Source organism: Anomaloglossus baeobatrachus, chromosome 4, assembly GCF_048569485.1.
Source record: "Anomaloglossus baeobatrachus isolate aAnoBae1 chromosome 4, aAnoBae1.hap1, whole genome shotgun sequence".
Taxonomy (NCBI): Eukaryota; Metazoa; Chordata; class Amphibia; order Anura; family Aromobatidae; genus Anomaloglossus; species Anomaloglossus baeobatrachus.
Genome location: NC_134356.1, coordinates 678,802,404 through 678,908,446, shown reverse-complemented (window position 1 = coordinate 678,908,446; position 106,043 = coordinate 678,802,404). Strand labels below are relative to the sequence as shown.

At 40.3% G+C, this 106,043-nt stretch overlaps 1 long non-coding RNA gene and 30 other non-coding genes across 31 annotated transcripts; 8 read left to right on the top strand and 23 right to left on the bottom strand.

The window, feature by feature from the left end:
- Positions 1–5,917: 5,917 nt before the first annotated feature.
- On the bottom strand, positions 5,918–5,999 carry TRNAS-CGA (transfer RNA serine (anticodon CGA)). Its single transcript has one exon. It is a non-coding gene; the product is annotated as a tRNA-Ser (tRNA).
- A 1,852-nt stretch (positions 6,000–7,851) lies between these two features.
- TRNAS-UGA (transfer RNA serine (anticodon UGA)) lies at positions 7,852–7,934 on the top strand. Its single transcript has one exon. It is a non-coding gene; the product is annotated as a tRNA-Ser (tRNA).
- A 474-nt stretch (positions 7,935–8,408) lies between these two features.
- Positions 8,409–8,490, bottom strand: TRNAS-UGA (transfer RNA serine (anticodon UGA)). Its single transcript has one exon. It is a non-coding gene; the product is annotated as a tRNA-Ser (tRNA).
- A 1,852-nt stretch (positions 8,491–10,342) lies between these two features.
- TRNAS-UGA (transfer RNA serine (anticodon UGA)) lies at positions 10,343–10,425 on the top strand. Its single transcript has one exon. It is a non-coding gene; the product is annotated as a tRNA-Ser (tRNA).
- Positions 10,426–10,894: 469 nt separating this feature from the next.
- Positions 10,895–10,976, bottom strand: TRNAS-UGA (transfer RNA serine (anticodon UGA)). Its single transcript has one exon. It is a non-coding gene; the product is annotated as a tRNA-Ser (tRNA).
- Positions 10,977–20,662: 9,686 nt separating this feature from the next.
- Positions 20,663–20,746, bottom strand: TRNAS-CGA (transfer RNA serine (anticodon CGA)). Its single transcript has one exon. It is a non-coding gene; the product is annotated as a tRNA-Ser (tRNA).
- A 2,407-nt stretch (positions 20,747–23,153) lies between these two features.
- On the bottom strand, positions 23,154–23,235 carry TRNAS-CGA (transfer RNA serine (anticodon CGA)). Its single transcript has one exon. It is a non-coding gene; the product is annotated as a tRNA-Ser (tRNA).
- A 1,852-nt stretch (positions 23,236–25,087) lies between these two features.
- TRNAS-UGA (transfer RNA serine (anticodon UGA)) lies at positions 25,088–25,170 on the top strand. The gene has a single exon. It is a non-coding gene; the product is annotated as a tRNA-Ser (tRNA).
- Positions 25,171–25,640: 470 nt separating this feature from the next.
- On the bottom strand, positions 25,641–25,722 carry TRNAS-CGA (transfer RNA serine (anticodon CGA)). Its single transcript has one exon. It is a non-coding gene; the product is annotated as a tRNA-Ser (tRNA).
- Positions 25,723–28,128: 2,406 nt separating this feature from the next.
- TRNAS-CGA (transfer RNA serine (anticodon CGA)) lies at positions 28,129–28,210 on the bottom strand. The gene has a single exon. It is a non-coding gene; the product is annotated as a tRNA-Ser (tRNA).
- Positions 28,211–31,612: 3,402 nt separating this feature from the next.
- On the bottom strand, positions 31,613–31,694 carry TRNAS-UGA (transfer RNA serine (anticodon UGA)). The gene has a single exon. It is a non-coding gene; the product is annotated as a tRNA-Ser (tRNA).
- A 1,853-nt stretch (positions 31,695–33,547) lies between these two features.
- TRNAL-UAA (transfer RNA leucine (anticodon UAA)) lies at positions 33,548–33,630 on the top strand. The gene has a single exon. It is a non-coding gene; the product is annotated as a tRNA-Leu (tRNA).
- A 471-nt stretch (positions 33,631–34,101) lies between these two features.
- TRNAS-CGA (transfer RNA serine (anticodon CGA)) lies at positions 34,102–34,183 on the bottom strand. Its single transcript has one exon. It is a non-coding gene; the product is annotated as a tRNA-Ser (tRNA).
- Positions 34,184–36,589: 2,406 nt separating this feature from the next.
- Positions 36,590–36,671, bottom strand: TRNAS-CGA (transfer RNA serine (anticodon CGA)). Its single transcript has one exon. It is a non-coding gene; the product is annotated as a tRNA-Ser (tRNA).
- Positions 36,672–39,076: 2,405 nt separating this feature from the next.
- TRNAS-CGA (transfer RNA serine (anticodon CGA)) lies at positions 39,077–39,158 on the bottom strand. Its single transcript has one exon. It is a non-coding gene; the product is annotated as a tRNA-Ser (tRNA).
- A 3,402-nt stretch (positions 39,159–42,560) lies between these two features.
- Positions 42,561–42,642, bottom strand: TRNAS-UGA (transfer RNA serine (anticodon UGA)). Its single transcript has one exon. It is a non-coding gene; the product is annotated as a tRNA-Ser (tRNA).
- Positions 42,643–44,495: 1,853 nt separating this feature from the next.
- TRNAL-UAA (transfer RNA leucine (anticodon UAA)) lies at positions 44,496–44,578 on the top strand. Its single transcript has one exon. It is a non-coding gene; the product is annotated as a tRNA-Leu (tRNA).
- A 471-nt stretch (positions 44,579–45,049) lies between these two features.
- TRNAS-CGA (transfer RNA serine (anticodon CGA)) lies at positions 45,050–45,131 on the bottom strand. Its single transcript has one exon. It is a non-coding gene; the product is annotated as a tRNA-Ser (tRNA).
- A 6,798-nt stretch (positions 45,132–51,929) lies between these two features.
- TRNAS-CGA (transfer RNA serine (anticodon CGA)) lies at positions 51,930–52,011 on the bottom strand. Its single transcript has one exon. It is a non-coding gene; the product is annotated as a tRNA-Ser (tRNA).
- A 1,852-nt stretch (positions 52,012–53,863) lies between these two features.
- On the top strand, positions 53,864–53,946 carry TRNAS-UGA (transfer RNA serine (anticodon UGA)). The gene has a single exon. It is a non-coding gene; the product is annotated as a tRNA-Ser (tRNA).
- Positions 53,947–54,421: 475 nt separating this feature from the next.
- Positions 54,422–54,503, bottom strand: TRNAS-UGA (transfer RNA serine (anticodon UGA)). Its single transcript has one exon. It is a non-coding gene; the product is annotated as a tRNA-Ser (tRNA).
- A 1,851-nt stretch (positions 54,504–56,354) lies between these two features.
- TRNAS-UGA (transfer RNA serine (anticodon UGA)) lies at positions 56,355–56,437 on the top strand. The gene has a single exon. It is a non-coding gene; the product is annotated as a tRNA-Ser (tRNA).
- Positions 56,438–56,906: 469 nt separating this feature from the next.
- On the bottom strand, positions 56,907–56,988 carry TRNAS-UGA (transfer RNA serine (anticodon UGA)). The gene has a single exon. It is a non-coding gene; the product is annotated as a tRNA-Ser (tRNA).
- A 2,404-nt stretch (positions 56,989–59,392) lies between these two features.
- TRNAS-CGA (transfer RNA serine (anticodon CGA)) lies at positions 59,393–59,474 on the bottom strand. The gene has a single exon. It is a non-coding gene; the product is annotated as a tRNA-Ser (tRNA).
- Positions 59,475–61,878: 2,404 nt separating this feature from the next.
- TRNAS-CGA (transfer RNA serine (anticodon CGA)) lies at positions 61,879–61,960 on the bottom strand. The gene has a single exon. It is a non-coding gene; the product is annotated as a tRNA-Ser (tRNA).
- A 2,403-nt stretch (positions 61,961–64,363) lies between these two features.
- On the bottom strand, positions 64,364–64,445 carry TRNAL-CAA (transfer RNA leucine (anticodon CAA)). The gene has a single exon. It is a non-coding gene; the product is annotated as a tRNA-Leu (tRNA).
- Positions 64,446–75,769: 11,324 nt separating this feature from the next.
- Positions 75,770–77,309, top strand: LOC142302119 (uncharacterized). The gene is made up of 3 exons (XR_012752935.1): positions 75,770–75,952; positions 76,870–76,944; positions 77,029–77,309. It is a non-coding gene; the product is annotated as an uncharacterized LOC142302119 (long non-coding RNA).
- A 10,085-nt stretch (positions 77,310–87,394) lies between these two features.
- TRNAS-CGA (transfer RNA serine (anticodon CGA)) lies at positions 87,395–87,476 on the bottom strand. The gene has a single exon. It is a non-coding gene; the product is annotated as a tRNA-Ser (tRNA).
- Positions 87,477–90,732: 3,256 nt separating this feature from the next.
- TRNAS-CGA (transfer RNA serine (anticodon CGA)) lies at positions 90,733–90,814 on the bottom strand. Its single transcript has one exon. It is a non-coding gene; the product is annotated as a tRNA-Ser (tRNA).
- A 2,404-nt stretch (positions 90,815–93,218) lies between these two features.
- TRNAL-CAA (transfer RNA leucine (anticodon CAA)) lies at positions 93,219–93,300 on the bottom strand. The gene has a single exon. It is a non-coding gene; the product is annotated as a tRNA-Leu (tRNA).
- Positions 93,301–98,242: 4,942 nt separating this feature from the next.
- Positions 98,243–98,324, bottom strand: TRNAS-CGA (transfer RNA serine (anticodon CGA)). Its single transcript has one exon. It is a non-coding gene; the product is annotated as a tRNA-Ser (tRNA).
- Between the last annotated feature and the right edge of the window lie 7,719 nt (positions 98,325–106,043).

Sequence of the window (106,043 nt, the reverse complement as noted above, 5' to 3'; positions counted from 1 at the left end):
GTTGGCAAGGAAGCTTCCCCACAGCTTACTAAGCAGATTGAAGACCCCTCTTACTTCCAAGACTCTGCCTATAAATTGCAGTTCCCAGAAAAAGTCTATGAAATAAGCAGTCTACTGTGATCAGAGGTGGCCCACTGGTTAAAACATTGGACTTGCAGCCATCAAACTTTCAACGCACATGTTAAAATCTTGTCTCTTGAGGTTCACTTTGACTAACTTCTGAAAAAAAGTAAACCTTTATTTTTACACATAAAATGGATCAACCGATTTAAAAATGGGTGAACCCTTCATTTTCTAATCTTTGGAACTAAATTTGTTTCACAATTAAAACTAAAATGTAAATTACTTGACGTTTCCAGGACATTGGCGATTTCCTTTATTCTTCTCAGGAAGCTCTGATCAGACCTGTCTATGTTTCTGAATATGCTCTGCCCAAAACGTCTATCTGCAAATCAAAAGTCCATTACCACATTCAACCACAAGCAGAAAAACTTATTTCCAAAAGACATTGGAGAACCATCAGAAAAGGCTACAAGGCTTGATGGCTACATGAACGTTAAACTTGAAATCCGCATTATGGTTCAAATTATGTTCAGAGTGCAGGGTTTTACCTTTGAAAAAATGGGACTTGGCTCATGAATGTTTAGTGAAATCAAAATCTAGAAAAAGTTGATGAAAAAGAAAAAAAATATACACAGATTAATTCCCTGGTTGCATTCTGTTGCAAACCACAAATTGAACAGTAAAAAATATCTAGTAGACCACATCTCATTATGCCCAAGGATATAACGCTTTTATCATTTTCTTCATGCTGATATGAGATCACACCTTTCTCTATCAGTAAGTCAAGCAAGATTTCTTTCCTATGACCATATTGTCAATATAATCAAAGTAAACTTAACCCAACACCTTCTTTTAGACCTGACTCTTAAGTGAATTTTGCAAAAACATCTGATAACTTGCTGTACAGATTGGCTGTGGTGGCCGAGTGGTTAAGGCGTTGGACTTCATATCCAATGGAGTTTTCCCTGCACAGGTTATAATCCTGTTCACAGCGATGTATTTTATAAATATTAAACAGAGATGTTTAACCCTTTAGTGACGGAGCTAATTTTCACCTTAACCAAACCAAATTTTGCAATTCTGACCAGTGTCACTTCATGTGGTTATAACTCTGGAACGCTTCAACGGATCCCGGTGATTCTGAGATTGTTTTTTCATCACATATTGGACTTCATGTTAGTACCAAATTTAGGACAATATTTTTTGCGTTTATTTATGAAAAAAATTGAATATTGGCAAAAATTTTGAAAATGTAGCAATTTTCAACTTTTGAATTTTTATACCGTTAAACCAGAGATTTCTGTGACACAAAATAGTTAATAAATAACATTTCCCACATGTCTACTTTACATCAGCACAATTTTGGAAACAAAATTTTTTTTTTGTTAGGAAGTTAGAGGGGTTCAAAGTTTATCAGCAATTTCTCATTTTTACATCAAAATTTACAAAACCAGTTTTTTAGGGACCACATCACATTTGAAGTGACTTCAATAAGCCTAGATGACAGAAAATACCCAAAAGTGACACCATTCTAAAAACTGCACCCCCCAAAGTACTCAAAACCACATTCAAGAAGTTTATTAACCCTTCAGGTGCTTCACATGAACAAAAGCAATGTGGAATGAAAAAAAGCAAAAATTAAATTTTACCTAAAAATGTTGCTCTAACCCAAATTTATTCCCTTTTAGAAGAAATAACACAACAAAATGGACCCCAAAACTTGTTCCCCACTTTCTTATGAGTGCGCCGATACCCCACATGTGGTCAGAAACCTCTGTTTGGACAAATGGGAGAGCTCGGAACAGAAGGAGCAATATTTGAATTTTGGAAAGCAAATTTGGCTGAAATAGATTGCGGGCACCATGTTGCATTTACAGGTCCGCTAAGGTACTAAACAGAAGAAATCCCTCACAAGTGACACCATTTTGGAAACTAGACCCCTAAAGGCTTCTATCTAGGGGTATAGTGAGCATTTTAGATCCACAGGTACTTCACAGATTTTGTTAACGTTACGTTGTCATATTGAAAATTTTAATAATTTTCTCAAAAATGTTGCTTTAGCATCAATTTTCTCACTTTTTCAAGAGGTAATTCCAAAAATTTGACCTCAAGGTTTGTTAACCACTTTTTTATGAGCGCGGTGATACCTTACATGTGGTCTGAAACCTTTGTTTGGACAAATGGGAGGGCTTGGAACGAAAGGAGCAATATTTGAATTTTGGGAAGGAAATTTGGCTGAAAAAGATTGCAGGCACCATGTCACATTTGGAGGTCCCCTAAGGTACCTAAACAGCATAAACCCCACACAAGTGACCCCATTTTGGAAACTAGGCCCCTCAAGGAATTTATCTAGATGTTTGGTGAGTACCCTGAACCCCCAGGTGCTTCACAGAAGTTTATAACGTTGAGCCATGAAAAAAAAAAAAAAACATTTTACCACAAAATTGTTATTTAAACTAGGTAGAGTAAAAGGAAAAAATTCAGCATAACATTTATTGTGCAATTTCTCCTGAGTTTGTCGATACCTTATATGTGGTGGAAATCAACTGTTTGGGCGCATGGCAGGGCTCGGAAGGGAAGGAGCGCCATTTGACTGCAAAATTGGCTGGAATCAATAGCGGACGCCAGGTTGCATTTGGAGAGCCCCTGAGGTGCCTAAACAGTGGCGGTCCCCCACAAGTGACTCCATTCTGGAAACAAGACCCCTCAAGGCTTTTATCTAGGTGTATATTGAGCAGTTTGAATCCACGAGTACTTCACAGAATTTGATAAGCTTAGGTTGCCATATTGAAAATTTTCATTTTTTTCACAAAAATGTTGCTTTAGCATCAAATTTCTCACTTTTTCAAGAGACAACAACAAACCGTGGACCCCACAGGTTGTTATCCAATGTCTTATGAGCACAGGGATACCCCACATGTGGCCAAAAACCTCTGTTTGGATAAATGGGAGGGCTTGGAATGGAGGGAGCACCATTTGAATTCTGGAAAAGTTAAAATAAATTGCGGGCACCATGTCACATTTGCAGGGTCCCTTGGGTACCTATACAGCAGAAACCCCCCACAAGTGACTCCATTTTGGAAACTGGATTTTATTCAGGAGTATAGTAAGCATTTTGAATCCACAGGTACTTCACAAAAATGTTGCTGTAGCAACAAATGTCTCACTGTTAGGCTATGTGGCCATGATCCAGCGACACGGCGTCCAGTACACAGTGTCAGCCTTCCTGCAGAGATGTGAGTGTTGTCCACGGGAGAACGCAGCTGCCCATGCCCACGATTTGGGTTCAGGCCGCTGTGGAGCTCTATGCTACCTGCAGAGAACACTCTTGTCTCCGCAGCATAAATTGACATGCTGAGGCTCGGGAAGCTGCACCACAGGTCGGTTTATGCTGCGGAGAAGAGAAGCACAGTGGGCACGGGATTTCTAAAAATCCTTCCACTGTGCTTCTACTGCACAATGCAGCGTTATGGATGCAGGGAAAATACTCTGCCCCCAAAACGCTGCAAACCCTGATTGTGGGCACACAGCCTAAAATGCTACAATGGATGAATGGATAGATGTCAAACATATATAACATCCCACCCCCTGCATATTCTAAGCTGGCGCCCTTTAGTGCCTTTCATGTGGCACTAAAGGGTGCCTAGCCTTGTATTTAGCCCCCCAAAAAATTAATAATTAAAATAAATGACGTGGGGTCCCCCCTATTTTTGATAGCCAGCTAGGGTAAAGCAGACAGCTGCAGCCTGCAAACCACAGCTGACAGCTTCACCTTGTCTGGTGATCAATTGGAGGCCTCCCCAGGCGTTTTTTTAAAAAAAAAAAAAACGTGGGGTCCCCCCCCAAATTAGATCACCAGCCAAGGTGAAGCGGACAGCTGGGGTCTGGTATTCTCAGGGTGGGAAGAGCCATGGTTATTGGACTCTTCCCAGCCTAAAAATAGCAGGCCGCAGCCGCCCCAGAAGTGGCACATCCATTAGATGCGCCAATCCTGGCGCTTCGCCCCAGCTCATCCCGCGCCCTGGTGCGGTGGCAGACGGGGTAATATATGGGGTTGATACCAGCTGTAATGTCACCTAGCATCAAGCCCTGGGGTTAGTGATGTCACGGCATCTGAACAGATACCCGACATTACTAACCCAGTCAAGTAATAGAAAAAAATAAAGACAAAAAAAAAATGTATTTGAAAAAAAAACTCCCCGAAACATTCCTCTTTTACCACTTTATTGAAAATAAAGAAATTCCGGTCGCTGTAATCCATTTTGGAGGTCCCACGCCGACTCTGGATCTTCTAGAATATGGGGGGCACGTTCAGGGAACGTATCCCCCATTTTCTGGAAGAGCAAGCTCTCCATGAGCAGTGTGGGTGCAGTAATCTGAGAATACTGCACTCACACTGCTCCGGTCCAACCTAGGGCAGAGTGACCTGCAGTAACCTCATTCCAGAATATGAGGGGCATGCTCACAGAACGTACCCCCCATTTTCTGGAACAGCAGTCTCTCCATGTGAGGAGTGTGACTGCAGATTACCGCACTCACCCTCCCCCGGTCCACAGTGGAGCCTGTGCAGCAGCGACGTCAGGGTCCCTGCTTGCAGGGATCCAGCTGACAGCCGCTGTCTGCGCATGCACCGCCAGCATTGAAGAAGGAGGCGGCGTGATCGCGTGACGGATCACCAGCAGACAGGTAACGTATGACCGGGGGCTGGGGGGAGGGGTGACGGGGAGTGACCTAGCGGGACCTGGGGACACCTTTCTGTCGCATGTGACGTGTCACATGCGGCAGAAAGAGCAGAATGAATGCGGCCGCGCGCTGTGCGCCGCCATCTTCCACGCTCCGGAGGGGGGAGGGGGGTGGTGGCTCTGGAGAACCGGAGGGGGCTCCGGTGACGAGAGGGCTCCGGTGGACCGGAGGAGGGGTCAGGGGGAGGACATTTCCCTCCGATCTGAAATGTTTGATCATTTCAGATCGGAGGGAAATGAATGCAGAGACGGCGCCGACGGCAGTTTTCTGTGCGCTTCGGCGCCATTTTGAGTGCTCCGGAGGGGGGGTAGGGGTGGTGGGGGACTCTCCGGTACCGAGGGCTTTGGGGGCACTAGGGGTTTAGATTTCTTTCTCATCTGACATGTTTGATCATGTCAGATGAAAAAGAAATCAGTTTTACCGGCCATTTCTTTTTTTTTCATGTGTTCGTCGGTATACAGTGTATACCGCCGATCACATGATCGGGGTCCAAAAAAACCACCCCGATTCATAATCTGGGGGGTCTCAGCTACCCCCGGTAGCTGAAACCCCCGAGATTTTCGGTCGCTGGGGGGCGCTACAGGGTTTTTTCGGGCCGCCGCTTTAAAGCGGCGGAACAGAATAAGTGCCCTGTTTTTCCGCCGCTTTAAGTCGTACGGCCGTCGTTATGCGGTTAACTTCCTTCAGAAGGAAATCCCTATAAATCTATGGTTGAGAAAAGTCTAAAATCACTGTGAAAATGAATAACTGCCATCTACAATATAAATGTCTTTCTTCTTAGACTCAAAAATAGTAAGATATATGAAATAAGTGAAGGTCTATATTTCTCATGACGCCGACTACTTCTTTCCATGTTCCAAGAAACCTCAGATCAGACCTGTCTCTGTCTCTTTTTTAACTATTTGCCAATAAAAGCATACTTTACAGCTTTTTAGGTAAATTGAAGACCCAAATAAAGTTTTATTAAAATAAAAAAAGTGTAAAAAATGAACTAAACAGTTAAATTCCCAAGTTCTTGCTTCTTTTTGCTCAAATCTCAACCAAGTATTATAGAGATTTATCTCTAAAGGAAATTAATTTTCTCCTTCATATGTGTGGGTGTAAAAGACAGCGCTGTGAACAGGATTTGAACCTGTGTGGGGATACCCCATTGGATTTCGAGTCCAACGCCTTAACCACTCGGCCATCACAGCCAACCTGAACAACAATAAATCAGATGTTTTACAAAGATCATTCTAGAGCAGGATATCAAACAAGGTTTTGGGTTAAGTTCTCTTGAATCTCTATCTCATGGTCACAGGGCAGAAAAACTGCTTGACTTACTGAAAGTATAAGGTGTAATCTCAGGTCAAAATAAAGAAGCCGATAAAAGCTTCATATCCTGGGACACACAGAGATTTGGTCTACTAGATGTATTTTACTGTTGAAGTTTTTTTTCACAAAGAATGTAACCAGGGAATTAATTTGAGTATTTTATTTTCATTTTCTATACTATAATTTCAGTAAAATTTAATCAAATATGTTCCATCATTTCAAAGGTAAAACCCTACATTCTGAACATGTTTTTAATCAATGTGAGGATTTCAAGTCTAACCTCCATGTGGCCATGGAAATACTTGCCTTCGCCGATGGTTCGCTAATATCTTTTCAGACCCACAGTTTATATGCTTGCTTTCAAATGTGGGAATGGACTTTTAATGGCTGATAGACATTTGAGGTACAGCATATTCTGCAATCGAGACAGGTTTCATCAGAGCTTTTTAGGGGAACATGGATATTGTCAATCTCCTTGGAAACATCCAGTTCTGTTTATTTCAGTTTTGATATTGTTTTGACACAGTTATACCAAAGGAAACTTTTTGGAATGGGTTTGACTTCAAGATCAAGAACTATGTAATCTTAGGTCAATGAAAAGAAAGACATAAAGGGCATATCCCGTAGGGCAGACAGAGGTGTGTGAGCTCCAATGACCTTTCTGCCCAACTGCTGTTTGGCCATGTTCCAGAAATCAGTAATCCCGTTGAGGGTTAAACAGAGTTTCAGGAACCGGTGACTTTCTGTAAGGCAGTTTGTTGGCAAGGAAGCTTCCCCACAGCTTACTAAGAAGATTGAAGACCCCTCTTACTTCCAAGACTCTGCCTATAAATTGCAGTTCCCAGAAAACGTCTATGAAATAAGCAGTCTACTGTGATCAGAGGTGGCCCACTGGTTAAAACATTTGACCTGCAGCTATCAAACTTTCAACGCACATGTTAAAATCTTGTCTCTTGAGGTTCACTTTGACTAACTTCTGAAAAAAAGTAAACCTTTATTTTTACACATAAAATGGATCAACCGATTTAAAAATGGGTGAACCCTTCATTTTCTAATCTTTGGAACTAAATTTGTTTCACAATTAAAACTAAAATGTAAATTACTTGACGTTTCCAGGACATTGGCGATTTCCTTTATTCTTCTCAGGAAGCTCTGATCAGACCTGTCTATGTTTCTGAATATGCTCTGCCCAAAACGTCTATCTGCAAATCAAAAGTCCATTACCACATTCAACCACAAGCAGAAAAACTTATTTCCAAAAGACATTGGAGAACCATCAGAAAAGGCTACAAGGCTCGATGGCTACATGAACGTTAAACTTGAAATCCGCATTATGGTTAAAATTATGTTCAGAGTGCAGGGTTTTACCTTTGAAAAAATGGGACTTAGCTCATGAATGTTTAGTGAAATCAAAATATAGAAAAAGTTGATGAAAAAGAAAAAAAATATATACAGATTAATTCCCTGGTTGCATTCTGTTGCAAACCACAAATTGAACAGTAAAAAATATCTAGTAGACCACATCTCATTATGCCCAAGGATATAACGCTTTTATCATTTTCTTCATGCTGATATGAGATCACACCTTTCTCTATCAGTAAGTCAAGCAAGATTTCTTTCCTATGACCATATTGTCAATATTATCAAAGTAAACTTAACCCAACACCTTCTTTTAGACCTGACTCTTAAGTGAATTTTGCAAAAACATCTGATAACTTGCTGTACAGATTGGCTGTGGTGGCCGAGTGGTTAAGGCGTTGGACTTGATATCCAATGGGGTTTTCCCTGCACAGGTTATAATCCTGTTCACAGCAATGTATTTTATAAATATTAAACAGAGATGTTTAACTTCCTTCAGAAGGAAATCCCTATAAATCTATGGTTGAGAAAAGTCTAAAATCATTGTGAAAAAGAATGAATAACTGCCATCTACAATACAAATGTCTTTCTTGTTAGACTCAAAAATAGTAAGATATATGAAATAAGTGAAGGTCTGTATTTCTCATGACGCCGACTACTTCTTGCCATGTTCAAAGAAACCTCAGATCAGACCTGTCTCTGTCTCTTTTTTAACTATTTGCCAATAAAAGCATACTTTACAGCTTTTTAAGTAAATTGAAGACCCAAATATAGTTTTATTAAAATAAAAAAAGTGTAAAAAATGAACTAAACAGTTAAATTCCCAAGTTTCTTACTTCTTTTTGCTCAAATCTCAACCATAGTATTATAGAGATTTATCTCTAAAGGAAATTAATTTTCTCCTTCATATGTGTGTGTGTAAAAGACAGCGCTGTGAACAGGATTTGAACCTGTGTGGGGAGACCCCATTGGATTTCAAGTCCAACGCCTTAACCACTCGGCCATCACAGCCAACCTAAACAGCACTTAATCAGATGTTTTACAAAGATCATTCTAGAGCAGGACATAAAACAAGGTTTTGGGTTAAGTTTTCTTGAATCTCTATCTCATGGTCACAGGGCAGAAAAACTGCTTGACTTACTGAAAGTATAAGGTGTAATCTCAGGTCAATATAAAGAAGCCGATAAAAGCTTCATATCCTGGGACACACAGAGATTTGGTCTACTAGATGTATTTTACTGTTGAAGTTTTTTTTCACAAAGAATGTAACCAGGGAATTAATTTGAGTATTTTATTTTCTTTTTCTATACTATAATTTCAGTAAAATTTAATCAAATATGTTCCATTATTTCAAAGGTAAAACCCTACATTCTGAACATGTTTTGAATCAATGTGAGGATTTCAAGTCTAACATCCATGTGGCCATGAAAATACTTGCCTTCGCCGATGGTTCTCTAATATCTTTTCAGACTCACAGTTTATATGTTTGCTTTCAAATGTGGGAATGGACTTTTAATGGCTGATAGACATTTGAGGTACAGCATATTCAGCAATCGAGACAGGTTTCATCAGAGCTTTTTAGGGGAACATGGATATTGTCAATCTCCTTGGAAACATCCAGTTCTGTTTATTTCAGTTTTGATATTGTTTTGACACAGTTATACCAAAGGAAACTTTTTGGAATGGGTTTGACTTCAAGATCAAGAACTATGTAATCTTAGGTCAATGGAAAGAAAGACATAAAGGGCATATCCCGTAGGGCAGACAGAGGTGTGTGAACTCCAATGACCTTTCTGCCCAACTGCTGTTTGGCCATGTTCCAGAAATCAGTAATCCCGTTGAGGGTTAAACAGAGTTTCAGGAACCAGTGACTTTCTGTAAGGCAGTTTGTTGGCAAGGAAGCTTCCCCACAGCTTACTAAGAAGATTGAAGACCCCTCTTACTTCCAAGACTCTGCCTATAAATTGCAGTTCCCAGAAAAAGTCTATGAAGTAAGCAGTCTACTGTGATCAGAGGTGGCCCACTGGTTAAAACATTGGACTTGCAGCCATCAAACTTTCAACGCACATGTTAAAATCTTGTCTCTTGAGGTTCACTTTGACTAACTTCTGAAAAAAAGTAAACCTTTATTTTTACACATAAAATGGATCAACCGATTTAAAAATGGGTGAACCCCTCATTTTCTAATCTTTGGAACTAAATTTGTTTCAAAATTAAAACTAAAATGTAAATTACTTGACGTTTCCAGGACATTGGCGATTTCCTTTATTCTTCTCAGGAAGCTTTGATCAGACCTGTCTATGTTTCTGAATATGCTCTGCCCAAAACGTCTATCTGCAAATCAAAAGTCCATTACCACATTCAACCACAAGCAGAAAAACTTATTTCCAAAAGACATTGGAGAACCATCAGAAAAGGCTACAAAGCTCGATGGCTACATGAATGTTAAACTTGAAATCCGCATTATGGTTCAAATTATGTTCAGAGTGCAGGGTTTTACCTTTGAAAAAATGGGACTTAGCTCATGAATGTTTAGTGAAATCAAAATATAGAAAAAGTTGATGAAAAAGAAAAAAAAAATATACAGATTAATTCCCTGGTTGCATTCTGTTGCAAACCACAAATTGAACAGTAAAAAATATCTAGTAGACCACATCTCATTATGCCCAAGGATATCACGCTTTTATCATTTTCTTCATGCTGATATGAGATCACACCTTTCTCTATCAGTAAGTCAAGCAAGATTTCTTTCCTATGACCATATTGTCAATATAATCAAAGTAAACTTAACCCAACACCTTCTTATAGACCTGACTCTTAAGTGAATTTTGCAAAAACATCTGATAACTTGCTGTACAGATTGGCTGTGGTGGCCGAGTGGTTAAGGCGTTAGACTTGATATCCAATGGGGTTTTCCCTGCACAGGTTATAATCCTGTTCACAGCGATGTATTTTATAAATATTAAACAGAGATGTTTAACTTCCTTCAGAAGGAAATTTCTTTAAATCTATGGTTGAGAAAAGTCTAAAATCATTGTGAAAATGAATAACTGCCATCTACAATACAAATGTCTTTCTTGTTAGACTCAAAAATAGTAAGATATATAAAATAAGTGAAGGTCTATATTTCTCATGACGCCGACTACTTCTTTCCATGTTCCAAGAAACCTCAGATCAGACCTGTCTCTGTCTCTTTTTTAACTATTTGCCAATAAAAGCATACTTTACAGCTTTTTAAGTAAATTGAAGACCCAAATAAAGTTTTATTAAAATAAAAAAAAGTGTAAAAAATGAACTAAACAGTTACAATCCCAAGTTCTTGCTTCTTTTTGCTCAAATCTCAACCAAGTATTATAGAGATTTATCTCTAAAGGAAATTAATTTTCTCCTTCATATGTGTGGGTGTAAAACACAGCGCTGTGAACAGGATTTGAACCTGTGTGGGGAGACCCCATTGTATTTCAAGTCCAATGCCTTAACCACTCGGCCATCACAGCCAACCTGAACAGCAATAAATCAGATGTTTTACAAAGATCATTCTAGAGCAGGCCATAAAAAAAGGTTTTGGGTTAAGTTCTCTTGAATCTCTATCTCATGGTCACAGGGCAGAAAAACTGCTTGACTTACTGAAAGTATAAGGTGTAATCTCAGGTCAATATAAAGAAGCCGATAAAAGCTTCATATCCTGGGAAACACAGAGATTTGGTCTACTAGATGTATTTTACTGTTGAAGTTTTTTTTCACAAAGAATGTAACCAGGGAATTAATTTGAGTATTTTATTTTCTTTTTCTATACTATAATGTCATTAAATTTAATCAAATATGTTCCATCATTTCAAAGGTAAAACCCTACATTCTGAACATGTTTTGAATCAATGTGAGGATTTCAAGTCTAACATCCATGTGGCCATGGAAATACTTGCCTTCGCCGATGGTTCTCTAATATCTTTTCAGACCCACAGTTTATATGCTTGCTTTCAAATATGGGCATGGACTTTTAATGGCTGATAGACGTTTGAGGTACAGCATATTCAGCAATCGAGACAGGTTTCATCAGAGCTTTTTAGGGGAACATGGATATTGTCAATCTCCTTGGAAACATCCAGTTCTGTTTATTTCAGTTTTGATATTGTTTTGACACAGTTATACCAAAGGAAACTTTTTGGAATGGGTTTGACTTCAAGATCAAGAACTATGTAATCTTAGGTCAATGAAAAGAAAGACATAAAGGGCATATCCCGTGGGGCAGACAGAGGTGTGTGAGCTCCAATGACCTTTCTGCCCAACTGCTGTTTGGCCATGTTCCAGAAATCAGTAATCCTGTTGAGGGTTAAACAGAGTTTCAGGAACTGGTGACTTTCTGTAAGGCAGTTTGTTGGCAAGGAAGCTTCCCCACAGCTTACTAAGCAGATTGAAGACCCCTCTTACTTCCAAGACTCTGCCTATAAATTGCAGTTCCCAGAAAAATTCTATGAAATAAGCAGTCTACTGTGATCAGAGGTTGCCCACTGGTAAAAACATTGGACTTGCAGCCATCAAACTTTCAACGCACATGTTAAAATCTTGTCTCTTGAGGTTCACTTTGACTAACTTCTGAAAAAAAGTAAACCTTTATTTTTACACATAAAATGGATCAACCGATTTAAAAATGGGTGAACCCTTCATTTTCTAATCTTTGGGTCTAAATTTGTTTCACAATTAAAACTAAAATGTAAATTACTTGACGTTTCCAGGACATTGGCGATTTCCTTTATTCTTCTCAGGAAGCTCTGATCAGACCTGTCTATGTTTCTGAATATGCTCTGCCCAAAACGTCTATCTGCAAATCAAAAGTCCATTCCCACATTCAACCACAAGCAGAAAAACTTATTTCCAAAAGACATTGGAGAACCATCAGAAAAGGCTACAAGGCTCGATGGCTACATGAATGTTAAACTTGAAATCCGCATTATGGTTAAAATTATGTTCAGAGTGCAGGGTTTTACCTTTGAAAAAATGGGACTTAGCTCATGAATGTTTAGTGAAATCAAAATATAGAAAAAGTTGATGAAAAAGAAAAAAAATATATACAGATTAATTCCCTGGTTGCATTCTGTTGCAAACCACAAATTGAACAGTAAAAAATATCTAGTAGACCACATCTCATTATGCCCAAGGATATAACGCTTTTATCATTTTCTTCATGCTGATATGAGATCACACCTTTCTCTATCAGTAAGTCAAGCAAGATTTCTTTCCTATGACCTTATTTTCAATATAATCAAAGTAAACTTAACCCAACACCTTCTTTTAGACCTGACTCTTAAGTGAATTTTGCAAAAACATCTGATAACTTGCTGTACAGATTGGGTGTGGTGGCCTAGAGGTTAAGGCGTTGGACTTGATATCCAATGGGGTTTTCCCTGCACAGGTTATAATCCTGTTCACAGCAATGTATTTGATAAATATTAAACACTGCTGTAGATAGGGGAGAAAAAGGCGCAATAGGGTTTTACCCGGTTTATAAAGGGAAAAAGGGTAAAGACAGTGCACTCACCTGGCCGGGTTGTGCCAGTCACAACCCCTTTGTTAGCGTGGATTAGCGCTTGGGTGGTTCAGCAGCGGCCCCGTTGTGGATGAATATTTTTGATATAAAGGGCTGGAAGAACCGGGTTTGATGCCGCGCTAAAAACCACGAGCAAGTGTTAATTAAAATTATCCTCTTTTATTTAGATCATTCCTACGCGTTTCAGAGGCTCCTCTGCCTCCTTCCTCAGGGAAAAGAATCTTACAGACAGAGAGGGTTTATCCTTATGAAGTAGCGAAACAGAAAAAAACCAATCATGACATCATCATTACATATGTTCCTGTGCGATGACTCATTGCCTCGTGGAGTAAAGCTATGTTATGATACATACAACAATGATTTTAAAATATTACGCATAAGAGACAATGAACATTATTAAAGAGTAAAATGAATGAAAAATAAAAATAAAAATAAAAATTAAAAATTCTTATTTGAATAAATGTTTGTCTGAGTTTCATTTAAAAAAATGGTCTTTATATGTATATGAACAAATGGAGAAGTTATTTTATATTTTATTTATTTATTTTATTTATTTATTTTATTTTCTTTTGTATATATAAGGAAAGGAAAAAGTTCTTATTTATGTATGAGAATGTATATGTGAAAAGAATGAACTGAGGGAAAGAGGATTATTTCCCGTATCCGAGGCAGATTCAAACCCATAGATTTGTGTCTGTGTTCTCATGCGCTATTAAACTACCAATGCTCCATATGACTTGGTGTTGAGAACAAACACCGTTAAACTCCTGGATGATTAGGAGATTAGAAAAAGGTGTATATTTAAGAAATTTTTTTTACAACATGGTTTATCTAAACATTGTACAATTTTTCACAATAAGAGTTTAGATTTCAAAATAACACCAATAGAACAGATTCCCATAAGTGTGAAGGATAGAGCAGAGGTCCTTAGCAGAAAGGAAACGTTTTGGATACACAGGTTAAATACACTGAAGCCCTTTGGCTTAAACGAAGTGACTGATCTGTTCTATTAACTACCGCCTCTTGCTCGTGGTTTTTAGCGCGGCATCAAACCCGGTTCTTCCAGCCCTTTATATCAAAAATATTCATCCACAACGGGGCCGCTGCTGAACCACCCAAGCGCTAATCCACGCTAACAAAGGGGTTGTGACTGGCACAACCCGGCCAGGTGAGTGCACTGTCTTTACCCTTTTTCCCTTTATAAACCGGGTAAAACCCTATTGCGCCTTTTTCTCCCCTATCTACAGCACTTTCCTATCCGGGTTCTGGCTTCTGGACCAAGACCCCTTTATTGTGGAGATTCGGCTGCAGAGGGTTTTTGCGTTCCCAGCAATATGGATTACTACAGCAATCGGCTATCGTCCAGAGAGAGATTGATCCTCCAGACGGTTGGTACACCGATTGACAGCACCACAGAAGCCAATATGGATTTGGGTACTTCCTTCTCAGAGGAAGACACTATCCTCATGAGGAAACTCTTTCATGTTTTAGAAGACCATATGAAAGTAGAACTACATTATAGCCTGGATGCCAGGTTCTTAACTATTTATCTAGAGGAAGGATTATGTCCAAGAGGATTCCAAGTCAAGCGTGAATCCCCTTTTCCACAGGATGAAACTTTTTCAGCTAAATGGGATATCATCTTTAAAGACTGCATGAGAGGTATGCTACAATGTTTACATGAAAAACGAACTAACATTGCTGTAGATTCCACGGTAAAAATTGCAGGATTATATGAAGAACTTTCTACCTTTGCATTGCATCTTGATTATAAAAGTTTGAATTCGGCCCTCAACACACGCCTGTTACAATTAGAACATGACACCATCATCAGGAAGTCTAAAAAGCTTCAAAGAGACAGGCAAGATAGTCATCAGGCCAGATCTAATCCTCCAGGTGAGAAATTGCTTTTCCCACCCAGGACTAATAGTTTCAGGAGATACAGCTCCTCTACCAATAATAATCATAACAGTAGTAAAAGTTTTGTGAACAGTAAGTTTCATAAACAGAATAGAGCTCGGCTGAGCACCACTACAGATTCCAATATCAATATTTCGACATCTCAGGTTCCAAGTCCAGAATTCCAAGTCCCAAACATTACATCTAATTCTAATAAATCATCAAAACCACAAGATAAAATAGACCAGCTTGCTGATGAAGTTTTCTTGCAAGCTAACATTTCTAGACAGAAAATAAATAAGATAACTCCTACTATCGACCCCCCGACCTCTAAAAATGATACCAATTCACTCCCCTCTAACTCCTCTTCCCTCAATCCGGATGAGATTCAAGCACATTTAGCCAAAATCAGGCTCCAAATAGAGAGGATTAGAAAGGAAAGGGCACTAATTGATCCAGTGGTTTATACCAATACAGAAAATACTCAAGATACCGACTTTATTGATTTATTGAATCTTTCCATTCATAATGACGACGTCTCACTACCAAATACACAAATGCCGATAGCCCCAATTAATATACCAATGGCAACAGATAAAATAGTGATTGACAATACAAATATGTCAGAACCTTTGGTTCCTTTTTTACCTTCAGTTAAAAGCCAAAAAACAAATACTTTGACTGATTTTTTAGCCTTAAAATCGTCAACCAAAAAAAGAAAAAACTCTTTAGAGGAGTCAGAGCAGGATCTAAATTACAGCAAAAAAGAGAGAAAGACCTGCTGAAAAAAACTAAAAACCGAAAGAAGAATTTTAATGCCCATATCCATAATCCTCAGGAAATTAATGGTACCACCAAAAATAGAAATATATTTAATCTATCTGATCACATTCTTGATAAAGTTGAAATCCAAGTTTTAAATAAGGGTTTATCTTTTTGTCCATCATCTAGATCCAAGGACTTTGATCTTTTTCTAGATGTTCAAAATTATATTAGGAAATTGACACTTAAGAGACACTTTCTCTTGAAAGGTGACACTGTTCCCATCGCTACCACAGAGTCATGCCCATACTGTCATACTGCTGTTAAAGCCAAATCCAAATTTTATCCATTAGCGAGCCAGGGGCATTTTTTAAAGACTTTTTGTGACCTGGTGTTAACGGATTTAAAAAAAACTGTCAATCAAAAGAAATTCTTCAAACAAAACCTGTCACAAAAGGAAAGAAAAGCTCTAAACAAACTCAAAACCAATGGAAACATCGTTATTCGAGCAGCAGATAAGGGAGGAGGAATAGTCATTCAGAACAAGGTGGATTACATTAACGAGGCACTCAGGATCCTTTCTGATCCATTGTATTATGAAGTTGTAAGTAATGATAACTATAATACTGCCATTACAGCCTATAAAATTTTGATCCAAAGTGCAGTCGATTCATATATACTGAATTCAACTGAAAAGAAATTCCTACAAATAAGAAATCCAACAATGGCTTTCTTTTACCATCTCCCTAAAACTCATAAAAATTTGTATAACCCCCCGGGCAGGCCTATCATCTCAGGCATTAATTCTCTAACAGCTAATTTAGCACATTATGTTGACCTGTTGATGCAGCCTCATGTATTAACCCTTAACAGCCATCTCAGAGATTCATCCCATCTCATTGAACATTTACAGAAAATCACATGGAAAAAATCCTATATGTTCGTCACTATAGACGTTGCATCTCTCTACTCGAATATACAACACCACCTGGGGCTGTTTTCTTTTTCTTTTTTCCTAGCAGATGATAGTAGAATTCCTCCTCTCCAAAAAAACTTTCTTTTAGAAAGCATGAGTTTTATACTCAAAAACAATTACTTCACTTTTCTGGAAAAACTTTACCATCAGCGGGTCGGCACAGCGATGGGGTCAAAAGCTGCATGCTCATATGCTAATCTTTTTATGGGATTATTTGAAATGTTGCACATAGAAAATGGCAGATTCAGTGATAGTTTAGTATTATATAAAAGATTTATCGACGATCTATTCATAATTTGGGACTGTGATTTTGCAGATATCAATAATTTCCTAGACAACTTGAATAGTAATGACTGGGGTTTGTCCTTTACATCGGTAACGCATAAGGAAGAAATTAATTTTTTGGACTTAACCATCTTTCATAACAATGGTGAAATCCATACAAAAAATTTTTTTAAACAAGTTGATGCCAATGGGTACATCCACTATGGGAGTGAGCATTATGTGAAGTGGCTATCTAATATTCCTCCAAACCAATATAAGCGCATAAGGCGGAATTGTACCACTGACAGTGATTTTAAAGAGCAAGTAGGGGTTCTAAGGGAGCGGTTCCTAGAAAAAGAATACCCTAAGACGCTGGTCCGGAGAGCTTATCAAGAGACTTTAAAACTTAAACAATCTGATTTGATCAAGAGAGATTCTGATCCTTGCTCTTTGAGGGTTTTGAAGGACAAAGGACTGTTGAAACCTGACAAAGGGAAGCAGGAGTTTGCTCTGAATTTTATTACTACCTACAGTGGGGATAATGTCAGTATAAGGGATACCCTTGCTAAACATTGGGGCATTTTGCTCAATGATCCCATTTTAAAGCCTTTTTTACCCTCCAAGCCAGGGGTCACCTTCAGGCGGGCCCCTACGATCAAAACGATAATAGCTCCAAGCAGGCTTAAACCTGAGATACTGAACCCAGATCCCGTGTCATTAGTGGGTTCTTTTAAATGTGGCTCAAAAAATTGCTTATGCTGCAAGAGCATTTGCCATGGGAGGACTACTTTTTGTTCTCTAGGGAATTCGGAAAATTTCAAAATCAATAATCGTCTAACATGCCAGTCTGACCATGTTATATACCTGGTTGACTGTTCATGCGGCAAACAATATGTGGGTAGGACATCTCAGGCACTCCACAATAGGCTGAACTCTCATCGCTACAATATAAGAACAGGTTTTTTACAACATGGTTTATCTAAACATTGTACAATTTTTCACAATAAAAGTTTAGATTTCAAAAAACACCCATAGAACAGATTCCCATAAGTGTGAAGGATAGAGCAGAGGTCCTTAGCAGAAAGGAAACGTTTTGGATACACAGGTTAAATACACTGAAGCCCTTTGGCTTAAACGAAGTGACTGATCTGTTCTATTAACTACCGCCTCTGCATCCCCATGTTTTATCTTTAATGCTAAGATCATACACAATTTCCTCGGGTAGCTGATCTATTCTATGTGTCATGTTTAGGTTCTTAACTGACATCGTTTCTCACAGCTTCCTCTTGTTTTTAGTGTTATCATCCTATCATATATCCTATTATATATATTTTTCTGAAAAAGTTTTTTAAAAAATAATTTTAATAAGGATTTTCAAAAAGAATTTTATATATTTATAATTATTTTCCCTTAGAAATTTCATTATTTTTGATGAATTATGCTTTTATAGTGTATGTTTTTATTGTAACTGTAAGCATTTATGTTTCCAAACATTCCCAAGTGCTCATAGGTTTATTTATAATTTAATCCATTCTTATTTCAAAACTTCAGTTTTTACCTTTTTCACATATTATGCATATTTTTTATATATATATATATATATTTCTTGGGAGAATACATATTTGTCCTGTTTTCAGACACTTTCATGAATTTTTTATCTTGTTTGCTTAATATATATTTTTACTATATCTTTATATTGATATATTTTCATATTTTTATACACATTCACATATCTTTATTGTATAATCAGGGTATATTTATTATATATATATATTTTTTTCATATTTTTATATATTTGTATCCTTATTCTAAATTCTTCTCTAGACCTTCAGTAATTTTCCTGATTTCGTATAGATATACACGCATGTGTATACACATATACATATATATGTGTTGATATGTATGTATGTATAGTTGTTCTGTACAGAGATCCCTATGTTTATTTTATACCTTTGCTCGTAATCTTTGTGTCACATCCCATATTGATATTCACAATTGTCATATATTCTAATATTCACATGGGTTTGTAATCCAATTAGATTCCACTCCCCGACTTCTTATTGCCGGCTAATACCTTTCACACCCCTTCTCATTATCTCCAACATCTTGTTCCTTTTATGAATTGGCACTTTATGCACTTATTTCCTTTCCCATGGTCTGACCTCACATCACCCCCTTCAGTGAGGAACTTGCTCCTTAGATATATTATGATCATGCGCGGTCCATTTTTTCCCACGGCCTGAACTCACTTCACCCTTCCAGACAGAGAAATTGTCTTTTCACGTATGTGCATCACAGTTTTGCGCTCTTCATTTCTATTTCTAAACTTGCATACTCATTTTTTTTTATGTCATCCCCCATAATGGAATCATATCGATTAACATCACTCATTATTATATTTTTATAAATACACCATCACATATCGTTAATCTGAACTATATCAAATATATTTCCTTTAGAAGGCAATGTAATAAATCTTCACAATCTTATATATACTGAATTCCATATATACTTAATAGCATGTCACAAACTTGAATCTTTCTATACTTTTGAATTTCTTAAATATACACCTTTTTCTAATCTCCTAATCATCCAGGAGTTTACCGGTGTTTGTTCTCAACACCAAGTCATATGGAGCATTGGTAGTTTAATAGCGCATGAGAACACAGACACAAATCTATGGGTTTGAATCTGCCTTGGATACGGGAAATAATCCTCTTTCCCTCAGTTCATTCTTTTCACATATACATTCTCATACATAAATAAGAACTTTTTCCTTTCCTTATATATACAAAAGAAAATAAAATAAATAAATAAAATAAATAAATAAAATATAAAATAACTTCTCCATTTGTTCATATACATATAAAGACCATTTTTTTAAATGAAACTCAGACAAACATTTATTCAAATAAGAATTTTTAATTTTTATTTTTATTTTTCATTCATTTTACTCTTTAATAATGTTCATTGTCTCTTATGCGTAATATTTTAAAATCATTGTTGTATGTATCATAACATAGCTTTACTCCACGAGGCAATGAGTCATCGCACAGGAACATATGTAATGATGATGTCATGATTGGTTTTTTTCTGTTTCGCTACTTCATAAGGATAAACCCTCTCTGTCTGTAAGATTCTTTTCCCTGAGGAAGGAGGCAGAGGAGCCTCTGAAACGCGTAGGAATGATCTAAATAAAAGAGGATAATTTTAATTAACACTTGCTCGTGGTTTTTAGCGCGGCATCAAACCCGGTTCTTCCAGCCCTTTATATCAAAAATAAATATTAAACAGAGATGTTTAACTTCCTTCAGAAGGAAATCCCTAATAATCTATGGTTGAGAAAAGTCTAAAATCATTGTGCAAATGAATAACTGCCATCTACAATACAAATGTCTTTCTTGTTAGACTCAAAAATAGTAAGATATATGAAATAAGTGAAGGTCTATATTTCTCATGACGCCGACTACTTCTTTCCATGTTCCAAGAAACCTCAGATCAGACCTCTCTCTGTCTCTTTTTTAACTATTTGCCAATAAAAGCATACTTAACAGCTTTTTAAGTAAATTGAAGACCCAAATAAAGTTTTATTAAAATAAAAAAGTGTAAAAAATGAACTAAACAGTTAAATTCCCAAGTTTCTTGCTTCTTTTTGCTCAAATCTCAACCATAGTATTATAGAGATTTATCTCTAAAGGAAATTAATTTTATCCTTCATATGTGTGGGTGTAAAAGACAGCATGGTGAACAGGATTTGAACCTGTGTGGGGAGACCCCATTGGATTTCGAGTCCAACGCCTTAACCACTCGGCCATCACAGCCAACCTGAACAACAATAAATCAGATGTTTTACAAAGATCATTCTAGAGCAGGACATCAAACAAGGTTTTGGGTTAAGTTCTCTTGGATCTCTATCTCATGGTCACAGGGCAGAAAAACTGCTTGACTTACTGAAAGTATAAGGTGTAATCTCAGGTCAATATAAAGAAGCCGATAAAAGCTTCATATCCTGGGACACACAGAGATTTGGTCTACTAGATGTATTTTACTGTTGAAGTTTTTTTTCACAAAGAATGTAACCAGGGAATTAATTTGAGTATTTTATTTTCTTTTTCTATACTATATTTCAGTAAAATTTAATCAAATATGTTCCATCATTTCAAAGGGAAAACCCTACATTCTGAACATGTTTTGAATCAATGTGAGGATTTCAAGTCTAACATCCATGTGGCCATGGAAATACTTGCCTTCTCCGATGGTTCTCTAATATCTTTTCAGACCCACAGTTTATATGCTTGCTTTCAAATGTGGGAATGGACTTTTATTGGCTGATAGACATTTGAGGTACAGCATATTCAGCAATTGAGACAGGTTTCATCAGAGCTTTTTAGGGGAACATGGATATTGTCAATCTCCTTGGAAACATCCAGTTCTGTTTATTTCAATTTTTGATATTGTTTTGACACAGTTATACCAAAGGAAACTTTTTGGAATGGGTTTGACTTCAAGATCAAGAACTATGTAATCTTAGGTCAATGAAAATCAAGACATAAAGGGCATATCCCGTAAGGCAGACAGAGGTGTGTGAGCTCCAATGACCTTTCTGCCCAACTGCTGTTTGGCCATGTTCCAGAAATCAGTAATCCTGTTGAGGGTTAAACAGAGTTTCAGGAACCGGTGACTTTCTGTAAGGCAGTTTGTTGGCAAGGAAGCTTCCCCACAGCTTACTAAGCAGATTGAAGACCCCTCTTACTTCCAAGACTCTGCCTATAAATTGCAGTTCCCAGAAAAAGTCTATGAAATAAGCAGTCTACTGTGATAAGAGGTGGCCCACTGGTTAAAACATTGGACTTGCAGCCATCAAACTTTCAAGGCACATGTTAAAATCTTGTCTCTTGAGGTTCACTTTGACTAACTTCTGAAAAAAAGTAAACCTTTATTTTTACACATAAAATGGATCAACCGATTTAAAAATTGGTGAACCCTTCATTTTCTAATCTTTGGGTCTAAATTTGTTTCACAATTAAAACTAAAATGTAAATTACTTGACGTTTCCAGGACATTGGCGATTTCCTTTATTCTTCTCAGGAAGCTCTGATCAGACCTGTCTATGTTTCTGAATATGCTCTGCCCAAAACGTCTATCTGCAAATCAAAAGTCCATTCCCACATTCAACCACAAGCAGAAAAACTTATTTCCAAAAGACATTGGAGAACCATCAGAAAAGGCTACAAGGCTCGATGGCTACATGAACGTTAAACTTGAAATCCGCATTATGGTTCAAATTATGTTCAGAGTGCAGGGTTTTACCTTTGAAAAAATGGGACTTAGCTCATGAATGTTTAGTGAAATCAAAATATAGAAAAAGTTGATGAAAAAGAACAAAAATATATACAGATTAATTCCCTGGTTGCATTCTGTTGCAAACCACAAATTGAACAGTAAAAAATATCTAGTAGACCACATCTCATTATGCCCAAGGATATAACGCGTTTATCATTTTCTTCATGCTGATATGAGATCACACCTTTCTCTATCAGTAAGTCAAGCAAGATTTCTTTCCTATGACCATATTGTCAATATAATCAAAGTACACTTAACCCAACACCTTCTTTTAGACCTGACTCTTAAGTGAATTTTGCAAAAACATCTGATAACTTACTGTACAGATTGGCTGTGGTGGACGAGAGGTTAAGGCGTTGGACTTGATATCCAATGGGGTTTTCCCTGCACAGGTTATAATCCTGTTCACAGCGATGTATTTTATAAATATTAAACAAAGATGTTTAACTTCCTTCAGAAGGAAATCCCTATAAATCTATGGTTGAGAAAAGTCTAAAATCATTGTGCAAATGAATAACTGCCATCTACAATACAAATGTCTTTCTTGTTAGACTCAAAAATGGTAAGATATATGAAATAAGTGAAGGTCTATATTTCTCATGACGCCGACTACTTCTTTCCATGTTCCAAGAAACCTCAGATCAGACCTGTCTCTGTCTCTTTTTTAACTATTTGCCAATGAAAGCATACTTTACAGCTTTTTAAGTAAATTGAAGACCCAAATAAAGTTTTATTAAAATTAAAAAAAGTGTAAAAAAATGAACTAAACAGTTAAATTCCCAAGTTTCTTGCTTCTTTTTGCTCAAATCTCAACCATAGTATTATAGAGATTTATCTCTAAAGGAAAATAATTTTCTCCTTCATATGTGTGGGTGTAAAAGACAGCGCTGTGAACAGGATTTGAACCTGTGTGGGGAGACCCCATTGGATTTCGAGTCCAACGCCTTAACCACTCGGCCATCACAGCCAACCTGAAGAACAATAAATCAGATGTTTTACAAAGATCATTCTAGAGCATGACATAAAACAAGGTTTTGGGTTAAGTTCTCTTGAATCTCGATCTCATGGTCACAGGGCAGAAAAACTGCTTGACTTACTGAAAGTATAAGGTGTAATCTCAGGTCAATATAAAGAAGCCAATAAAAGCTTCATATCCTGGGACACACAGAGATTTGGTCTATTAGATGTATTTTACTGTTGAAAATTTTTTTCACAAAGAATGTAACCAGGGAATTAACTTGAGTATTTTATTTTCTTTTTCTATACTATAATTTCAGTAAAATTTAATCAAATATGTTCCATAATTTCAAAGGTAAAACCCTACGTTCTGAACATGTTTTGAATCAATGTGAGGATTTCAAGTCTAACATCCATGTGGCCATGGAAATACTTGCCTTCGCCGATGGTTCTCTAATATCTTTTCAGACCCACAGTTTATATGCTTGCTTTCAAATGTGGGAATGGACTTTTAATGGCTGATAGACGTTTGAGGTACAGCATATTCAGCAATCGAGACAGGTTTCATCAGAGCTTTTTAGGGGAACATGGATATTGTCAATCTCCTTGGAAACATCCAGTTCTGTTTATTTCAGTTTTGATATTATTTTGACACAGTTATACCAAAGGAAACTTTTTGGAATGGGTTTGACTTCAAGATCAAGAACTATGTAATCTTAGGTCAATGAAAAGAAAGACATAAAGGGCATATCCCGTAGGGCAGACAGAGGTGTGTGAGCTCCATTGACCTTTCTGCCCAACTGCTGTTTGGCCATATTCCAGAAATCAGTAATCCCGTTGAGGGTTAAACAGAGTTTCAGGAACCGGTGACTTTCTGTAAGGCAGTTTCTTGGCAAGGAAGCTTCCCCACAGCTTACTAAGCAGATTGAAGACCCCTCTTACTTCCAAGACTCTGCCTATAAATTGCAGTTCCCAAAAATAGTCTATGAAATAAGCAGTCTACTGTGATCAGAGGTGGCCCACTGGTTAAAACATTGGACTTGCAGCCATCAAACTTTCAACGCACATGTTAAAATCTTGGCTCTTCAGGTTCACTTTGACTAACTTCTGAAAAAAAGTAAACCTTTATTTTTACACATAAAATGGATCAACCGATTTAAAAATGGGTGAACCCTTCATTTTCTAATCTTTGGGTCTAAATTTGTTTCACAATTAAAATTAAAATGTAAATTACTTGACGTTTCCAGGACATTGGCGATTTCCTTTATTCTTCTCAGGAAGCTCTGATCAGACCTGTCTATGTTTCTGAATATGCTCTGCCCAAAACGTCTATCTGCAAATCAAAAGTCCATTCCAACATTCAACCACAAGCAGAAAAACTTATTTCCCAAAGACATTGGAGAACCATCAGAAAAGGCTACAAGGCTCGATGGCTACATGAACGTTAAACTTGAAATCCGCATTATGGTTCAAATTATGTTCAGAGTGCAGGATTTTACCTTTGAAAAAATGGGACTTAGCTCATGAATGTTTAGTGAAATCAAAATATAGAAAAAGTAGATGAAAAAAAAAAAAAATATATACAGATAAATTCCCTGGTTGCATTCTGTTGCAAACCACAAATTGAACAGTAAAAAATATCTAGTAGACCACATCTCATTATGCCCAAAGATATAATGCTTTTATCATTTTCTTCATGCTGATATCAGATCACACCTTTCTCTATCAGTAAGTCAAGCAAGATTTCTTTCCTATGACCATATTGTCAATATAATCAAAGTAAACTTAACCCAACACCTTCTTTTAGACCTGACTCTTAAGTGAATTTTGTAAAAACATCTGATAACTTGCTGTACAGATTAGCTGTGGTGGCCGAGTGGTTAAGGCGTTGGACTTGATATCCAATGGGGTTTTCCCTGCACAGGTTATAATCCTGTCCACAGCGATGAATTTCATAAATATTAAACAGAGATGTTTAACTTCCTTCAGAAGGAAATCCCTATAAATCTATGGTTGAGAAAAGTCTAAAATCATTGTGCAAATGAATAACTGCCATCTACAATACAAATGTCTTTCTTGTTAGACTCAAAAATAGTAAGATATATGAAATAAGTGAAGGTCAATATTTCTCATGACGCCGACTACTTCTTTCCATGTTCCAAGAAACCTTGGATCAGACCAGTCTCTGTCTCTTTTTTAACTATTTGCCAATAAAAGCATACTTTAGAGCTTTTTAAGTAAATTGAAGACTCTAATAAAGTTTTATTAAAATAAAAAAAGTGTAAAAAATGAACTAAACAGTTAAATTCCCAAGTTTCTTGCTTCTTTTTGCTCAAATCTCAACCATAGTATTATAGAGATTTATCTCTAAAGGAAATTAATTTTCTCCTTCATATGTGTGGGTGTAAAAGACAGCGCTGTGAACAGGATTTGAACCTGTGTGGGGAGACCCCATTGGATTTCGAGTCCAACGCCTTAACCACTCGGCCATCACAGCCAACCTGAACAACAAAAAATCAGATGTTTTACAAAGATCATTCTAGAGCAGGACATAAAACAAGGTTTTGGGTTAAGTTCTCTTGAATCTCTATCTCATGCTCACAGGGCAGAAAAACTGCTTGACTTACTGAAAGTATAAGGTGTAATCTCAGGTCAATATAAAAAAGCCGATAAAAGCTTCATATCCTGGGACACACAGAGATTTGGTCTACTAGATGTATTTTACTGTTGAAGTTTTTTTTCACAAAGAATGTAACCAGGGAATTAATTTGAGTATTTTATTTTCTTTTTCTATACTATAATTTCAGTAAAATTTAATCAAATATGTTCCATCATTTCAAAGGTAAAACCCTACATTCTGAACATGTTTTGAATCAATGTGAGGATTTCAAGTCTAACATCCATGTGGCCATGGAAATACTTGCCTTCGCCGATGGTTCTCTAATATATTTTCAGACCCACAGTTTATATGCTTGCTTTCAAATGTGGGAATGGACTTTTAATGGCTGATAGACGTTTGAGGTACAGAATATTCAGCAATCGAGAAAGGTTTCATCAGAGCTTTTTAGGGGAACATGGATATTGTCAATCTCCTTGGAAACATCCAGTTCTGTTTATTTCAGTTTTGATATTGTTTTGACACAGTTATACCAAAGGAAACTTTTTGGAATGGTTTTGACTTCAAGATCAAGAACTATGTAATCTTAGGTCAATGGAAATAAAGACATAAAGGGCATATCCCGTAGGGCAGACAGAGGTGTGTGAGCTCCAATGACCTTTCTGCCCAACTGCTGTTTGGCCATGTTCCAGAAATCAGTAATCCCGTTGGGGGTTAAACAGAGATTCAGGAACCGGTGACTTTCTGTAAGGCAGTTTGTTGGCAAGGAAGCTTCCCCACAGCTTACTAAGAAGATTGAAAACCCCTCTTACTTCCAAGACTCTGCCTATAAATTGCAGTTCCCAGAAAAAGTCTATGAAATAAGCAGTCTACTGTGATCAGAGGTGGCCCACTGGTTAAAACATTGGAGTTGCAGCCATCAAACTTTCAACGCACATGTTAAAATCTTGTCTCTTGAGGTTCACTTTGACTAACTTCTGAAAAAAAGTAAACCTTTATTTTTACACATAAAATGGATCAACCGATTTAATAATGGGTGAACCCTTCATTTTCTAATCTTTGGAACTAAACTTGTTTCACAATTAAAACTAAAATGTAAATTACTTGACGTTTCCAGGACATTGGCGATTTCCTTTATTCTTCTCAGGAAGCTCTGATCAGACCTGTCTATGTTTCTGAATATGCTCTGCCCAAAACGTCTATCTGCAAATCAAAAGTCCATTCCCACAATTCAACCACAAGCAGAAAAACTTATTTCCAAAAGACATTGGAGAACCATCAGAAAAGGCTACAAGGCTCGATGGCTACATGAACGTTAAACTGGAAATCCGCATTATGGTACAAATTATGTTCAGAGTGCAGGGTTTTACCTTTGAAAAAATGGGACTTGGCTCATGAATGTTTAGTGAAATCAAAATATAGAAAAAGTTGATGAAAAAGAAAAAAAATATATACAGATTAATTCCCTGGTTGCATTCTGTTGCAAACCACAAATTGAACAGTAAAAAATATCTAGTAGACCAAATCTCATTATGCCCAAGGATATAACGCTTTTATCATTTTCTTCATGCTGATATGAGATCACACCTTTCTCTGTCAGTAAGTTAAGCAAGATTTCTTTCCTATGACCATATTGTCAATATAATCAAAGTAAACTTAACCCAACACCTTCTTTTAGACCTGACTCTTAAGTGAATTTTGCAAAAACATCTGATAACTTGCTGTACAGATTGGCTGTGGTGGCCGAGTGGTTAAGGGATTGGACTTGATATCCAATGGGATTTTCCCTGCACAGGTTATAATCCTGTTCACAGCGATGTATTTTATAAATATTAAACAGAGATGTTTAACTTACTTCAGAGGGAAATCCCTATAAATCTATGGTTGAGAAAAGTCTAAAATCATTGTGAAAATGAATAACTGCCATCTACAATACAAATGTCTTTCTTGTTAGACTCAAAAATAGTAAGATATATGAAATAAGTGAAGGTCTATATTTCTCATGACGCCGACTACTTCTTTCCATGTTCCAAGAAACCTCAGATCAGACCTGTCTCTGTCTCTTTTTTAACTATTTGCCAATAAAAGCATACTTTACAGCTTTTTAAGTAAATTGAAGACCCAAATAAAGTTTTATTAAAATAAAAAAAGTGTAAAAAATGAACTAAACAGTTAAATTCCCAAGTTTCTTGCTTCTCTTTGCTCAAATCTCAACCATAGTATTATAGAGATTTATCTCTAAAGGAAATTAATTTTCTCCTTCATATGTGTGGGTGTAAAAGACAGCGCTGTGAACAGGATTTGAACCTGTGTGGGGAGACCCCATTGGATTTCGAGTCCAACGCCTTAACCACTCGGCCATCACAGCCAACCTGAACAACAATAAATCAGATGTTTTACAAAGATCATTCTAGAGCAGGACACAAAACAAGGTTTTGGGTTAAGTTCTCTTGAATCTCCATCTCATGGTCACAGGGCAGAAAAACTGCTTGACTTACTGAAAGTATAAGGTGTAATCTCAGGTCAAAATAAAGAAGCCGATAAAAGCTTCATATCCTGGGACACACAGAGATTTGGTCTACTAGATGTATTTTACTGTTGAAGTTTTTTTTCACAAAGAATGTAACCAGGGAATTAATTTGAGTATTTTATTTTATTTTTCTATACTATAATTTCAGTAAAATTTAATCAAATATGTTCCATCATTTCAAAGGTAAAACCCTACATTCTGAACATGTTTTGAATCAATGTGAGGATTTCAAGTCTAACATCCATGTGGCCATGGAAATATTTGCCTTCTCCGATGGTTCGCTAATATATCTTCAGACCCACAGTGTATATGCTTGCTTTCAAATGTGGGAATGGACTTTTAATGGCTGATAGACGTTTGAAGTACAGAAAAATTCAGCAATCGAGAAAGGTTTCATCAGAGCTTTTTAGGGGAACATGGATATTGTCAATCTCCTTGGAAACATCCAGTTCTGTTTATTTCAGTTTTGATATTGTTTTGACACAGTTATACCAAAGGAAACTTTTTGGAATGGGTTTGACTTCAAGATCAAGAACTATGTAATCTTAGGTCAATGGAAAGAAAGACATAAAGGGCATATCCCGTAGGGCAGACAGAGGTGTGTGAGCTCCAATGACCTTTCTGCCCAACTGCTGTTTGGCCATGTTCCAGAAATCAGTAATCCCGTTGAGGGTTAAACAGAGTTTCAGGAATCGGTGACTTTCTGTAGAGCAGTTTGTTGGCAAGGAAGCTTCCCCACAGCTTACTAAGAATATTGAAGACCCCTCTTACTTCCAAGACTCTGCCTATAAATTGCAGTTCCCAGAAAAAGTCTATGAAATAAGCAGTCTACTGTGATCAGAGGTGGCCCACTGGTTAAAACATTGGAGTTGCAGCCATCAAACTTTCAACGCACATGTTAAAATCTTGTCTCTTGAGGTTCACTTGGACTAACTTTTGAAAAAAAGTAAACCTTTATTTTTACACATAAAATGGATCAACCGATTTAAAAATGGGTGAACCCTTCATTCTCTAATCTTTGGAACTAAATTTGTTTCACAATTAAAACTAAAATGTAAATTACTTGACGTTTCCAGGACATTGGCGATTTCCTTTATTCTTCTCAGGAAGCTCTGATCAGACCTGTCTATGTTTCTGGATATGCTCTGCCCAAAACGTCTATCTGCAAATCAAAAGTCCATTCCCACAATTCATCCACAAGCATAAAAACTTATTTCCAAAAGACATTGGAGAACCATCAGAAAAGGCTGCAAGGCTCGATGGCTACATGAACGTTAAACTGGAAATCCGCATTATGGTACAAATTATGTTCAGAGTGCAGGGTTTTACCTTTGAAAAAATGGGACTTGGCTCATGAATGTTTAGTGAAATCAAAATATAGAAAAAGTTGATGAAAAAGAAAAAAAATATATACAGATTAATTCCCTGGTTGCATTCTGTTGCAAACCACAAATTGAACAGTAAAAAATATCTAGTAGACCACATCTCATTATGCCCAAGGATATAACGCTTTTATCATTTTCTTCATGCTGATATGAGATCACACCTTTCTCTATCAGTAAGTCAAGCAAGATTTCTTTCCTATGACCATATTGTCAATATAATCAAAGTAAACTTAACCCAACACCTTCTTTTAGACCTGACTCTTAAAGGGAACCTGTCATCAGAAATTTAGCTATCCACCTAAAAGTTTCCCCCTCTGCAGCTCCTGGGCTGCATTCTAGCAAGGTTCCTGTAGTTTTTCTTGCCCCTTTTAGCCCAAAATAAACACTTTATAAAGTAGTACCTGCTCGTATGTAAATTTTCTCATTTTTCCATGTGGGCGGTCTGTCTGGTGTCTGTGTCTGTCCTCCTACCGATTTACGCCCCCCCCAGAACGCAGAATTTCAAACCTCAAGACGCCGCCCCTGGGCGCCTGAGGTCCTGCGCATGCGCTCTGCTACCGTAGCGGGACAGTGCACAGCGTGCACGTGTGACCGCTGGTGACGGTATGCGCAGGCACGATGTTATGGGCGGCGCTGTGAGTGTCCTCAGCAAGTGCCGCCCATAACCTCGTGACCGCACTTTCCTCTCTTCCTCCATCGTTCTGCGCCAGCGCTCGCTGGTGCGGTGACCCGACGTCACCTCCTCCCATCTTGCCCTGCAGCAGGAAATAGATGGGAGGAGGTGACGTCGGGTCACCGCGCCAGCGAGCGCTGGCGCAGAACGATGGAGGAAGAGAGGAAAGTGCGGTCACGAGGTTATGGGCGGCACTTGCTGAGGACACTCACAGCGCCGCCCATAACATCGTGCCTGCGCATACCGTCACCAGCGGTCACACGTGCACGCTGTGCACTGTCCCGCTACGGTAGCAGAGCGCATGCGCAGGACCTCAGGCGCCCAGGGGCGGCGTCTTGAGGTTTGAAATTCTGCGTTCTGGGGGGGGCGTAAATCGGTAGGAGGACAGGCACAGACACCAGACAGACCGCCCACATGGAAAAATGAGAAAATTTACATACGAGCAGGTACTACTTTATAAAGTGTTTATTTTGGGCTAAAAGGGGCAAGAAAAACTACAGGAACCTTGCTAGAATGCAGCCCAGGAGCTGCAGAGGAAGAAACTTTTAGGTGGATAGCTAAATTTCTGATGACAGGTTCCCTTTAAGTGAATTTTGCAAAAACATCTGATAACTTGCTGTACAGATTGGCTGTGGTGGCCGAGTGGTTAAGGGATTGGACTTGATATCCAATGGGGTTTTCCCTGCACAGGTTATAATCCTGTTCACAGCGATGTATTTTATAAATATTAAACAGAGATGTTTAACTTCCTTCAGAAGGAAATCCCTATAAATCTATGGTTGAGAAAAGTCTAAAATCATTGTGAAAATGAATAACTGCCATCTACAATACAAATGTCTTTCTTGTTAGACTCAAAAATAGTAAGATATATGAAATAAGTGAAGGTCTATATTTCTCATGACGCCGACTACTTCTTTCCATGTTCCAAGAAACCTCAGATCAGACCTGTCTCTGTCTCTTTTTTAACTATTTGCCAATAAAAGCATACTTTACAGCTTTTTAAGTAAATTGAAGACCCAAATAAAGTTTTATTAAAATAAAAAAAAGTGTAAAAAATGAACTAAACAGTTAAATTCCCAAGTTTCTTGCTTCTTTTTGCTCAAATCTCAACCATAGTATTATAGAGATTTATCTCTAAAGGAAATTAATTTTCTCCTTCATATGTGTGGGTGTAAAAGACAGCACTGTGAACAGGATTTGAACCTGTGTGGGGAGACCCCATTGGATTTCAAGTCCAACGCCTTAACCACTTGGCCATCACAGCCAACCTGAACAACAATAAATCAGATGTTTTACAAAGATCATTCTAGAGCAGGACACAAAACAAGGTTTTGGGTTAAGTTCTCTTGAATCTCCATCTCATGGTCACAGGGCAGAAAAACTGCTTGACTTACTGAAAGTATAAGGTGTAATCTCAGGTCAATATAAAGAAGCCGATAAAAGCTTCATATCCTGGGACACACAGAGATTTGGTCTACTAGATGTATTTTACTGTTGAAGTTTTTTTTCACAAAGAATGTAACCAGGGAATTAATTTGAGTATTTTATTTTCTTTTTCTATACTATAATTTCAGTAAAATTTAATCAAATATGTTCCATTATTTCAAAGGTAAAACCCTACATTCTGAACATGTTTTGAATCAATGTGAGGATTTCAATTCTAACATCCATGTGGCCATGGAAATACTTGCCTTCTCCGATGGTTCTCTAATATATCTTCAGACCCACAGTGTATATGCTTGCTTTCAAATGTGGGAATGGACTTTTAATGTCTAATAGATGTTTGAGGTACAGCATATTCAGCAATCGAGACAGGTTTCATCAGAGCTTTTTAGGGGAACATGGATATTGTCTATCTCCTTGGAAACATCCAGTTCTGTTTATTTCAGTTTTGATATTGTTTTGACACAGTTATACCAAAGGAAACTTTTTGGAATGGGTTTGACTTCAAGATCAAGAACTATGTAATCTTAGGTCAATGAAAAGAAAGACATAAAGGGCATATCCCGTAGGGCAGACAGAGGTGTGTGAGCTCCAATGACCTTTCTGCCCAACTGCTGTTTGGTCATATTCCAGAAATCAGTAATCCCGTTGAGGGTTAAACAGAGTTTCAGGAACTGGTGACTTTCTATAAGGCAGTTTGTTGGCAAGGAAGCTTCCCCACAGCTTACTAAGAAGATTGAAGACCCCTCTTACTTCCAAGACTCTGCCTATAAATTGCAGTTCCCAGAAAAAGTCTATTAAATAAGCAGTCTACTGTGATCAGAGGTGGCCCACTGGTTTAAACATTGGACTTGCAGCCATCAAACTTTCAATGCACATGTTAAAATCTTGTCTCTTGAGGTTCACTTTGACTAACTTCTGAAAAAAAGTAAACCTTTATTTTTACACATAAAATGGATCAACTGATTTAAAAATGGGTGAACCCTTCATTTTCTAATCTTTGGAACTAAATTTGTTTCACAATTAAAACTAAAATGTAAATTACTTGACGTTTCCAGGACATTGGCGATTTCCTTTATTCTTCTCAGGAAGATCTGATCAGACCTGTCTATGCTTCTGAATATGCTCTGCCCAAAACGTCTATCTGCAAATCAAAAGTCCATTCCCACATTCAACCACAAGCAGAAAAACGTATTTCCAAAAGACATTGAAGAACCATCAGAAAAGGCTACAAGGCTCGATGGCTACATGAACGTTAAACTTGAAATCCGCATTATGGTTCAAATTATGTCCAGAGGGCAGGATTTTACCTTTGAAAAAATGGGACTTAGCTCATGAATGTTTAATGAAATCAAAATATAGAAAAAGTTGATGAAAAAGAAAAAAAATATATACAGATTAATTCCCTGGTTGCATTCTGTTGCAAACCACAAATTGAACAGTAAAAAATATCTAGTGAACCACATCTCATTATGCCCAAGGATATAACGCTTTTATCATTTTCTTCATGCTGATATGAGATCACACCTTTCTCTATCAGTAAGTCAAGCAAACTTTCTTTCCTATGACCATATTGTCAATATAATCAAAGTAAACTTAACCCAATACCTTCTTTTAGACCTTACTCTTAAGTGAATTTTGCAAAAAACATCTGATAACTTGCTGTACAGATTGGCTGTGGTGGCCGAGTGGTTAAGGCGTTGGACTTAATATCCAATGGGGTTTTCCCTGCACAGGTTATAATCCTGTTCACAGCGATGTATTTTATAAATATTAAACAGAGATGTTTATCTTCCTTCAGAAGGAAATCCCTATAAATCTATGGTTGAGAAAAGTCTAAAATCATTGTGAAAATGAATAACTGCCATCTACAATACAAATGTCTTTCTTGTTAGACTCAAAAATAGTAAGATATATGAAATAAGTGAAGGTCTATATTTCTCATGACGCCGACTACTTCTTTCCATGTTCCAAGAAACCTCAGATCAGACCTGTCTCTGTCTCTTTTTTAACTATTTGCCAATAAAAGCATACTTTACAGCTTTTTAAGTAAATTGAAGACCCAAATAAAGTTTTATTAAAATAAAAAAAAGTGTAAAAAATGAACTAAACAGTTAAATTCCCAAGTTTCTTGCTTCTTTTTGCTCAAATCTCAACCATAGTATTATAGAGATTTATCTCTAAAGGAAATTAATTTTCTCCTTCATATGTGTGGGTGTAAAAGACAGCGCTGTGAACAGGATTTGAACCTGTGTGGGGAGACCCCATTGGATATCGAGTCCAACGCCTTAACCACTCGGCCATCACAGCCAACCTGAACAGCAATAAATCAGATGTTTTACAAAGATCATTCTAGAGCAGGACATAAAACATGGTTTTGGGTTAAGTTCTCTTGAATCTCTATCTCATGGTCACAGGGCAGAAAAACTGCTTGATCTTACTGAAAGTATGAGGTGTAATCTCAGGTCAATATAAAGAAGCCGATAAAAGCTTCATATCCTGGGACACACAGAGATTTGGTCTACTAGATGTATTTTACTGTTGAAGTTTTTTTTCACAAAGAATGTAACCAGGGAATTAATTTGAGTATTTTATTTTCTTTTTCTATACTATAATTTCAGTAAAATTTAATCAAATATGTTCCATCATTTCAAAGGTAAAACCCTACATTCTGAACATGTTTTGAATCAATGTGAGGATTTCAAGTCTAACATCCATGTGGCCATGGAAATACTTGCCTTCGCCGATGGTTCTCTAATATCTTTTCAGACCCACAGTTTATATGCTTGCTTTCAAATGTGGGAATGGACTTTTAAAGGCTGATAGACATTTGAGGTACAGCATATTCAGCAATCGAGACAGGTTTCATCAGAGCTTTTTAGGGGAACATGGATATTGTCAATCTCCTTGGAAACATCCAGTTCTGTTTATTTCAGTTTTGATATTGTTTTGACACAGTTATACCATAGGAAAATTTTTGGAATGGGTTTGACTTCAAGATCAAGAACTATGTAATCTTAGGTCAATGAAAGAAAAGACATAAAGGGCATATCCCGTAGGGCAGACAGAGGTGTGTGAGCTCCAATGACCTTTCTGCCCAACTGCTGTTTGGCCATGTTCCAGAAATCAGTAATCCCGTTGAGGGTTAAATAGAGTTTCAGGAACCTGTGACTTTCTGTAAGGCAGTTTGTTGGCAAGGAAGCTTCCCCACAGCTTACTAAGCAGATTGAAGACCCCTCTTACTTCCAAGACTCTGCCTATAAATTGCAGTTCCCAGAAAAAGTCTATGAAATAAGCAGTCTACTGTGATCAGAGGTGGCCCACTGGTTAAAACATTGGACTTGCAGCCATCAAACTTTCAACGCACATGTTAAAATCTTGTCTCTTGAGGTTCACTTTGACTAACTTCTGAAAAAAAGTAAACCTTTATTTTTACACATAAAATGGATCAACCGATTTAAAAATGGGTGAACCCTTCATTTTCTAATCTTTGGAACTAAATTTGTTTCACAATTAAAACTAAAATGTAAATTACTTGACGTTTCCAGGACATTGGCGATTTCCTTTATTCTTCTCAGGAAGCTCTGATCAGACCTGTCTATGTTTCTGAATATGCTCTGCCCAAAACGTCTATCTGCAAATCAAAAGTCCATTACCACATTCAACCACAAGCAGAAAAACTTATTTCCAAAAGACATTGGAGAACCATCAGAAAAGGCTACAAGGCTTGATGGCTACATGAACGTTAAACTGGAAATCCGCATTATGGTTCAAATTATGTTCAGAGTGCAGGGTTTTACCTTTGAAAAAATGGGACTTGGCTCATGAATGTTTAGTGAAATCAAAATCTAGAAAAAGTTGATGAAAAAGAAAAAAAATATACACAGATTAATTCCCTGGTTGCATTCTGTTGCAAACCACAAATTGAACAGTAAAAAATATCTAGTAGACCACATCTCATTATGCCCAAGGATATAACGCTTTTATCATTTTCTTCATGCTGATATGAGATCACACCTTTCTCTATCAGTAAGTCAAGCAAGATTTCTTTCCTATGACCATATTGTCAATATAATCAAAGTAAACTTAACCCAACACCTTCTTTTAGACCTGACTCTTAAGTGAATTTTGCAAAAACATCTGATAACTTGCTGTACAGATTGGCTGTGGTGGCCGAGTGGTTAAGGCGTTGGACTTCATATCCAATGGAGTTTTCCCTGCACAGGTTATAATCCTGTTCACAGCGATGTATTTTATAAATATTAAACAAAGATGTTTAACTTCCTTCAGAAGGAAATCCCTATAAATCTATGGTTGAGAAAAGTCTAAAATCATTGTGCAAATGAATAACTGCCATCTACAATACAAATGTCTTTCTTGTTAGACTCAAAAATAGTAAGATATATGAAATAAGTGAAGGTCAATATTTCTCATGACGCCGACTACTTCTTTCCATGTTCCAAGAAACCTTGGATCAGACCAGTCTCTGTCTCTTTTTTAACTATTTGCCAATAAAAGCATACTTTAGAGCTTTTTAAGTAAATTGAAGACTCTAATAAAGTTTTATTAAAATAAAAAAAGTGTAAAAAATGAACTAAACAGTTAAATTCCCAAGTTTCTTGCTTCTTTTTGCTCAAATCTCAACAATAGTATTATAGAGATTTATCTCTAAAGGAAATTAATTTTCTCCTTCATATGTGTGGGTGTAAAAGACAGCGCTGTGAACAGGATTTGAACCTGTGTGGGGAGACCCCATTGGATTTCGAGTCCAACGCCTTAACCACTCGGCCATCACAGCCAACCTGAACAACAATAAATCAGATGTTTTACAAAGATCATTCTAGAGCAGGACATAAAACAAGGTTTTGGGTTAAGTTCTCTTGAATCTCTATCTCATGCTCACAGGGCAGAAAAACTGCTTGACTTACTGAAAGTATAAGGTGTAATCTCAGGTCAATATAAAAAAGCCGATAAAAGCTTCATATCCTGGGACACACAGAGATTTGGTCTACTAGATGTATTTTACTGTTGAAGTTTTTTTTCACAAAGAATGTAACCAGGGAATTAATTTGAGTATTTTATTTTCTTTTTCTATACTATAATTTCAGTAAAATTTAATCAAATATGTTCCATCATTTCAAAGGTAAAACCCTACATTCTGAACATGTTTTGAATCAATGTGAGGATTTCAAGTCTAACATCCATGTGGCCATGGAAATACTTGCCTTTGCCGATGGTTCTCTAATATATTTTCAGACCCACAGTTTATATGCTTGCTTTCAAATGTGGGAATGGACTTTTAATGGCTGATAGACGTTTGAGGTACAGAATATTCAGCAATCGAGAAAGGTTTCATCAGAGCTTTTTAGGGGAACATGGATATTGTCAATCTCCTTGGAAACATCCAGTTCTGTTTATTTCAGTTTTGATATTGTTTTGACACAGTTATACCAAAGGAAACTTTTTGGAATGGTTTTGACTTCAAGATCAAGAACTATGTAATCTTAGGTCAATGGAAATAAAGACATAAAGGGCATATCCCGTAGGGCAGACAGAGGTGTGTGAGCTCCAATGACCTTTCTGCCCAACTGCTGTTTGGCCATGTTCCAGAAATCAGTAATCCCGTTGGGGGTTAAACAGAGATTCAGGAACCGGTGACTTTCTGTAAGGCAGTTTGTTGGCAAGGAAGCTTCCCCACAGCTTACTAAGAAGATTGAAAACCCCTCTTACTTCCAAGACTCTGCCTATAAATTGCAGTTCCCAGAAAAAGTCTATGAAATAAGCAGTCTACTGTGATCAGAGGTGGCCCACTGGTTAAAACATTGGAGTTGCAGCCATCAAACTTTCAACGCACATGTTAAAATCTTGTCTCTTGAGGTTCACTTTGACTAACTTCTGAAAAAAAGTAAACCTTTATTTTTACACATAAAATGGATCAACCGATTTAATAATGGGTGAACCCTTCATTTTCTAATCTTTGGAACTAAACTTGTTTCACAATTAAAACTAAAATGTAAATTACTTGACGTTTCCAGGACATTGGCGATTTCCTTTATTCTTCTCAGGAAGCTCTGATCAGACCTGTCTATGTTTCTGAATATGCTCTGCCCAAAACGTCTATCTGCAAATCAAAAGTCCATTCCCACATTCAACCACAAGCAGAAAAACTTATTTCCAAAAGACATTGGAGAACCATCAGAAAAGGCTACAAGGCTCGATGGCTACATGAACGTTAAACTGGAAATCCGCATTATGGTACAAATTATGTTCAGAGTGCAGGGTTTTACCTTTGAAAAAATGGGACTTGGCTCATGAATGTTTAGTGAAATCAAAATATAGAAAAAGTTGATGAAAAAGAAAAAAAATATATACAGATTAATTCCCTGGTTGCATTCTGTTGCAAACCACAAATTGAACAGTAAAAAATATCTAGTAGACCAAATCTCATTATGCCCAAGGATATAACGCTTTTATCATTTTCTTCATGCTGATATGAGATCACACCTTTCTCTGTCAGTAAGTTAAGCAAGATTTCTTTCCTATGACCATATTGTCAATATAATCAAAGTAAACTTAACCCAACACCTTCTTTTAGACCTGACTCTTAAGTGAATTTTGCAAAAACATCTGATAACTTGCTGTACAGATTGGCTGTGGTGGCCGAGTGGTTAAGGGATTGGACTTGATATCCAATGGGATTTTCCCTGCACAGGTTATAATCCTGTTCACAGCGATGTATTTTATAAATATTAAACAGAGATGTTTAACTTCCTTCAGAGGGAAATCCCTATAAATCTATGGTTGAGAAAAGTCTAAAATCATTGTGAAAATGAATAACTGCCATCTACAATACAAATGTCTTTCTTGTTAGACTCAAAAATAGTAAGATATATGAAATAAGTGAAGGTCTATATTTCTCATGACGCCGACTACTTCTTTCCATGTTCCAAGAAACCTCAGATCAGACCTGTCTCTGTCTCTTTTTTAACTATTTGCCAATAAAAGCATACTTTACAGCTTTTTAAGTAAATTGAAGACCCAAATAAAGTTTTATTAAAATACAAAAAGTGTAAAAAATGAACTAAACAGTTAAATTCCCAAGTTTCTTGCTTCTCTTTGCTCAAATCTCAACCATAGTATTATAGAGATTTATCTCTAAAGGAAATTAATTTTCTCCTTCATATGTGTGGGTGTAAAAGACAGCGCTGTGAACAGGATTTGAACCTGTGTGGGGAGACCCCATTGGATTTCGAGTCCAACGCCTTAACCACTCGGCCATCACAGCCAACCTGAACAACAATAAATCAGATGTTTTACAAAGATCATTCTAGAGCAGGACACAAAACAAGGTTTTGGGTTAAGTTCTCTTGAATCTCCATCTCATGGTCACAGGGCAGAAAAACTGCTTGACTTACTGAAAGTATAAGGTGTAATCTCAGGTCAAAATAAAGAAGCCGATAAAAGCTTCATATCCTGGGACACACAGAGATTTGGTCTACTAGATGTATTTTACTGTTGAAGTTTTTTTTCACAAAGAATGTAACCAGGGAATTAATTTGAGTATTTTATTTTATTTTTCTATACTATAATTTCAGTAAAATTTAATCAAATATGTTCCATCATTTCAAAGGTAAAACCCTACATTCTGAACATGTTTTGAATCAATGTGAGGATTTCAAGTCTAACAGCCATGTGGCCATGGAAATATTTGCCTTCTCCGATGGTTCGCTAATATATCTTCAGACCCACAGTGTATATGCTTGCTTTCAAATGTGGGAATGGACTTTTAATGGCTGATAGACGTTTGAAGTACAGAAAAATTCAGCAATCGAGAAAGGTTTCATCAGAGCTTTTTAGGGGAACATGGATATTGTCAATCTCCTTGGAAACATCCAGTTCTGTTTATTTCAGTTTTGATATTGTTTTGACACAGTTATACCAAAGGAAACTTTTTGGAATGGGTTTGACTTCAAGATCAAGAACTATGTAATCTTAGGTCAATGGAAAGAAAGACATAAAGGGCATATCCCGTAGGGCAGACAGAGGTGTGTGAGCTCCAATGACCTTTCTGCCCAACTGCTGTTTGGCCATGTTCCAGAAATCAGTAATCCCGTTGAGGGTTAAACAGAGTTTCAGGAATCGGTGACTTTCTGTAGAGCAGTTTGTTGGCAAGGAAGCTTCCCCACAGCTTACTAAGAATATTGAAGACCCCTCTTACTTCCAAGACTCTGCCTATAAATTGCAGTTCCCAGAAAAAGTCTATGAAATAAGCAGTCTACTGTGATCAGAGGTGGCCCACTGGTTAAAACATTGGAGTTGCAGCCATCAAACTTTCAACGCACATGTTAAAATCTTGTCTCTTGAGGTTCACTTTGACTAACTTTTGAAAAAAAGTAAACCTTTATTTTTACACATAAAATGGATCAACCGATTTAAAAATGGGTGAACCCTTCATTCTCTAATCTTTGGAACTAAATTTGTTTCACAATTAAAACTAAAATGTAAATTACTTGACGTTTCCAGGACATTGGCGATTTCCTTTATTCTTCTCAGGAAGCTCTGATCAGACCTGTCTATGTTTCTGGATATGCTCTGCCCAAAACGTCTATCTGCAAATCAAAAGTCCATTCCCACAATTCATCCACAAGCATAAAAACTTATTTCCAAAAGACATTGGAGAACCATCAGAAAAGGCTGCAAGGCTCGATGGCTACATGAACGTTAAACTGGAAATCCGCATTATGGTACAAATTATGTTCAGAGTGCAGGGTTTTACCTTTGAAAAAATGGGACTTGGCTCATGAATGTTTAGTGAAATCAAAATATAGAAAAAGTTGATGAAAAAGAAAAAAAATATATACAGATTAATTCCCTGGTTGCATTCTGTTGCAAACCACAAATTGAACAGTAAAAAATATCTAGTAGACCACATCTCATTATGCCCAAGGATATAACGCTTTTATCATTTTCTTCATGCTGATATGAGATCACACCTTTCTCTATCAGTAAGTCAAGCAAGATTTCTTTCCTATGACCATATTGTCAATATAATCAAAGTAAACTTAACCCAACACCTTCTTTTAGACCTGACTCTTAAAGGGAACCTGTCATCAGAAATTTAGCTATCCACCTAAAAGTTTCCCCCTCTGCAGCTCCTGGGCTGCATTCTAGCAAGGTTCCTGTAGTTTTTCTTGCCCCTTTTAGCCCAAAATAAACACTTTATAAAGTAGTACCTGCTCGTATGTAAATTTTCTCATTTTTCCATGTGGGCGGTCTGTCTGGTGTCTGTGTCTGTCCTCCTACCGATTTACGCCCCCCCCAGAACGCAGAATTTCAAACCTCAAGACGCCGCCCCTGGGCGCCTGAGGTCCTGCGCATGCGCTCTGCTACCGTAGCGGGACAGTGCACAGCGTGCACGTGTGACCGCTGGTGACGGTATGCGCAGGCACGATGTTATGGGCGGCGCTGTGAGTGTCCTCAGCAAGTGCCGCCCATAACCTCGTGACCGCACTTTCCTCTCTTCCTCCATCGTTCTGCGCCAGCGCTCGCTGGTGCGGTGACCCGACGTCACCTCCTCCCATCTTGCCCTGCAGCAGGAAATAGATGGGAGGAGGTGACGTCGGGTCACCGCGCCAGCGAGCGCTGGCGCAGAACGATGGAGGAAGAGAGGAAAGTGCGGTCACGAGGTTATGGGCGGCACTTGCTGAGGACACTCACAGCGCCGCCCATAACATCGTGCCTGCGCATACCGTCACCAGCGGTCACACGTGCACGCTGTGCACTGTCCCGCTACGGTAGCAGAGCGCATGCGCAGGACCTCAGGCGCCCAGGGGCGGCGTCTTGAGGTTTGAAATTCTGCGTTCTGGGGGGGGCGTAAATCGGTAGGAGGACAGGCACAGACACCAGACAGACCGCCCACATGGAAAAATGAGAAAATTTACATACGAGCAGGTACTACTTTATAAAGTGTTTATTTTGGGCTAAAAGGGGCAAGAAAAACTACAGGAACCTTGCTAGAATGCAGCCCAGGAGCTGCAGAGGAAGAAACTTTTAGGTGGATAGCTAAATTTCTGATGACAGGTTCCCTTTAAGTGAATTTTGCAAAAACATCTGATAACTTGCTGTACAGATTGGCTGTGGTGGCCGAGTGGTTAAGGGATTGGACTTGATATCCAATGGGGTTTTCCCTGCACAGGTTATAATCCTGTTCACAGCGATGTATTTTATAAATATTAAACAGAGATGTTTAACTTCCTTCAGAAGGAAATCCCTATAAATCTATGGTTGAGAAAAGTCTAAAATCATTGTGAAAATGAATAACTGCCATCTACAATACAAATGTCTTTCTTGTTAGACTCAAAAATAGTAAGATATATGAAATAAGTGAAGGTCTATATTTCTCATGACGCCGACTACTTCTTTCCATGTTCCAAGAAACCTCAGATCAGACCTGTCTCTGTCTCTTTTTTAACTATTTGCCAATAAAAGCATACTTTACAGCTTTTTAAGTAAATTGAAGACCCAAATAAAGTTTTATTAAAATAAAAAAAAGTGTAAAAAATGAACTAAACAGTTAAATTCCCAAGTTTCTTGCTTCTTTTTGCTCAAATCTCAACCATAGTATTATAGAGATTTATCTCTAAAGGAAATTAATTTTCTCCTTCATATGTGTGGGTGTAAAAGACAGCACTGTGAACAGGATTTGAACCTGTGTGGGGAGACCACATTGGATTTCAAGTCCAACGCCTTAACCACTTGGCCATCACAGCCAACCTGAACAACAATAAATCAGATGTTTTACAAAGATCATTCTAGAGCAGGACACAAAACAAGGTTTTGGGTTAAGTTCTCTTGAATCTCCATCTCATGGTCACAGGGCAGAAAAACTGCTTGACTTACTGAAAGTATAAGGTGTAATCTCAGGTCAATATAAAGAAGCCGATAAAAGCTTCATATCCTGGGACACACAGAGATTTGGTCTACTAGATGTATTTTACTGTTGAAGTTTTTTTTCACAAAGAATGTAACCAGGGAATTAATTTGAGTATTTTATTTTCTTTTTCTATACTATAATTTCAGTAAAATTTAATCAAATATGTTCCATTATTTCAAAGGTAAAACCCTACATTCTGAACATGTTTTGAATCAATGTGAGGATTTCAATTCTAACATCCATGTGGCCATGGAAATACTTGCCTTCTCCGATGGTTCTCTAATATATCTTCAGACCCACAGTGTATATGCTTGCTTTCAAATGTGGGAATGGACTTTTAATGTCTAATAGATGTTTGAGGTACAGCATATTCAGCAATCGAGACAGGTTTCATCAGAGCTTTTTAGGGGAACATGGATATTGTCTATCTCCTTGGAAACATCCAGTTCTGTTTATTTCAGTTTTGATATTGTTTTGACACAGTTATACCAAAGGAAACTTTTTGGAATGGGTTTGACTTCAAGATCAAGAACTATGTAATCTTAGGTCAATGAAAAGAAAGACATAAAGGGCATATCCCGTAGGGCAGACAGAGGTGTGTGAGCTCCAATGACCTTTCTGCCCAACTGCTGTTTGGCCATGTTCCAGAAATCAGTAATCCCGTTGAGGGTTAAACAGAGTTTCAGGAACTGGTGACTTTCTATAAGGCAGTTTGTTGGCAAGGAAGCTTCCCCACAGCTTACTAAGAAGATTGAAGACCCCTCTTACTTCCAAGACTCTGCCTATAAATTGCAGTTCCCAGAAAAAGTCTATTAAATAAGCAGTCTACTGTGATCAGAGGTGGCCCACTGGTTTAAACATTGGACTTGCAGCCATCAAACTTTCAATGCACATGTTAAAATCTTGTCTCTTGAGGTTCACTTTGACTAACTTCTGAAAAAAAGTAAACCTTTATTTTTACACATAAAATGGATCAACCGATTTAAAAATGGGTGAACCCTTCATTTTCTAATCTTTGGAACTAAATTTGTTTCACAATTAAAACTAAAATGTAAATTACTTGACGTTTCCAGGACATTGGCGATTTCCTTTATTCTTCTCAGGAAGATCTGATCAGACCTGTCTATGCTTCTGAATATGCTCTGCCCAAAACGTCTATCTGCAAATCAAAAGTCCATTCCCACATTCAACCACAAGCAGAAAAACGTATTTCCAAAAGACATTGAAGAACCATCAGAAAAGGCTACAAGGCTCGATGGCTACATGAACGTTAAACTTGAAATCCGCATTATGGTTCAAATTATGTCCAGAGGGCAGGATTTTACCTTTGAAAAAATGGGACTTAGCTCATGAATGTTTAATGAAATCAAAATATAGAAAAAGTTGATGAAAAAGAAAAAAAATATATACAGATTAATTCCCTGGTTGCATTCTGTTGCAAACCACAAATTGAACAGTAAAAAATATCTAGTGAACCACATCTCATTATGCCCAAGGATATAACGCTTTTATCATTTTCTTCATGCTGATATGAGATCACACCTTTCTCTATCAGTAAGTCAAGCAAACTTTCTTTCCTATGACCATATTGTCAATATAATCAAAGTAAACTTAACCCAATACCTTCTTTTAGACCTTACTCTTAAGTGAATTTTGCAAAAAACATCTGATAACTTGCTGTACAGATTGGCTGTGGTGGCCGAGTGGTTAAGGCGTTGGACTTAATATCCAATGGGGTTTTCCCTGCACAGGTTATAATCCTGTTCACAGCGATGTATTTTATAAATATTAAACAGAGATGTTTATCTTCCTTCAGAAGGAAATCCCTATAAATCTATGGTTGAGAAAAGTCTAAAATCATTGTGAAAATGAATAACTGCCATCTACAATACAAATGTCTTTCTTGTTAGACTCAAAAATAGTAAGATATATGAAATAAGTGAAGGTCTATATTTCTCATGACGCCGACTACTTCTTTCCATGTTCCAAGTAACCTCAGATCAGACCTGTCTCTGTCTCTTTTTTAACTATTTGCCAATAAAAGCATACTTTACAGCTTTTTAAGTAAATTGAAGACCCAAATAAAGTTTTATTAAAATAAAAAAAAGTGTAAAAAATGAACTAAACAGTTAAATTCCCAAGTTTCTTGCTTCTTTTTGCTCAAATCTCAACCATAGTATTATAGAGATTTATCTCTAAAGGAAATTAATTTTCTCCTTCATATGTGTGGGTGTAAAAGACAGCGCTGTGAACAGGATTTGAACCTGTGTGGGGAGACCCCATTGGATTTCGAGTCCAACGCCTTAACCACTCGGCCATCACAGCCAACCTGAACAGCAATAAATCAGATGTTTTACAAAGATCATTCTAGAGCAGGACATAAAACATGGTTTTGGGTTAAGTTCTCTTGAATCTCTATCTCATGGTCACAGGGCAGAAAAACTGCTTGATCTTACTGAAAGTATGAGGTGTAATCTCAGGTCAATATAAAGAAGCCGATAAAAGCTTCATATCCTGGGACACACAGAGATTTGGTCTACTAGATGTATTTTACTGTTGAAGTTTTTTTTCACAAAGAATGTAACCAGGGAATTAATTTGAGTATTTTATTTTCTTTTTCTATACTATAATTTCAGTAAAATTTAATCAAATATGTTCCATCATTTCAAAGGTAAAACCCTACATTCTGAACATGTTTTGAATCAATGTGAGGATTTCAAGTCTAACATCCATGTGGCCATGGAAATACTTGCCTTCGCCGATGGTTCTCTAATATCTTTTCAGACCCACAGTTTATATGCTTGCTTTCAAATGTGGGAATGGACTTTTAAAGGCTGATAGACTTTTGAGGTACAGCATATTCAGCAATCGAGACAGGTTTCATCAGAGCTTTTTAGGGGAACATGGATATTGTCAATCTCCTTGGAAACATCCAGTTCTGTTTATTTCAGTTTTGATATTGTTTTGACACAGTTATACCATAGGAAAATTTTTGGAATGGGTTTGACTTCAAGATCAAGAACTATGTAATCTTAGGTCAATGAAAGAAAAGACATAAAGGGCATATCCCGTAGGGCAGACAGAGGTGTGTGAGCTCCAATGACCTTTCTGCCCAACTGCTGTGTGGCCATGTTCCAGAAATCAGTAATCCCGTTGAGGGTTAAATAGAGTTTCAGGAACCTGTGACTTTCTGTAAGGCAGTTTGTTGGCAAGGAAGCTTCCCCACAGCTTACTAAGCAGATTGAAGACCCCTCTTACTTCCAAGACTCTGCCTATAAATTGCAGTTCCCAGAAAAAGTCTATGAAATAAGCAGTCTACTGTGATCAGAGGTGGCCCACTGGTTAAAACATTGGACTTGCAGCCATCAAACTTTCAACGCACATGTTAAAATCTTGTCTCTTGAGGTTCACTTTGACTAACTTCTGAAAAAAAGTAAACCTTTATTTTTACACATAAAATGGATCAACCGATTTAAAAATGGGTGAACCCTTCATTTTCTAATCTTTGGAACTAAATTTGTTTCACAATTAAAACTAAAATGTAAATTACTTGACGTTTCCAGGACATTTGCGATTTCCTTTATTCTTCTCAGGAAGCTCTGATCAGACCTGTCTATGTTTCTGAATATGCTCTGCCCAAAACGTCTATCTGCAAATCAAAAGTCCATTACCACATTCAACCACAAGCAGAAAAACTTATTTCCAAAAGACATTGGAGAACCATCAGAAAAGGCTACAAGGCTTGATGGCTACATGAACGTTAAACTTGAAATCCGCATTATGGTTCAAATTATGTTCAGAGTGCAGGGTTTTACCTTTGAAAAAATGGGACTTGGCTCATGAATGTTTAGTGAAATCAAAATCTAGAAAAAGTTGATGAAAAAGAAAAAAAATATACACAGATTAATTCCCTGGTTGCATTCTGTTGCAAACCACAAATTGAACAGTAAAAAATATCTAGTAGACCACATCTCATTATGCCCAAGGATATAACGCTTTTATCATTTTCTTCATGCTGATATGAGATCACACCTTTCTCTATCAGTAAGTCAAGCAAGATTTCTTTCCTATGACCATATTGTCAATATAATCAAAGTAAACTTAACCCAACACCTTCTTTTAGACCTGACTCTTAAGTGAATTTTGCAAAAACATCTGATAACTTGCTGTACAGATTGGCTGTGGTGGCCGAGTGGTTAAGGCGTTGGACTTCATATCCAATGGAGTTTTCACTGCACAGGTTATAATCCTGTTCACAGCGATGTATTTTATAAATATTAAACAGAGATGTTTAACCCTTTAGTGACGGAGCTAATTTTCACCTTAACCAAACCAAATTTTGCAATTCTGACCAGTGTCACTTCATGTGGTTATAACTCTGGAACGCTTCAACGGATCCCGGTGATTCTGAGATTGTTTTTTCATCACATATTGGACTTCATGTTAGTACCAAATTTAGGACAATATTTTTTGCGTTTATTTATGAAAAAAATTGAATATTGGCAAAAATTTTGAAAATGTAGCAATTTTCAACTTTTGAATTTTTATACCGTTAAACCAGAGATTTCTGTGACACAAAATAGTTAATAAATAACATTTCCCACATGTCTACTTTACATCAGCACAATTTTGGAAACAAAATTTTTTTTTTGTTAGGAAGTTAGAGGGGTTCAAAGTTTATCAGCAATTTCTCATTTTTACATCAAAATTTACAAAACCAGTTTTTTAGGGACCACATCACATTTGAAGTGACTTCAATAAGCCTAGATGACAGAAAATACCCAAAAGTGACACCATTCTAAAAACTGCACCCCCCAAAGTACTCAAAACCACATTCAAGAAGTTTATTAACCCTTCAGGTGCTTCACATGAACAAAAGCAATGTGGAATGAAAAAAAGCAAAAATTAAATTTTACCTAAAAATGTTGCTCTAACCCAAATTTATTCCCTTTTAGAAGAAATAACACAACAAAATGGACCCCAAAACTTGTTCCCCACTTTCTTATGAGTGCGCCGATACCCCACATGTGGTCAGAAACCTCTGTTTGGACAAATGGGAGAGCTCGGAACAGAAGGAGCAATATTTGAATTTTGGAAAGCAAATTTGGCTGAAATAGATTGCGGGCACCATGTTGCATTTACAGGTCCGCTAAGGTACTAAACAGAAGAAATCCCTCACAAGTGACACCATTTTGGAAACTAGACCCCTAAAGGCTTCTATCTAGGAGTATAGTGAGCATTTTAGATCCACAGGTACTTCACAGATTTTGTTAACGTTACGTTGTCATATTGAAAATTTTAATAATTTTCTCAAAAATGTTGCTTTAGCATCAATTTTCTCACTTTTTCAAGAGGTAATTCCAAAAATTTGACCTCAAGGTTTGTTAACCACTTTTTTATGAGCGCGGTGATACCTTACATGTGGTCTGAAACCTTTGTTTGGACAAATGGGAGGGCTTGGAACGAAAGGAGCAATATTTGAATTTTGGGAAGGAAATTTGGCTGAAAAAGATTGCAGGCACCATGTCACATTTGGAGGTCCCCTAAGGTACCTAAACAGCATAAACCCCACACAAGTGACCCCATTTTGGAAACTAGGCCCCTCAAGGAATTTATCTAGATGTTTGGTGAGTACCCTGAACCCCCAGGTGCTTCACAGAAGTTTATAACGTTGAGCCATGAAAAAAAAAAAAAAAACATTTTACCACAAAATTGTTATTTAAACTAGGTAGAGTAAAAGGAAAAAATTCAGCATAACATTTATTGTGCAATTTCTCCTGAGTTTGTCGATACCTTATATGTGGTGGAAATCAACTGTTTGGGCGCATGGCAGGGCTCGGAAGGGAAGGAGCGCCATTTGACTGCAAAATTGGCTGGAATCAATAGCGGACGCCAGGTTGCATTTGGAGAGCCCCTGAGGTGCCTAAACAGTGGCGGTCCCCCACAAGTGACTCCATTCTGGAAACAAGACACCTCAAGGCTTTTATCTAGGTGTATATTGAGCAGTTTGAATCCACGAGTACTTCACAGAATTTGATAAGCTTAGGTTGCCATATTGAAAATTTTCATTTTTTTCACAAAAATGTAGCTTTAGCATCAAATTTCTCACTTTTTCAAGAGACAACAACAAACCGTGGACCCCACAGGTTGTTATCCAATGTCTTATGAGCACAGGGATACCCCACATGTGGCCAAAAACCTCTGTTTGGATAAATGGGAGGGCTTGGAATGGAGGGAGCACCATTTGAATTCTGGAAAAGTTAAAATAAATTGCGGGCACCATGTCACATTTGCAGGGTCCCTTGGGTACCTATACAGCAGAAACCCCCCACAAGTGACTCCATTTTGGAAACTGGATTTTATTCAGGAGTATAGTAAGCATTTTGAATCCACAGGTACTTCACAAAAATGTTGCTGTAGCAACAAATGTCTCACTGTTAGGCTATGTGGCCATGATCCAGCGACACGGCGTCCAGTACACAGTGTCAGCCTTCCTGCAGAGATGTGAGTGTTGTCCACGGGAGAACGCAGCTGCCCATGCCCACGATTTGGGTTCAGGCCGCTGTGGAGCTCTATGCTACCTGCAGAGAACACTCTTGTCTCCGCAGCATAAATTGACATGCTGAGGCTCGGGAAGCTGCACCACAGGTCGGTTTATGCTGCGGAGAAGAGAAGCACAGTGGGCACGGGATTTCTAAAAATCCTTCCACTGTGCTTCTACTGCACAATGCAGCGTTATGGATGCAGGGAAAATACTCTGCCCCCAAAACGCTGCAAACCCTGATTGTGGGCACACAGCCTAAAATGCTACAATGGATGAATGGATAGATGTCAAACATATATAACATCCCACCCCCTGCATATTCTAAGCTGGCGCCCTTTAGTGCCTTTCATGTGGCACTAAAGGGTGCCTAGCCTTGTATTTAGCCCCCCAAAAAATTAATAATTAAAATAAACGACGTGGGGTCCCCCCTATTTTTGATAGCCAGCTAGGGTAAAGCAGACAGCTGCAGCCTGCAAACCACAGCTGACAGCTTCACCTTGTCTGGTGATCAATTGGAGGCCTCCCCAGGCGTTTTTTTAAAAAAAAAAAAAAACGTGGGGTCCCCCCCCAAATTAGATCACCAGCCAAGGTGAAGCGGACAGCTGGGGTCTGGTATTCTCAGGGTGGGAAGAGCCATGGTTATTGGACTCTTCCCAGCCTAAAAATAGCAGGCCGCAGCCGCCCCAGAAGTGGCACATCCATTAGATGCGCCAATCCTGGCGCTTCGCCCCAGCTCATCCCGCGACCTGGTGCGGTGGCAGACGGGGTAATATATGGGGTTGATACCAGCTGTAATGTCACCTAGCATCAAGCCCTGGGGTTAGTGATGTCACGGCATCTGAACAGATACCCGACATTACTAACCCAGTCAAGTAATAGAAAAAAATAAAGACAAAAAAAAAATGTATTTGAAAAAAAAACTCCCCGAAACATTCCTCTTTTACCACTTTATTGAAAATAAAGAAATTCCGGTCGCTGTAATCCATTTTGGAGGTCCCACGCCGACTCTGGATCTTCTAGAATATGGGGGGCACGTTCAGGGAACGTATCCCCCATTTTCTGGAAGAGCAAGCTCTCCATGAGCAGTGTGGGTGCAGTAATCTGAGAATACTGCACTCACACTGCCCCGGTCCAACCTAGGGCAGAGTGACCTGCAGTAACCTCATTCCAGAATATGAGGGGCATGCTCACAGAACGTACCCCCCATTTTCTGGAACAGCAGTCTCTCCATGTGAGGAGTGTGACTGCAGATTACCGCACTCACCCTCCCCCGGTCCACAGTGGAGCCTGTGCAGCAGCGACGTCAGGGTCCCTGCTTGCAGGGATCCAGCTGACAGCCGCTGTCTGCGCATGCACCGCCAGCATTGAAGAAGGAGGCGGCGTGATCGCGTGACGGATCACCAGCAGACAGGTAACGTATGACCGGGGGCTGGGGGGAGGGGTGACGGGGAGTGACCTAGCGGGACCTGGGGACACCTTTCTGTCGCATGTGACGTGTCACATGCGGCAGAAAGAGCAGAATGAATGCGGCCGCGCGCTGTGCGCCGCCATCTTCCACGCTCCGGAGGGGGGAGGGGGGTGGTGGCTCTGGAGAACCGGAGGGGGCTCCGGTGACGAGAGGGCTCCGGTGGACCGGAGGAGGGGTCAGGGGGAGGACATTTCCCTCCGATCTGAAATGTTTGATCATTTCAGATCGGAGGGAAATGAATGCAGAGACGGCGCCGACGGCAGTTTTCTGTGCGCTTCGGCGCCATTTTGAGTGCTCCGGAGGGGGGGTAGGGGTGGTGGGGGACTCTCCGGTACCGAGGGCTTTGGGGGCACTAGGGGTTTAGATTTCTTTCTCATCTGACATGTTTGATCATGTCAGATGAAAAAGAAATCAGTTTTACCGGCCATTTCTTTTTTTTTCATGTGTTCGTCGGTATACAGTGTATACCGCCGATCACATGATCGGGGTCCAAAAAAACCACCCCGATTCATAATCTGGGGGGTCTCAGCTACCCCCGGTAGCTGAAACCCCCGAGATTTTCGGTCGCTGGGGGGCGCTACAGGGTTTTTTCGGGCCGCCGCTTTAAAGCGGCGGAACAGAATAAGTGCCCTGTTTTTCCGCCGCTTTAAGTCGTACGGCCGTCGTTATGCGGTTAACTTCCTTCAGAAGGAAATCCCTATAAATCTATGGTTGAGAAAAGTCTAAAATCACTGTGAAAATGAATAACTGCCATCTACAATATAAATGTCTTTCTTCTTAGACTCAAAAATAGTAAGATATATGAAATAAGTGAAGGTCTATATTTCTCATGACGCCGACTACTTCTTTCCATGTTCCAAGAAACCTCAGATCAGACCTGTCTCTGTCTCTTTTTTAACTATTTGCCAATAAAAGCATACTTTACAGCTTTTTAGGTAAATTGAAGACCCAAATAAAGTTTTATTAAAATAAAAAAAGTGTAAAAAATGAACTAAACAGTTAAATTCCCAAGTTCTTGCTTCTTTTTGCTCAAATCTCAACCAAGTATTATAGAGATTTATCTCTAAAGGAAATTAATTTTCTCCTTCATATGTGTGGGTGTAAAAGACAGCGCTGTGAACAGGATTTGAACCTGTGTGGGGATACCCCATTGGATTTCGAGTCCAACGCCTTAACCACTCGGCCATCACAGCCAACCTGAACAACAATAAATCAGATGTTTTACAAAGATCATTCTAGAGCAGGATATCAAACAAGGTTTTGGGTTAAGTTCTCTTGAATCTCTATCTCATGGTCACAGGGCAGAAAAACTGCTTGACTTACTGAAAGTATAAGGTGTAATCTCAGGTCAAAATAAAGAAGCCGATAAAAGCTTCATATCCTGGGACACACAGAGATTTGGTCTACTAGATGTATTTTACTGTTGAAGTTTTTTTTCACAAAGAATGTAACCAGGGAATTAATTTGAGTATTTTATTTTCATTTTCTATACTATAATTTCAGTAAAATTTAATCAAATATGTTCCATCATTTCAAAGGTAAAACCCTACATTCTGAACATGTTTTTAATCAATGTGAGGATTTCAAGTCTAACCTCCATGTGGCCATGGAAATACTTGCCTTCGCCGATGGTTCGCTAATATCTTTTCAGACCCACAGTTTATATGCTTGCTTTCAAATGTGGGAATGGACTTTTAATGGCTGATAGACATTTGAGGTACAGCATATTCTGCAATCGAGACAGGTTTCATCAGAGCTTTTTAGGGGAACATGGATATTGTCAATCTCCTTGGAAACATCCAGTTCTGTTTATTTCAGTTTTGATATTGTTTTGACACAGTTATACCAAAGGAAACTTTTTGGAATGGGTTTGACTTCAAGATCAAGAACTATGTAATCTTAGGTCAATGAAAAGAAAGACATAAAGGGCATATCCCGTAGGGCAGACAGAGGTGTGTGAGCTCCAATGACCTTTCTGCCCAACTGCTGTTTGGCCATGTTCCAGAAATCAGTAATCCCGTTGAGGGTTAAACAGAGTTTCAGGAACCGGTGACTTTCTGTAAGGCAGTTTGTTGGCAAGGAAGCTTCCCCACAGCTTACTAAGAAGATTGAAGACCCCTCTTACTTCCAAGACTCTGCCTATAAATTGCAGTTCCCAGAAAACGTCTATGAAATAAGCAGTCTACTGTGATCAGAGGTGGCCCACTGGTTAAAACATTTGACCTGCAGCTATCAAACTTTCAACGCACATGTTAAAATCTTGTCTCTTGAGGTTCACTTTGACTAACTTCTGAAAAAAAGTAAACCTTTATTTTTACACATAAAATGGATCAACCGATTTAAAAATGGGTGAACCCTTCATTTTCTAATCTTTGGAACTAAATTTGTTTCACAATTAAAACTAAAATGTAAATTACTTGACGTTTCCAGGACATTGGCGATTTCCTTTATTCTTCTCAGGAAGCTCTGATCAGACCTGTCTATGTTTCTGAATATGCTCTGCCCAAAACGTCTATCTGCAAATCAAAAGTCCATTACCACATTCAACCACAAGCAGAAAAACTTATTTCCAAAAGACATTGGAGAACCATCAGAAAAGGCTACAAGGCTCGATGGCTACATGAACGTTAAACTTGAAATCCGCATTATGGTTCAAATTATGTTCAGAGTGCAGGGTTTTACCTTTGAAAAAATGGGACTTAGCTCATGAATGTTTAGTGAAATCAAAATATAGAAAAAGTTGATGAAAAAGAAAAAAAATATATACAGATTAATTCCCTGGTTGCATTCTGTTGCAAACCACAAATTGAACAGTAAAAAATATCTAGTAGACCACATCTCATTATGCCCAAGGATATAACGCTTTTATCATTTTCTTCATGCTGATATGAGATCACACCTTTCTCTATCAGTAAGTCAAGCAAGATTTCTTTCCTATGACCATATTGTCAATATTATCAAAGTAAACTTAACCCAACACCTTCTTTTAGACCTGACTCTTAAGTGAATTTTGCAAAAACATCTGATAACTTGCTGTACAGATTGGCTGTGGTGGCCGAGTGGTTAAGGCGTTGGACTTGATATCCAATGGGGTTTTCCCTGCACAGGTTATAATCCTGTTCAAAGCGATGTATTTTATAAATATTAAACAGAGATGTTTAACTTCCTTCAGAAGGAAATCCCTATAAATCTATGGTTGAGAAAAGTCTAAAATCATTGTGAAAAAGAATGAATAACTGCCATCTACAATACAAATGTCTTTCTTGTTAGACTCAAAAATAGTAAGATATATGAAATAAGTGAAGGTCTATATTTCTCATGACGCCGACTACTTCTTGCCATGTTCAAAGAAACCTCAGATCAGACCTGTCTCTGTCTCTTTTTTAACTATTTGCCAATAAAAGCATACTTTACAGCTTTTTAAGTAAATTGAAGACCCAAATATAGTTTTATTAAAATAAAAAAAAGTGTAAAAAATGAACTAAACAGTTAAATTCCCAAGTTTCTTACTTCTTTTTGCTCAAATCTCAACCATAGTATTATAGAGATTTATCTCTAAAGGAAATTAATTTTCTCCTTCATATGTGTGGGTGTAAAAGACAGCGCTGTGAACAGGATTTGAACCTGTGTGGGGAGACCCCATTGGATTTCAAGTCCAACGCCTTAACCACTCGGCCATCACAGCCAACCTAAACAGCACTTAATCAGATGTTTTACAAAGATCATTCTAGAGCAGGACATAAAACAAGGTTTTGGGTTAAGTTTTCTTGAATCTCTATCTCATGGTCACAGGGCAGAAAAACTGCTTGACTTACTGAAAGTATAAGGTGTAATCTCAGGTCAATATAAAGAAGCCGATAAAAGCTTCATATCCTGGGACACACAGAGATTTGGTCTACTAGATGTATGTTACTGTTGAAGTTTTTTTCACAAAGAATGTAACCAGGGAATTAATTTGAGTATTTTATTTTCTTTTTCTATACTATAATTTCAGTAAAATTTAATCAAATATGTTCCATTATTTCAAAGGTAAAACCCTACATTCTGAACATGTTTTGAATCAATGTGAGGATTTCAAGTCTAACATCCATGTGGCCATGGAAATACTTGCCTTCGCCAATGGTTCTCTAATATCTTTTCAGACCCACAGTTTATATGCTTGCTTTCAAATGTGGGAATGGACTTTTAATGGCTGATAGACATTTGAGGTACAGCATATTCAGCAATCAAGACAGGTTTCATCAGAGCTTTTTAGGGGAACATGGATATTGTCAATCTCCTTGGAAACATCCAGTTCTGTTTATTTCAGTTTTGATATTGTTTTGACACAGTTATACCAAAGGAAACTTTTTGGAATGGGTTTGACTTCAAGATCAAGAACTATGTAATCTTAGGTCAATGGAAAGAAAGACATAAAGGGCATATCCCGTAGGGCAGACAGAGGTGTGTGAACTCCAATGACCTTTCTGCCCAACTGCTGTTTGGCCATATTCCAGAAATCAGTAATCCCGTTGAGGGTTAAACAGAGTTTCAGGAACCAGTGACTTTCTGTAAGGCAGTTTGTTGGCAAGGAAGCTTCCCCACAGCTTACTAAGAAGATTGAAGACCCCTCTTACTTCCAAGACTCTGCCTATAAATTGCAGTTCCCAGAAAAAGTCTATGAAGTAAGCAGTCTACTGTGATCAGAGGTGGCCCACTGGTTAAAACATTGGACTTGCAGCCATCAAACTTTCAACGCACATGTTAAAATCTTGTCTCTTGAGGTTCACTTTGACTAACTTCTGAAAAAAAGTAAACCTTTATTTTTACACATAAAATGGATCAACCGATTTAAAAATGGGTGAACCCCTCATTTTCTAATCTTTGGAACTAAATTTGTTTCAAAATTAAAACTAAAATGTAAATTACTTGACGTTTCCAGGACATTGGCGATTTCCTTTATTCTTCTCAGGAAGCTTTGATCAGACCTGTCTATGTTTCTGAATATGCTCTGCCCAAAACGTCTATCTGCAAATCAAAAGTCCATTACCACATTCAACCACAAGCAGAAAAACTTATTTCCAAAAGACATTGGAGAACCATCAGAAAAGGCTACAAAGCTCGATGGCTACATGAATGTTAAACTTGAAATCCGCATTATGGTTCAAATTATGTTCAGAGTGCAGGGTTTTACCTTTGAAAAAATGGGACTTAGCTCATGAATGTTTAGTGAAATCAAAATATAGAAAAAGTTGATGAAAAAGAAAAAAAAAATATACAGATTAATTCCCTGGTTGCATTCTGTTGCAAACCACAAATTGAACAGTAAAAAATATCTAGTAGACCACATCTCATTATGCCCAAGGATATCACGCTTTTATCATTTTCTTCATGCTGATATGAGATCACACCTTTCTCTATCAGTAAGTCAAGCAAGATTTCTTTCCTATGACCATATTGTCAATATAATCAAAGTAAACTTAACCCAACACCTTCTTATAGACCTGACTCTTAAGTGAATTTTGCAAAAACATCTGATAACTTGCTGTACAGATTGGCTGTGGTGGCCGAGTGGTTAAGGCGTTAGACTTGATATCCAATGGGGTTTTCCCTGCACAGGTTATAATCCTGTTCACAGCGATGTATTTTATAAATATTAAACAGAGATGTTTAACTTCCTTCAGAAGGAAATTTCTTTAAATCTATGGTTGAGAAAAGTCTAAAATCATTGTGAAAATGAATAACTGCCATCTACAATACAAATGTCTTTCTTGTTAGACTCAAAAATAGTAAGATATATAAAATAAGTGAAGGTCTATATTTCTCATGACACCGACTACTTCTTTCCATGTTCCAAGAAACCTCAGATCAGACCTGTCTCTGTCTCTTTTTTAACTATTTGCCAATAAAAGCATACTTTACAGCTTTTTAAGTAAATTGAAGACCCAAATAAAGTTTTATTAAAATAAAAAAAAGTGTAAAAAATGAACTAAACAGTTACAATCCCAAGTTCTTGCTTCTTTTTGCTCAAATCTCAACCAAGTAATATAGATATTTATCTCTAAAGGAAATTAATTTTCTCCTTCATATGTGTGGGTGTAAAACACAGCGCTGTGAACAGGATTTGAACCTGTGTGGGGAGACCCCATTGTATTTCAAGTCCAATGCCTTAACCACTCGGCCATCACAGCCAACCTGAACAGCAATAAATCAGATGTTTTACAAAGATCATTCTAGAGCAGGCCATAAAAAAAGGTTTTGGGTTAAGTTCTCTTGAATCTCTATCTCATGGTCACAGGGCAGAAAAACTGCTTGACTTACTAAAAGTATAACGTGTAATCTCAGGTCAATATAAAGAAGCCGATAAAAGCTTCATATCCTGGGACACACAGAGATTTGGTCTACTAGATGTATTTTACTGTTGAAGTTTTTTTTCACAAAGAATGTAACCAGGGAATTAATTTGAGTATTTTATTTTCTTTTTCTATACTATAATGTCATTAAATTTAATCAAATATGTTCCATCATTTCAAAGGTAAAACCCTACATTCTGAACATGTTTTGAATCAATGTGAGGATTTCAAGTCTAACCTCCATGTGGCCATGGAAATACTTGCCTTCTCCGATGGTTCTCTAATATATTTTCAGACCCACAGTTTATATGCTTGCTTTCAAATCTTGGAATGGACTTTTAATGGCTGATAAACGTTTGAGGTACAGCATATTCTGCAATCGAGACAGGTTTCATCAGAGCTTTTTAGGGGAACATGGATATTGTCAATCTCCTTAGAAACATCCAGTTCTGTTTATTTCAGTTTTGATATTGTTTTGACACAGTTATTCCAAAGGAAACTTTTTGGAATGGGTTTGACTTCACGATCAAGAACTATGTAATCTTAGGTCAATGAAAAGAAAGACATAAAGGGCATATCCCGTAGGGCAGACAGAGGTGTGTGAGCTCCAATGACCTTTCTGCCCAACTGCTGTTTGGTCATATTCCAGAAATCAGTAATCCCGTTGAGGGTTAAACAGAGTTTCAGGAACCGGTGACTTTCTGTAAGGCAGTTTGTTGGCAAGGAAGCTTCCCCACAGCTTACTAAGCAGGTTGAAGACCCCTCTTACTTCCAAGACTCTGCCTATAAATTGCAGTTCCCAGAAAAAGTCTATGAAATAAACAGTCTACTGTGATCAGAGGTGGCCCACTGGTTAAAACATTGGACTTGCAGCCATCAAACTTTCAACGCACATGTTAAAATCTTGTCTCTTGAGGTTCACTTTGACTAACTTCTGAAAAAAAGTAAACCTTTATTTTTACACATAAAATGGATCAACCGATTTAAAAATGGGTGAACCCTTCATTTTCTAATTTTTGGAACTAAATTTGTTTCACAATTAAAACTAAAATGTAAATTACTTGACGTTTCCAGGACATTGGCGATTTCCTTTATTCTTCTCAGGAAGCTCTGATTAGATCTGTCTATGTTTCTGAATATGCTCTGCCCAAAACGTCTATCTGCAAATCAAAAGTCCATTCCCACATTCAACCACAAGCAGAAAAACTTATTTCCAAAAGACATTGGAGAACCATCAGAAAAGGCTACAAGGCTCGATGGCTACATGAACGTTAAACTTGAAATCCGCATTATGGTTCAAATTATGTTCAGAGTGCAGGGTTTTACCTTTGAAAAAATGGGACTTAGCTCATAAATGTTTAGTGAAATCAAAATATAGAAAAAGTTGATGAAAAAGAAAAAAAATATATACAGATTAATTCCCTGGTTGCATCCTGTTGTAAACCACAAATTGAACAGTAAAAAATATCTAGTAGACCACATCTCATTATGCCCAGGGATATATCGCTTTTATCATTTTCTTCATGCTGATATGAGATCACACCTTTCTCTATCAGTAAGTCAAGCAAGATTTCTTTCCTATGACCATATTGTCAATATAATCAAAGTAAACTTAACCCAACACCTTCTTTTAGACCTGACTCTTAAGTGAATTTTGCAAAAACATCTGATAACTTGCTGTACAGATTGGCTGTGGTGGCCAAGTGGTTAAGGCGTTGAACTTGATATCCAATGGGGTTTTCCCTGCACAGGTTATAATCCTGTTCACAGCGATGTATTTTATAAATATTAAACAGAGATGTTTAACTTCCTTCAGAAGGAAATCCCTATAAATCTATGGTTGAGAAAAGTCTAAAATCATTGTGAAAATGAATAACTGCCATCTACAATACAAATGTCTTTCTTGTTAGACTCAAAAATAGTAAGATATATGAAATAAGTGAAGGTCTATATTTCTCATGACGCCGACTACTTCTTGCCATGTTCAAAGAAACCTCAGATCAGACCTGTCTCTGTCTCTTTTTTAACTATTTGCCAATAAAAGCATACTTTACAGCTTTTTAAGTAAATTGAAGACCCAAATATAGTTTTATTAAAATAAAAAAAGTGTAAAAAATGAACTAAACAGTTAAATTCCCAAGTTTCTTACTTCTTTTTGCTCAAATCTCAACCATAGTATTATAGAGATTTATCTCTAAAGGAAATTAATTTTCTCCTTCATATGTGTGGGTGTAAAAGACAGCGCTGTGAACAGGATTTGAACCTGTGTGGGGAGACCCCATTGGATTTCGAGTCCAACGCCTTAACCACTCGGCCATCACAGCCAACCTGAATAGCAATTAATCAGATGTTTTACAAAGATCATTCTAGAGCAGGACATAAAACAAGGTTTTGGGTTAAGTTCACTTGAATCTCTATCTCATGGTCACAGGGCAGAAAAACTGCTTGACTTACTGAAAGTATAAGGTGTAATCTCAGGTCAATATAAAGAAGCCGATAAAAGCTTCATTTCCTGGGACACACAGAGATTTGGTCTACTAGATGTATTTTACTGTTGAAGTTTTTTTTCACAAAGAATGTAACCAGGGAATTAATTTGAGTATTTTATTTTCTTTTTCTATACTATAATTTCAGTAAAATTTAATCAAATATGTTCCATTATTTCAAAGGTAAAACCCTACATTCTGAACATGTTTTGAATCAATGTGAGGATTTCAAGTCTAACATCCATGTGGCCATGAAAATACTTGCCTTCGCCGATGGTTCTCTAATATCTTTTCAGACTCACAGTTTATATGTTTGCTTTCAAATGTGGGAATGGACTTTTAATGGCTGATAGACATTTGAGGTACAGCATATTCAGCAATCGAGACAGGTTTCATCAGAGCTTTTTAGGGGAACATGGATATTGTCAATCTCCTTGGAAACATCCAGTTCTGTTTATTTCAGTTTTGATATTGTTTTGACACAGTTATACCAAAGGAAACTTTTTGGAATGGGTTTGACTTCATGATCAAGAACTATGTAATCTTAGGTCAATGGAAAGAAAGACATAAAGGGCATATCCCGTAGGGCAGACAGAGGTGTGTGAGCTCCAATGACCTTTCTGCCCAACTGCTGGTTAGCCATGTTCCAGAAATCAGTAATCCTGTTGAGGGTTAAACAGAGTTTCAGGAACTGGTGACTTTCTGTATGGCAGTTTGTTGGCAAGGAAGCTTCCCCACAGCTAACTAAGCAGATTGAAGACCCCTCTTACTTCCAAGACTCTGCCTATAAATTGCAGTTCCCAGAAAACGTCTATGAAATAAGCAGTCTACTGTGATCAGAGGTGGCCCACTGGTTAAAACATTGGACTTGCAGCCATCAAACTTTCAACGCCCATGTTAAAATCTTATCTCTTGAGGTTCACTTTGACTAACTTCTGAAAAAAAGTAAACCTTTATTTTTACACATAAAATGGATCAACCGATTGAAAAATGGGTGAACCCTTCCTTTTCTAATCTTTGGGTCTAAATTTGTTTCACAATTAAAACTAAAATGTAAATTACTTGACGTTTCCAGGACATTGGCGATTTCCTTTATTCTTCTCAGGAAGCTCTGACCAGACCTGTCTATGTTTCTGAATATACTCTGCCCAAAACGTCTATCTGCAAATCAAAAGTCCATTCCCACATTCAACCACAAGCAGAAAAACTTATTTCCAAAAGACATTGGAGAACCATCAGAAAAGGCTACAAAGCTCGATGGCTACATGAACGTTAAAATTGAAATCCGCATTATGGTACAAATTATGTTCAGAGTGCAGGGTTTTACCTTTGAAAAAATGGGACTTGGCTCATGAATGTTTAGTGAAATCAAAATATAGAAAAAGTTGATGAAAAAGAAAAAATATATATACAGATTAATTCCCTGGTTGCATTCTGTTGCAAACCACAAATTGAACAGTAAAAAATATCTAGTAGACCACATCTCATTATGCCCAAGGATATAACGCTTTTATCATTTTCTTCATGCTGATATGAGATCACACCTTTCTCTATCAGTAAGTCAAGCAAGATTTCTTTCCTATGACCTTATTGTCAATATAATCAAAGTAAACTTAACCCAACACCTTCTTTAGACCTGACTCTTAAGTGAATTTTGCAAAAACATCTGATAACTTGCTGTACAGATTGGCTGTGGTGGCCGAGAGGTTAAGGCGTTGCACTTGATATTCAATGGGGTTTTCCCTGAACAGGTTATAATCCTGTTCACAGCGATGTATTTTATAAATAGTAAACAGAGATGTTTAACTTCCTTCAGAAGGAAATCCCTATAAATCTATGGTTGAGAAAAGTCTAAAATCATTGTGAAAATGAATAACTGCCATGTACAATACAAATGTCTTTCTTGTTAGACTCAAAAATAGTAAGATATATGAAATAAGTGAAGGTCTATATTTCTCATGACGCCGACTACTTCTTTCCATGTTCCAAGAAACCTCAGATCAGACCTGTCTCTTTCTCTTTTTTAACTATTTGCCAATAAAAGCATACTTTAAAGCTTTTTAAGTAAATTGAAGACCCAAATAAAGTTTTATTAAAATAAAAAAAGTGTAAAAAATGAACTAAACAGTTAAATTCCCATGTTTCTTGCTTCTTTTTGCTCAAATCTCAACCATAGTATTATAGAGATATATCTCTAAAGGAAATTAATTTTCTCCTTCATATGTGTGGGTGTAAAAGACAGCGCTGTGAACAGGATTTGAACCTGCGTGGGGAGATCCCATTGGATTTCGAGTCCAACGCCTTAACCACTCGGCCATCACAGCCAACCTGAACAACAATAAATCAGATGTTTTACAAAGATCATTATAGAGCAGGACATAAAACAAGGTTTTTGGTTAAGTTCTCTTGAATCTCTATCTCATGGCCACAGGGCAGAAAAACTGCTTGACTTACTGAAAGTATAAGGTGTAATCTCAGGTCAATATAAAGAAGCCGATAAAAGCTTCATATCCTGGGAAACACAGAGATTTGGTCTACTAGATGTATTTTACTGTTGAAGTTTTTTTACAAAGAATGTAACCAGGGAATTAATTTGAGTATTTTATTTTCTTTTTCTATACTATAATTTCAGTAAAATTTAATCAAATATGTTCCATCATTTCAAAGGTAAAACCCTACATTCTGAACATGTTTTGAATCAATGTGAGGATTTCAAGTCTAACATCCATGTGGCCATGGAAATACTTGCCTTCGCCGATGGTTCTCTAATATATTTTCAGACCCACAGTTTATATGCTTGCTTTCAAATGTGGGAATGGACTTTTAATGGCTGATAGACGTTTGAGGTACAGCATATTCAGCAATCGAGACAGGTTTCATCAGAGCTTTTTAGGGGAACATGGATATTGTCAATCTCCTTGGAAACATCCAGTTCTGTTTATTTCAGTTTTGATATTGTTTTGACACAGTTATACCAAAGGAAACTTTTTGGAATGGGTTTGACTTCAAGATCAAGAACTATGTAATCTTAGGTCAATGAAAAGAAAGACATAAAGGGCATATCCCGTAGGGCAGACAGAGGTGTGTGAGCTCCAATGACCTTTCTGCCCAACTGCTGTTTGGCCATGTTCCAGAAATCAGTAATCCCGTTGAGGGTTAAACAGAGTTTCAGGAACCGGTGACTTTCTGTAAGGCAGTTTGTTGGCAAGGAAGCTTCCCCACAGCTTACTAAGCAGATTGAAGACCCCTCTTACTTCCAAGACTCTGCCTAAAAATTGCAATTCCCAGAAAAAGTCTATGAAATAAGCAGTCTACTGTGATCAGAGGTGGCCCACTGGTTAAAACATTGGACTTGCAGCCATCAAACATTCAATGCACATGTAAAAAATCTTGTCTCTTGAGGTTCACTTTGACTAACTTCTGAAAAAAAGTAAACCTTTTTTTTTACACATAAAATGGATCAACCGATTTAAAAATGGGTGAACCCTTCATTTTCTAATCTTTGGGTCTAAATTTGTTTCACAATTAAAACTAAAATGTAAATTACTTGACGTTTCCAGGACATTGGCGATTTCCTTTATTCTTCTCAGGAAGCTCTGACCAGACCTGTCTATGTTTCTGAATATGCTCTGCCCAAAACGTCTATCTGCAAATCAAAAGTCCATTCCCACATTCAACCACAAGCAGAAAAACTTATTTCCAAAAGACATTGGAGAACCATCAGAAAAGGCTACAAGGCTCGATGGCTACATGAACGTTAAACTTGAAATCCGCATTATGGTTCAAATTATGTTCAGAGTGCAGGGTTTTACCTTTGAAAAAATGGAACTTAGCTCATGAATGTTTAGTGAAATCAAAATATAGAAAAAGTTGATGAAAAAGAAAAAATATATATACAGATTAATTCCCTGGTTGCATTCTGTTGCAAACCACAAATTGAACAGTAAAAAATATCTAGTAGACCACATCTCATTATGCCCAAGGATATAACGCTTTTATCATTTTCTTCATGCTGATATGAGATCACACCTTTCTCTATCAGTAAGTCAAGCAAGATTTCTTTCCTATGACCATATTGTCAATATAATCAAAGTAAACTTAACCCAACACCTTCTTTAGACCTGACTCTTAAGTGAATTTTGCAAAAACATCTGATAACTTGCTGTACAGATTGGCTGTGGTGGCCGAGAGGTTAAGGCGTTGCACTTGATATTCAATGGGGTTTTCCCTGAACAGGTTATAATCCTGTTCACAGCGATGTATTTTATAAATAGTAAACAGAGATGTTTAACTTCCTTCAGAAGGAAATCCCTATAAATCTATGGTTGAGTAAAGTCTAAAATCATTGTGCAAATGAATAACTGCCATCTACAAAACAAATGTCTTTCTTGTTAGACTCAAAAATAGTAAGATATATGAAATAAGTGAAGGTCTATATTTCTCATGACGCCGACTACTTCTTTCCATGTTCCAAGAAACCTCAGATCAGACCTGTCTCTTTCTCTTTTTTAACTATTTGCCAATAAAAGCATACTTTAAAGCTTTTTAAGTAAATTGAAGACCCAAATAAAGTTTTATTAAAATAAAAAAAGTGTAAAAAATGAACTAAACAGTTAAATTCCCAAGTTTCTTGCTTCTTTTTGCTCAAATCTCAACCATAGTATTATAGAGATTTATCTCTAAAGGAAATTAATTTTCTCCTTCATATGTGTGGGTGTAAAAGACAGCGTTTTGAACAGGATTTGAACCTGCGTGGGGAGATCCCATTGGATTTTGAGGCCAACACCTTAACCACTCGGCCATCACAGCCAACCTGAACAACAATAAATCAGATGTTTTACAAAGATCATTCTAGAGCAGGACATAAAACAAGGTTTTGGGTTAAGTTCTCTTGAATCTCTATCTCATGGTCACAGGGCAGAAAAACTGCTTGACTTACTGAAAGTATAAGGTGTAATCTCAGGTAAATATAAAGAAGCCGATAAAAGCTTCATATCCTGGGAAACACAGAGATTTGGTCTACTAGATGTATTTTACTGTTGAAGTTTTTTTCACAAAGAATGTAACCAGGGAATTAATTTGAGTATTTTATTTTCTTTTTCTATACTATAATTTCAGTAAAATTTAATCAAATATGTTCCATCATTTCAAAGGTAAAACCCTACATTCTGAACATGTTTTGAATCAATGTGAGGATTTCAAGTCTAACATCCATGTGGCCATGGAAATACTTGCCTTCGCCGATGGTTCTCTAATATCTTTTCAGACCCACAGTTTATATGCTTGCTTTCAAATGTGGGAATGGACTTTTAATGGCTGATAGACGTTTGAGGTACAGCATATTCAGCAATTGAGACAGGTTTCATCAGAGCTTTTTAGGGGAACATGGATATTGTCAATCTCCTTGGAAACATCCAGTTCTGTTTATTTCAGTTTTGATATTGTTTTGACACAGTTATACCAAAGGAAACTTTTTGGAATGGGTTTGACTTCAAGATCAAGAACTATGTAATCTTAGGTCAATGAAAAGAAAGACATAAAGGGCATATCCCGTAGGGCAGACAGAGGTGTGTGAGCTCCAATGACCTTTCTGCCCAACTGCTGTTTGGCCATGTTCCAGAAATCAGTAATCCCGTTGAGGGTTAAACAGAGTTTCAGGAACCGGTGACTTTCTGTAAGGCAGTTTGTTGGCAAGGAAGCTTCCCCACAGCTTACTAAGCAGATTGAAGACCCCTCTTACTTCCAAGACTCTGCCTAAAAATTGCAGTTCCCAGAAAAAGTCTATGAAATAAGCAGTCTACTGTGATCAGAGGTGGCCCACTGGTTAAAACATTGGACTTGCAGCCATCAAACATTCAATGCACATGTAAAAAATCTTGTCTCTTGAGGTTCACTTTGACTAACTTCTGAAAAAAGTAAACCTTTATTTTTACACATAAAATGGATCAACCGATTTAAAAATGGGTGAACCCTTCATTTTCTAATCTTTGGGTCTAAATTTGTTTCACAATTAAAACTAAAATGTAAATTACTTGACGTTTCCAGGACATTGGCGATTTCCTTTATTCTTTTCAGGAAGCTCTGACCAGACCTGTCTATGTTTCTGAATATGCTCTGCCCAAAACGTCTTACTGCAAATCAAAAGTCCATTCCCACATTCAACCACAAGCAGAAAAACTTATTTCCAAAAGACATTGGAGAACCATCAGAAAAGGCTACAAGGCTCGATGGCTACATGAACGTTAAACTTGAAATCCGCATTATGGTTCAAATTATGTTCAGAGTGCAGGGTATTACCTTTGAAAAAATGTAACTTAGCTCATGAATGTTTAGTGAAATCAAAATATAGAAAAAGTTGATGAAAAAGAAAAAATATATATACAGATTAATTCCCTGGTTGCATTCTGTTGCAAACCACAAATTGAACAGTAAAAAATATCTAGTAGACCACATCTCATTATGCCCAAGGATATAACGCTTTTATCATTTTCTTCATGCTGATATGAGATCACACCTTTCTCTATCAGTAAGTCAAGCAAGATTTCTTTCCTATGACCATATTGTCAATATAATCAAAGTAAACTTAACCCAACACCTTCTTTAGACCTGACTCTTAAAGGTCCCGTCACACTAAACAACTTACCAGCGATCCCAACCAACAACTCAACTTGATAGGGATCGCTGGTAAGTTGTTAAAGAGGTCGCTGGTGAGATGTCACACAGTCAAACCTTCCAACAATGCAACAACGATCCTGAGATCCATAAACAACTCATCGTTGGTCACTGAGACCTGTCACATTGTACGATTAACAACATATAGGCGTGCATCTACGTTGCCTTCACCGCGCCCCCTCCGCTCCTATTGGTAATCGTAAGTACGTTATTACTGGGCGGTGACTTTCTCTTCTTCCAGCGATAAGGTTCTGGATTGCAGATCGCAGTAGAGTACTCAGGGCTGTTATATACAAACCGCTAGCGGGATCACTGCTGCGATGCGGTTTATGCCGTTTGTGGTCGCTCTTGCGACACACGTCATGACGTTTTTCCAGTCGTTTTTGAAGTCTGATGGGCGGTGTAGATTTTCTGTTCTGTTTAGAGGTGGGAACATGGCGGCCAGGAGGCGCTGTTCTCCCTGGGGGCCTGTTGAGGTGCATTATCTTATCAGAATGATGATTAAAAAAGCTTATTCTTGTGAGGCAGAACATGAGCATCTCATGAGCATCTGAGCTTCCCCAGCAAAGTCTATGAGTTTTCATTTTTGCTGTCTGCACAGTTTTTTTTTTTCAGCTGCGTTTTTGTGGTGCATGTCAATTATTCCCGCGTTTTTCACTGCGCTTTTCATCCATTGAGTGCAAAGGGATGTTGAAAGACGCAATGAGAAACGCAAATAGCTGCGTTTTGGTGCGTTTCTAAGACCAAAAACGCAGCTATAAACGCAGGAGGTGGGTAGTAAAGTGACGTGTACAGGAAGAGGATTCCTTCTGTCAGTAAACGCAGAAGCGTGAATCCTCCCGGTACCGTCACCGCCGCTTACACCTCCCGTCCTGTGCATGTATGCTGCCGTGTGGTGCCATGTTTGGGCGGTTGGTGAAGGCGGCTGCGAAAACAAAAGTGAACAGTAGAAAAAAAAAAAGTTATACTCACCTGTCTGCAGACTCCTGGTGCCATGCACGTTCCCAGATCCTCCTACTGGTACCGCCGCTCCGGGTGTGGGCAGTCTCCCCGGGTACATATGCCTGCAGGATGCAGGACCTGGCGATGGATCACCTGATGCAGTCACCTGACGCATCAGATGATCGTAAGTCTCTGTCAGACGCCGGCGCCCAGCCGGTTATCAGCGGATGCGTCAGGAGACTTCATCCCTGATTACCGGCAGCTGCTGCAGCGATCGGACGGGATCAAACTCCCTCCCCATTGCTCCTGGAGCTGCCAGTAACTCCCTCCCCATCGCTCCAGGATCTGCCGGTAATCAGCACATAAGTGAGTATTTTTTTTTTTTTTGCACCGATGCATCAGCTGATTGTATAACCGGCTTTTATACAATCAGCTGATGTGTGATGTGCTTCAGCCCCTAGAACCTGACACATCATCTGATCGCTTTGCCTTCCAGCAAACCGATCAGATGATATTGGATCCGGATTGGACAGCGCGGGACACTTGACCCAGGATTACTGCGGAGGGGGGTTCTTTATTTAAATAAAGATGGAGTCACTAATTGTGTTGTGTTTTATTTCTAATAAAAATATTTTTCGGTGTGTTTTGTGTTTTTTTTTTATCATTAATAGAAATTCATGGTGGCCATGTGTAATATTAGCGTGACACCATGAATTTCGGGCTTAGGGCCAGCTATACAGCTAGCCCTAACCCCATTATTACCCAGCGAGCCACCCGGCATCAGGGCAGCTGGAAGAGTTGGATACAGCGCCAGAAGATGGCGCTTCTATGAAAGCGCCATTTTCTGGGGTGGCTGCGGACTGCAATTCACAGCGGGGGTGCCCAGAAAGCATGGGCAACCTGCACTATGAATTCCAATCCCCAGCTGCCTAGTTGTACCCGGCTGGACTCAAAAATTGTGCGAAGCCCACGTCATTTTTTTTTTTTGTGGGGGGCAAAGAAATCCTGCATACAGTCCTGGAAGGAGGATGCTGAGCCTTGTAGTTCAACAGCTTCTGTCTGCTCTCCTGCATACACTATTGGATGGAGGATGCTGAGCCTTGTAGGTCTGCTCCCCCTGACTCTCACTGAAGCATACAGTCCTGGATGGAGCATGCTGAGCCTTGTAGTTCTGCATCTGCTGTCTGCTCTTCTGCATACACTATTAGATGGAGTATGCTGAGCCTTGTAGTTCTGCATCTGTCTGCTCTTCTGCATACACTATTGGAGAATGAAGAACACATTGAAGAAGGAAATGACATCAGACCTTTTTTTTGTTCACTGATAAAAAACGCGTAAAGATGCAGTGAGCAAAAACGCAACAAAACGCAGCAAAATGCGTGCGTTTTTTGCCGGGTTTTTTCGACGCGGGTGCGTTTTAGTGTGGTTTTTGCTGCAAAAAACGCACAAAAACACAGCGTTAAAAAAACGCAGTGTGTGAAACTAGCCTTACCATTTAGTGAACATGGTAAATATAATATCCCTCTAACAAAAAAAATGGTAGTATCACCCTTTATTTTAAAGATTTTCGACTCGTTTTTTTTGTTTTTTCCCGTTTTCAAGAACACTATACAGTGGAACCTTGCTTAACGAGAACAATCCGTTCTGGGACTGTGCTTGTTAATCTAGGTACTCGTTCAGCAAAGCAAGATTCCTCATAGGAAATCATTGCAATGCTGACGATCCGTTCCACAACTTCTAAAATGTCCCATCCTGATCCCCTATTCTGTCATTCCACACATGCACAACCACACAGAAACACACACAAACACACACAAACTCACACAAACACGCATGCACATGCACATATTATATGCTCACCTTACCTTCCGTTCCGTCGCATGCCTCCTGGGTCTTGTAGTTCGCCGTGAAGACGTCGCGATGTACCCGGGAAATACAAGAACCATGATGCCGGCGGTGCAACGGAAGGTAAGGTGAGCTTAATACTGTATGTGTGTGCGTCCGTGTGTGTTTGCGCGTACATGTGTGTGTTTGTGTGGACTGCAAGTGCGGGTCAGAGTGTGGTGGATGTACAGAACCGGAAGTGTGTGCGGTGAGAATTTTGCTCGTACAGCAAAGATTTCTCGTAAAGCGGGTTACAAATTTACAGAAAGATTTGCTTGTTAAGCGAAATTCTCGTTAAGTGGGTTACTCGATTAGCGAGGTACCACTGTATGGTTAAACTTATGGTTTCCTTAAAAGGGAACCTGTCACCACTTTTTTGGGCTGAAAATAAGTTGTGGCCATCAACATCACAGAGCTGTTATATACATCATTGTAACATGCTGTATAGGAGCCCAGGCTGCTGTGAGCAAATAAAAACCAATTTAGAGAACTAATGGTCCCGCTGTGGTGGAATAGGGTCATGGAGGCCTGTAAGTTATTCATTGCAATGCACAGTGTAGATCAAATGCTAATATATTCAAAAGAAAATAATCACATTTGAAATACAGTTTGCATATCAGAGGGAGAAGGTGGCAAAAAAGAGCTAATTACCCTTGGAACAGTCTGATATGCAAACTTGATTATACGTACATTTCTGATACCTTTGGTGCTAATTCAATGCTCCTGTGGTATAATGGGATTTTTTTCGCTTTGCATATATTAGCATTTCATCAACACCCTCTTTCCCAAAAAAAAAGCTGTGTAATCACGTTTGTAGTATTGTCCATTGACTTGGCTATCCTTGTTATCTCAGTGCATATCAGAGTGACAGTAGAAGCCTTGTGCACAAGCCTATCTTCTATTTAAATTAAATCAAAGAATTTTGCTGATTGGGCATTGCTTTTTGTGCCTTGTTTTTTCAATGAATGCAGCATACTTTGAGGCAAGGGGTCACCATGTGTCTGGTACCCCATGAGAAAAGGTTTGTAAAACATACTTCAGAAAAAGGGGTTTACCCGCACAAACAAATCTAACGATGTGTCTGCGGGGTCACGTCACAAGTGACGCACATTCGTCGTCGTTAGTGTTGTTGTATGGTGTGACAGCTATGTGCGATTGCGATTAAACGTGAAACCGTTCCTCGCTTGCACATCGTTGAAAAGCTAAAAATTGAACGTCGGGTTGATCAATGTTCCCGAATCTGCACACATCGCAGTGTGTGACACCCCGGGAACATTGAACGACAGCATACCTCAGTACAGCTCATACCGCAGTACAGTACGAAATCATATGTGGAATTGTATGGTGTACAGCAGGCTTAAGCCATGGAGGCCTGGAGTTATCCGCTCAATAGAAGTTTTCTCCTATGTACCACCACCGCAACCTGCTCCACCTTCTCCAGGTACGCCATCTCCTGGGGATCCCCCACCTCCACCTGCTGCACCATCTCCTGCTGAGGCACCCTCTCCTTCTCCTACACCATATCCTGCTGCAACCCCATCTCCACATTCTACCCCATCGCCACCTTCTACCCTGTCTACTCCGAATACCAATTCTCCAGATATGGCCTTCTCCCCGCTATGCTATGTGTGCGCTATGTATGTATGTGCTCGGTGTATCCATGTGTGTCTGCTATGTGTGTATATGTGCAGTTGGTGTGTGTGTCCTGGTGTCCTGGAGTCCTATATTCATCTATCTATCTTTAGCTAGCTAGATAGATACAGTAGATACAGTACATAGATAGATACACTGAACAAAAATATAAATGCAACACTGTTTTTGCTTCCATTTTTAATGAGCTGAACTCAAAATTTTAAGGCTTTTTCTATGTATGCAAAAGGTGTTGTTCTCTCAAATATTGCTCATACATTTGTCTAAAGGCTGCTTTACACACTGCAATATCGGTCCCGATATCGCTAGTGTGGGTACCCGCCCCCATCTGTTGCGCGACACGGGCAAATCGCTGCCCGTGTCGCACAACAGCCGTCACACATACTTACCTGTCCGGCGACGTCGCTGTGACCGGCGAACCGCCTCCTTTCTAAGGGGGCGGTCCGTGCAGCGTCACAGCGACGTCACTGAAACGTCACTGAACCACCGCCCAATAGCAGCAGAGGGGCGGAGAAGAGCGGGACATAACATCCCGCCCACCTCCTTCCTTCCGCATAGCAGCCGGGAGGCAGGTACGGGGAGCTTCCTCGTTCCTGCGGCATCACACGCAGCGATGTGTGCTGCCGCAGGAACGAGGAACAACCTCGTTACTGCTGCAGTAACGATTTTTGAGAATGGACCCCCGTGTCGCCGATTAGCGATTTTGCACGTTTTGGCAACGATGCAAAATCGCTTATCGGTGTCACACGCAACGGCATCGCTAATGCGGCCGGATGTGCGTCCCAAATTCCGTGACCCCAACGACTCCGCATTAGCGATGTCGCAGCGTGTAAAGCCCGCTTAACTCTATGTTAGTGAGCACTTTTCCTTTGTCAAGATAATCCACCCACCTCACAGGTGTGACATATCAAGCTGCTGATTAGCCAGCATGATTATTGCACAGATGGGCCTTCGCCTCCTTCTACCCTGTCTACTCCGAATACCAATTCTCCAGATATGGCCTTCTCCCCGCTATGCTATGTGTGCGCTATGTATGTATGTGCTCGGGGTGTCCATGTGTGTCTGCTATGTGTGTATATGTGCAGTTGGTGTGTGTGTCCTGGTGCGGCGTGGGTGGTGTCACGAAGTTAAAAACACGACTCTGGCTGTACACTTACGTCCCCTAAAGTGCCAGCCCCCTTTCAGATCGGAGTGGACCACCGGGCACCCTGTGCAATGTGCAATGTCTCATGTGTGCACTGTATGCTGTTACTACTAATGTGGTATTACTCATGCGCATTGTCCATTGCCCTGACTATAGTTAGTATAAGGCTGGACTCACACGAGCGTATGGCATCCGATGCGAGAGCATCGGATGCGATATGCTAATGTCCCCCGGCTCAGGCTCTGCTGCGAGCGTGAGCCGGGTGTCATGCGACTGTAACCCGATCTTGCGATCGGGTCACAGCTGTGAGGCTGAGTGCAGGCGCTGCGGAGGAGAGGGAGGGGTTAATCCTCCCATCTCCTCCACTGTCAGCCTGTGCGTAGATCGCACTGCACTGGGATAACATCCGAGTGCAGTCCGATGTATCTCTCGCATCCATTCACTTGAATGGGTGCGAGAGATACGGCTCTCGCAGACAATCGCAGCATGCTGCCGCTTTTCTCGCATCCAGAATCTGGATGCGAGAAAAGCTGACCAACAGCTCGCCCTCATTGCCTAACATTGGTCAGAGTGCAATGCGAGAATTTCTCGCATTGCACTCGTCCGATTTTCACGCTTGTGTGAGCGTACCCTAATGATGCATATCAGAGTGACATTATTGGAAATGTTATACTTTTTGCCAGTGTTCAAGCCATATGTGTGTGTATTTCTAGTGCCTATCTTTCTGAAATAAACCCCCTCTCATTTTTTCAACACACATAACTTTCCAATTTTTCAGTCAATCTACCCATATCTTCCCCTAGCAGAATCCCACCCCTTCACTGACCTGACCTCAACCCAGCACATTACCCAGCCTTATTAGGGCAGCTACTAGCTGTATGCATTAAAGGCAGCAACAATTTTTAAATCAAAAAACATGTTTATTAAAATTAAACAAGTAAGGCAACAAGCAAACAAACACAACATATTAAACCATTTGAAAAAAAACACAAAAAACTACAAATCTTGATAATAAGAGTCCGAAAAGGAGAATCGTTCACCAGGTATTGGAAAATGTTGGGTCGATTGCGATTGACCCATGGGATAATGTGGGTGAAGCCTCCTTGGTGTGCTTTGTATATGTTCTTGAGTGGCATTCCATGAAGGGTATGACAATTGAGTCGGGTCTAACACGGTTGATTTGTCTGTCAGTTTCCCCTCTGCTGCTTGATTTAGAGCCTCTAACATTACTCTTTCGGCATGCCTTCTTTGGATTGGGTCGAGCTGCTGTAGTCGTTCATCAGCTAATTGTGTAAAACCACACTTGGCGTTATTTTTTCCTTGATTTAAAATAGTGTTGGCCAAATCGATAAGTTTGGCCGAATTAGAGCTGGAAGACGAAGTGGTGGATTTTCTTTTACGGGATGCGCATTGTCGCACAGCTGGACTGTGTTGTTCTTCGGCAGATTCAACATGTTGGGTGATGGTGATAGCATCATTCGCACCTGTTGGTGTGTCCGCAGCTTGAAAGTGGTCCTGCACGAAGAAGACAAATATTATATTAAAGCAAACCCAGAAAATAATTTTAAAACTTACAGCAACACCCAAATACAGTATTGTGTTTTTGAATTGGATATCTCAACCAGCAGGCACATGGGTACACGTGAGGGAACTAATACAGGATAAGAAATGTCATTCAACAGTATGCAAAATACAAAGTTTAAATGGTAATTAAAGGTAATAAAAAAAAAGGTACTTACATCACGGACAGGAGAGTGTGATCGGACCTCAGCCTCTTCTTCCTCCTCCACCGCTATCATTGATTCCAGTGGACGAGGAAGCTCTTGATCTCTAGTGAAGCTCATCAAGTCAAAATACCAGAGCTTTGGAACATATAGTTCCTCAGTTCCGGCACCTGACTTGGATGAGTTCTCCACCTTATTTAATTCTCTTTTAAAGACAGTGCGGAGGGCCTGTATTTTCTTTTTAACCACTGTCTCATCCACGGTTTCTGTTGGGTTATATTTCTTTACCAGGTCGACCAGTTTGAGATAGGCGTCCCTTTTTTTATATCTGTTACTGTAATCTGCTGACTTTATTTTCCATAAACAGGGCATGGAGCGATACATCTCTATCAAGTCTCTAATAAAGTCTTGGCTATTAGAAGACATCTAAAAACAGAAAAGTGAACAGTGTTACCAAAAGAATACATGTTACAGTTTTGAAAAATCACAAACCACAATAGAAAAGCCCTAGCATTGAAAGGCATGGCACTACACAATGGTTGCCCTTGGCAAAGCATATTTGAAAAATCATAAACCACATTAGAAATGCCCAAGCATTGGAAGAATATGGCAATCAACAAAACCTAGGCCTCCCTCCATTTGCTTGCAAGCCTAAAAAGCCGTAGCACAATGCAGAACACAATCATGATTGCATAGAATTAATATCAACAAATATATAATATATCATACTATTAAATATTTAAAAAGTAATATAATTAATACAAGAACGCAACTACGATCTCAATTTGAGATCGCAAACATACCTTGCAAAATAAGTAGATGGTTTAGATCCACAAAGTACAGACTTGCGACTCAGATGGGAACGCAGAGGTAAATCCAGATGAATGCATTTGGAATCGCTAATTCACTCCCTTTTATATAGCAACAGTGTCATCCAATCACAGCGCATCAGTCGTCCAATCACAGCGCATCAGTGGCCACCAATCAGAGAATGACAACGCATCAGTGGCCACTATAGAGAATGACAATTCAGAATGGCCGACAATTCAGAATGGACAACACAGACATTATTATATCGTGGTAAAAATACATGAAAGTAGCCATAATCGCTGATTTCAGGTCACGTACCGAACGCAGCTGCGTCCCCGGTTAGGGCTTCTTGATCGCAATTGCGTCTCGCAAGTCCTTTGCGTCGACGTTAGAATTCTATTGGATGGCGCTGATTTTAGTTTGGCGGGTCTAATGGTGTTGTTGTGGCCTACTGAAATATGGCAGCCAGAAGTCGGTCATCAGCTTGGGGAGAGGCAGAAGTCACATATCTAATTAAAATGGTGGACAGCAGAGATTATGATTGTGTTGAACACCATGTCCATCCTGTGCTCCACAAGAAGGCAGTGCTGAGGAGGATTAGTCGGGGCCTTTTGAGAAAATTTGGGGTGCAGCGTTCAACTACACAAATAAGGAAGAAGCTGGCAGATCTGCGTTACAGGTCTAGCAACCGCATTGCCAGCATCCGTTCTCAGAGCCAGCTCCAACCTGGTGAGTGGTGTTAACGAAAGTTGTTTGAATGTCCAATAATCTTGGGGCTGGCGGATCACTGACAGATTTATAAAAGAGTCCGATCTGCGCCGTAATCCAGTGGCCATATAAGTCAATGGGGTCCGGGATAGCGCATAAACATTGCGTATGTGGACGTTAAGGCTATGTGCGCACGTTGCGTAAATACATGCAGTTACATGACATGTGACATGTCACTTCTTTCCTGCGCTTTGCCGGCAGCTCCTGCTCTGTCTATGGGAGGAGCTGCAGGCAGAGCGCATGGAATCGGCTTTCACCACGGACATTTATGCAGCGATTTAAAGCGCACATGTGCTCTTCTGATCGCTGCGGAATTTTAGGCAATGACTGTACGCAACGTGCACACATAGCATAACAGTCCGTGTACGCTCAGCACTAGTGTTAACATTGGTTAGCCCATTATATGGTGGCTCTTTAACATGAGTAGTACCACATGAGTAATTACACCCACATGACACCCAGCACATGAGTAGTACCACAAGAGTACTTCTTGTGAGTTATCCCCACGTGCAAATATTACAATGTATAATTTAATGCAGAGCCGCAGCCCCAGCAGGACCCACCTCCAGACCCGGAACCGCAGCTGGAGCCTCCACCAGACCTGGAGCCACAGCTGGAGCCTACACCACACCAGGAGCCACAGCAGGATCCACCAGCAGAGGCGGAGCACCAGCCGGAGCCACCTTCAGTCTCTCCCTCCTCACTTCATGTCATCGGAGCAGGTTTGCCTTACAGTAATTTTTTAAGTTAAAACTAGGGCAATATAACTTTGACAGGATAGAGCTATCTTACCCACAGCTCCCAGATTTACCATTATCTGAAATACCTCTATCTATCTATATTTCAATCTATATAATATCTATCTATATAATATCTATCTATATTTCTCTATCAGCCTTAAGGCCGCTTTACACGCAGCGATATCGGTATCGATATCGCTAGTGTGGGTACCCGCCCCTATCTGTTGTGCGACACGGGCAAATCGCTGCCCGTGCCGCATAGCATCGCCCAGACATGTCACACATACTTATCTGCCCGGCGACGTCGCTGTGACCAGCGAACCGACTCCTTTCTAAGGGGGCGCTTCGTTCAGTGTCACAGGGACGTCACAGCCGCGTCAATGAACCGCCGCCCAATCGAAGCGGAGGGGCGGAGATGAGCGTGACGTAACATCCCGCCCACCTTTTTCCTTATCGTCCGGGAGGCAGGTAAGGAGAGGTTCCTCGTCCCTGCGTTGTTCCACGGAACGATGTGTGCTGTCGGAGGAACGAGGAACAACTTCGTTACTGCTGCAGTTACGACATTTGAGAATGGAACCTCATGTCAGCGATGAGCATTTTGGCATGTTTTTGCAACGATGCCAAATCGCCCATAGGTGTCACATGCAACGGCACAGCTAATGCGGCCGGATGTGTGTCACCAATCCCGTGACTCCAACAAGTTCGCATTAGCGATGTCATAGCGTGTAAAGTCTCCTTTACAAAGAGTCTAAAGGGTCCCACATAACCAATCATATATTAGAATACACCTCCATAGTCCTCCATGTATAATTATGCAGCCAGCCTCTCCAGTCAGTCCTCCATGTATAAAGCAGTCTCTCCAGCTGTGATGTACTATGAAGTGTTTTGTCTCACCCTAGCCGCTGAAGGTGATGCCAGAGGATTCGGGTGGAACCTCAGCCCGTCTTTACCGGACGAGGAGGAACACCCAAACCGTAAGTTTAAACAACAAACATGTACCTCTAAATGATATATCTACATATAATTTGCCTTTTTAAGTTGTACCATTCCCTCCATAGAAATACCAACATTAGAAGACCTTCAGGCCTCACACACGAGGATTCTGGCGACACAGCGCACTGTGGCAGCAGCACAACGCACACTGGCAGCGGCACAGCGCACACTGGCCACAGCAGTTACGCAGCACGGAGTGCAGCTGGCCAAATATGTGGCATCCCAACAACAGGGCGGCCGATAAGTTTTGTTTGTTTGTTTAAAATATTGTTTTTTATGTATATTTGTGTGATTATTGCCCATCAGTGTTTGTGGGCGTTGCCATGACAACACTGACAATAAAAAGTTTTTCATACCTCATTTTTGTGGTCTCCTTGAATAGTTACAGTAGGACTACATTTTGCTTGGAGGAATAGATGTGTTTGAAGTTTTGCATACTCACCATGTCCACCAAAACCCTAATGCTGCCAATCCATGTCCGTGTCCTGGGGAAGCCTCCGATCACCATGCAATCATCCAGTGGGCATTCACGCCGGATAGGTACAGGGAGTGGAAGGACCAGTGACGCACGTGCGGTCACTTAACGTGGTGACGTCAGGAAGGTATTTCAGCTTACTGTACTTCGCAACTTCACCTGCGCTTCTGCACAATGGATCATACTACGGGAAGAAGACAAGATCGGAGGATTTCTCCCAGGAGCCAGACATGTGTCGGCAGCATCGTTGGATGTTGCCTATGGATATATGTGGCTGTGTGTATGTATGTATGTACCAGTTAAAGACACAAACACTGAGTGCAAGAGGGAGGGACCCCTGTTTGCTACACGGGACTCTGTGTGTAATTCTTGTGAACTGTGAGTACACCATTTACCGCCGGTCCAACTCGGCACGTCACCTTCCCCAGCCATTTTTCCCATACACCTGGGACTACACCTCCCCTATCCGTCTCACCATCAGTCACCACAACCCACGGGTGCCCTTACCGACAACTCACTCCACAGTAATAAGTACGAGCATGGGTCCGGCCACCGCTGCTTACTAACAGGCCAAAGGCGGGATGCAGATGGGTTGGTGCATGTATACAGATGCATACATGTAATATAATGATTGTGAGTGATGATAGATCAGGGGTCGGGAACCTATGGCTCGCGAGCCAGATATGGCTCTTTTGATGGCCGTATCTGGCTTGCAGACAGGGCTCCTACCTGTCTATGGGAAGGATCAGGGCCGGCGCCAGCACCCGGCTACTCAGGGGGGCCCGGTGGCCGCGCTGTCACCGCCCCCCGCCGAGGATCGAGCTTTCAATTGCATCGGCATCGCAGGTGCCGATACAATTGAGAGCAATGATGAGAGAGTGAGCGGCGCGCTCTCTTATCATTCTCCCCGCTGTGACTGTCGGCGTTCTTCTGACAGCTCTGCAGCGAGCGCGGTGACGTCATCACTGCGCGCCTGCTGAGAGGTCAGCGAGCGACAGCAATGGACGACGCGCCGAGGAGACCGGATCAGCGGGGGACCGAGAAGTGAGATGCCCCTCTACTGACACTGGGCTCCCCTGACTCACAGACCGGCCACTACACAGCGGCACTAGTACACATAGGGGCCCGGCAGCCGCTCTGCGTCTATGTGTAGTGCCGCTGTGTAGTGGCCGAACTGTGAGTCAGGGGAGCCCAGTGTCAGTAGAGGGGCCCCTGACCTGGAGAGGCCACCAGCCATGTCTGAGCTGCAGGAGTGCTCCTGACCTGCACAGCAGACGGAATCTCCATCCTGCAGGACCTGCGATGATGTCACGCCCATGTGACTGTGTGGGAGGAGACACAGGATGCCGGGCAGAAAGCAAGATACTGAATCCTGAAGGAGATAATGGACACATGACTGGTAATAAGAAAAGAGGGGACATGAGGGTGAGGGGGGCTGCAGGGTGAGGGGCATATGAGGGCTGCAGACTGTGACAGAAGCATGTGAAGGGGTGCAGAGTGTTTGAGAGGGGTAAGTTGGGGTACAGGCAGGGTGAGATATGTGAGCAGGGTGTGTGAGATATGGGGGTGTATTGTGTGTGATATGGGTGGTGCAGGCTGTATGGGAAGCAGGGTATGTGACATATGGGGGTGTAGTGTGTGGGATATGGGGGGTGCAGGCTGTATGGGGAGCAGTGTGTGTGTGTGTGATATGGGGGGGTGCAGGCTGTATGGGAAGCAGGGTATGTGACATATGGGGGTGTAGTGTGTGAGATCTGGGGGGTGCAGGCTGTATGGGGAGCAGTGTGTGTGTGTGATATGAGGGGTGCAGGCTGTATGGGAAGCAGGGTGTCTGGGCCACTGACAGATACAATTGCTCCAGCGGTCACTTAGTACACAAAGGAGTGTTCCTCTCTGCTGCACTAAGCCACCGCTGGACCTAAACAATAATTCGCTGTAAAATAATAAAATAGATAATTGACATAACTGACAATGCGTTGTGTGACATGTCCAATATTCCAGCTTCTTTCTTCTGCGAATGCCTCAAAGCTGGCATTCTCTCAACATCAGGTGGGAAGAATGCCAGCTTCCAGTCATGCGCAGGAAAAAGAAGAAGCCAGACTGCTGGACTGATGTCATGCATCGCAAGTTCACAATGTAAGTTATTTATTTGATTTTCTTACTGCTAATTACCATTGTTTCAGTCCAGTTGTGGCTTTATACAGCAGGGAGGAGCATTCCTTGCTGTACTAAGTGAACATTGGAGCGATTGATCTGTCAATGGCCCTTTAAACATATTGTACGGCTCTCGCGGAATTATATTTCAAAATATGTGGCGTTTACGGCTCTCTTAGCCAAAAAGGTTCCTGACCCCTGTGATAGATGTTTACTTCCTTTTTGAAATGAAAACTACCAAACAGCAGATATACATTTTAAAGTGTTTATAAAACATGTAAACTAAAACACAAAAATATTAAGGAAATTAATGCCCGCTGCCCTCCGCTTGCCCAGCCGCATAACGGGACATCATCCGAGCATGATGGTCGAGCTTGGCCATCAGTCTCCTCTGTGCAGATATAATTCTTCTCTGCGCAGCAACAATGCTTGAGTGAGAAGAGACGAGGTCTGCGAAAGTTGGGATTCCTGTGGAGGGAATGGTAAAGGTTTTAAATTATAATTTTTGTTTCTGCTTAGTGTTAAGAGACATACGAGATTCATGTTAAACACTTACGGCTTTCCTCCTCGTCGGACACAGAGGGACTGATGGATCCAGCAGGGGGCTCTTCCTCCACCGAGGGCTCATTCACCTCTGGGGGCTCTGGATCCTCCGGGGGCTCATGCTCCTCTGGATCCTCCGGGGGCTCATGCACCTCTGGGGGCTCTGGATCCTCCGGGGGCTCATGCTCCTCTGGTAGTTCCTGCTGTGGTCCTGAAGAGAATTAACCTTATTACATACATATATCTATATATATATATATATATAATCAATATACCTATCTATATAGATAAGTCTATGTATATACCTATTATATGTATGTGTTAGGCCCCCTTCATACGTCCGTGTTTGGCCCGTTTCCGTATGTCCCGGAGACACGGCCAAACGTGAACCAATGTTAATCTATGTTTGAGGTCACACCTGCGTTATTGCAGAATGTTCGTGTGTCTGTGATCCGTATGTGTTTCCGTTTTGCACGGAAGCATGTCCGTTTTCTGCACGTGACACGCACACGCGGACACCATGAAAGTCAATGGTTATGTGCGCACAATACGTGACACGGATGCATCTCTGTATGCTCCGTGTACGTTTTGTGCTTTTTTCTAGTGATGCCGGGCATTCATTGGTTTCCTGCCTATGTCTGTCAATCTCCCTCAATACGTCGGTCGGTCTCTATGTCTGTCGGTCTCTCTCGGTCTTGTCTGTCCCTCTCTCGCTGTCTGTCGGTCAGTCACCCCCCTCTGTCATACTCACCGTTCCCCGATCACCGGCGCGGCGCTGCACGGCTGTTCTCTAAACTCCAACGGCTTTTCCTCTTTTGAAAACAGTTGGCCACTCATTAAACAATCTCCTTATTACCACTTATTATTAGCGTGGGGGCGTGTCTAACTGCAAGCAATCATAGGTGGCGTTGGGTGGGGAAAGCAGGGAATACGAGATTGTTTAATGAGCGGCCGGCTTTTTTAAAGAGGAAAAGCCGCCGGAGTTTAGAGAACAGCCGTGCAGAGCCGCGCTCCGGTGATCGGGGAACGGTGAGTATGAGAGAGGGGTACTCCATTCAGTTACACTGAGGATTAGCGTTCACCGGTGAGTCCTTCACGGGTGACCGCAAATCAGGACGCGACACCCAGACACAGGCGTGGTATGACAATGATTTTGGGTTAAGTTCACCCCAGTTCATTCTCTATGCGCGACTCTGTGCTGTCAGTGGGTATGTATCTTCGACATTGTGCATCAGAAACACGCATAATTTCACACGGACAACACATACACATGACAGTTTTTTCTCACACGCTTAAACGGACAACCAACATGCACACACGGGTAGCATACCTCATTCCCACAGATGACACAAAAAAATGAAAACGGACTTGAAAAACGGACGTAACACACGTGCATGTTTTTTCATGGACGTGTGAAGGGGGCCTTATATGTGTACATCTATATATCTATATCATTATATATAGATATATATACATACATATATACATTTAATACCATTATACATTCCCTAGGCCCAACCTTCTACACCCACCTTGATTATGCAGCCTCTCTGCCCGTATGGCTGAGATACGGTCGCTTGATCGATAACGCAGATCCGCAATTTTTTTACGGATCTGTGAAGAAGTCCTTTCCACATGGAATTTTCTCCTCAGACCTCGCTGTATCCTCCTCAACACCGATTTTTTATGGAGAAGTGGATGCTGATGCGACTCATGACAATTATAATCACGAGCATCCACTTCCCTTATCAAAAACCGGACCTCAGCCTCCCCCCAAGCTGCAGCTCGCCTGCGTGCCGCCATGTTTAATTATCGGACGCAGTTGCGGCTCCATAGGCAACGCAGGTGCGTCGCCAACGGACACGCCTCCTTGCATGATTGGATGCATAGTGTCACATGGACGCTACCTGCAATCAGATTGGTGGTGGAGGCGGTGAACCCTGCTCCAGCCAATGTCTAAAGAGATTGCGTCTTTGAACATGGCTGGATTTTACTATTTCTCCAAGTTCGACTTGTTATTATGATTGAAGGTAAAAGTGAAACTGTCACTTTCAACTCCAAATCAGTGAAGCCGGTCACCAGAGGAACTACAGGAGCGGACTCCCGCCATTACACATACGTTGCGTCAAGTGTCGCTTTAGCACCAACTGCATGTTCACAAACCATGTTCAGAGAAAAACGCAAAAGGGATGTCGTTTTGGTCGCAGATTCCGCTAATACGACCCCGTTAGTAAAAGCTATAGAGTAGACAGCTTCATCGATTTTCATTGCTGGGAGTGCGATCATTTTTTTTTTCTTTTCTTTTTTTTAAAATCGCAACTGCATATGTAAATTGCAAGTGAAGAAGAATCCAGAATTGTTTTCCTCTCATATAGATGTTTTGATATTTATATATATATATATATATATATATATATATATATATATATATACATACATATACATATATACATACCTACCTATATATATATATATATATATACATATATATATATATATATATATATAGATACATACATATACATATATATACATACATATATATACATACATATATATACATATACATATATATATATGTATGTATATATATATATATGTATATATATATATGTATGTATGTATATATATATATGTATATATATATATATATATATATATGTATATATGTATATGTATATATATGTATATATGTATATGTATATATGTATATGTATATATATATATATATATATATATATATATACCGTATTTTTCGCTTTATAAGACGCACCGGAATATAAGACGCACCCCAAACTTAGACATAAAAAAGGTAAGAAAAATGGGGTCCGTCTTATACTCCGGTGTTCTCTTACCGGAGGGGGGCAGCAGTGGTGGTGAAGCGGGGTCACAGGAGGCACAGGTTGTGCTGGCAGGCGCGGCAGGTCAGTGGCAGCGGGGTCCGTGATTGCAGGTGCCGTGGTTGCAGGCGTGGTGGCGTCCACGGTGGCAGGATCCGTGGGGTCCGTGGTGGCGGCAGCAGCCGTGGCGTGTGAGCCGTGCAGCAGGCCGGTGCAGTGAGTGTCCGCGGTCCCGGTTGAGTGGTGGCAGCGGCGGCGGCGACTGCTCAGTGGTGGCATGGACTGCTCAGTGGTGGAGTGTGTCCGCGGTCCCGGTTCAGTGGTGGCAGCGGCGGCTCAGTGGTGGGAGTGGCGGCAACTGCTCAGTGGTGGCAGCGGCAGGGACTGCTCAGTGGTGGCGTGTGTCCGCGGTCCCGGTTCAGTGGTGGCAGCGGCGGCGGCGGCTCAGTAGTGGGAGCGGCGGCGACGGCTCAGTGGTGGAGTGTGTCCGCGGTCCCGATTCAAGTAATGGCGCCCGGAGCGACGCATGCGCAGATGGAGCTCTCATCCAAGGGCTCCATCTGCGCACGCGCTGACTCCCGGAGCAGCGCGTGCGCAGATGGAGCTCTCATCCAAGAGCTCCACCGGCGCCATCATTTGAAAGTGGGACTGCGGACAACTGGTAAGCTGCACAGCCGCCCGCCCCGCATGCACAGCTGCCCGCCCACTCTGCGTACAAGCCGCCGGGTACCTGTGCTTGCGTGCGGTGGCAGCCGGGTACCCATGGCTGTGTGCGGGCGGCAGATGGGTGACTGTGTGAGGGCGGCAGCCGAGTACCTGCACGGGCACCCGACTGCCGCTCGCACACAGCACCCGGCTGCCGCCCGCACACAGCCATGGGTACCCGTCTGCCACCGCATGCAAGCACAGGTACCTGGCTGCCGACCCCACACAGCACCCGCTGCCGCCCGTACACAGCCACGGGTACCCGGCTGCCGCTGCATGCAAGTACAGGTACCCGGGCGCTTGCATGCAGCCACAGGCACCCGCCCGATCGCCCCCCCCCCCGCTACCGCTTTATAAGACGCACCCCCCATTTTCCTCCCAAAATTTGGGGAGGAAAAGTGCGTCTTATAAAGCGAAAAATACGGTATGTATATGTATATACATATACATACATACATATATATATGTATATGTATGTATATGTATATATATATGTATGTATATATATATATATATATATATATATATATATATATAAATATATGTATATGTATGTATGTATATATATATATGTATATGTACCGTGTTTCCCCGAAAGTAAGACCCTGTCTTACATTAATTTTACCCCAAAAAGGCCCACCCTGTCTTACTTTCGGGGGAGGTCTTACATTAGCCGAAAAAAAATGACAATTTCTTTTTAACCAATAAATTAACATTTATTAACATGCTGAAGAGTCGGTCATCACCAAACAGTAGAATAAAACAAATGTGCACACAGCCCCATACCCCATAACAGTGCCGTATCCCACTGCACACAGCCCCATACTCCATAACAGTGCCGTATCCCACTGCACACAGCCCGATACCCCATGTGTGGGTGTCTGTGTAGGGCAGTTGTTTGTGGTTCCCAGTGTGTGTGTGTGGTGTGATGTTCCCCTCCCAAACCCAAAGCGGGGTCTACGTGCAGACCGCACTAAAGAGTGCAGCACTACAAACGTGGACGGACCATAAGTTTTTCAAAAAACATCAAGTAGTTTAAAAAGTAAATTTTTAGGTTTATTACACATGATTACACAAAATGAAAGGATTGGTTATATTACATCAGTCTACCACTATAAATTCTGATGCTGCCAAGTCACTGCACCAGGGCCATTGAAATATTGGCAGTATTTTTCTCGGCAGGCCTTCGCATCATCCTTTGTTCTGCCGTGCACGACCGGTTGAAGGCCTGCAATTGTACGATCGTTTTCACGCCATTCACCAAGCTCCACTTCCCCATTTGTTGGGTCTACCGAGTCCACAAAGCCAGGTGGGCAGTACCCAATAGCATCACGCCGCCGAAGAAAGTTGTGCAACACGCAACAGGCCAAAACAACATAGTCTATGGATTCAAGCTTCATGTTCATAGGTGTGTGGAAAACACGAAAACGGTTGGCCATGATCCCAAAAGCGTTTTCAACAACCCGACGGGCCCTTGACAGACGGTAATTGAAAATTCGTCTTTCCACCGTCAAACTTTTTTGAGGGAAAGGTTTAACAAGATTTGCGTGAAGCGGGAATGCCTCATCGCTGACAAACACAAAATTAAGGTTGTCTCTAGTCTCAGAGTTGGGTGGCAAATTCAGTTCACAGTTGTCCAATCGCTGTCCAAAACGTGTGTGCTCTATAACACCACCATCGGATACCCTCCCATTCATGCCAACTTCAACAGTTATAAATTCATAATTGGCGTCAACTAGGGCCATCATAATGACGCTAAAATAGCCCTTGTAATTAAAGAAATAGGATCCGCTGTTCCCTGGTTGGGTGATCCTCACATGTTTCCCGTCCAAAGCCCCACCACAGTTAGGGAACTGCCAAAGATGGTCAAAATCAGAGGCAATCTTTTTCCATTCCTCTTTTGTTTTGGGAAACTGCATGTAGCTCCTCAGACTGCGGACAATCGCATTACATGTCTCCGGAATTATAGTACTGAGCAGTGGCCTTGAAATGGCTGCAGAAAAATGTAAGTCTTGCAGTGAGCGTCCAGTGGCGAGGAAACGCAGTGTAACAGCCAATCTTTCCTCTGCCGGGACAGCAGCACGCATTCGTGTATTCTGCCGTTGAATATATGGCTTGACACTCTCCAGTATTAATTTGAAAGATTCCTCTGACATGCGCAGATAGTTCCGAAAATCATGAGGATTGTTCTCCTGCAGCTCTCTGACTAGTCGCATGTGGGAGAATTGGGACCTCTTCCGCAGCCACTCTCTGGTCCACATGCGACGCCTTCTTTTTGAACGCATCTGTGCCTCATCTTCTTGCCGAGCTGCCTCAAGCAGCAATGCAGAAACCAAAACAGCACGCTCGGTGTGGTTCATGATGTGCAAACTGCAAAATAAAATGATAAATGATATAAATATCGTCAAAAAAAGAACTAATTTATTATAATCGCACACACACATAAAATGCAGCAGAAAGAGAAAATGAATACTGACAACAAGCAGTATAGGCTTATAAATGTGAAAACATGAACACAATGCAGAATACTATGATATCATTCAAACAACACTACAAATTATACCTACCAAAGAAATATGTAATATAAAACTATCAGAAGGTGGAAGATGAAAGCACGGAGGTCTCTAGTGCGATCCCGCCAACAGAGAACGTACGTGCGACCTCGTTGACTTATTACTCAAAGCCGCAGTCGTGACCACAAATTGTAGTTGAAGAAGCCGTTAATAAGATCCGCAAACCAGCACGCAAGCTTGGAGGTCTCTACTACGATCCGAAAAGCTGTATGAACAAAGGACGGAAGTGAGAGACCTTTTGCTTAGTTGCGACCACCAATCGGAGTTGAAGAGGGAGGAGGCCTAAACCACGCCTGCGTTGTCTAATTCTGAATCACCAACTAGTTGCTGGTTGTTGATACGGTGTCAGACATGTTCCCAGCGGGACACCAACAACCAAAAAATGGCCCAGGTCATTCAGCAACAACCAACAACCTCACAGCAGGGGCCAGGTTGTTGCTAGATGTCACACACAGCAACGTCGCTAAGGGGATCGCTGTTACGTCACGAAAAGTGTGACTCATCAGCGATGTTGTTAGCGATGTCGTTTAGTGTGACTGGGCCTTAAGTGAATTTTGCAAAAACATCTGATAACTTGCTGTACAGATTGGCTGTGGTGGCCGAGAGGTTAAGGCGTTGCACTTGATATTCAATGGGGTTTTCCCTGAACAGGTTATAATCCTGTTCACAGCGATGTATTTTATAAATAGTAAACAGAGATGTTTAACTTCCTTCAGAAGGAAATCCCTATAAATCTATGGTTGAGAAAAGTCTAAAATCATTGTGAAAATGAATAACTGCCATCTACAATACAAATGTCTTTCTTGTTAGACTCAAAAATAGTAAGATATATGAAATAAGTGAAGGTCTATATTTCTCATGACGCCGACTACTTCTTTCCATGTTCCAAGAAACCTCAGATCAGACCTGTCTCTTTCTCTTTTTTAACTATTTGCCAATAAAAGCATACTTTAAAGCTTTTTAAGTAAATTGAAGACCCAAATAAAGTTTTATTAAAATAAAAAAAGTGTAAAAAATGAACTAAACAGTTAAATTCCCAAGTTTCTTGCTTCTTTTTGCTCAAATCTCAACCAAGTATTATAGAGATTTATCTCTAAAGGAAATTAATTTTCTCCTTCATATGTGTGGGTGTAAAAGACAGCGCTGTGAACAGGATTTGAACCTGTGTGGGGAGACCCCATTGGATTTCGAGTCCAACGCCTTAACCACTCGGCCATCACAGCCAACCTGAACAACAATAAATCAGATGTTTTACAAAGATCATTCTAGAGCAGGACATAAAACAAGGTTTTGGGTTAAGTTCTCTTGAATCTCTATCTCATGGTCACAGGGCAGAAAAACTGCTTGACTTACTGAAAGTATAAGGTGTAATCTCAGGTCAATATAAAGAAGCCGATAAAAGCTTCATATCCTGGGAAACACAGAGATTTGGTCTACTAGATGTATTTTACTGTTGAAGTTTTTTTCACAAAGAATGTAACCAGGGAATTAATTTGAGTATTTTATTTTCTTTTTCTATACTATAATTTCAGTAAAATTTAATCAAATATGTTCCATCATTTCAAAGGTAAAACCCTACATTCTGAACATGTTTTGAATCAATGTGAGGATTTCAAGTCTAACATCCATGTGGCCATGGAAATACTTGCCTTCGCCGATGGTTCTCTAATATCTTTTCAGACCCACAGTTTATATGCTTGCTTTCAAATGTGGGAATGGACTTTTAATGGCTGATAGACGTTTGAGGTACAGCATATTCAGCAATCGAGACAGGTTTCATCAGAGCTTTTTAGGGGAACATGGATATTGTTAATCTCCTTGGAAACATCCAGTTCTGTTTATTTCAGTTTTGATATTGTTTTGACACAGTTATACCAAACGAAACTTTTTGGAATGGGTTTGACTTCAAGATCAAGAACTATGTAATCTTAGGTCAATGAAAAGGAAGACATAAAGGGCATATCCCGTAGGGCAGACAGAGGTGTGTGAGCTCCAATGACCTTTCTGCCCAACTGCTGTTTGGCCATGTTCCAGAAATCAGTAATCCCGTTGAGGGTTAAACAGAGTTTCAGGAACCGGTGACTTTCTGTAAGGCAGTTTGTTGGCAAGGAAGCTTCCCCACAGCTTACTAAGCAGATTGAAGACCCCTCTTACTTCCAAGACTCTGCCTAAAAATTGCAGTTCCCAGAAAAAGTCAATGAAATAAGCAGTCTACTGTGATCAGAGGTGGCCCACTGGTTAAAACATTGGACTTGCAGCCATAAAACATTCAATGCACATGTAAAAAATCTTGTCTCTTGAGGTTCACTTTGACTAACTTCTGAAAAAAAGTAAACCTTTATTTTTACACATAAAATGGATCAACCGATTTAAAAATGGGTGATCCCTTCATTTTCTAATCTTTGGGTCTAAATTTGTTTCACAATTAAAACTAAAATGTAAATTACTTGACGTTTCCAGGACATTGGCGATTTCCTTTATTCTTCTCAGGAAGCTCTGACCAGACCTGTCTATGTTTCTGAATATGCTCTGCCCAAAACGTCTATCTGCAAATCAAAAGTCCATTCCCACATTCAACCACAAGCAGAAAAACTTATTGCCAAAAGACATTGGAGAACCATCAGAAAAGGCTACAAAGCTCGATGGCTACATGAACGTTAAACTTGAAATCCGCATTATGGTTCAAATTATGTTCAGAGTGCAGGGTTTTACCTTTGAAAAAATGGAACTTAGCTCATGAATGTTTAGTGAAATCAAAATATAGAAAAAGTTGATGAAAAAGAAAAAATATATATACAGATTAATTCCCTGGTTGCATTCTGTTGCAAACCACAAATTGAACAGTAAAAAATATCTAGTAGACCACATCTCATTATGCCCAAGGATATAACGCTTTTATCATTTTCTTCATGCTGATATGAGATCACACCTTTCTCTATCAGTAAGTCAAGCAAGATTTCTTTCCTATGACCATATTGTCAATATAATCAAAGTAAACTTAACCCAACACCTTCTTTAGACCTGACTCTTAAGTGAATTTTGCAAAAACATCTGATAACTTGCTGTACAGATTGGCTGTGGTGGCCGAGAGGTTTAGGGGTGCTTCACACACAGCGAGCTCGCTGCCGAGATCGCTGCTGAGTCACGCTTTTTGTGACGCAGCAGTGACCTCATTAGCGATCTCGCTGTGTGTGACACTGAGCAGCGATCTGGCCCCTGCTGCGAGATCGCTGCTCGTTACACACAGCCCTGGTTCGTTTTCTTCAAAGCCGCTCTCCTGCTGTGACACACAGATCGCTGTGTGTGACAGCAAGAGAGCGACAAATGAAGCGAGCAGGGAGCAGGAGCCGGCGTCTGACAGCTGAGGTAAGCTGTATCCAAGATAAACATCGGGTAACCAAGGTGGTTACCCGATATTTACCTTAGTTACCAGCCTCTGCAGCTCTCACGCTGCCTGTGCTGCCGGCTCCGGCTCTCTGCACATGTAGCTGCTGTACACATCGGGTTAATTAACACGATGTGTACAGCAGCTAGGAGAGCAAGGAGCCAGCGCTAAGCAGTGTGCGCGGCTCCCTGCTCTCTGCACATGTAGCTGCATTACACATCGGGTTAATTAACCCGATGTGTACTGTAGCTAGGAGAGCAAGGAGCCAGCGCTCAGTGTGCGCGGCTCCCTGCTCCCTGCTCACACTGGTAACTAATGTAAACATCGGGTAACCATACCCGATGTTTACCTTAGTTACCAGTCTCCGCAGCTTCCAGACGGCGGCTCCGTGCAAGCGCAGCGTCGCTTGCACGTCGCTGCTGGCTGGGGGCTGTTCACTGGTCGCTGGTGAGATCTGCCTGTTTGACAGCTCACCAGAGACCATGTAGCGATGCAGCAGCGATCCTGACCAGGTCAGATCGCTGGTCGGATCGCTGCTGCATCGCTAAGTGTGAAGGTACCCTAAGGCGTTGCACTTGATATTCAATGGGGTTTTCCCTGAACAGGTTATAATCCTGTTCACAGTGATGTATTTTATAAATAGTAAACAGAGATGTTTAACTTCCTTCAGAAGGAAATCCCTATAAATCTATGGTTGAGAAAAGTCTAAAATCATTGTGAAAATGAATAACTGCCATCTACAATACAAATGTCTTTCTTGTTAGACTCAAAAATAGTAAGATTTATGAAATAAGTGAAGGTCTATATTTCTCATGATGCCGACTACTTCTTTCCATGTTCCAAGAAACCTCAGATCAGACCTGTCTCTTTCTCTTTTTTAACTATTTGCCAATAAAAGCATACTTTAAAGCTTTTTAAGTAAATTGAAGACCCAAATAAAGTTTTATTAAATAAAAAAGTGTAAAAAATGAACTAAACAGTTAAATTCCCAAGTTTCTTGCTTCTTTTTGCTCAAATCTCAACCATAGTATTATAGAGATTTATCTCTAAAGGAAATTAATTTTCTCCTTCATATGTGTGGGTGTAAAAGACAGCGCTGTGAACAGGATTTGAACCTGCGTGGGGAGATCCCATTGGATTTCGAGTCCAACGCCTTAACCACTCGGCCATCACAGCCAACCTGAACAACAATAAATCAGATGTTTTACAAAGATCATTCTAGAGCAGGACATAAAACAAGGTTTTGGGTTAAGTTCTCTTGAATCTCTATCTCATGGTCACAGGGCAGAAAAACTGCTTGACTTACTGAAAGTATAAGGTGTAATCTCAGGTCAATATAAAGAAGCCGATAAAAGCTTCATATCCTGGGAAACACAGAGATTTGGTCTACTAGATGTATTTTACTGTTGAAGTTTTTTTCACAAAGAATGTAACCAGGGAATTAATTTGAGTATTTTATTTTCTTTTTCTATACTATAATTTCAGTAAAATTTAATCAAATATGTTCCATCATTTCAAAGGTAAAACCCTACATTCTGAACATGTTTTGAATCAATGTGAGGATTTCAAGTCTAACATCCATGTGGCCATGGAAATACTTGCCTTCGCCGATGGTTCTCTAATATCTTTTCAGACCCACAGTTTATATGCTTGCTTTCAAATGTGGGAATGGACTTTTAATGGCTGATAGACGTTTGAGGTACAGCATATTCAGCAATCGAGACAGGTTTCATCAGAGCTTTTTAGGGGAACATGGATATTGTCAATCTCCTTGGAAACATCCAGTTCTGTTTATTTCAGTTTTGATATTGTTTTGACACAGTTATACCAAAGGAAACTTTTTGGAATGGGTTTGACTTCAAGATCAAGAACTATGTAATCTTAGGTCAATGAAAAGAAAGACATAAAGGGCATATCCCGTAGGGCAGACAGAGGTGTGTGAGCTCCAATGACCTTTCTGCCCAACTGCTGTTTGGCCATGTTCCAGAAATCAGTAATCCCGTTGAGGGTTAAACAGAGTTTCAGGAACCGGTGACTTTCTGTAAGGCAGTTTGTTGGCAAGGAAGCTTCCCCACAGCTTACTAAGCAGATTGAAGACCCCTCTTACTTCCAAGACTCTGCCTAAAAATTGCAGTTCCCAGAAAAAGTCTATGAAATAAGCAGTCTACTGTGATCAGAGGTGGCCCACTGGTTAAAACATTGGACTTGCAGCCATCAAACATTCAATGCACATGTAAAAAATCTTGTCTCTTGAGGTTCACTTTGACTAACTTCTGAAAAAAAGTAAACCTTTATTTTTACCCATAAAATGGATCAACCGATTTAAAAATGGGTGAACCCTTCATTTTCTAATCTTTGGGTCTAAATTTGTTTCACAATTAAAACTAAAATGTAAATTACTTGACGTTTCCAGGACATTGGCGATTTCCTTTATTCTTCTCAGGAAGCTCTGACCAGACCTGTCTATGTTTCTGAATATGCTCTGCCCAAAACATCTATCTGCAAATCAAAAGTCCATTCCCACATTCAACCACAAGCAGAAAAACTTATTTCCAAAAGAAATTGGAGAACCATCAGAAAAGGCTACAAGGCTCGATGGCTACATGAACGTTAAACTTGAAATCCGCATTATGGTTCAAATTATGTTCAGAGTGCAGGGTTTTACCTTTGAAAAAATGGAACTTAGCTCATGAATGTTTAGTGAAATCAAAATATAGAAAAAGTTGATGAAAAAGAAAAAATATATATACAGATTAATTCCCTGGTTGCATTCTGTTGCAAACCACAAATTGAACAGTAAAAAATATCTAGTAGACCACATCTCATTATGCCCAAGGATATAACGCTTTTATCATTTTCGTCATGCTGATATGAGATCACACCTTTCTCTATCAGTAAGTCAAGCAAGATTTCTTTCCTATGACCATATTGTCAATATAATCAAAGTAAACTTAACCCAACACCTTCTTTAGACCTGACTCTTAAGTGAATTTTGCAAAAACATCTGATAACTTGCTGTACAGATTGGCTGTGGTGGCCGAGAGGTTAAGGCGTTGCACTTGATATTCAATGGGGTTTTCCCTGAACAGGTTATAATCCTGTTCACAGCAATGTATTTTATAAATAGTAAACAGAGATGTTTAACTTCCTTCAGAAGGAAATCCCTATAAATCTATGGTTGAGAAAAGTCTAAAATCATTGTGAAAATGAATAACTGCCATCTACAAAACAAATGTCTTTCTTGTTAGACTCAAAAATAGTAAGATATATGAAATAAGTGAAGGTCTATATTTCTCATGACGCCGACTACTTCTTTCCATGTTCCAAGAAACCTCAGATCAGACCTGTCTCTATCTCTTTTTTAACTATTTGCCAATAAAAGCATACTTTACAGCTTTTTAAGTAAATTGAAGACCCAAATAAAGTTTTATTAAATAAAAAAAAGTGTAAAAAATGAACTAAACAGTTAAATTCCCAAGTTTCTTGCTTCTTTTTGCTCAAATCTCAACAATAGTATTATAGAGATTTATCTCTAAAGGAAATTAATTTTCTCCTTCATATGTGTGGGTGTAAAAGACAGCACTGTGAACAGGATTTGAACCTGTGTGGGGAGACCCCATTGGATTTTGAGTCCAACGCCTTAACCATTCGGCCATCACAGCCAACCTGAACAACAATAAATCAGATGTTTTACAAAGATCATTCTAGAGCAGGACATAAAACAAGGTTTTGGGTTAAGTTCTCTTGAATCTCTATCTCATGGTCACAGGGCAGAAAAACTGCTTGACTTACTGAAAGTATAAGGTCGGTGTAATCTCAGGTCAATATAAAGAAGCCGATAAAAGCTTCATATCCTGGGACACACAGAGATTTGGTCTACTAGATGTATGTTACTGTTGAAGTTTTTTTTCACAAAGAATGTAACCAGGGAATTAATTTGAGTATTTTATTTTCTTTTTCTATACTATAATTTCAGTAAAATTTAATCAAATATGTTCCATCATTTCAAAGGTAAAACCCTACATTCTGAACATGTTTTGAATCAATGTGAGGATTTCAAGTCTAACATCCATGTGGCCATGGAAATACTTGCCTTCGCCGATGGTTCTCTAATATCTTTTCAGACCCACAGTTTATATGCTTGCTTTCAAATGTGGGAATGGACTTTTAATGGCTGATAGATGTTTGAGGTACAGCATATTCAGCAATCGAGACAGGTTTCATCAGAGCTTTTTAGGGGAACATGGATATTGTCAATCTCCTTGGAAACATCCAGTTCTGTTTATTTCAGTTTTGATATTGTTTTGACACAGTTATACCAAAGGAAACTTTTTGGAATGGGTTTGACTTCAAGATCAAGAACTATGTAATCTTAGGTCAATGAAAAGAAAGACATAAAGGGCATATCCCGTAGGGCAGACAGAGGTGTGTGAGCTCCAATGACCTTTCTGCCCAACTGCTGTTTGGCCATGTTCCAGAAATCAGTAATCCCGTTGAGGGTTAAACAGAGTTTTAGGAACCGGTGACTTTCTGTAAGGCCCCCTTCACACGTCCGTGATACACGTGCGTGTTTGGTCCGTTTCCGTATATACCGGAGACTCGGCCAAACGTGCACCAAATTTAATCTATGATTGTGGTCACACGTGCGTTATTTCATTATGTCCGTGTGTGCGTGTCCGTGATCCGTATGTGTTTGCGTTTTGCAGGGATGCATGTCCGTTATCTGCACGGAGCACGCACACGTGGACACAATGAAAGTCTATGGGTATGTGCACACACGTTAGTAAACACGTATGCATCTACCTATAGTCCGTGTCCGTTTGGTGTTTTTATTTCTAGTGATGTCGGCTATTCTTTCTATTTCTGCGTATGTCGGTCAATCTCCCTGAGTCCGTCGGTCGGTCTCTCTGTCTCTCTGTCGATCTCTCTGTCTGTCTGTCCCTCTCTCACAGTCTGTCGGTCAGTTTCCCCCCTCTCTCATACTTTCCGTTCCCCGATCCGCGGCGCGGCGCTGCACGGCTTTCTCACTGCTGCGGCGGCTTTTACTATTTTGAAAAAGCCAGCCGCTCATTAAACAATCTCCTATTCCCTGCTTTCCCCGCCCACCGGCGCCTATGATTGGTAGCAGTGAGACACGCCCCCACACTGAGTGACAGGTGCCTCACTGCACCCAATCACAGCAGTCGGTGGGCGTGTCTATACTGTACAGTAAAATAAATAAATAAATAATTAAAAAAAAACGGCGTGCGGTCCCCCCCAATTTTAATGCCAGCCAAATAAAGCCATACGGCTTAAGGCTGGTATTCTCAGGATGGGGAGCTCCACGTTATGGGGAGCCCCCCACCCTAACAATATCAGTCAGCAGCCGCCCAGAATTGCCGCATACATTATATGCGACAGTTCTGGGGCTGTACCCGGCTCTTCCCGATTTGCCCTGGTGCTTTGGCAAATCGGGGTAATAAGAAGTTAATGGCAGCCCATAGCTGCCACTAAATCCTAGATTAATCATGTCAGGCGTCTCCCCAAGATTCCTTTCATGATTAATCTGTAAATTACAGTAAATAAACACACACACCAGAAAAAATCCTTTATTAGAAATAAAAAACACACACATATACCCTGGTTCACCACTTTAATCAGCCCAAAAAAGCCCTCCATGTCCGCCGGAATCCAGGATGGTCCAGCGTCGCATCCAGCGCTGCTGCATGGAGGTGACAGGAGCTGCAGAAGACACCGCCGCTCCCGACAGCTCCACGCGGCAAATGAAGACAGCCGCGCGATCAGCTGAGCTGTCACTGAGGTTACCCGCTGTTACTGGATCCAGTGACAGCGGGTAACCTCAGTGACAGCTCAGCTGATCGCGCTTCTCACCTCATTTGCTGCGTGGAAGTGACCGGAGCGGCGGTGTCTTCTGCAGCTCCTGTCACCTCCATGCAGCAGCGCTGGATGCGACGCTGGACCATCCTGGATTCCAGCAGACATGGACGGCTTTTTCGGGCTGATTAAAGTGGTGAACCAGGGTATATGTGTGTGTTTTTTATTTCTAATAAAGGATTTTTTCTGGTGTGTGTGTTTATTTACTGTAATTTACAGATTAATCATGAAAGGAATCTTGGGGAGACGCCTGACATGATTAATCTAGGATTTAGTGGCAGCTATGGGCTGCCATTAACTTCTTATTACCCCGATTTGCCAAAGCACCAGGGCAAATCGGGAAGAGCCGGGTACAGCCCCAGAACTGTCGCATATAATGTATGCGGCAATTCTGGGCGGCTGCTGACTGATATTGTTAGGGTGGGGGGCTCCCCATAACGTGGAGCTCCCCATCCTGAGAATACCAGCTTTCAGTCGTATGGCTTTATCTGGCTGGCATTAAAATTGGGGGACACCGCACGCCGTTTTTTTTTAATTATTTATTTATTTATTTTACTGCACAGTATAGACACGCCCACCAGCTTCTGTGATTGGGTGCAGTGAGGCACCTGTCACTCAGTGTGGGGGCGTGTCTCACTGCAACCAATCATAGGCGCCGGTGGGCGGGGAAAGCAGGGAATAGGAGATTGTTTAATGAGCGGCCGGCTTTTTCAAAATAGTAAAAGCCGCCGCAGCAGTGTGAATGCCGTGAGCGCCGCGCCGGGAATCGAGGAACGGTGAGTATGAGAGAGGGGGGGAAACTTCAGTCACTCGTGGGATTAGCGGTCATCGGTGAATCCTTCACAGGTGACCGCTAATCAGTACTAGACACAGACAGAGCCGCGGTATGAGGATAAAGTCGGGTGAAGTTCACCCGAGTTTATTCTCATCGCGCAACTCTGTCTGCTGTCAGCCGACATTTATAAACGACATTGTGCATCACACACACGGACATTCCACACGGACATTCCACGTACACATACACGTTAATTCCACATGCACACACGGACGTTCTACACACAAACACGGCTAGCATACGCAATTTACACAGGTGCCACACGGACCATAAAAACAGACAGAAAATCGGGACACCGACCCGAAAAACGGCCGGTAACACACGTGCGTGTTTTTCACGGACGTGTGAAGGGGGCCTAAGGCAGTTTGTTGGCAAGGAAGCTTCCCCACAGCTTACTAAGCAGATTGAAGACCCCTCTTACTTCCAAGACTCTGCCTATAAATTGCAGTTCCCAGAAAAAGTCTATGAAATAAGCAGTCTACTGTGATCAGAGGTGGCCCACTGGTTAAAACATTGAACTTGCAGCCATCAAACTTTCAACACACATGTTAAAATCTTGTCTCTTGAGGTTCACTTTGACTAACTTCTGAAAAAAAGTAAACCTTTATTTTTACACATAAAATGGATCAACCGATTTAAAAATGGGTGAACCCTTCATTTTCTAATCTTTGGGTCTAAATTTGTTTCACAATTAAAACTAAAATGTAAATTACTTGATGTTTCCAGGACATTGGCGATTTCCTTTATTCTTCTCAGGAAGCTCTGATCAGACCTGTCTATGTTTCTGAATATGCTCTGCCCAAAACGTCTATCTGCAAATCAAAAGTCCATTCCCACATTCAACCACAAGCAGAAAAACGTATTTCCAAAAGACATTGGAGAACCATCAGAAAAGGCTACAAGGCTCGATGGCTACATGAACGTTAAACTTGAAATCCGCATTATGGTTCAAATTATGTTCAGAGTGCAGGGTTTTACCTTTGAAAAAATGGGACTTAGCTCATGAATGTTTAGTGAAATCAAAATATAGAAAAAGTTGATGAAAAAGAAAAAAAATATATACAGATTAATTCCCTGGTTGCATTCTGTTGCAAACCACAAATTGAACAGTAAAAAATATCTAGTAGACCACATCTCATTATGCCCAAGGATATAACGCTTTTATCATTTTCTTCATGCTGATATGAGATCACACCTTTCTCTATCAGTAAGTCAAGCAAGATTTCTTTCCTATGACCATATTGTCAATATAATCAAAGTAAACTTAACCCAACACCTTCTTTTAGACCTGACTCTTAAGTGAATTTTGCAAAAACATCTGATAACTTGCTGTACAGATTGGCTGTGGTGGCCGAGAGGTTAAGGCGTTGCACTTGATATTCAATGGGGTTTTCCCTGAACAGGTTATAATCCTGTTCACAGCGATGTATTTTATAAATATTAAACAGAGATGTTTAACTTCCTTCAGAAGGAAATCCCTATAAATCTATGGTTGAGATAAGTCCAAAATCATTGTGCAAATGAATAACTGCCATCTACAATACAAATGTCTTTCTTGTTAGACTCAAAAATAGTAAGATATATGAAATAAGTGAAGGTCTATATTTCTCATGACGCCGACTACTTCTTTTCATGTTCCAAGAAACCTCAGATCAGACCTGTCTCTGTCTCTTTTTTAACTATTTGCCAATAAAAGCATACTTTACAGCTTTTTAAGCAAATTGAAGACCCAAATAAAGTTTTATTAAAATAAAAAAAAGTGTAAAAAATGAACTAAACAGTTAAATTCCCAAGTTTCTTGCTTCTTTTTGCTCAAATCTCAACCATAGTATTATAGAGATTTATCTCTAAAGGAAATTAATTTTCTCCTTCATATGTGTGGGTGTAAAAGACAGCGCTGTGAAGAGGATTTGAGCCTGTGCAGGGAGACCCCATTGGATTTCGAGTCCAACGCCTTAACCACTCGGCCATCACAGCCAACCTGATCAAAAATAAATCAGATGTTTTACAAAGAACATTCTAGAACAGGAAATAAAACAAGGTTTTAGGTTAAGTTCTCATAAATCTCTATTAACAACGCGGTCACAGGGAAGAAAAACTGCTTGACTTGCTGAAAGTATAAGGTGTAATCTCAGGTCAATATAAAGAAGCCGATAAAAGCTTCATATCCTGGGACACAGAGATTTGGTCTACTAGATGTATTTTACTGTTACATTTTTTTTCACAAAGAATGTAACCAGGGAATTATTTCAGTATTTTATTGTATTTTTCTATACTGTGATTTCAGTAAATTTTAATCAAATATGTTCCATCATTTCAAAGGTAAAACCCTACACTCTGAACATGTTTTGAATCAATGTGAGTATTTCAAGTCCAACATCAATGTGGCCATGGAAATACTTGCCTTCGCTGATGGTTCTCTTATATCTTTTCAGACCCACAGTTTATAAGCTTGCTTTCAAATGTGGGAATGGACTTTTAATGGGTGATAGCCATTTGAGGTACAGCATATTCAGCAGTCGAGACAGGTTTCATCAGAGCTTCGGAGGGGAACATGGATATTGTCAATCTCCTTGGAAACATCCAGTTCCGTTTATTTCAGTTTTCATACTGTTTTAACATAGTTATACCAAAGGAAACTTTTTGGAATGGGTTTGACTTCAAGATCAAGAACTATGTGATCTTAGGTCAATGAAAAGAAAGACATAAAGGGCATATCCCCTTGGGCAGTCAGAGATGTGTGAGTTCCAATGACTTTTCTGCCCAACTGCTGTTTGGCCATGTTCCGGAAATCAGTAATCCTATTGAGGGTTAAACAGACTTTCAGAAAGCGGTGACTTTCTGTAAGGCAGTTTGTTGGCAAGGAAGCCTCCCCACAGCTTTCTAAGCAGATTGAAGACCAATCTTACTTCCAAGACTCTGCCTATATAAATTGCAGTTCCGAGAAATAGTCTATGAAATAAGCAGTCTACTGTGATCAAGGGTGGCTCACTGGTTAAAACATTGGACTTGCAGCCAACAAACTTTTAACGCACATGTTAAAATCTTGTCTCTTAAGTAAAGTTGAGCATGGTTCGCGGTTCGAGGTTCTCCAGTTCGCGGCTTGAGTGATTTTGGGGGCTGTTCTAGATCGAACTAGAACTCGAGCGTTTTGCTAAAGCTCGATATTTCTAGATACGTTCGAGAACAGTTCTAGCAGCAAAAAGACAAGCTAATTATTAGCTGGCTTTCTGCTGTAATAGTGTAAGTCACTCTGTGACTCACACTATTATGAAATTTCAGCGTATAGTGTGCGGGAACAGCGCATTCAGATCACTGCTGTTTGGATAATGGCGATCGCCATTTTTTTCTTTTTTTTCCTTGTCTTCCTTCCCTTAGCGCGCGCGTGTAGTGGGGCGGGCCAGCATGTCAGCCAATCCCGGACACACACACAGCTAAGTGGACTTTTAGCCAGAGAAGCAACGGCATGTGTGATAGGATGTCCATGTCACATGTCCATGCATTATAAAAACGGACATTTTCCTCCAGCACGCTATTATCTGCCTTCTGCGTCTTGGTGTCAGTCACCGCTGGCGTAGCTCCTGTCTCCGATACTGCTGTGTACGCTCTATACACAGTGCTATACAGAATAGGGATAGAAGTTTCTATTAGTCCTTTTAAGGGCTAATACCAGCAGGGTCAGAGCCATAGGTGACAGTCAGGTCTGTGAAAACAGATTTTAACAGCTACACAAGATGACAATGTCTGTGTAGCTAAGGTCAGGGATTTCATAGCTGCATTTTCCCATTAGGAGGGATAGAAAGGGAGGCTTCCTTTCCTCTACCCAGACCCACAACCCTGCCACTGTACCCTCCTGCCCTTTGCACACTCAAACTCATTGTTACTAAGCCATTATACTAGCAAACACTGAGTAAACTTAGTTGCATCCTAAAAGTGGCTGTTGGACTTCCATTAGTGTCCCACTGGTGCAAATCTATGTGCAGCACCTCTGCATTGCACACTCAAACTCATTGTTACTAAGCCATTATACTAGCAAACACTGAGTAAACTTAGTGGTATCCTAAAAGTGGCTGTTGGACTTCCATTAGTGTCCCACTGGTGCAAAGCTATTTGCAGTACCACTGCATTACACCCTCCTGCTCTGTTTTTAATAAGCTATAATAATAGCAAAAAATGTTGCCATTCAGTGGCATCCTAAAAGTGGCTGTTGGACTTCCATTACTGTCCCACTGGTGCAAAGCTATTTGCAGTACCACTGCATTACACCCTCCTGCTCTGTTTTTAATAAGCTATAATAATAGCAAAAAATGCTGCCATTCAGTGGCATACAAAAAGTGGCTTTTGTACTCCATTTGTGCCCCACAGGTGCCAAGCTATTTAGAGCACCTCTGTATTACACCCTCCTGCTCATTTAGCTACTCTATTTTTATAGCAAATTGATGGAATTCCTTGCTGCATTTCATCATTAGGAGGAATAAAAAGTGAGGCTTCTCTTACTGTCCTGGTACCCACAGAACACGGCCACTGTACTCACCTGCCCACTTTTGCCACGCTATTTTATTTGCCCAAAGAGCTGACTCTTTTTCTACCATCATAAAATTGTCTGGAATACTAAGTTATTGTTCATTTGCTGCCAAGCAAGGTGCAACACCTGTGCATTCTTCACTCCTTTCCATTTGTGGAACGTAATTATTAACTGCAGGTAGTTTAGCCAATGTTTGATGAAGGTGCAGGCGTGGATATAATGTTTCCTTCATCCAATGGTGGTTCTCTCGATGTCTGACAGCTCAACAATAACATCTGTTTGCACTTACAAAACAAGTGATGACCTGCCAATCACACTCCCGCTTACGGGTAAAGGGGTGGAAGTTCAATGTGAAAAAGCATGTGTGACTGCTGTCCCCACAGTCACAGAGGATGAAGAGCACGCAGATGCACGTGATGGGGCAGGCGGTGGTTGCACAGGCACGCTAGGCCGCATTGTAGCACAGTGAAATTCTCATTGCGACTTATGCTTCATTTTAAGTCTTGTATTTGGTGTGATCCCCAGTATGCAGCAAAACCACGCAACAGGAAAAGCACTGTTTGCAGTTGGGTTCATAAATGATTCTTTCACTTTCCCAAAACAAACAATAAGAACCATGCATTAAATTGAAATAATAGAACAATCTATTCAGGTACCTACTGCTTGCTAAGCCCTCTGCGTAGCAGCAGTAATTGTGTGTTTGTGTGTGTGTGTGTGTGTGTGTGCGCGCAAAGACAACTTACTAGTGGCGCATCACAAGAGCTTCCCAGTTATCTACCTAAACATAGACAAAACACATCACCCACCCTGAATACCCTTGTTAGCTGAAGCCTCACAGATAAGGCAGATGATAACAGTGTGAATGCAAACCACACAGCTCTGCAACACAGTCATGCAAATCTTGTAAAGCAACATTCAATGCAAACATGTGTCGCTGTCCCTCTATGATTTAAACTGTACGTGACAATTTGACAGTGCAGAGGCAGCAAGTGTGATTGTCTATATAGTCGTCCTACCCAGAACAGATATGTGTTTTCATAATAAAACAAAGTGTTGCGTGCACGCATTACTGTCTGGGCACAGCCTACCGTACCCGGGTAATGTGATGTCCAGTTGCCATAAATACAGACTTTACGCTCCTATCATGGTTAACAGTATAGACAGCACCGGAAGAATGTTGGTCTGTGGCACAGGATGCTGCTCAGTGGCATTACGGTACTCCTCACCAAACTCCACAATGACTCCCCTCACAATTGAATGAAGTGTTTCCGCAGTTGCTCCTTCCTGTGTGCCGATTTACCACAGCCGCAGCCTAACTCCAGTGTTTCGCCAACTGAGCATGCTCTGCCTGACTTTGTCATTCCTGAGGCAAAGTCTTAATTTTGGGCTACAGCGCATGCTCATTTGGACTGTGCCTGAGTCATTCTGCGACCTGCGGCTCAACACATTTACACAGGGCCCTGGTGCTTGACTCACTCTCGGGAGGCCACTAAAACTAACTGCACCCAACATCAGCCCCAGGTGTCCCCTTACACTGCAGTGGCGGTCCCCACTGACCGCAATACTGAGAGTGGCATCACGAAAATACATATAAAGAAGCAACCTAAGTGTGACCAGACTCTTCCTCCACGTGGAGTCCCTGAAGGTAATGCACCAAAACAACACCTGTGGGGCTTCACACTGACTGAGAAAAGCCTCTTTGCACAGGTACTTGCACTCCGTGACGGGTCTAAGTCCTGTGTTGTGCCTAGACAGTATGCTGAAGCGGATAGTCTTTTTTTCAGAAACTGTATTTCATGCTACTGAGCATGCTCAGGCACTTACTGAATCAGAGGCTAGGTCGGGTAATGAACTCTTTGGCCCTGCCCCTGATGTGGGGAGCCCATTTAGACCACAGGGAATCAGGTGTCCTGACAATTTGGCCAGGCTACTCCCAACAGGCTTGCAGAGGGCCGCCGCTATGACTTGTCACCGCATTGTTGTTGGTCAGACGATGACTGTTGAGGTGTTTTGGTTGTGGCAGCCATGAGGTCATCATTCAAGTGGCGGTTCAAAAGAGGACGCTAGTTATGCCACTCATGACGTGTCACTCTGCTTTTGTCTCCAGGAGGTGCATTGTGGTTCACCCTGGTTTGGGACGGACCCAGGTTATAAAAGGGGCTGGAGCCAAAAAGAAGGTGCCCAGTCTTCTATTATGCTCCGAAAGAGCACACCTCCATGTGTTGAACCCATTGCGGCTTTAGGCCAGAGGTAGGCAGGGATAGGTCATCGATGCAGGTCGCCACCACAGTTGGTAATGCAGAACGTTTAAGAACAGCTCCTGTCCTACCAGTCCTGCTAGTGCAGCCCAGTGGCATAAACAGGCCTGCTGCTGCTGATGCGCCTGCTGTCCACAAGTGTGTCCCCTACGCACACGGACTGCGCAACCAATGGCCCCTGTGTTGTTAACAGGGAGTTCCGGGGCTGGGTGGTCTTGTGGACCTGGTGACGCTAACAGGGCTCAAAGTCTCCAGATCCGAGTTGCGTCTAACTCGGTTCAGGCTACTATTTGTTTGAGAGTCAACCTGCTCTGTATCCTCCACCTAACCTAACCTTCCAGTTGCCAACCTCTCCTTTTCCATCTATGAGCACGGTGGACACCGAATGGCGATTGGGATATCTACCTTTCTCTTTCTTTTCTTCTTAATATTTTTTATATAGCGGTAACATAGTATGTACCACCTTATCCAAATCTGCCAGTCCCACCATACCAGATGTTGTTTCTTCAGCAAATGTTAATGTTGCTTAACCACCAAACCCACGGACACAAACTTTTTTACCCTTTCCAACACACCTGTTCCCCTTTCCACCAGCATCTGTCCTTTTTCAACTCAGTTTGTATATGACCAAAAATGCAACTCTGCAGAGACACCGTACTCAACGCCGTCTCAGCACAGCAGCCAGCTCTCGGTCCCTCAGATGTGGAGATGTAAGACCATTTCCTCCTATCGATGAAAAAGCGTTGAGATTCACTCTGTGCACCACTGGTGTTTAGTGGAAAAGCAGATGTAAGATTGAGTACCACCTTCTGCTGATACTCCTGCATACGTGCGTCCCTTTGTATGGCAGGAGTTATTTCGCAAAATTTTGTGTTGTACCGGGGATCTAACAGTGTAGCAACCCAGTAGTCAGCATGACTTGTAATTCGTACAATCCGAGGTTCATGTTGTAGGTAGTGCAGCAAGAAGGCGCTCATGTGTCTTGAGCATCCAGGAGGACAAAGTCCTTGGTGTCTTGGTGGCGGAGAGGTGAGAATCGTGCCTACTTCCTCTGCCCTCTCCCCACAACCTCGCACAAGCAAAATGTGAGCAAGCTCTCACTAATCTGCTGAGTCTTCCATGCCCATCGCCAGTTCGTCCTCCATTTTCTTCCTGGGCTCCTGCACCTTCTTCAACTGTTTTGTTGATACTATGCTCCCTTGATAATCCCTCTCCCCCACCGTACCATGACTGCCGACAAGGTGCCGCTGAACATCTGGACCTTGTAGATCTTGTTATCCCTTCCGCATATGACTCCTCCAGTACTTCCTCCCTTCCTCTTGGACCAACACCTGACTCCGAATAATACTTACAGTGTGCTCCATCATGTAGATGACCAGAATTGTCACGCTGAGAATGGCATCGCCAGTGCTAAACATCTTCGTTGACATTTGTAAACTGTGTAGAAGGGTGCATAGGTCCTTGATCTGACACCACTCCAGCAGCGTGATCTGCATCACCTCTGGATCAAGTTAGCCCAGGGTATACGTCATAATAACGTATTTCAGCTGGGCTCTGCGGTGCTGCCACAGACGCTGCAACATATGCAGATTAAAATTCCTGCGTGTCGGAACATCGCATTTCAGGCGTTTAACCGCCAGACCTTAAGACTTCAGGAGTGATGAAAGTTGTTGATCTACTGGGTGCGAACGATGGAAGTGAGCACATAGCGAGCATGCCCGCTGTACAAGGCCATGTAGGCCGGGATGTTGTTTTAAAAATTGCTGGAGAATCAGATTAAACACGTGAGCCATACAAGTCACGTGTGTCACATGGGCCTGACGAAGGCACGCTGCCTTGTTTGCATCATTGCCGCACACGGCTGTTAAGTCACCACCGTAGTCCGCTACGTCAATTTGTACTTCTGTCGCAAGGTGACAACGTGTTCCTTTCGGGCATAGTGCTGATGATGGGAGAGGAGTCGACGCCAGCGGTGCAGGTGGACACAGGTTATGCTCACCCACTGGGATGCATTACCTTGACAGATGCAGAACCACAGGCTGAATGCAGGTGGTGGGTATCTCACAGATGAAGTACCATCATTCAGCTACAACCAATGGGAAGACACAACACCCTTTTTTAGGCCCCTCCTGTCTGAAGACCACTGCCAGACATAGCTATGAACCTCTGGTTACTGTTACCCCGAGTTCAGTTTTATGATTTTGTGTGCTTGTTACCTGACTACTTTTCCTGCTTGCTGTTTAGGTACCTCGTTGGCCGATTTGCATTTCACCTCTACTTGTTTTCTGATTAAGTCCTGTCCCTCCCATTCTGTTCCTCTTCCTCAATTAATGTTTTGACCCTGCATGACTACTATTCTCTGGAACTGCAGCCTTCCACAGGTATTGATCAACTTGGGCCCTGTGTCATACAACATCACTGTATAGGGATTAAAGGGTTTCAGGGTTCTGGGGGTCCAGCTTGGTGAGTGGGTTCCCTCTAGCCTATCCTTTACAGCCCGTCTGAGTGTGTCAATCCAGGCAGGCGTTACACCGTGCCCTCGACAGAAGGACATGTAGGCCGGGATAGGGTTTTAAAAATTGCTGGAGATTCGGATTCAACACGTGAGCCATACAAGGCACGTGTGTCACATTGCTCTGAAGAAGGGCCGCAAACTGTTTAGCATCATTGTCACACCCGGCATTCCCTGGCTGCTGGTTGAGTGGAGACAACCATTGATGAAACTCGGTCTCACTCTACAGAGCTAACCGTTAACAATTCCTCAGCGGTGTCTCACATTTCCCCTACATTTCAAAGTAAACATTTGACCGCCTGATGGCCTTGAGCTCTGCTGCCAGCATAGTAAGGAGGTGTGTGGGATTCCTTGGGCGCAGTTACAAGGAAGGGTGGCCTGACCACACAGGGTTTGGGCTG